Raw genomic sequence first — 144,179 nt, 5'->3', positions numbered from 1 at the left:
TCCATGCAAACATAAACACACCTAAAATAGAAGTCAATTAATTTCAATTAACTAATTTCAAGGTTGGTTCCATTTAAAACCATAATGGTATATCTTTGTTCTATTGAAAGTATTAAATACATAAAAACTCAACAAAATATACCATGTTTATGTTTGGTACTCATGAGGTGCGTTTCGTCTACATAAAACCCATCAGTAGCGTTCGAATCAAAGCACCGAGAAGGCCAAATCAAATACGAATTTGAAGAACATTGAGCATATTACCATGCATGAATGGAAATACTGCTTTATATATTTGATGCGTCCGAGGCACTTTTCTAATCTTCGTCAGGAATCCCTTAGCGCATAGCTTAGAAATCCAGGGATGTAAAGATAATTGAGGACCAAAACGAAGATAAAAAAGGTCAAACAGATCTAAGGTCAACTTAACCTGAGGGAGTTGGAACATTAGTTCTAAAATACAAATAAAACATTTTTGCGACGACGTCATTTCCTACAATGAATTAACTTCGATGTTCGATAGTTACATAAACTTGTAAATGTTTCTACTGAAACAGTTTCGATGTTCATATTGTGAACTGTTTCATTGTCATCTCTTTGTAGATTTCGACTCATTGTAAGCAGCATTAAATATGTGGTTGAATAAATTGGAATGTGCAGGTGCTATTTGACTTTCCAATTGAAATGATTTCATTGCTAGTACTAGTAAATTAAATGGAAAGATCAAATTAACTTCGAACAGATTACAAAACCCTGGTATTTTTTCCTGAAGGTTTACAGGAAGACGACACGCGCGTCTGGCGTACAATATGATAAGCATGGTCACGTGAGCATGGTTGTATTTTTATGAGTATTTACACTACCGTTTATATTTCGTATATAGACAATTTCCCTATTCATTTTTGAAATTTTTTTATAGATTTATTATTTGTATTATGTTCGTATCAAATGACATTTTGATTGAACAGGCATTGCACATAAAATAAGCTTATCTCATTAGTATTAGTATTAGTAACTGTTTTAGTATGAAGTTATTGTTTAGTTTTGTTCTGTTTTCTTTCTTTCTTCATTTTTACTTCTTTTTTTATTTTCATATTTATTACAACCTTCAAATACGTCTATCTTTACCTATGCTTCTATTCTTCCTTTTCTTTTTTATGATTTTTCTATTAAGCATAAAAAAAATCTTTACTTTGGAATGATATCCATCGTACTTGTTTCCATTACATTTGCTTACATCTTTCCTCTTGTGGTTGGTCTGTTATCTACATCCCATTAATTGTATATATTGTCGTGCAACCATAAGAGAATATTTGTTCCAAAATATCTTTTGCATAATCATGATCTTCCAATTTCATGACGGACATATCAGTTGAAACCTGCTTTGATTAAATGTCAACTTACCAATCATTAAAGCTATAGTTTTTGCCATTTTCTTTTCAATTCTTAAGTTCCTTTTAGCTATTCTGCTTTTTCTGTCAAATGCAGTATTTCTCGCCATGGACCGAATCTAAAACAAATAGAACCTAGGAATTCAACTTAATCAAAAAACATTTTATAGATACATACAATGACACAAACCAGCTTCCGTAGATACCATATACACACAAATTACACAAAATCGAATTCATAGTTTTCTTTAATTAGTTTTTCTTTGAAAAACATTAAAATTAACATTTGGTTGAATTGCGTTTTATACAGTAAAGCAATTATTTGAGAATATATTTGAGCATTTCTTAGAGGCTTTTTTGTAGAAAAAAATGTGCGTTTCAATTATCACTAAAAATGAAATGATTTAGCATTTTCTAGATCTGAAACAGATAAATTGATTGAAAAAAGTGTAGCATTCCTTAAATCGGTACAACTATCACATTCAAATAGAAAATTTGGAGTTGACTCGATATTCCCTTTTTTCCCATTAAACAAGCAAACGATTAACTCCTTACGCAGATTTAAAGAAGAGAGTTTTCCTATTATGTAAACCATGCAATCTATATAAATGTCTATAACAATATTATAAGGTGACTGGAGTGTCAAATATATTTCAATCGGCATGTAACCGTATGAAGTCAGTTGGCTAAAAGTTATTGTCTAGAGGCTCTATATAAAAATATTTTAATGTGTTCACCGTTCGCGATTACTTTTGAATACTCTTGTCCATAAACCCAGCCAGCCAGAAAATAAAACATACTCTAATAGTAGGAGAGGGACAGAGAGGATATAATAACAGTTTGAGGTTAATAATAATAGACAAGGAGAAACCATTAGTCATAAAATTTTAGACAGACAATATCAATATCAAAAATTTCCAAAAAGATTATGGGTCAAATTACAATACACAAAAGAGAAAATAAAAGATTGAAAGACAAGACTTACATTACTAATAATCTGGGTATTTGTTGGGTTTTTTCTCTTGGGGATAACAAGAAACGCTGAGTCGTTATCCACAAAGCTGTGTTTTAATACATCTATCAATTCGCAGGTTATTGATTCAAATGATTAATCACATTGATGGAGATATTGACCAATTAAATGACAGGTTATAACGTTTAGCACATAGCATTTCCTTCTAATGACTGTAAAAGGTTCATATTTACCTCGTATTGATACTAATACCTACTGCTTATATGACTAAATTACATGTATTTATATTTCCTGATTAGCTTACATCATGCAGCAGTACATTTGTTTAAGTTCACATCTCTTACTTAGATTTTCAGTATCAATAATGATAACGGATAGTTTGTAAATCTTTCAGGGCACAAAAACTTGAGAAGGCAATAAAAACTTAAATAAAACCTGCACATTTTTATAAAATACATTGCACAAATGTGAAAGCAACAAAGAAAGACACGATGCAAATAAACAGATTATTTCTTAGGAAATTCTTTAAAAGATGTTTATGAATGTTCAGCTTAATGTTATACTGACAACTTCAAGAAACTTATCCAATCTTTATCCAGACTGACATAAATAAGGGCAACAGGAGTATACCACTTTTCAATAAAATCTATTAAATGTTGGACTTAACATCATATGTACAGTCAAACATAAGATGTATAATATGCTTATGACCCGTCACTCAAAAATAAACGGTTTTCTTACAGATTCTTGGTATAAAGATAAGAAGATGTAGTATGATAACCAATAAGACAACTCTCCACCAGAGAGCAAATGACGTAGAAGGCTTATTCTACAATCAACAACGTCGATAAACAACACACCTAACGAAGCCTCGTAAATGCTATTTATACCAAATAAAGTTTTTAATTGAATACCTATACGACAGTGCCATGTGCTGAGTTAAATTACAGTTACATTATGATACATAATATAATGTCGACAAAATATAGTCAGTAATTTATAAATTCTACTGAAATGAAAATACATTAAATATAGCAATACATTAATTCACACGAGCAAGATACAATTTCTTCTATGATACACATCTATTCGAGTCTGCCTGTCGTGCTGAATGGTTATAACTCATAAAGCGCGGGACAGACAACTAGAAAAAATAAATTTCAATCTAATTCAGTTCCTTCAAACGATTGAAATTACATTTACATGACATGGATTTATTGATTACTGGTAATCTTTATCGGGACGCACCTGAAACCAAAATGTTTGTCAAACCAAAATGCTAATGACTGAACACCAAAAAACACTTAACCAGAACAAAGAAAAAACATGGTTAACTTTGTCAGTGGGTTGGCATTCTCATTTTAATATGCAAGTATAAAATCTTAAATGAAAATTTACAAAAATTTACTCATGCCCCACAGCGAAAAAATGACTATTGGCCAAACGATATCCAAATGATAAACAATCCATCAAAATAAGTACCATTCAGGGAATATTATTAATTGCTACCGATCCTACATGTGTGATTTCCTTTAAATTTGATATATGAATTTCGCTCAAAAACTGAAGAAGCGGTGTAGTCTTTTTGCGCTGGTTTGCGTGGAGCAATCATCTATCAATCAAAAATGAAGTTCTGTAAGTACTTTCAGTATCTTACAACCTTCAAACAAAAGGGAAATAATAGGATACTACACGTAACAAAAACGGTGGGTTATCATATTTAACATGATCTTCGGAATTGTGGAATATAATAGAAAACTGTAATATATGAACCTGCAAATGTTTACAATATCTTACATGATCTAAACAAAGCGAGATATAAAAGTATACTACACGATATAAAAGACATGAAACTACTCACAAACATACAAAATGACCAGCAAAACAAGTGCAAATAATAGTAAACTATTCGATATGAACATGAAAATGTTAACATAGAAAATGCCATGCAAAGCGATTGAGATGTAATAGTAAACTATATGATATGAACATGAAAATATGAAAATTTTAAAAATACATGAAATGACAGTCAAAACAAGTGGGATATAATATAATTGAATAAAGGCAACAGCAGTATATCGCTGTTCAATAGTCATAATTCGATTAAGCAAAAACAAATCCGGGTAACAAACTAAAACCGAGGTAAACACGTCAACTATAAGAGGAAAACAACGGAACAACAGAAACACTGAACTACAACAAAAGCAAACGCCAACATACATGTAAACGGACTATATAATATGACCATGAGTTTTCTTATGTTATTCTACATGGCCTTTAAAATAAGGAAATAAAAAAAATGCTACATGATATGAACAACATGAAACTACTCACGAAGTCACTCACCGTCATGAAGACATAATAATAACTATAAATCATAATGAAGATTGGTATCCAGTAACAGTTTATGAATATAGCTATATTGTAACTAAACGCTGAAGCATTATTATAGTCATATGATATACCACAGGCTGTTCCAGCGCCTTCAAATGCATATTCACTCCATCCAACAAGAGGCATAAAGCTCCAGAAGAATCCAAAAAAGTAACATGAAAATATTGAAATACCAACAACTCTGTGGTTTATTTTGGAAGCTTGAAGAGGCTTTGCTATAATAATGTATCGGTCCACAGAAATGGCAGCTAATATATACAAATTACTCAAGCCTAATACATATACAGTAAATCCATGGAAGACACATCCCGACCATCCCCACAACCATCTGTGTGCAAAATTTGAGGCAGCAGGTAATGGTGCTCCTACTGTACACATGAGGAAGTCGCATGTTATCAAGCTTATGATAAACATATTGGTAGGCGAACGAAGCTGTTTGTTGGTGAGGAAGACATAAAGAGCGGATCCATTTGCGAGAGTACCAATTACTATTGCAATTGTTAGGTATATACCGAGTGATGTCAGAATCAAAGGAGACAGTAATAGCGCTGACGTGTTCGTTTCGTTATTTGACATCTTTGTTAAAGTATCTGAAAAAGAAGAAAAATGTTTTATGGTCTATGCTCTCGATGGTGTATATGTATAAATCTCACCTCGAGATTTTGTTTATAAGCATACAGCAAATCCAGTTTTAGTATGACAGCTGCATGTTTAGGTAGTGTTTTAAAAGACAAACCATCTTCGCTAGCCAAGGGTTACGATCCACTTCCCTCCTCTCCACCCTTGGCGGATTGAGATAGAATTTCGGAGACACAAGGTAATGATTTTCATTGGTTGCAGTCGAAACTCGCTGCATCCAATCAAAAAGCGCCTATAACATGATCACGTGTAAATGTAGAAAGTGTATGTGAACAATTGCCACGTGCTTATTGTGCAACAAGTCTTTACATCCCTAAACATACTTAGTGACAATTTGAATGTTTTTAATCAACTAATAGAAGTTCATATGTATGTTTCTTGCACAAATGCATGAATGTCAACATATATTTTCGCTTCCTGCTTTACCAAGTGTGTAGAATCTAGACGCTATTTTACCTCCAAATTGAAGAGTTCAAGTGCTACCCTTGGTCAAGAATACTGTATTCGGAATGGGCGTGACTTTTATCTACCGATAGATGGCGCAACATTGTTATCACAAATGTTGGCTAAATCTGCCAAGGGTGGAGAGGAGGGAAGTGGATTGTAGCCCTTGGCTAGCGAAGATGAAGACAAACAAGCTAAAAGTACGAAAAGATTAAAATATTGTGAACATAAATCTGTTGTGTGTACTGAGTTAGTCTAAGTTCAATTTGGGAAAAGATTTATCAATAAAGGAGAAATAGGCTTTTAATGTATTTTATGGTCAATAAAATCACATATGTATTTATTAAGAAAAATACTAGGTTAATTTCAAGTCATTGGTAAAAAGGAATTTTAATTATCGTCCAGTATAAAATACTTCATGTTAACTAAATGGTACACAAATCATTCTTTGAAGGTCATTTACACAGGAACAAAATCCAACAAGACAGAACTGATAGATGTAGAATTCTTTGTGGAGTCAAAGGATAAATAAATATTTACAAAAAAAAAGAAATTTTAAAGTAAAAAATCATACATAAGTAAAATGCTGAGATATGTAATGTTCAATATCATAAAAGTAAGTAAAAAGGTTTTAAAAGTTCGGAACTGTACAAAGTGGTATCAAATAAAAAGGTGTTCTGGCCTACTTATGTCTACTTTGGCTTTTTCATCGGATTTTAAAGGTCTTTTCATTCTAAAGGGCATTTTATAATCAGTCAAAAGTAACATTAGATGGTTTCGGCGGCTCTAGTTGGGTACTGTTGATTTGTATGCTAACAAGCATTTCATATTTCGGTTTGCCAAATATTTTTTCTCGGTCTACCTGATAAAGGTTATTCTAGAAACCGATGATGAGGGCATAGAAATCACATCATAAGTCTTTTTTTAATACCTTTGCTTGATGAGAACTTCAAACATAATGTAAAAAAGGTCATCAACCATACCAGGCTAAAAAATTTATCGCCAGACGCGCATTTCGTCTACAAAAGACTCATCAGTGACGTTTGAATAAACAATATTACATAAAAATCTTAATTTCCTCACGTTATGTCAATTTATAGCCTTTATTACCTGCATCGTGCACAATAAAAGAGATAAAAGATTTCTCTGATTTGCAAAGACTAGTAATGATCGAATTTATGATTCAAAAACAAAAAAACATCATAAGGAAATCAAACATTTCTCTTCAGATAAATCTATTTCATAACTGTTATAAGTGACATTGACTTTAGGCAATGCAACATCAAAACCAATCCAAATTGTCTACATCTTAAGGAATTAATACCTAATTGCAGTTCAAAAGATGTAATCTTCTTAAACAACCTCAAGGTTCAACGTCAGAAAACTTACCGTATAATACATGCACGAACAAATAATTATCATAACAGTTTTCTTCCTCCTACTCTACATCTTTAGAACGAGCTGTCGAGTCATATTAGAAATTCGTCTTTATATACTTTTAAGACATGTTTAAAGAAAACTCATGTAGTCCAGAATTTTTTTTAAAAATGGAAGTAGACTGGGAGATATTATGCATACTAGAATCAAAACTGAGTGCAGTGGTCTGAATGATCACCTGTATAGTAAAAATTTAGTGCTTCATCTTTCTGTAATTGTAGGCAGATTGAAACACCAGAACATTTTTTTTTTATCTCACTGTCCGTAAACTCATCTGCTTAGAGAGTGATGCTGACTAGCGTGTAATATCAGTCTCCTATTCATTACTTGCTGTATGGTAACCATTTGATATCTGACATTGAAAATACAAATAACTTTCTTATCATTCAAGACATTATTCTAGAAAGAAGAGATCTGTATGAAATTCACAAATCTTTTCATATAAATATATTGAGTTACATATACATAAACAAATTGTCATATGTATTTTTGCACCTGAACAGTACCGTAGTATTGTAGTACTGAAATTAATTTGATGAAAAAGTATTTCTTGGCTCGATAAAAGAGAGGCGAAATATACCAAAGGGACATTCAAACTCATAAGTCGAAAACAAACTGACAACGCCAGGGCAAAAAAAGAAAAAGACCAAAAAGACAAACAACAGTATACAAAACACAACATAGAAAACTAACGACTGAGCAACACGAACCCTACCAAAAACCAGGGTGATCTCATGTGCTCCGGAAAGGTAAGCATATCCTGCTCCACATGTGGCTCCGGCGTGTTGCTCGAGTACAAACCTTGTTATAAGTCTAATTCGGTAGGTCACATTAGGGGAAAAGGAGGGAGGGATTTAGGTAACGACGATAGGAACATATCCGTCGTAATTTGTGAAACAGACATTTTGTAACGGTCAGCCAACTCGTATTGGCGTCCGTAAAACTTTCAACTTCACCACTTGGTTTAATAGCTTCCTTGTGAGCAGCAACCCACTATCAAGGAAATCATGATAGGAAACGCAAGTGATGTTTTATTGACGTCATCCATCAATTAGTTTATCACACAGGAGCGAAATTTGTAATAGTGACCATTCACTTGTTTTCCGAGCTTAATTAAACCGTCTTATTTGTAATGTTTATGCTATGATTATGTGACCAAGCATAAAGTTGCTTCTGAAATTATTTTGACTTTTACTTAAAATTCACAATTTTGACATTTTGGAGTTTTAAATTCATTGTGATTAATAACTTATTTTATATTTTGGTTTCTATATACATTACTTATCCAAAACTTTTATCAACATGTGTAAATGTGTTAAATTAAATTTGCAATTCTCAGTTTGGTCAGTGAGTGACATGTTTTAATCTGTTTCTATTTAGTGACAATTTTTAAAACTTGTTCATAACCGTATGTTCTTATTTATCATAATCGGATTGCCATATCACATTTATTCTTCCAAGTTCTAAACAGAATTTAATCTTTGTCAGTGAACAATATCACTCAACTTAATAGCTATGTTATGTTATGTTCATTCATGTCAATTTAATTTTGTATAAACTATATTTGTTTATAATTTTGATGTATCAGATTGGACTCAGGACTTAACACTGAACACAGTCTATCCGTAATAAAGGTATTTCAAGCTGAATTATTGAATTATGCATCGCGTGTTCTTGGGTCTCATGTATTAGTTTGCACCAGAGTTCCAGGCACCTGACTCAGTCAGTCACCCCGCCTGCCAGTGTCATTCAGAGTATTCGGCCATTGTATGGTCAAGGGCATCACACAGTTTCAGTAACTATCAGCCACTCAGTCAGGCTCTTGGTACATAATCCTTTAAGTCACCATTTATCCCGGTTACAGATTGGTGCAGGACGACGGCGTGCTGACTTTTTAGCTAAGCACACGATTCAGAGACCTTAAGCAGCCAAGCAAATTTCCCAAACAAGTAGAGGGAACAAAATATTCAGCAATGGAGTACAGCTTCCGACCACAGTGCAAACCATGGGTGTTCCAGTTGAGTTGCAGTGCAGTGTCTGCATGTAAAGTATGGTAAAATTCACAGGTATTATCTATGCAATGCCATTAATCAGAAATATTTTCCTGTGGAAAGTTTGGCTTTTGCAGGTAAGTGTTTTTCAAAACCAACAAAGGACAATGAAAGTACAACAATGCATGTAAAATCAGGCAAGCAAAAAGAAAGAAAATGGAATGTCTTTGCCCGGGGTTGTTGGTTTATGTCGAAAGTATAGATTTAAAACAGGTGTTTCCTGAAACTTTTGGTAAATAGATAAACAAATTTCAGAAAAAAACGTATATCAACATGGCAGCCTCTGTCAACAGGGTAATGAACAAGTGCAAAGGGGGGGAGGGGGTGGGGGGGAATTAACGATTTTGGATTACTAGTAACTAGTTCATTGATTTTTTATATTGATTTTTTTAATTGATTTTCTAACTGTAACTGTTTGGCTATCTAACTTAAACTACATGATAAAAGCCGTTATTTAATTGTACATCGGAAAGATGTTTTATTATTTACTTAGTTTATTGAGCAACGATACTTCTAGTTCTGAACTAATTTATAAATCAAATTATAGTGTTTTCACGCACTGCTGAACGCTGTTTCTTTATCTACTGCATGGAAGTATTATACTGATAGGAACTCGTGCGATGATGCAAAATCGTTAAGTATCTAATAATTATCTCGGCATTTCAATGAAAACGGTAGTATTTATTCTGCCATAGGCGACAATACTAACCTTTTCTAAATTTACCACTTTTTATAATAAAAACCTGGAAAAAAGTTATGTGTGGTATTAGTACTTTATTCTTCTGTTTTAAAAATTGAAGTCAAATAGTATCATGACCAACTTCCAACGGAGCTTCTTTATGTTATCCATGCCCACCGTCATTTTACAGCAAATTTATGAAATTTTGGAAGTCTTTTCGAACAATTCTCTAGAAAATATTTCAATGGGTTTCAAAATGTATATTGTAAATATACGCACTGCAGTTATTCATAGATAAATAAAAAAATATATTGTACCCTTACATCCAATCCCAGCGCTCCTAAGTTGACTTCCTTCACCTGCCTTGGCCAATGGGTACACAAAAGGTCAACCTAAAGCCGGGAAAATGTAATTCAACTTTTTTCCCTTTACTGTGACATAAAGATATAAAGAATTCTTATAACACCATCAATGCAATATTGAGTTATTTTGAAAACCTTGGCTATAATAGATACTTGTATGTCCCCATTACTTAAAGAAACATGGATCATTTTATGTCCCCATCCCTACATGCTGGTTTACCTCTTTCTGTACTTCTTTCAGATAAGGCTTAATAAACTACCTGTATCCAATCATATCTTATCTTATTTAAAAAGAATAGTAAACAGTACCATTTAAACAGATAAAAAATGACAGTTCCAATCAATTTGTATTCATTTTATCCTAAATTTACAACTTAGCACAAATTTAAGATTTTTCATACTAATCTCCATTCCATGCTTTAGTATATGCCATATTGTGGTTCAAATTTTCAGAGCTTGTTATAAAATTCATTATTCTGTCTTGAGATGATAAAAACAAAGATTTTAGACACTTAAAACATTAAATATGCAAAAAACTAAGCTGTAAAGTTGCCTTTGTTGCCTGTATTTATCTATGAAAAAGCTGAATTATGTCCCTTTGGAGTATTCATTTCCAACAATAGTCCTTTCAAACAGTAGAAAATGAAAAATTATATATGCTTGCTAAATAAAAGATAGAAACTACAAAATGAAGCACTATTGAAATACTTGCTGCATGAACTGCCAAGAATGTGAACAATTCTTTACACAGGAGAGTATAAATTCTATCTAAATTTAGCCTCAATTGGGCTTCTTTTTTTTCTTAGATGGACAATTTTAACACTGAAACTGCTTCTATTTTGACCAAATATTGCCTTACTCCATAAACAGTACAAACTTAACCAGACGATTTCTAATTTTAATAGATTATGTCTTGAGAAATACTCAAGTGATAAATAAATATCTCGGCATTTCAATGAAAACGGTAGTATTTATTCTGCCATAGGCGACAATACTAACATTTTCTAAATTTACCACTTTTTATAATAAAAACCTGGACAAAAAAGTTATGTGTGGTATTAGAACTTTATTATTCTGTTTTAAAAATTTAAATCAAATAGTATCATGAACAACTTCCAACGGAGCTTGTTTATGTTATCCATGCCCACAGTCATTTTACAGCAAATTTATGAAATTTTGGAAGTCTTTTCGAACAATTCTCTAGAAAATATTTCAATAGGTTTCAAAATGTATATTGTAAATATACACACTGCAGTTATTCATAGATAAATAAAAAAATATATTGTACCCTTACATCATGTCCCAGCGCTCCTTAGTTGACTTCCTTCACCTGCCTTGGGTAAAGAAAATCCAACATAAAGCCGGGAAAATGTAATACTACTTTTTTCCCTTCATAGTAATGCATGGGTTCAATTAAAGATTTTAGGAACCTCGTCATTGATCGTAATTACGGGATGTGCCAAAATTTTCGGATGTTTACATAAGTATCATGGAAATGACATTTAACAAACATGTCACTATATGGCAAATGTCAGTTTCTACGCGTTCTGATGAGGTAGTAAAATATAAGGGAAGACAAGCAAAACCCTGCGACTTTTTCCCCCAAGAATTAAAATAATCATGAACATTTCAGTTTTCTAACGATAAATTGTTTTTCGTGAGAGAGAAAATGGCTACATGCATATATATATATATATATATATATATATATATATATATATATATATATATATATATATATGTGTGTGTGTGTGCTTGGCTTTAAAGTATGTTTAAAAAATCAAAGTAAAAAAAAAGTTGTTATCTTCAACTATTTTAAAGATTTATTGCCTAAAACTTTGACAGATAATTCTATTAAGTGCATACTGAATATCAAACGCAATTGTTTCGTGTATTTGTTGCCTCACCCAATTTGCAAGTTGTTTCACCACCGTTTAGCATTTACACAAAATCTTAAATTCAAAATTTGGTTCCCTTGATAAAATCAAAAGAGCAAACAAAAATATTACACTGCTGTGGTCCTAAAATTATAACCATTCTTAGGAATTATTCAGAAAAAAATTTAATACAAAAAAAGTTAAACCTTTGAATAAATTCATAGTTTGAAGTTGTTTTAAAGTTGCCAAATGATTTTGATATTTGCCTAAAATCAGTTATTGTGTGTTTACTTATATCACCACATTAGATAAATTTCTTCGATAATCAAAATAATTATTATCAATCTAACCACTATGATTATAACTATTATTTAAGTTTAATAAAACCTGAATGTGATGATTTTGAGACGATGTGCAGACGAACTTTATCCTTCTTTTCCAATGATCTGTAAAAATATGTTTTCTTTGTTTGTATGTAACGTCATCAAGCATGGTCGCCTTTATTCGTGACGTCACAATAAGAAATTCGCGAAAAGCAAGAAAATTTCACGTCATAATTGAATTTTGACCAATTAAGAACTGAGATCAAATGAACTACACTTTGATTTAATACAGATAATCAACAAGTCAGGAAAATTATAAAGGATCAAGTGTGTTACGATATTTCTCCACTCGAGACAGTTATATTTTAAAAATATTTAGAGCGCGAGGCTTGCCGAGCTTTTTAAATAATTAAAATTTGACTGTTGAGAGTGGAGAAATATCGTAATACAAAAGTTATAGTGGCGGAATCTGTTTCTCTACTGATTTTTAGACGATATCTAAACAAATACTTCAAAGATTTGTAGAAAGTTGTGTTCTTTGTATATGACATCATCAAACATGGTCGCCTTTTCTTACGACGTCATAATAGGAAATTCAGACGAAACCAAGAAAATTTGACGTCATAATTAAATTTCGGCCAATCATTTGCCGAGAACAAAGTTTTCTCTAGAGATGAAAAATATTTTTCTCGCACCGATCGAGAAATGTGAAAAAAGCATGAAAATTAGAGAAAAGGTGGTACATGTTATTAGTCTCGTATAAATCTAAAATCCCAACATGTAATGAAGAAGTATTAACTTCACTTATGTACTAAACCATTTTCATTTTTCATATTGTGAAGATAGATGAAATCATTAATATTTTTTTACGCTCGATAAAAATTGACAACATTTGAATTAAATTTGAGTCATCCTGCACCATCGCGCATCATTATTTTCTGCAAACACTTTACTTCAGGAACATGTTATTTTTATAATCGGAAATTTACCTATTCGGAAGTTGCAATAATTGAAACATATCAAACAAAAGTAAAAACAATCTCGTCTTTCTTCCAAATGCATTTTACTAGTTTACTTTTATTTGTCATACTGTTAAACATTGATAAATTTTAATATCTTTTTAGCTTTAGCCCTCATTCACGTGGAGATCCACAAATAACCACGGGAGTTTCCATGTTTATTAACATTGGTAGGTAGATAATACATCTGAAAACAAATCACGCGAGAAGAGTAGCTTCGGTTAACTGAACAAGCGAATTCGACTTCACAGATACCCACCTCACAAAGGGGTTATCACGTACTTGACTATCTGAGTTAGAATTTTTACAATTTCTAAGGCAATCAGTTGGGATGGGAATGTGCTAATTTTTCGTAGGAGTTCTTGTCAATATAATACTTTCATGTTCTAGAATATATTAAAACAAAATTGAAAGCGAACACCAAACTTTAATTTATTAATTAATAAAAGGGAGTAAACATGACATTAACTTTTATTTAAACTTCTTAATAATTGTGTTGGTAAATTCTTTCAACTGTTTAATATAATTAACTTTAAAAGCAAAGCAAACACACAGCTTATATAACACATTAAATTATATAATACAACCTCCCTTTATATTTGAGCTTTACGCTTTTCCTGAGACTAATATATTAGTAGTCTCGGGTTTTTCAAAGTCAAACATGATAGTGCATGTATGTAGAGGCAACAACCTTAATTAAGTAATAGTTATACGCTGAGGGATAGGTGTTTCCGGATAAGAAACCCCGACGGCCGGAGGCCGGAGGGGTTTTTTATCCAGACACGCCGTATCCCGAAGTGTATAACTAACTTACACCCGATGCTAAACCCTATATTTGTTTACACTGAATATTAAATGAAAACGAACAGATAGCATTTTTATTGACAATATCAAACCATGATTAATAAGATTTTTTTTTTTAAAATGAAACCCCACTAGTAACCTTTCTTTGACGATCTTCATTCAAAGTTTGACAAGTGAGTAGATTTTACAAATGTCAATGTTGCTGTTTTGCATATTCCCGTTAAATCCATGTGCTGATATGGATCAGCAGGTCAAGGTTGGGCGTATCCTAGATTACTATTGCAAAAAGAAAACATCATGCTCCTTGTATGCAGTTGTCAATATGGAGGGGTATAAGACGGACGACATTTTGAGTCAGGCGTTGGATTTGGCAGTAGAGACTGAAGATAACGCAATATTTATAACCCAAAGTACTTACATGTATCACTTTAATGAAGGTAATCATAAATGTATTTTACATGTTACGGTTTTACCAAAATAAAGCCCCCCCTTCTTCTCAACATTAAACAAACATTCATATTCGAACATACTGAGGCCAGAGGGATAGTTGTGTCTGGATTAGAAACTCGACGACCGGACACGCTTAACATACAAAAATACAGATTGCATATGTAGTAACCCCCTTTTTTGGGGCAATCCAAAAAAGGGGGGTTTCGGGGGTTGGGACCCCCTTTTTTAATGATCAATGCTTTTGAATGGGGACATATGGATGGAACACCCCTCTTTTATCCTAGGTTGGCACCCCCTTTTCAAAATGGCTGGGTGCCATCATTAGTCTTCAACAATCCAAATATTAATATTTATTTTATGATTAAGACTTAGTCCAAATGAAAATTGTATGTTTTAATGTATAATTCAAATAAAAGTTCTTAACGTGTATGTTCTTTAAGACATTGCCATATGGGATTAAAGTTGTAGCTTCTAGCAAAGGAGTATTTAAATGTTTTTTTTAATTCAAAATAGATGCTCAATATTTTTTTCCCTATTGGAATTTCCAGAAATATGTTTTTGTAATATGTCTGGAAACAATTTGTAGTGAGCACTATTAGTAATCTCTTATGTTCATGCTATCGTCACACCCTGTGGGCAAAATCCATTGTTATTCGTAACAATAGATCTATTCAATTTACACTTGTTTCAGAAATAGAAACTATGAAGTGTAACAATATAACTGGGGTGTAAACAGAAGAGAGAGAAAAAATAGACAGAGGTTTTATAAGCGAATAGCAAAAATCAACGCTTTATAATAAATCCCTGATTCTCTTCCATTCTCAATCAGTGGTAGCAAAATAATTTTATAGATAAAAAAAACCGGACAATTGAGATAAATCTAAAAGGTCATGGAATTCAATAGTTGGTTTGTTATCAGAAGACCAAAACCTGGTTACACGATAAGATCAGTATATGCTAACGTATAAAAACATGCTATTCAACCTTTAATGTCCACTTGTAGTATTATCTTTTGCTAAAATGTCATGCGCCCATACATGTGTGACCATACAGGGTTTTTTCTGTCTTACGAGAACTGTATTGTGCAAATTTCATATTAAGTGTTGCGAGAATAAATAAGAGGCAAAAGTAGTTTACCGATGTACAATATTTAATCCATTAAAAAGGTAAAAAACAAAAATCGATGGTATCGCATGAACTCTAAAAGTGTAAGACCGCGAAAAAAATGTCACCAATGAGTTGAGATACTGACACATAGTATCGGTTAATCGGTTAACCGTTAAACTTGTGAAATATCGATTTCAGTCGTTCTTCATCATAACTCTTTTCTAAAGGTTGATATCAACTGGATGTCCATTGCCTCCAAAATTTAAATGGGCAACTCAAGTATTTTAATAAGTAGTTGCAATTTGTTCACTTTTGCTTAAATAGATATTGGTTGGCCCCTGATATTAACAGCTTGAAACCTAAATGAAATTTCTCTGAACACTAGTAAACAACTTCTGTAAACCTGATAAGCTTCATCAGTTTTACAATACAAACATTTGTACAAAAATGTTAGACAGAATCCGTCAAGAAAAAAAATAGAAAACAGGACAGTATTTTAAAGACCTTGCTCACTTAAACATTTTTTTTCTATTTAATTTTGATGCTTTATTCCTGAACAATATTGATAAAAAAAATGTAAAAACAAGCAAGGACTCTTGAAACATCTTCCAAGTACTTTGCCTGTTTTTCTGGGCACTATACAGTAATGGTAAAATTAATTGTTCGGATTGAATAAAACAATTTTTTTCTCTACTCTGATTATTCATCAAACACAGAAATGTCTATCTTGTACAAAATAGTAGATTCATTTTCAACAAACTTGCCTCTTGACTTTATGAACCCGACAGCATCAATCAATCTAAGCATTCAGTTACAAAGAGAATTATGAACTTTGTGGCTGTGACGCTTAAGGTAGAATCAACATGAACAATATAAAGGTAACATGGGCAGAGTTGTAACTTTTATATATAACGTTTTATCTACATCAATGCAAGAAATCATATGTCCTCTATGTCATGCTATGTAACTTGTATATATAACGTTTTATCTACATCAATGCAAGAAATCATATTTCCTCTATGTCATGCTATGTAGACATTGGCAGCTAGTAATTCCTGCTTACTCAAAATGTAGATGAGCCAAAGTATGAAAATGTTTTACAAGCATCTTTCAACAGTTTCACACTCATTGCATCATGAATATCAATTTGTAATAAAATACATATTGTTGTATATTTGCTTTCATTCATTTTTTGTTCCCGACTTTTAAGAAAAATAAATTTATGCTTGGTGAGTTTTAAGATTTTATCTAAAAATAATTCCTTTGACTAACCTTGTGGTAGCTTCAGCGGTGTTCGTCTGAATGAAACTTGATTTCAATTTATCTTCCGCCACTCTTCGGCTAGATGTGATTTATTGTTAATTCATTAGCTAAATTTCCTACTTTACATCTTTCCATTCGTGTCTGATCAAATGTCGGTCAATTATCAAATTGTCTATTGAAACACTATTATTCCAGATTAACCTTAATCAATTCCTTGTTTGATCCGTATAAATAGCCAAACTCGGCGAGAAGTTTTTCCTCTGTATCCCTATGTGAAAGTCATGAAAAACTTCTATATTTTTAAAAATTTTTAAATTATTCAAAACTTGTTTGTTGCTTATGATTTTCAATGCGTTAAAAATTGACACAACTTCCCTGTATTAACCTTATACAAAATTAACACCTTTTTCATTTATACCTTGTACCAACATCACAACTGATCGGAATACAAGACGTGATTCAAATTATATTTCACTATACGCGAAAGACTGTTAATTCTCATTGGCTGAGATCTGATATTTTCAAAATTATAATTAAGTAAAGTAAACAATTCAAATTTTAAACTTCACAAAATTCATTTTTGATATCCAAAAGGGACAGCTTTTCATCTAAAATTCTATGTATCACGATAGGGGATGACCTTTATTTATTATAGGCTGCACTTTGTAAATACAGCTGTTTCACAAACCACGCCTCTTTTGAGGAGATATATAATATTCGTAGATATTTTGTTTTGTTTACCTACTGGTTCCCGGATATGATCTTTATGTTTCATTTCGTAGAGACATAACTTGGTTATGTTACCAGTATACAAACACATGGATAGCGGCTACATTGAATTCTGAGGAAGACCCAAAGTGAAGGGAGGGGTAGTAGAGAATTTTAGTATAAGTTTAAACTCTCAGAAGTTCGGGTCATATAAATGTTGAAAATATGCCGCACAGCCCTATATTTTGACCTTTGAAAAAAATAGTAGTGCATATGAGCTTTCCATTTAAGGATAAAATTTCTTACGAAACTTCATAGTAAAAGTGGTACATTTTTAGCCGTAAAAGGAGTTCCTATGGGAAATTGCATTGTCTATATTTTCAGAAGTGCAACCTATACTGACGATTTTTCAGTGATATATTATTCACACAGTATACTGATATACGAAGTCTATAGATAATATCACATATAAACGGATTTAATGTGGGAGTATGATTTCGCATGCAAAAATTAAATTAAATGTGGTAAACTCTCACACTACCATTGATTTATAATTTTCAGCAATACTTTCACCTTATTTTTGTTTTGTTTTTGTTTTTTGTTGAAATCCTGTACAGATTTACTTGACGCTTACAGTTTTTTGGGGTTTTTTTTTATTGGGGTATAAAGGCCTTTACTTATCTCGCCCTTTATTTATATAAATTCAACTTTAAATTGTTCTTTCTAGCTATCTTTTCTATGTCTATAACTCGTTGTTCTGAGTATAGAAAGTTCTTATTATCTCTGATATCCAACCAATGGTCGTGACTTCACTTGACCTCTTTATAGAAAGCTTCATTGTCTTGTTTGGTAATCTGCACTCCTGGTTTCAAGTAGTCCATATTGGGTAATAATATAGTTGTTTCTCCTTCACTTCAAGTAAGTAGGTCTTAGATTGTGAAAGGTCTATCGTGACTTTTTGTATTTCTCTCTCCCCTTTTTGTGTTTACGGCGTTCCTCTCCTTCGCTACTGGTTGTCGACTAATCCTCAACACCTGCACAGCAAGCGTGAACTTTTGGCGATGGTAAGGCATGTTTGTGGTTGAGGTGCTTCATCTACTAGTATCTTAGAGTTTAGCTCAGCCGGTGAGTCCGTTGACGAATCTGTCTCTATGGATTGAGCGGTAATCCATATCTCACCAGTTTCTGTAGTTTAGAGCTGGAGTTCCGATCTCTATTGTTGACTCTGACTTCTTGGCCACGAATGCCCTTAGTCTGCGGTTATTCCTTTCAGAACGAGCCTTTGATGGCTCATGTTTATGTGGAAACGTTGACCTCTCTCTTTCCGCTATCTTCAACAGGTGTCCATTTTACTATCAGCTTGTAGTTTCCATTCCGAGCAGATAAAACCAAGTCGGCAGTTAGATGGTCTTGAATATGTAAAATGGTGTATGGTAAATATATTACCGGATTATACGGGCTGTTGTTGGTGTGATTCAAGGCCATCGACAAACATTATGAGAGTGAGCTCAACTCACATGACGCTTACTGTCAATTGCTAAGTTTAAATCAAAATATGTGGAAGATATAGCTAAAACTGAGGAATCCCTTATTTAAATGAGTTCAATGGTTTTCATTACATCAAAACAACTGGTATTGCTATCTTCTATAGCAGATTTTTGTCTGCATTTCCAATTGATAACCAATTTTATTTGCTTTTCTCATTGGTTGACCATAGGCTTATATAGTGATAAGATTATCTATGTTTGGTCATTAGTTTGGCTCAGAGGCTGTGACGCATTATCAACGTGTAAAATTTGTCACTAATTTGTTATCAGTATGAAACTAATTAATGACATGCAGTTTAATTCCGATATGTTTATGGACCTTCTAATAAAGTTATAAAGTTCTGGACATATTGAAGATTTAAATGGATTTACTGATGAACCTTTAGACACTCTTGATGACGACGATCTAATCAAATCGATCACAAACAGTTTTGGTGTCAACGTTGAGAGAGTGGACGCAATTGTCAAAAAATCACTTGACACCAATGACTTAGTAAAACTAGCTCATTGTTCTATTGAGCTAGCAAACACATCTACTAGTAAGGCTGATTCTAATAAGAAGCGAAAAGTTGAAGGAGAAAATCATTCAGGACAAAGGATAGTAATTGAAAAGCCGAATAAAATAAATTTAAGACAGCAAGGAAGATTCATTCTGTAGTTTTATAGCTTAGACTTATACAAAAAGTGAGAAATTTATATTGTAAATGTTTGATGATGTCTCTGTAGTGGTCATGCAGTGGGTCAGATTTGTCTAACTTAATTATCCGATTAATTGTTGAAATTAGATAACACGTTTTCACGTATAGAGAAATTTAACTAATGACCAGTGCATATAGTGGTACCTCCCTGAAGTAAATATGTATATATGTTTTTTTAGTGGGCCAGATTTTTTTCCCCACATTTGCTATTCTTTGTAATTGATTTTAGTTGATGTAATTTCTTATTTATTATGTATTATAATTGCATATTATTTATGAACTTTTATCTCAAATGTTTTACTTGCAAATTGTATTGTTTTGTATTTTATTATTTTAAAAAAATGACCTTTTTTCGTCAATCTTGTTTTTATAATTTATAATATAGCGAAACAAACTCAGACTCTGGTCTGTTGTGTATATAAGTATGTTTATGATATCTGTCTGTTAGTCTGAAATTGCAATACATTGAAAATATTTAATACAGACAGATGACTACATAGCAAAATACGATTGGCAAACAACAATCGCAATGCATTCTAAAATTATATATATTCTTTCTCAATAAATGCAACATGTATGACTGCGCGTGCTCTCCGTGACAACGTTACAACTATTCATAGGAAAAAAAATCAACTCGTAATTTCATATTTTTGGCATAAAAGTTTAATTATAAGAATTCAATGATCCTTTTTAATATTTATTTATTTAGGGTAGTAAAAGCGTACCCACATGTTTAGTATGAAGCTCTTATATAATAAAAGAAGCAATCGATTCTTAAGTAAAAATGTAGAGCTGTGAACAAATATTAATTATCCTTTTTAGCCTACGATCAGATCAAAAGTCTTAAATGAGAATCACATTATTGAAAATCGTCAAAAAGATAATAAATAATGATCATGAATTTGTCATGCAACGAAAATTAAATCATAAAACAAAAAGGGGTGATAAAGCCAATAGTCGTGCAAATCTAAGATCCCAAGTATCATCTTAAGTTTGCCATTTCTTGACTATGTTTAAGATGTTCATTTCTTTTTGATGATACCATGGCAACATACCATGACTAAAATTATGTTTCGTAAAATTTCTTGATCTTCATGGTTGTGTATTTTTTTGTTAGGAAATTTAGATCGGAATATCTGTGCACACACAAGAAACAACAGTATATTTGGTACGCTTATGTAAGTAGCCAACAGAAAGCTTAAACAACTTTTTTTTTGTTTTTATTGACTGTGCAAGATGTTAAACAAATGGAATATAGTCCAAATACTACTTAAAACCTGCATTTAAAGTCTCAATCCCGGCATTGCACTTACACACCAATCTAACCTATGAAATAGGAGGTATTAGGAATCAGTCCTTCAGGACGACGAGTATCTTTGATACTAAAACCTTCACAAAAATGCTCAAAACGATCTCATTAAATAGTTCTTTTTTTTCAAAAATAGGAAGCATTGACACAAATTTCCTGTACATATTTTCGGATACTCCCTCCTTTCGACAATTATGTTGAAACCCTAAGATCCGCATATGCCAATGTAAAATACCAGGAAAAAGTTAAGTATAGGTTATATATCAGGTAAAATGTTAACGGTTAAGAAGAGTGGAGCGGACGTGTAACCTTTTTAGCCATTATAATTTCACCTTTACAATATCTTACAATTCACTAAGAATATGACCTTATTTCAAATAAATGTATTTATCAAAGCATACACGTGTTTTCTATTTCTGTAAACAAACACACGTGAGTGTGTCTCTATAGTTACATCCCAGCTCCTTTGTTCTACCAGGGGTGATCTTAGCCGGATCACCCCTGCCAGATCACCCTAGCTTGAGTTTCTTTGTTCTGCATGCTTTCCTTTGGTCTGTAACATTTTGGCGGGAATGTCAAATCCACAATAAAACTTTGAAATATGTATACGGAAAAGACTTACTATCAAAATTTGTGTAGAAAAAATCCAGTGTCTGTGCTGGGAATCGAACTCAATATCTTTAGCATATAGACCCACGAGTCATACCCCTACACCAGGACGACTGGATACAAACTCTCTGTTAATTTAACATATTTAAACATTGTGTTCGGAGCTCATAAATGGTATATACTATACAGTAATGTATAAAGTATATCATAATGATTGTGTGGCGTTCTAAACTAGATTTTATGAAGCGTAAATGGGTTTTTATCTAATCTAGAACAGCTGGGATGTAAAATAGTTATATATGATATTTCGGATTATTATACTTCATGTCAAAATGCCAGATTTTGATTGGTTAATACGAGGGAGACAATATACTCTATCCCATGGCAAATACTATATTACCCTTCACGAAAACGATTGCTAAAGTGTGCGCTTTAATAAATACGGATGATTGTTATGTACTAGACGACATAGTTTATCACTTTGAATTTGAAATTTAATCGACAGTAATAACAGAACATACAGTATAATAAATTAAATAACACATAGTTGAGAGGGTGATAGAGCAGATTGTTACCCCTCGAAAATGCATTGTCAACCTTGGCTTCGCCTCAGTTGACAATGTTTTCTCGGGGTAACAATCTGCTCTATCACCCTCTCAGCTATGTGTTATTTATATGTTGGTCAATATTTGTCGCAGTCCCCCCCACCCCCCTTCCTCCAAATGATTGTTTGTATTTTTGTAATGTTTTTATGCATAGATAGATAAATATTTATACTACCGGTATGACATTGTTTGGTTGATTTTTTAGACCTATATATTTATTTATATTATATGATTTCTCAGTTTGATTTTCTATTTTGTAGGCTGTCGTGTACTACGCAGCGGTGTTGCCGTATCATGATAACATCGGGACTCAAATTATTTCATTTTGTTTAATAGAATAATCAAAGTAAGCTGCACATGCTGGCGAGCTATTCTTATGAAACAAGTGTTTGTTTTTATTTCATAAATACTTTATATTCGTTTGAGGTAAAGAATTAGAATATAACTTATTTTTTTAAAATGTATGTAACACCTGCCTCATATACGCAATTAAACGTTTTTTTCTAAAGAATCAATGCATAATCAAACTAATGTTTTCTTCCCTATGTCATAGTTTGTAGACCTTGTCATCTAGTACACACAACTTACTCAACGTATTGGGTGCGCCAATGTATGGACTATAAAACCTCCACAAAAATCATTCCATAGTTACATTTTCTTATGGTGAATTACATTATTATAAATTTGAATCCATTTTTATAAGACAATATATTAATTGTTAATTATTGTTTTTCTATTTATCATTTGTTCCTTCTTTTTTTTTAAAGACGTATTTAAAGGGAACTTTTAAAAAATCAGATAAAATAAGATTAAAAAAAAACACTTACCTGATAGCGGCTTCAATGGTTTTGTTTGATAAAAACTTGATTCGGAGATTTAGGCAAGATATGGTGTATTGTTATTCATTTAGCCATAAATTCTTCCATTATATCTATTCATTAGTCAATTTCAACTTGTCTTTGGAAATGATAGTTTTCAAGATTAACCTTAATCAATTCCTTAATTATAACCCCAGCCTAGATTTTTCTCCTGTGCATAGATCTGTAAAAAAATCAAGAAAATTTTCAATGATGACATGTTTAGAAAGTGTAAAAATAAGGAGATGTGGTATGATTGTCAACTATCCAACAGAGATCAATTGACGAGAAAAGGGTTGATCAAGACCATTTAAATTTTGTTGTTAGTGAACAATCAAACTTCTATTATCATTTACCAAAATGATTGACTGGGATATAGTAAATCGGCCATCCCTTGACGTCTGTAACCGGGAGACTGGCTACTGGAATGACGATGATAATGAGATGCAACACGACCGACTGCAGAAATTGGCGGTGCTAACGATAGGCAACGACTTAGACCTAGTCACTTGCATGAGAACTGTTAACGCCACTGGTAGAATTAGACACAAGTCCTATGCAGTAGTAAATAATTTAATGATTTCATGATGGGATACATGTAGTTTTACAAATTAGGCAGGTTTTGTCAGACTCTCACTGAAATAAGAACTTCAGAAAAAATATTTAAATTAAGAATTTTGCTAGGTTGCAATTTCATATAGCTTTGAATTTCATAATAGAAACGAGGTTATCGAATGACAATTAAAACATACAATTAGACATTTTCGAAAAGTCGTCTACACAGACACTTACACCGACACCGACACCGATACCTACACTGACTACAAAAATATAGGGACCGTATCAAAATGTCGAAACATATTGAATGAATGACCTCGTAAAACTTGGTTGCAGGTATAAAAAAAAATACTTTCTGTCTTTTTTCTTATATAATGTTTTATTCGGAATCTGCGCTAGAAACCCCGAATGTTCTAATTAGTTTTGGATTATTTTAAGTATGAATATGTGATATTCCATTTATTTCTTTTCAATCTTTCAAACGAAATACCGTGAGTGTTGCGGTAGAATATACAATTGGCAAAAAAACACAAAAGTTTAATTTGTTTATTTAAATTTTTTAACTAAATTCACATTTCGCCTTAGTTCAATTCCCATCTCGCCTTAGTATTTTTTTTTTACCTTTCTTACCTGGAATTCACAGCTAAGGCGAAATGGGAACACACCGTTTGTACTAATTAGTTCTAACATAATGAATAGAAATAATTTGACAATAAGAATACTATGTCTAGGTTAGTCTATAAAAAGGTATATACTATGAAATTTAGAGCGAGGGGCTTGCCCCGAGCTCTTAATTTCATAGTATATACCTTTTCATAGACTATCCAATTTAGCACATATTTACAACTCGAGTAATCTTTTAATTGGTCTATTGATAGTTTATTTTGGCTGACTACTTGTATCACAGGTGTTTGTAAAACGGAGCTCATTAACGAAGTTTTGTAAATCTACTCACTAGTATCATTGTAAAATATGTGATTTCAAAAGGCCCTTGACTCCAGAATGAATAGATGGTAGCTGCTGATGTAAGTATGTATATTGATATAAAGTGGTGTTTCACTATACATGTTCTTCTTACATGGTAAGATGACCAAATAAATTGACCAAAAGCAGGCAATAATTAAATTGCAGTGGAAGCTTTACATGTTTTGAAAACATTTTTTAATTTCACTAAAATCTAAAGCTATAATAAATTTGAAACATATAGATAGTTTGTCCCCATAGATATAGTCTAGCAGATAGGCATTAAAAAGCAACTATCAATAGATCAGAGATTATAGGTTTTGTGTGTTTTTTTTTTTTTTTTTTTATTATTTCAAAGTAAAAACTAAAAGATTTATCAGAATATGTTTATATATATAATTGGCACATTATCTTCAGACATAATCACAATTTTTCAATTCATGACATCGTCCTGAACATGCATGAAATATTTGCCACTGGAAATTAAGCAACCGATAATCAATAAATCAATCAATTCATGACGAAATAGATCACCTTCCTTAAGAAAGTTTAAAAAATTATCACCAAGTTGCTTTAATTTCCCTTCACAAGGTTTCATAGTACACACTTTTTTGTGTACAAAGTAATTGCATGGATGATACATTATTACATTATCATAATTTTAAGATATCGTTGTACTCTAATCAAGGTATAAAGAACCATATGTATTACCCTTTATTTAAATGAAAGAAATAGCAATTATCAAAAACATTTTTTAGATCCAAAGATTTTAATAGCAGGATATTTAAAAATCAACGTGAAAACTAATTACAAACTATTTAATTTAATTTGGAACACAGCATTTTATTTCAAAACAGCCAGCGGCAATTTTTGATTTAAATATCTTCATTATGATACAATGAAATCTTACCCTTGTGGTCATTCATGTGTAGTTACTTAGTACACGGGAAAAGTATGTACTATGAAAATTAGAAGGCAAATATAAGCAATTTGATTGGACGAGAAGTTGTAAGTATGTGCTAAAATTAAAATATACGTTATAACACGTTTTTAAAAGAATTCTTATCTAATTTTACACCCCAGTTCTATTGTTATACTTCACAGTTTCTATTTCTGAAACCAGGGTAAATTGAATAGATCTATTGTTACGAATAACAAATGACCACAGGGTGTGACGAGCGGGGTTGCTTCTACATCCCGAAAACAAATTCGATTGTTATTCATTACAATTGAAATTGATTATTTTAAAATAGCATGAACATAAGAAATTACTAATAGTGTTCACTACAAGTTGTTTCAAGATATTAAAAAAACACATTTTAGGAAATTCCAATAGCGAAAAAAAAATTAAGTATCTATTTTGAATAAAAAAAAATCCTTTAAGGGAAAAATAATTTGATTGATAGCATTGGAAACTAAATAAAATTGTTCGCGATTTGCGAGAGAGATAAAATTTCTGACCCCGACAAAAAACCATAACCCCCCTCCCCCCCCCCCCCCCCCCCTTTTGAAGTTAAAATGGTTGCTCCCTAAATACTCCTTTGCTTGAAGGAAAATTTTTGATCCCAGTCATATGTCTCTATTCTAAAGCATTGATCTTAAAACAAAAACGGGGATTCTAACTCCCGGACCCCCCTGGATTGCCCCAAAAAAGGGAGTCCGAATATGAATGTTTGTTTATTCTCGAGAAGGGGGGGGGGGGGCTTCTTTTTTTTTTATAAAATCGTTACATAATAAAATACTTTTATGATTACCTTCATTAAACTGATACAGGTAAGTACTTTGGGTTATAATATTGCCTTTATCTTTAGTCTCTTCTACTGTCAACGTATATTTGTTCCGCCTAACAGAAGTTCCACTGGAAACTTTGTTATAAACAATGTCATAATATCTGTTCCTGAAAGGAACAAATATTCTATACCATTTATTCCGTTAGGAACATTTACTGTAATATTTATTCCAGTGGAAATAATATTCCAGAATACTGTTTCCATTTGGAACTTATATTATGAAGGAACTTCTATTCCGTGACACTACCAAATCCAACACTTGACTCAAATTGTCGTCCGTCTTATACCCGTCCATATTGACAACTGCATACAAGGAGCATGATGTATTTTTTTTTTGTAACAAGAATGCACGAAACGGTCAACTTTGAACTGCTGATCCATATTAACACCAGGATTTAACGGGAATATGCAAAACAGCAACTTTGACATTTGTAAAATCTAATCACTTGTCAAAGTTTGAACGAACATAGCCAAAGTAAGGTTACTAGTTGGGTTTCATGTAAAAAAAAAAGTTTTTTCTTATAAATCGTGGTTTGATTTTGTCAATAAATATGATATCCGTTCTTTTTCATTTAATAATCAATGTTAACAAATTTAGGGTTTAACATTGGGTGTAAGTTAGCTATACACCTCGGGATACGGCGTGTCTGGATAAGAAACCCCTCCGGCCTCCGGCCGTCGGGGTTTCTTATCAAGACACACCTATCCCTCGGTGTATAACTATTACTGAAAGTGAATAAAATTACATTGACGGACAAATAATGCAAATAAAAATGCGTTTTACTGTAGTGTAGAAGACGATAATGATGACACATTTATTGAAAATATTCCATATGTTGAAGAATCTAGTAATGAAAATTTTAAAACCAAAGAAATCAACAAACTACAAAAAATTTAAATACCTCGAAATCACCAGGACCAGACCAGGAACATCCGAAAGTATTGTTTGAACTAGCTGATAAAGTAGATGCCCCACTATGTATGATTTTCAATAGCTCATTTAAAACAGGTACTGTACCAAAAGATTGGAAAATTGGCCAAGTTTCGGCCCTCTTTTAAGAAAGGTGACTAGAAACTAGCTTCAAATTACAGACCTGTTAGCCTGACTAGTATTATCTCCAAACTGATGGAGAAACTTATAAGAAAAAATGGCTGTATACGTTTCCACCCGGACAAATGCATTTACCAATTTCTACTTAAGACGCTACTGGGCAGGAGAGAAAATATAAAATGTCTACATACGATGGATCTGAAATCATACTAGTAACAGTTCAATCAGAGAAAGATGTAGGAGTAACTATAGATTTCAAACTGAAATTCGATAAACATATAAAGACACCAGTCAACAAAGCAAACCAACTAGTTGGAATTATTAGAAGAACTTTTAAATATTTAGATTATAATATTAATAGTAATAATCTCTATTCTCATAAACCATTAGATACAACGGTACAGAGATATACATACATATAGCGACGAAAACAAACTTATTTATAATAACATCATACACACAAACATACACACAAGCATACACCAATTATCATTAAATACACATATACACATATATCATTACGTACAATATATATAAAATGGGGGTTATGTTATTGCCTAGAGAACAAATGATTTATTTATTTTGCGTATAAATCTACATAGTTTTTCTAATTTAAACTTGTTTGTACAACTCATTATTTCTTTGGATTTCAAAATATTTGGTCTTTGCCACACATTTTTATCGATTAGGTTTTTTCTGTCAGTTTCAAATGTTTTACATTCCAGAATATAATGATATTCATCACCAATACAATTATTATTACATTTCAAACATTTTCTATTTTCCCTTTCTATACCATTCCACCGTCCTGTTCCTATAAGTAGTCTATGATTTGTGGTTCTAAACTTACACAGGGTATATATATCTTTATCTTCCAATATATTTAAAAGGTTTTCAACCTCAAATGTTTCCTTAAATAATCTATAAATTATAGATTTTGGTGAATTTAACGTAAATGAATGCCATTCCTGTCTTAATTGATCATGTATATATAGGCGCATCTTTATCGAAGAAATAAACCAATCTGAGCTACGAAAAAGCTGAGCTGTTCATATATAGGAATAGCCAGTATCATCAAACACTTTCCTTATAAACTTGAACCATGGCGATTCCAAATGATTGTCGACCGACAATTTGTATAATAATTGATACGCTAAATAAGATAGTTTTGAATCCTTTCCAGATAAAAGTCGTGTCCAATACGCAATCATTTTTAGTTTGATATCTAGTTGAACAGGAAAAATGTCAAGTTCACCATAAATCATATAGTTTGGAGTGGATGATTTCAACTTAAGTAACAATCTACAAAATCGTAATTGTACCCTTTCGATGCATTGAATATTTTTACAAAATCCCCATACATCTGAGCCACACAAAAGAATTGGCTTTATCATTTATTAAACAGTTCTACTTGACATTCGATTGATAAATTATGAATGCGACCTCTTTTTAAAACCTCATACATTGCTTTTGTTGCCTTCCCTGCTTGCTTTTTTACAGCATTACTGAAATTGCCGGTCCTGCTAAATAGTATTCCAAGATAGTTAAATTCATGAACTATATCTATATCTGCCCCATTTGAAGAAAACTTTAAATCTGCACTAGCCCTTCCCCTTGAAAATGCCATGACTTTGGTTTTATTAACATTTACCTTTAGTCTCCATATATTACAGGACTCTCCAAATTTGTTTAATATTTTTTGTAAGTCTTGTTTTGATTCAGACATAAGGACCGTGTCGTCTGCATATAGGAGGACAAAAAGTTTCAGGTAAATGTTCAACTTATCTTCTAGTAAATCTGAAATCTCGTTAAGACCCTGAAGATTTTCCGTTTATAAAATATATTGCAAATCATTCAAAAATAAAGCAAACAGAAAATGCGACAAATTCTCACCTTGCCTTACCCCAATATCACATGAGAATTATCTGATTTCTGATTATTATATGTAATACAAGATTTAATATCTTTATGCATATTAAGAATGATATTATATATTTCCCTTTAATACCATTTAAAAGTAGTTTATACCAGAGAGCCTCTCTCCAAACCGTGTCGAACGCTTTTTCAAATTCGAACGAATGCACAGAACAGCTTTTTACTTCTATATTTCAAAATTTCAAAAAATGAGTATAAAGCAAAGAGACTATCAGTTGTCGAGTATGATTTTCGAAATCCAAATTGATTTTCATTCAACAAGAGTGTTTCTTCAGAGAAACGACATAATCTTTCATTCAGTATTGCTGTAAATAATTTACCAAGGCAACTCAAGATGATTATCGGACGGAAGTTTTTTGGATCAAACTGGTTGCCTTTACCAAAATAAAAGCTTCTATGTACTATTTAAGACATTAGGGCTGTCCTCATCTTGAATATGCTAGTAGTGTATGGAACCCGTACAAAAAGAAAGATATCGAGACAATTGAAAACGTCCAACGTCGAGCAAGAGAAATGTTACCCAACCTCAAAGACCTGTCATACGAAGAACGATTGAAAACTCTGAAAATTCCTACATTGAAATTTCGAAGGCTAAGAGGCGACATGATAGAGACCTTCAAGATAACAACAGAAGTATATGACTCAAGAGTAACAGAAGGTTTATTTACTCGTAACACAAGCTCGACAACAAGAGGCAACTCGATGAAATTGGTAAAAAACAGAAGCAGACTAGACTTAAGGAAATACTACTTGTGGATTTGCCTACCAGACATCGTAGTGACTGCAAAGAACGTAAAGATTTTTGAACATCGTCTAGACAAGCATTTGAAAGAGCACCCAATGATATATAACTTTACCACTGAATACGCATATAACACCGGAAGAAGCACTAATGTAGTCAGTGATGATGAAACAGAGCCAAATATAGAGGAGCAAACTGACCTCCTACGTTTGGAAACACTTAGATAGACTTAGGTATATATGTAGATAGGTAGGTAGATAAATCAATAATTAGCGAAACAATATAGTAATGGCAGTATATGACAGAGCATTTCGTCAGTGAACGTATAAACATGTCCGAATAAAGATCAATACTCTTTTTAAATCGTTCAAAATAAAGATACACATTTTCACAAATTCATCGCTATCACAAGTTCTCGCGTTCTTCCGCAGTAAAACACAGGGGTGTCCGTTTGACTTTGAGGGATGAATAAATTCGTAGATATACGTTCGGTATATGATAACGTTAAATTCGATGTCCTGTGTAGGGTGAGTGTCATGCTCTCTGCACATTAAAGAACCCCAGGATCAACCGTCTAAGGGGTCCGTAGTTGGCCTGTTCGATTCCTAGGCACTGTTTGTCTGAGGGGTCCGTAGTTGGCCTTTTCCTAGGCAATGTTTCTGCCCCTTACCATCATGTTCACATTTTCCAGTGGCAGTCCAAATTACTCACCATTCTTCCCTCTTGACATACCACGCATAGCTTACCTTTTATATTAATTTTTAATTTGTTCACGTCATGAAAACTCTGATACATTTTGTACAGGACGTTAAAAAAACAACAATCAATCAATCAATTTTAAGTATCATTTGTATACGTAAAGCTGACAAATTGGCAATGTAAACACGTTTGAATCTGGACAACCGTGACAGAACTAATTTCTTTCATTTACACCTTAAAGGTTTTTAACATTAGCAACATCACAACTTGTTGGAAAACATATTTCTACGACTTTAACCTTTCTGAAAAGGTACGGAGTGTTTCGCAGTATCAAATTTTACGTCATCTTTTGTTTTTCTGTTTATTGCACTACAAACCTTTTCGTGAAGTTTTCATTGTTATTCCAAACAAAATAGTTATCTTAGATACCTGAGACGGTCTCATTAGACAAAGGAGAAAATAAAGAATCTTGGAACAATTTTTAATTGTATGTACAGGAAAAAGGCAATATGGAAGAACATAAAAGTTTAAAATGCAGAAATCCTGCTTTGCTGTAATAATCAGGACATTCAGTCTATTTTTCTCCTATTGTTACACTCACGGCTGATGACTGCTTTTCATCAAACTGTTTTTTGAGTTCTCTTGTCTTTTTTCAAGAAATTTTAGGAAACACACAATTATTTTAACACACACACACACACACACACACACACACAAAGATGAAATGGTTTGTGCCTAACTGCTACAGAAGTTTACAGACAAATGTTCCATTGAATTGAATCAGCAGATGACAGACAGGGTATATTAATAGACCGACCTACCTCATGGCTCATTTGGGTCTAATTTTGTAGATAAATATAATGCCCTCTATTAAATCCTGTCTATACACGGTTTGGGCGAGCCACTCAAACCTACATTTCTTGATCCTGAAGATGTTACATTCAGGCTCTTAAAGTACGAGTTTATTCAATGAATAAAATTGAGGATGGAAACGGGGAATGTGTCAAAGAGACAATAACCCGACCAAAGAGTAGAACAGCCCAAGGCCACCAATGGGTCTTCAACACAGCGAGAAACAGCGGGAAAATCCCGCATCCGGCGGCGGGCTTCGGCTGGTCCCTACTGGTTCAGCGAAAATGGACGTCACACTAAACTCCGAAACATATAAATGAACCAAAATTAAAAAAAACATACAAGACTAATTCTCCATTGAATTGTTTCATATTTTTTTATGTCGGGGCCTTTTATAGCCGACTATACGGTAAAGGATTTTTCTCATTGTTGAAGGCCGTACGGTTGCCTATAATTGCTTACATCCACTTTATTTGAACTCTGGTGGATAGTTGTCTCATTGGCAATCACACCTAATCTCCTTATTTTTATAACAAAGGCCAGAGGTTCCTGACTTGGTACAGGCACATAAATGCGGCGGGGTTAAACATGTTTTGTGAGATCTAAACCCTGCCCATATAACTGTAGCCAATGTGGAATAAACAAACACACAGCAATAAGCACAGTAAAACTCAGTTTAAAAGAAGTCCGAGTCCGATGTTAGAATAGATAACAGAAGAAACTAAGCAAAATAACAATGATTCAACATAAATTGACAAAGGACTACTAGCAGTTACTGACAAGCCAGCTCCAGACCTCAATTAAACTGATTGAAAGATTGTGTCTTCGTCAGTTTACAGGCATTTTTTTTGATTAAAAACAAAATGTTAAAAACAAAAACAAAAACAATTATAAATTAATTTGACTGGACAAACAGCACTGTATTCATTTTGCATTTACATGCCACGTAGTGTTATTAAGTGCATAGTTAAAAAAACTTAAATGAAAATTAATCTAAATACTCTGAATAACCTTATGCAATTGGGTCTTGTCTAACAAGCTGTTAAAGAAAACTAATTGTATGAGGAGATTTACTTACTGTTTTCTTATAGTCTAGTCGTTAAGAATCTATTTCCAAATTACGGACAGTATGAAAACGTCATAAAAATCTTGTGCAGAACATTCTGTCAGTTTTGAATGAGGTCAGTATAGAGTTTTGATTAAACTCATTTATAAAAGAAAACAAGTTGCTTTCTTTAAAAAAAAAAAGCAATACGCGAACCCGAGACCACTGACTGGTCACCAAAAAATTGTTTCTGAATGTTTTTGCTTTTGATTTGAAATAATTTACTGTGAATAGAATAAAATATCGTAAGGATGATGTTAAAATACCTTTATTGAAAATATGTAACTGTGTGTAGATTCTTGCACAAGTCAATTGAAAACAATGTTGGATTTTAGTTGTGAATAGAAAAGTGTATATATACTAGGCATGGGGCGAATTACATTGCAATGTAATGCATTACATTACAATTACTTTGACAAAACCATGCATTAAATTACAATTACAATTACATGCATTTATCAAAGTAATGCATTAAATTACAATTACTTTTGCAAAGTAATGCATTGAATTACACATTACATTTGTAAATTTTATTATCAAGTGAAAAGCTAAATCAAGCATTTTGAAAAACAACATGAAATCACAAAAGATTCTAGCATATCCTTGGCTTTAGTATGAATAAGTTTAGACGAGAGATGTTTTCTGCTTAGAATGTTAAATTTGGGTCAAGTTTTTTACAACGTTCTTGAAGTTTTGGCTATCAATTGTAGCAAACAGAAGTAAATCACCAGCAATATACTGAATTAATGCATCTGTAGCCTCCTTTTGCTTAGGATAATCCCAGTGATATTTCGGACTACCTGACTGTTTCACAAAACTTATCAAAGATGGTTGCTCTTCTATCTTTGATTTTAAAGTTTCAATATATAATACATATTTGTGTTTCTCTAAAAAGAAGTGACAGAGATGAAGTTTAATCTTCATTTTAACTTAATGTTAACTTTTCTTTTATTATACATTTTCTTTTGTTTTTTTTTTAAATTTCAATCAAAATATTTACTGAGAAATTCTTTCCTAATTATAAAATAAACACAGAACTTAATTTATGACCAAATTTTGTTGATTGTAAAACAAACTAATAAGTGTTTTATGACAATGTTCAATTATCTGTTATTTAATTATGACAAGGTACTCTCTGATCTTTTGACAACAATGGAACACTTTTACAGTAATGCTTTTCAAATATCAATGTTTTTATGCAGGAAAATATATGAAATAAAATGAAATAAAGAACTAAGTAAGAGAATGATAATCCCATTCTTTATGATTAAGTACAAGTGGGTAAAGTGTGAAAATTAAATAGAAATCAATATTCAAATGATAATTTTTTAGTTAATCAAGAAATCTTATATTCTGCTTTTGTTAAATATCAAACAATCTGTTAAAAGATATATATATATAGTGTCAGAAAAAAAGTAATGCCATGTAATGCATGAAATTACACAACTTTTTGCTAAAGTAATGCATTAAATTACAATGACATGTAATGCTAAAATTGCTGAATTACACATTACATGCAATTACTTGAAAAAATGTAATGCATTACCATGCATAACAATTACAAATTTGCATTACCCCATGCCTGAATTATATACAGCTACTATTTGAATTTACCTTTTAAGGCTTGATTATTTTATTTATTACTTGAGAGTGTACATATTGTTTTCTTAACCCTATTGCAAATCTCAGTTTCTGCAAATCGGATGTCTAATGCAAATTGCACAAACCAATCGCAATATAAATTTAAGCACTCAGTTTGCTTGATAATCTGGATGCATTTATTTAATCTTTCATATCTTCTTATTTTGTTTCCTGGATGCCTTCAGTTATTCTTATACTTGTTATTGAAACTGTCTGTACTCATGGTAGATGCTGTTTAGATAAATTTAAAGTCCAATTTCCATGTGAAGTGAAATCCTGTGGTATGCAACCTGTAAGAAGGTTCCGTATATTTTCTTGAGAGTAACACAGAGGCTTTATTTGGGACCTCTTATATACTGCCAATTATTTTGGTCTCATAAAACATCTCAAATTTTAAGGATTTCCTGAAGTTACTTAAATCAATCAAAATATTTCACAGGAAACTTGGTTTTGAAGAATATCTTATTTTCATAAGTTTTATGAATACCTGAACATACTCTCAAAAGAACCAATTTATATAAAAAGATATTATTAGTTACATAGTGTGCTAGTGACCTAATACGATATATGTGACCAGCCATGAGAATTTCAGGCTAAATGAGGTACCAGGATCAACATTATTTTTTACACAATTACACACTATTACACAATAGCACGTTTTATTAAATACTACAAACACAATGCATACAGGGACCGTCTCAAAACATGAATAATATAATTGCGTTATCATTATACTTGATATTTAATAAAATTCAATTATATCCGCAATATTAAAAACACACAAGTTTTGTCAAAAGGCAAATAGGTTCCAAAATATAAATGATTTTTTGACTGCTATCTAGTCTTTATTTTTTCACTTTCCGATCTACAAATTAACTGTGTTGAAATTAACCCGAATAATGTCAGTCGTTATATTCGCCGAAATCCGACTTATCTCCGATTGCTACATTAACATAGGCTATAGGCCGCTAGAGGGCGCATAATTATTCGAGTTATGTTAAAATATACAATTTCAAGTGGTCGCCTATCCATAGAGGGATCGTATCAAAGACAAAGAAAACTACCTGTATAAATGATCGAAAATTTTCGAGAGGTTCCGAGAATCTTGTTTCCAAAGATATTCGAATGGCCCATATACTGCATACCTGCCAACTTTTCAAAATCTCCATGGGGGATTTAAAGCATAAGAGGAACTTATGCTGATCTTATATTGTCAGAATTTCAAAATTCAGGTCAACACCTCTCATGGGGGATATCCCCTATAAATCAGGATAGTTGGCAGGTCTACCATAGAAGCTACCAAAACTCACCAATATATGGGTTCACGCAAAAAACAAAAATCTTTAAAAGTTTAAGTTCAGAATTAGAAAAAAATACTTGCATATTGTTTTGTTGTTTTTGCTTCGTAAGTGCACGTTCTTGATCCATACTTTCTAAATTGTATAATATGATAGACTAATACTATTCTTATTACATATGAATATATGGTAATTATATATCGTTCTGCACTAAGTAAATTCGTGAACAGAGCTATTCATATCTCAGTCATTTCGTAAATATGTAAAATGTAATATTCATTGTTGAGTATCATACATTATGATAGGTGATAGTGTGAATAAACTGAATCTTGTATACAATGCAAATTAAATAAAGGAAATGCGTAATAATAAAATCATTGATTTCGACCATAATGGCTTATCTTACAATGTGTATCCCACGCGATCCTATAGCGATATAATTCATCGATCGGGGCACGAAAACGATATTGTTGCTTTATTCAATCTGATTTCTGATCATAGTTTTTTCTCCGTAAGGCTTTTCGATCCTATAATTTTAACCAAAGGAATCAATCAACATTTTCAGGCATCCATTCAAAACTTACTTTTATTTCGTAGTTAGTTCAAGATTGCGTGTATATTGTATGAAACTAAAGCAAAAATCTAGGTATCATGGTGATGACCTAATGGTGACCTGGAATAAATTGATACTAATGATGTCGTGATATTATTAAAACACTATACTATAATTGCACTGAGAAACTTAATTATATCACACATGGGGAAATTTGTTGAAGAAGAAGAATCCACTTACAGGAACCGAGCGTCTTTCGTACTAAATAATAATCCTGGTATTTTTGATGAGTTTTTAGATATCAATCCAATTTTTAAAAAGAGTAATAGATCAACATGTAGACAGATGAACCGAAAATACAAAAGAATTGATAATTACCCTAAACACATGTGCATATATATAAGACATGTGGACAGGAAAATAGAAGAGAAAAAAAAAGAAATACATGCCAAGAAATCCTCGCTAAAAATTCCGGTCGACCTCCTACGGCATCCATTAGTAGTTAAAGATTTGATTTCATCCAATAAATTAATTTATGACCCGCGTGTACGTCTCACTTAAAACACAGCCATATACCAAATGGTCAAAATTAATCATCCATGTAATTTGCTCTATGGGATGTTTGCAAAATTTCAACGGAGGCAATTTCTTGGCATGGGAGAAAGGAAGAAAGACCATTCACAATTTGTCTTACATTTGTTTTTCTCTCTTTCAATTAAATAAAAAAAAGTTAAACCTTTCAGATGTAGAGTTCATATAAGAAGGAAATATTCCCTGTGGAACACCCCCACCCCCTTTTTTTGTGCTCTCTATTTTCAACCCTCTTATCTAATTAAAATTAAAACTTTGATTTCTAACCGATCTATTCATGTACCGGACAGGCAACTTTTTTTATTTAATAAGAAAATCTACATTGCCGTTATACACATGCATGTTGATTGCTTGGAGTCCCCGCCCGAAAAGAAAGAAATAGTCTAACTCCAAGATACTATATTCCTGAATCACGTGATTTTTACTACGTCGAGCTTAAATTAGAATAAATACCGAATATGGAAAGTGAAACTACAATCCATAACATAAAGTCCGTTGGCAAATAGAAGAAAAAGAAGATTATTTTTGGCAAAGGGTACCGGGGTAATCCTCTTTGTGTTCAAAATATACATGAAATATTTGCCACTGCCCCTTGTCTCGGTTCTATGAATGTTTACCCTGAGTTTTCTATCTGTTACATGCCAAGAAATCCTCGCTAAAAATTCCGGTCGACCTCCTACGGCATCCATTAGTAGTTAAAGATTTGATTTCATTCAATAAATTAATTTATGACCCGCGTGTACGTCTCACTTAAAACACAGCCATATACCAAATGGTCAAAATTAATCATCCATGTAATTTGCTCTATGGGATGTTTGCAAAATTTCAACGGAGGCAATTTCTTGGCATGAATGATATTTCCCAAATTAAAGAACCTTTGTGAGCACGCTCACATACCCCCACGCCCCCACATTGTCACTGGACAAACAAAATCTCACCAGATTCCTAAGTTCAAAGACTCATAACTCTACAAAAGTCAACTGATAAAAATTTTCTTGTGGATATGCACATCTACATAGTATGTCCTTATGGTTGCAGTCTTGTAATTGACTGCTCCATAGGCTTACATGCAAAACAGATGATCTTTGAAAAAAAATTTAAAATAAAATGCTACATAGAAAAAATTTTCATGTGCATATCATGTATGTAGTAATGTGAAACTGTGATTTAATCGAAAAAAAGTGGGTCATGCCACGAAGAATAAAAAGTTATGTAACCCTGAAGTCAAAACTATTTTTTTCTACTTTCTGTTTGCTGTTTTTACTAGGCCGCACCACTTCCAATAAACATGATATCCTTCCACTTTTAATCAAACAGAAAAAATTGAGTCCAGAAAAAAATTCAGAAAAAATGAACTATTTTATTTCACGCCATGTTTTGACATGCACCGGAAACTGGAGTTGTAATACAAGACTGGTACCTTATTATCTACAAAGTTTCATGAAATTCTGTTGTGTGGTTTCAGAGGAGTTGCGATGACAAACTGTTGCAGTAGTATATTGAGGCCAATAAGTTCAAAGGGGTATAACTCCTTGAAAAAAAATTGAATCATAATTTCCTGTCGATATGCACATCTACATAGTATGTCCTTATCATCTACAAAGTTTCATGAAATTCTGTTGTGTGGTTTCAGAGGAGTTGCGATGACAAAAAACAGGACTGACGGACGGACGGACGGACTGACGGACTGACGGACAGACGGACAGACGGACGGACGGACGGGTCAAAAACATCATACCCGACGCAATAAATTGCGTGGGGTATAATAAACATATATGCATAAATATGAAATTGGACATGTGAACAGAAAAAAACAAAAAAATTGATATTTACCCTAACATTAAATAGATATATAACCGATTATTCATGTTTTCATTTTTTTTTTCAATTTAAGGCATTATGCCAAATATGTGTCAAAGATGACCACGAATATGCTACTTGTCGCAGCCACAACCTAGTCCTCCTTTTGTATAGTTTGTGACATAACCGAATGCGACTTATTACTAGTGTTTTACTTGTAATGAACAATATAGCGGATGCCACTTGTGAAAAAGGAATTCTTCCGGATCAACCTAGTTCACCTAGGTTTTTATTGGGATGGGATTATGTTGCACAACTTTTAGGGTTTTATACTGAAATGTTGCGATTGCTGATGTTTTCTGGTTGTCTCTTGTTCTATTTGGTAGTGATGTTTACTGTGTGCCTTCCGCTAATGTCTGTTTTTTTTTATCCCCTTTTTCATCATGTTCCTTTTTACTAACCGTGATTTAAAGAAATAAGATTTAAAAAAAAGTATATTTAAAAGACAGATGAGTAGACAAGACAACCTTTAAGAGTGAAATACACAAACGATCAATTAATGTATACTCTTAATCTGTTGATATTTATAACTTTCTATGAAAAATGCTTTTATTTTAAGCCTAATTTAGTATGAGACAAGATTTAAATCATAATTGAAAATCGACCGCAATCGTAAGGAGTGGTAAAGAAAATTAATGAAAATTAATCTGACATGCAAGGAAAATCTAAATCATTAAATGAATATGTACACTTTAACTCATCTTTGCAAGCCTGAACTCGTCAGAAAAAAACTTCCCTTTTAAATATCCTTATCTTGAAATATTCAATTTTATCATTTCAACAATCAAAATACATAAGAAAAGTTAAACACTTTTTTGTCTTAGTTTTTCAAAGTTAACTGTAAAGATGTTTATTTGAAAGGTGACCGGATCTGTTCTCGATATACTTATCCCCGGCTTCTTAAGATGATGAAAGGTGTTTAGCTTATGCAAGTGTTAAACGCGTCCATACAATTTGACACTAAGCAAAAAAAAAAACTAATATACCGATCAAAGAGTACTCGCAGTTAATGATATATAAGTTATGCGGTTTTATAATTATTAATTTGCATGCTGCATACACATGTACTTTGTTTTATTTGTTACTGTTTATGTTTTATGTGAGTTCTCGTTTTATTACAAAACAAGTTGTTATATCTATTGTCTTATTAAATGTACCATCTTTTCTCTGTTAGCCAGTTTATATTTATATCTGTTTTATATTTTAAACCTCTTTTTGCAGTATTAAAGTTCTGTCGAAGTGTATCAATAAAATCTTAATAAAACAATGGAATCTATGTACATAGCAATCCCAAGTTCTCATTGCCACGGCTGTCATTCGGTATATCGAGAAAAATTATCGTGAAAGAATAAGTAACGGTGGTCAAGCATTGCGATCGGATCGTGAAAGATCTTGTATCAGATCGTGAATGCAATTACATACAATTGAACTACAAAATCTGTCAAAATATCTGTCAAAATGGTTCAACTTTCTTCATAAAACTGTGTTCTAAGGTAAGAAAAATATACTTTTAAAGAAAACACAAAAGGCGACACATAAACGTATACAAATCATTACAAAAACACGTTCTGGGTCAACAATGGTCACATTTCAATATATATATGTATATATATGTCTGAACAAGTGACAACTCTACGACAGATCCATCCATTGGATCACCAGTGAAGGCGATAAACGGCTGAAAACACATATTATATTCATAATTACACTAAATATCAGCACAACAATGTTAAATCTGCAAATTTGCGGAATTTGCAGATTAAACATTGTTGCGCTGATATTTAGAGTAATTATATATGTATATATATATAAATAAGTCTAAATTGAAAACAACGTTCAAACCTATGATTGCGTTGGATAAAAACCGCAATTTTTATACGTGTGCATGCAAAACAAATTTCTTGGTGGAGGGATCTAAATACAGCACAAACAACATTTTCCAAAAGACCAAAAATGTGAAAAAGTATATTAAAACAAAACGCATTTGACTAACAGGTCGAACAACGGATGTTCTTAAACCCTGCTGACTGCCATTGACAATTGCCAAATAAACGGATCACAAGATGTAACAAAATGGATCTTTAATATTAATTTAATACCAAACAGAAAACAATAAACTTGCGGAAAAGATGGTATAACGCTAACATGAGGTGCAAACATTTGTACACCATATCCCTATTTCGACAATTAATGTCTCTTCAGTGATGTTAGGAATCGAAACGGTATTAGGAAGGCCATATAGTATACCTCAATTTAGGATAGACTCTTGAGTTTTGAAGAGTCGAAATAGGATGAACGGATCATATAAACCCGAAGGCAAATATAATACAAGCCCAAACGAAAAAATATAAACAAGTCTAAATTGAAAACAACGTTCAAACCTATGATTGCGTTGGATAAAAACCGCAATTTTTATACGTGTGCATGCAAAACAAATTTCTTGGTGGAGGGATCTAAATACAGCACAAACAACATTTTCCAAAAGACCAAAAATGTGAAAAAGTATATTTAAACAAAACGCATTTGACTAACAGGTCGAACAACGGATGTTCTTAAACCTTGCTGACTGCCATTGACGATTGCCAAATAAACGGATCACAAGATGTAACAAAATGGATCTTTATTATTAATTTAATACCAAACAGAAAACAATAAACTTGCGGATGGTATACCGCTAACATGAGGTGCACAAATTTGTACACCATATCCCTATTTCGACAATTAATGTCTCTTCAGTGATGTTAGGAATCGAAACGGTATTTGGAAGGCCATATAGTTTACCTCAATTTAGGATAGACTCTTGAGTTTTGAAGAGTCGAAATAGGATGAACGGATCATATAAACCCGAAGGCAAATATAATACAAGCCCAAACGAAAAAGTATAAATAAGTCTTCATTGAATATATGTTGTGTAGAAATTGTAATGTTGTACAAATAATAATTTGTACAGATTTTTTTGTACATGTTATCAGTGTTTTATGAACCGCTAAACACAAATGGATGATACAAGCACACAGTCTTTTGTTTTGCATATTTCTGTCATATTTCCATGACTACATGATACAGTTTAATACTGAGCATTGATACAAAAAATATTATAAGAACACAAAAAGACTTTTTATGGTTATGATTTTGGTATAAAGAGAAAAATAAAAATAGAATTTAAACCATTCAGGTGTCCTTATTTCCAATTTGAGGACAAGGAGAGTAGCACTAAATGTTAGGTTGAAGTATAAAAATTTGAATTTAAGACATTAAACTGATACATTTTAGAAGATAAACTTTTATCACCTGATGCAAAAAGGTATGTGTCAAAAAACTTATAACTTGTACAAAAACCCTGTACAAATTATAATTTGTACAAACTGACATCTTGTACATAACATATATATATATATATGATCTAAATTGAAAACAACGTTCAAACCTATGATTGTCTAAATACAGCACTAACAACATTTTCAAAAAGACCAAAAATGTGGAAAAGTATATTTAAACAAAACGCATTTGACTAACAGGTCGAACAACGGATGTTCTTAAACCCTGCTGACTGCCATTGTCGATTGCCAAATGAACGGATCACCAGATGTAACAAAATGGATCTTTATTATTAATTTAATATCAAACAGAAAACAATAAACTTGCGGAAAAGATGGTATACCGCAAACAAAAGGTGCAAAAATTAGTACACCATATCCGGATTTCGACAATTAATGTCTCTTCAGTGATGTTAGGAATCGAAAAGGTATTAAGAAGGCCATATAATTTGCCTCAATTTAGGATAGATTCTTAAATTTTGAAGAGTCATATATATAAAAGTCTGAAAATTGAACCCAACAGTGTAAGAATTAGATTTTTATGCTGACAAATTTTTGTCCCTCAACGGGATTTGAACTCACACCTTTGATACACTACAGCACCAATCGCTTAGCCTCATGTCCAGCACTCTAGACCACTTGACCACATCCGCTATATAACGGATGTGTTCGAGTGGTCTAGAGTGCCTGACATATATATATATATATATATATGTAACAACATATTCAGACCCGTTTTCACTTAAGAGACAAACAATATCTTGATATCCAAGATAATCTTGGATAACCAAGAGCATTACTTGTCGAACAAAAGTGTCTTTATTATCTATGATTTTGAATGAAGTTACGTTTTGATACTCATATCAGTAAAATATGCAAGAAGGCATCTCAGCAACTAAATATTTTGAAACGTATTTGAACAAGCTAAGTAAGCTAACTATATTCCATACATTTATTTTGAGCAGTTTCAATTTCTGCCCTTTGGCATGTAATTTTTGTACTGAGAAAAATTTTAAAAAAATAGAAAAAGTGCAAGAAAGAGAACTAAGGTTTGTGTATGAAGATCATTCAAGCTCATACCAACAGTAGCTTGAAAAGGCTAAGATGCCTTCACTGCATACTAAAGTACAAATATTAATGGCAATTGAAACTTTTAACATAGTTAATAAATTAGCACATAATTGTTTACATGATCTATTAAATATAAAAGACAGTAAATATTCTTTCAGGTATTATTAGTTACATGGGCACAGGACGTTTGCGCTTTTTTACCTGTAACACGATAGGAAATTTGCGCTCCAAACACTATTATGGACATTTGCGCTTTAAATTTTGATACACCTGTATTAAATTGACCGGACATTTTCGCTTTTTACCTGTAGTCGTCTACCTGTAATTTTAATGAGTTGTAATCATAACGTAAATAAAATCAACTCATAGTTGAGGTTAGTGAGTTCACATTGACACAGTCTTAAACATAGAGTTATAGACCACGGGTGTCATTCGGTTTATCGAGAGAAATGATCGTGAAAGAATATCTAACGGTGGTCAAGCATTGCGATCGGATCGTGAAAGATCTGGTATCGGATCGTGAATGTAATTTATTGAAATTTTACTTCAAAATCTTTTGAAAAATCTGTTGTATTTTCAAAACGCGGAACAAATCCGAAAAAAAATTATGTCAAAATTATTCAACATTCTCAATAATACTGTGCAATAAGATCTATAAAATATGCAGAACTTTATGAGAAAACACAAAAGGCGCAATACAAGTCTATGGGATTCATAAAAAAAGAACACGTTTTGTACCTATAATGACTTCATTTCAATATATAATGATATATTTCAAACTGAATCATTGGTGTGACAGATAATACAGTAAAATAAAAGGTTTTTTTCCCTTGAAACCGTTCATTTTGTTATTAAAAACACTGAATTTTGTTGATTTTTCATTAAAATTGATCGTGAAAGATCGGGCAACGCATTATCACGATCGTGAAAGACAATGCGTGACCAGACAGACGTAGGACGTTTGTGTGTTTTTTTTTTTACCTGTAACACTAAAGGACATTTGCGCTTTTAACTTTGATACACCTGAACAAAATTGACAAGACATTTGCGCTTTTTACCTATAAAAGTTGTATACCTTTAATCTTTAGAAATTTTACCAAAGTCATGGAAAGATGTTCACATATTCTTTGAAAGTTCATCCGAACAAACGAGAAATTCAGATTTGTGTACGATGGAATTACTTTTCGTATAGACAGAACACTTAAGTCATGGGATATTTCATAGAGATGCAAAGTAAATAATTGCAAAGTTATTTCACCGGATTCCCATTTTCCCCCAAGTCTTTGGGCATCCAACAGAATCCAGGCGTACTACACTACGTATATTTTTGAGCATGTTATGACGTGTGAAATTAGTACTTTTAATCTTTAGATTTACTATTTTCTGCATTTTTGTCTGTATATTGTTCCAGGACTAAGTGCGTGTGCTTAATAAAACATACTCGAAAATAATAGTTGACTAGACAAATAAGTATAATCTTGCTTATTTTCCTGAGTTTACCTTTAAAAGAATGCACGCAAATGTAATCAAAAGCTGTGCACAAACATAATTTTATGGATGGAATAATTAAATTTTGACCGAAATTCTTCAATTAGCTTCCTTATTAGTGGATTTAAATTGGAAACTATATTCCTCTTGTGTTTATTCTGTTGCATGGAAAGTTCGAGGAACTGTATCATCAAAGTTTATCTAAGATTGTTTCAATTTGTGAAGACCGAAATTTTATTTTTAAACCACCTGCTGTACCTGTTGAACTTTAGAAAGAGTCATGGTTGTTATAAGGAATTTACTCCCATTAGCTCTCTTGGAGTGTTGTCGTCTTCATCTGACACAAGCATGATTGAGAAAGTTTGATGCTTTAAGTTGTAAATAAATGTATGAATTTTTGCGTTTTTTTTATATAAAGGTGGTACCAAACACCTTGACTACAATTAATTTGGCTCGTTCAATTTTCAAAAAAAATTGACAAAATATTTACTTTGACCCTTTGACAAAAATATAAAAATTTCAAAAAACTTGAGACAACACACTTTATCGGAAAGATTTCATTGGATGTATAGCAGTTTGACAAACACTTATTTTGATCATTGAAAAGCTTCATATTTCCTTAACAATAGAACGTGATTAAAGGTTACAATACACCATTAGATTTTATGGGCATAACATGGTATTCAGAATTAAGAGTATAGCTAATCCTGATTGGTTGATATGCGCGCCCGTTATTTTTTGTTATTAGAGACTACGTGCATTCTGCATTATACCAAAGGCCAAATAAATTATTTTCCTTAGCCCTAACGGAATTGAGATGTCTTTTAAACGCTAGGATGAGACACGTATTTTTAAGTGCAAAATTGATAGGCATGGGAGATAAGTACAAATTACGCTAAGAAAAGCAACGCGAACCTATATTTTTTGGACCAAAAAATACTGTCCTAATAACTTTTCTTTAATTCTAGCAAGGTTTCTGAAGTCTGTATCTCGAAAAAGGCTATCATTGTCGCCTATGGGGAAATTAATTGTTTATTTCAATCTATAACGTTCAGCTGATTTTTACAGAGTTATCTCCCTGTAGTGTTATGTACCACCTTAAATGATTTTTTAAGTTATGTTGAGAAAGCGCAAATGTCCTATTGAGAAAGCGCAAAGATTCTTTTTTTTAAAGTGCAAATGTCTATTTAAAAAGTGCAACTATCCTGTCAAAAAGCGAAAACGTCCCGCGCCGGACGAGACTTAATAATCAGAAAACAATATTTCTTTTACCAATTGATATACCTGCAACTAGTACATATATATATATGATCCGTTCATCCTATTTCGACTCTTCAAAATTAAAGAGTCTATCCTAAATTCAGGTAAATTATATGGCCTTCCAAATACCGTTTCGATTCCTAACATCACTGAAGAGACATTAATTGTCGAAATCCGGATATGGTGTACTAATTTTTGCACCTTTTGTTTGCGGTATATCATCTTTTCCGCAAGTTTATTGTTTTCTGTTTTGTATTAAATTAATAGTTAAGATCCATTTTGTTACATCTGGTGATCCTTTTCTTTGGCAATCGCCAATGGCAGTCAGCAGGGTTTAAGAACATCCGTTGTTCGACCTGCTAGTCTAATGCGTTTTGTTAAGATATACTTTTTCACTTTTTTTGGTCTTTTGGAAAATTTTGTTTGTGCTGTATTTAGACCCCTCTACCAAGAAATTTGTTTTGCATGCACACGTATAAAAATTGCGGTTTTTATCCAACGCAATCATAGGTTTGAACGTTGTTTTCAATTTAGACTTATTTATATTTTTTTGTTTGGGCTTGTATTATATTCGCCTTCGGGTTTATATGATCCGTTCATCCTATTTCGACTCTTCAAATTTAAAGAGTCTATCCTAAATTGAGGTAAATTATATGGCCTTCCAAATACCGTTTCGATTCCTAACATCACTGAAGAGACATTAATTGTCGCAATCCGGATATGGTGTACTAATTTTTGCACCTTTTGTTTGCGGTATACCATCTTTTCCGCAAGTTTATTGTTTTCTGTTTTGTATTAAGTTAATAGTTAAGATCCATTTTGTTACATCTGGTGATCCGTTTATTTGGCAATCGCCAATGGCAGTCAGCAGGGTTTAAGAACATCCGTTGTTCGACCTGCTAGTCAAATGCGTTTTGTTAAGATATACTTTTTCACATTTTTGGTCTTTTGGAAAAAGTTGTTTGTGCTGTATTTAGACACCTCTACCAAGAAATTTGTTTTGCACGCACACGTATAAAAATTGCGGTTTTTATCCAACGCAATCATAGGTTTGAACGTTTTTTTTCAATTTAGACTTGTGTATATATATATCTTTATTCTCTAAAACAAAAGTTTAAAAAATGGTACAGAGGTATTATAAACATTAATAATATAACAAATAGTCAGAATTAATACAAATGTATGATCTACAACTAGAAATAGAAAGAAATTCTAGCTTATATAAAAACACATTAATTAGCCAATATGATATAAACGTTATTAAACAATGTTACCCATAAGAGTCCAGTCGTTTGTTAATCAGTCTGATAAATTTGCACAAATGGTTCAGCATACTGATGTTTCTAGTATTCATTAAATCATAAATTTCAATATGTTTGTTCTATTTCGATAATAAGGTTTCAAAAATTTTTCTCTATCATCATTAACTTTTGAACATATAAAAATATAGTGAAATTCATCCCCAATATCTCGTGAATTGCAAAGTTTACAATATCGATTTTCTCTAGGTACATTTGTCCATCTTCCAGTTTCGATAGGAAGTTTCTGACTGAGGATCCTAAATCTACAAAAAGTTATTATATTTTTATCATCTAGAATCTGGAAATAGTTGTCCCTTTCAGCATTGTCTTTGAATAGACGATGCTTAATAGCTTTTGCCGATTCTATTAAGATTGAGTGTCAATTTTGTTTAAATTGGTCAATAACACTAACTTTAAGGGCATACGATACAGTTTCGATCCCATGATGAATTTTGTACGAATTTTGCATACAATCTATTTTTCACCTAAGCAATTCAAATATGTAGTAAAAATATACCTTAATTTGCTACTTTAAGAGATAAAAGCGGATTTTTGGAAAAACTTTATGAAAGTCTTCTTTACATAAATATGCTCTTAATATGTATAACAATTCTTTGGAAATAATCAACTTTTAACAAAGTGTTAGGATTTTAGGGAAAAAGTGGCTTTTTTTTGCGATATATTTATCAAATTTAAAAAAAAATCATTGTTGACTTTTTCATTAAAATTTACAAATAATCTTCATACGTAATCAAACCTAATGCCATTTTAAAAAAGAGGGGTCTATGTACTCGTTTTCAAGTTAAATCAGTTTAAATGATAAAAAACAGTCGAAAAATGCATCTTTTCCCGATATGTCACAGTTTGAGGTCGCGAAAATAACATTTTACGTTAGCAACGTCATTACCTCCCCTGTAACTGTATCTATGCCCTTAACATTGCGATATAACTATGTATTACTGACAAAGAATAGATTTGATATTATTAAGCCATGGAATATTTATCCCATACTTTTTATATGCATAATTATACAAAATAACAGGAAATTTTTCTTGCTTTCTTAACAGAAGTTTCGACCAGTAATTTAAAACTCGCAATTTGATATTGATTTCTAAACTCTACCAAGTTCTCCATAGATCATGAAATCTGGCGTTGACTTCTTTACATTCAACAAAATTTTACAGAATTTAAGGTGGACTCTTTCAATAACAGAATTTCTGCCGATTCAACAAACTTCACATCTAGTTGAAGCGTGTAATTATGTTAATTATAATAGACATTATTACTTTCATTTTTTTTTCACTTTTTTTTAATTCAACACTTTTCCTTCAAAGTTATTAAAATAACTAAAAACGTGTCTAGAAAAGTAGATCTACAAGATAAAAGGACCTTCAGGAGCGTTAATTTTTGAAAAAAGAAAAGTATATATGTATCTGTCATGAATAATGCATCCGCCCTGGAATACATGCATGTGTACGTTGTTTTTTTTTTGTTATGTTACCTTCAGTTATAAGGAGTATCGTTCATGCGTACATCGTATGACAATATTGGCTAATTAATAGTTTATTTCGTGGCTGCGCTGACATAAACTAAAAAGGTACCAAGATAACGTTATTTATACTATAAATATCATTTTATTCTGGTATCACCTAAGTTGAACAAAGGTATACTCGATAGTTTGATCAGTTTGTTCACAATAGCTTTACGTCATTGTACCAACTTAGTGGGGAAAATACCAATCAACGTACCTCGCGATCGATTGTGCATGATGCCCAGCTTGAACTGTAATTTAGCCGATTATGTTCTATTCTCAATCTTAAATTTGTATAAGAAATCAAAACTTATGAAGGATGGAAAATAGGACTGATATTGCTATAAGGCACCTAGTCGGTTTGGTATTATAAGATAATCAGATCTAATGGCATTGAACGATTATAGCCCTTTTCACCAACAAAAGAGAACCGGAATGAGTCATGCAAATCCGATATTTGCTATACCAATTAAAATATAAATTACCATATAACTAAATAATAAGTTGAACGTTTTCGTAGCATCAGATCTTTCACGATCCTTTTCACGATCATCAAAAAGCGGTACACGATCTTTCACGATCCAAAAAAAATCATTTTTTGTTGTAAATTTTCCATTTTTGCAAAAAAAAAATCTGATTGTGCTAAACACAAAATAACTGTAAGAACCATTTGAATCATTAAAATGGAATGACATTGTTCAAAGAAAAGTTGTTTGGTCATTCGAATTATGAAAAAAATCGTGTTTGTTTACATATTCAATGTCATTGAAATGGCGAGGAGCGATCTGCCTTTTGTAGTTTTGTAAAAACGGTTTACTCTTAAACCTTGATTTTTCTCAGATACTGATCATTATGTTGAACCATTTTGACAGACAGTTTTTATTTTTTTTGTAAATTTTTCGGCATAATTCATTATATTAGATAAGTAATTGACCTTGCATATGTACTCTCGATAAAATTGATTTCACGATCCTATACCAGAGCTTTCACGATCCAATCGTAATACTTGACCACCGTTAGGTATTCTTTCACGTTAAATTCTCCCTCGCCCTGCTCGTCCGAATTTAAAGTATTTCTACTCTAAATTCAATAGGCTTTAAACAAAACAAACACAGAAATAGGATTAGTTGCTCACAGTAACATATTATCTTCTCTTGCGATACATTATTTTATTAAACTTTATAATACAGGTTTCTTTTATACAACCAACATATATAAATACATGTAATAAACATAGCAGCCACTGTATATATACTAATGTGACTAACTTCGTGACGATTCGACGTAACTGTGAGCACCTTCGATACTAATACATTTAAATGCCAAACTTTATATAGTACTATAAAACCCCACCCGTAGAAACCGCCAAAACTTTTCTCGTGCCTTGTGCACGTACCATCAAACTTTATAAATAGTACATACTCTTGCAGAACTAGTTTCAGAACTAGTTACACTAGTTCCCATCTATATATAATTAATACAAATACCAAACGGGAAAACCCATTTTCAAACGAAATGAAATATATATCTTTTTTATCGATAAACCAAATGACACCCGTGTAGACTAATAAAGGAAAAAAAATGTTTATGTCACGATGAATTTTTATCAATGAACAACAGTTGTTAATTACATTAAAATTCGTTATATTGATAAACAGGGACCTCAATCAAGAATTCAGAAAGAGAATCTAGAATATGTATTTGAAATGTGGGCGAAATACCAGTCACGACAGATTACTAGAGCTAAATTTGTTCATTCTCTGAGCTTCAGATATCAAACAAAAATTGATCTGTGAGGACTATGCGTGTCTTTATGTCTTTATAATGTTTACTTTTAGCTAGTGACCTAATACGATATATATGGAATTTACTGACCCCATATATATCGTATTAGGTCGCTAGCACACTATGTAACGAATTTATCTTACCGACTATCTTAACATGTGGTATATAGACGGTATAGTGGCCTATCAAAGTGGTCAAGTCTTCAATACCGCTAGTATTACGAACAAATGCCAACAATAACTATTTGTAAGCTTTAAATGTGTTTTAAGAATTTATTTCAATCGTTCATCCTCAATTTCTTCCTCTGTTGAAACCCTAAGATTTTCCCTCGACACCATGTTGTTTTAATAAAGGGACGTAACACCACTACTAACCGTGTATTAAAATAAGCCCCGCGTACTAACCTAATATGGAATATACACGGTCTCCACGCGGTTGCTCTTAACCAATCATATTTCTAGAAATGTATAGGAGGAAAGATAAAGTAATATACCGGATATTTCCCATGTAAATCAACACAGTTTGGCAAGAAAAGTTTAAGATTTGCAGCTGCTACTCTGTGGAACAGCCTACCCGACCATATCAAAACTGAAAATAGTTTTTCACTATTCAAGAGCCTTCTACAGTCCTGGAATGGATCGGAATGCCGTTGTTCTGCATGTAGATAAGCTTTTCATGTATTATTTTTTATTTATAGCGCTAAATGTTTGTACCATTCCTTAACTCTTGGATGTGTGCTTTAATTTTTAGTTGTGCTTTAAATTATTTTTGCTTAATTTTTAGTTGTGCTTAAATTTTAGTTGTGCTTTAATTTTAGTTAAGGTTCAGTTTTAGCATGTTTAGATGTGTAGTTTAGTAGTGCTTTGCATGTATTTCAATATGCCTGTGCTGTAAATATTCATTGTAATATATGCTGCTCACATATCTTATCTGCATGCTCTCTTTTTTAATGTTATGTATATGTTATTTATATTCGGTAAAAAGCTCTCAAGAGCTTATGTTGGTACTTTTATATGTGAACCGAATCAACATAAAACTTTCGTATTCGTATAATGGTATTCGTATTCGTAGTCATCAAGTAACGCTAAACACACAGCACTAGTAATAAGAGCCAACAATGTCTTTCTCTAAGTCAATATAAATAAGAAGATGATTCATATATCAAAATGTAGTGATCCTGCAAACTGTTGACACTTTTTTTCAGCTGGAACGTAAATTATTTAGCTCGGCGTATGCAGTACAATAAAGGCATTGTTTCCACCGCCGCTATTTAGACAGTGCGCGACATTGAAACGTTTAAACACAACAAATTTAAACCAGGACTTACTTCTGGATATGTTCTATTTATATATAAATTTGTTCAAACATTTTGACAGATATATCTAAAATGGCAGCCATAGGATATTTTTTTGCACCAGTAATCAATGCAGATTGGTATATAATAACTGAGTTTCAATTTTCGTTAAAAATGCTTACACGAAAAGGTAATTTCCAAATTTTGTGACTTTTTTTCGAACAGCTCAGTTTTTACCGCAAATGAACATTGCTAATCAAGTCAGAATACTGATTGATAATACACCTGATTCAATTTCGACCAAGACCCTAGAACAGATGAAGATTCATCAAATTTGTGATTTTTCTTAACTTAGTCAAAACTATTTTTGGATCGAAAATTTGACACTGGGAATCAAACTTCATATTACACCTAACTATAAAAATTGTTGCTGAATTCCTACCACATAAAGATGAAAATAATAATTTATTAATTTTGAAATGAAAACGAAGTTTTTACCACAACCTAACCATAATCACTTGTCAAACGATTAATTGTAAATAACATATTTAGCGGTCAATTTCTTGTCATTCGAGTCTCTCAGAACTGTCAATAGTTGATAGATAACAGACTAATTACTGTTTCACTTTTAAAAAATGAAACGAGATCAATCTGCTCTATTGATACCGATGAATTAACAGAGATTTTGGGATAAATAAATGTTATTTCATTATTGCGTCACATATTGATTGCACATTATACAATAACGTAATAAAAATATATTGAATAATACATTAAACAATCAATACCCAACCATTGAGTTGGCTTATGAGACACATCTGAGACTACTATAACACACATAGTAGTCTCAGGACACATTTACGAAATAATTCACATTTATATTATAACATATCATTTTCTTAAATTCGTTTTTTGAACAATTCAAAAAAGACTTATCATTTACATAAATACACATTCAAGTAATAAATTAAAACAATAAATTGTGTAGATAAAAAAAAATTATTATTATTACATGTATTTGTTTTACTAATTTATCACGATTTGAATAGTAGTAAAATTAGAAGGTTACTGAACAAATTAAATACAGTTTTGCCTGAGATAGGTTAAATTTCATGACAATTCATAATTTCAATTAATTCCTGATCATCGTCTCTGTAAGCAAAATTTTAAAAGTTTTCAATATAATTTGAACATTCAGAGAATAAAACCCATCTCATGTAATCATAAAGAGTGTAATTTGAAAGAAAGTGTTATGTTTTAGATCCAACCCCAGTGTTCGTACAAAACACACAAAATCTGTTATGAACTGGAATTGGCGGCCTGGCATACCTTCTGGTTTCAATGGCAATGGTGAATCGGTAGCGATCCGGCGCAGAACAGAGTCATAACGGCTTTATGTTGTCTGGGTTTTAAAAGTGAGACATACGGTTCAATATTTCGTTCCTGTTTAAACTGTCTATACGTTCGTAAACACCACATAAACGAAACAAAAACAATCCAAAAATAAAATCTAAAGGCCAATATATGATATTAAACAGCACCTGAGATCACCCTGGTTTTTGGTGGGGTTTGTGTTGCTCAGTCTTCAGTTTTCTATGTTGTGTTTTGTATTGTATGTCTTTTTGTCGTTTTTTTTTGTTTGTCTTTGCTATGGCATTGTCGGATCGTTTTTGAATTATGAGTTTGAGTGTCCATTTGGTATCTTCCGCCTGTCTTTTTTCGACAACTGTGTATACACGATGTTAAGTTCTATATCACCCCGAGTCTAGAAAAGTTGTGCAGAACCTCGAAATTAAACCAGTTGCCAAAGATCTGACAAGAAACACTTAGATATTGCTTAAGACAACATCAGACTTTGAACAGGCGCATATGACGGGTTCAACAGTAGTTGTTTAACACTAAAACCTCCCCTATAAAATCTCGACCAGAGGAATACTTAATGCATGGTACGTAGAAAAATGTACGATAGAAAGCATATCCGAAAAAAAGTTTAACTCTATTATACCCATATAACTGACATCTTATAAAATGACAAGTAAAACATGGGTACATTCATCATAGATACCAGGATTAAAATTTGGTAGGCCAGATGCCCGTTTCGTTTTCAAAAGATTCATCAGTGACGCTCGAATCAAGAAAGTTGCAAAAAATTCTTAAAGATTTTGTCAAATACAGCTAAGGTAATCTATTCCTGGAGTCAAAAATCGTTAGTATTTAAAAAAAAATTCTATCGTGTCAAAGATATCTCACAGTTACCAATAGCAAACTCAAAGTTCTTACTCTGCTGATTTTACGTCATGTCGTTCTTCATACTAATATTGGCGCCTGTATTTCACAATCTTTTTATCTAATTTTCATTTTATTTTGTTTTACTTATTTTATATATTCTACTTTTTTGAAAAAAAATATTATTGATATGCAGTGGATATCAAACTTTCACGAAAAAATAAAGGAGGTCTTACCTTACGATGGTTTCAATTCTGTCCGTCAATACTTGATTTCCCACGGTTATTTCAACGAAGTCCACTTCACAAGAAGCAATTTGATGTGAACTAATTAGCTAAAGATTTCTACATACATATCTTACCATTCGTGATGAAATGTTGCCAATTACTCTAATTGTCACATAAACAACAGTAATTCATATTAACATTAACACGTGACGCTTTATTCCTTAATATCATTTTTCAGCATGAAAATCTGCAAAAATCAAGAAAATACCTTTTAAGTAATGATATATTTAGAGTCGTAAGCCTGAATCACGAAAGGCATTACCAATTATTATTGAGTGTTCTATCCTGTAAACAGTCTGTGTCTGAGCAAATTGACACCAGTGCGATATATAGAATTGAGAATGAATATCTGTTTCTTTTATTTACACCTTTCATGTTTGTACAAAGCAAATAATGTCATGTCTGTTTGAGCTTTTTATTTTCTTTTTTTTCCTGTTTGCTTTAAAGTCAAATTTTCAAAATATGACCCACCAGCCTGCCAGCCACAAAGAAAAACACAGACAAATAATAACACATCCACAAACTAAATATGTCGTATAGTCGGAATATTCCGACATTTGATATCCCAGTAGGTAAAAGGTAAGAAATCCATTTAGAAATAGCAGGAATAATTGTATACGCATGGAATTAAGTCGTTTCAAGTTGTTAATTAACAAAATAAGCTAATGGCAAATGAAATCCATTTAGTGCTCATTCCATGTGGCATCCTATATTAGCACTAAATGTTATGAAATATATGATTAGATGCTGTTTTTCTTTAACATTTACCTCATTTCTTCGTGTAACTCATGATATTGTACAATAAAAACGCTAACTTGATAAGAATAAAAATAAATTGGCAAAGATGTAAATATTCACTTCTTTAAAATGAATTTTATAATATTGATTGACAAATCAAATAAAACACGATAAAAGCAAGTTAATGCAATAAATCAAGAAGTTTACAGTAAATTCATTTTTGATTATAATTTCCAAATTTATTATGTTTAATAAGGTTCTGTTTGAATATTTTCTTATTTCACATACTTTCATTTTTATTACAATAAATATCGAAATTGAATTTCTTATTCGTTCTTTGTAATTCATGAACAGTTTTTAGGGTTTGTTATCTTTTTTAATTCTTTTAATAAAATATATGGCGATTCTTTCTTGCGATTTTATTTTGATGATTTTAACACACAAGGTCAAATGTCCTTTTATATAAAATGATAATTTTCTTGGTTTTCCAAACGTTTTGCTGAAATATTTTGTGTGTTGTGGGTTTTCTTTTTTTTTCTTTTAAAACATCAAAAACTTATACCCAGCGTGCGTACGCAATACACAGAAAAGCAGAGCATTGGCCTTGTCTAGTTAAAATGGAATGAACATTCTTTGAGCAGATGAGAAAAACTATCTTTAACTGTATTATTTGAAAACTTTTAATTATCCTCAACTAAGATGTTACAGATCGAAACGCCTTTGAAGATCGGAAGTATATACAAACGAATAATTTTAATTGCGCAACATCTTTGGAGTGACATGTATTGATATGAATTGCTTAACTAACCATTACGGTCATGTCGTGATGAAATTGTAGTTCATTAGGATATCATCATCCCAGAAATCCTGACTTCGTTTCATAAAACGTATATGTTACTCAATATCGTGTGGAATTTGCTTCAGAGAACACACTCATTTTTACATAAACTACCTAGTATAGTCAGGCTTCCTTATTTTATAACCACAAACATTTTACGGTCATCATCATGATTATAAGGTTTGTGTCCCAATTGAAAAAAAATCATATTTCCCATAGTATGTCATGTTCTTGTTCCGAATTTGACACTTATTAACGAATTTGACTCGTTACTAAATTTGATCACAGTGCAATACGACTGAAGTATCATTTGAAGCAGGATATGCTAACCCTTCCGGAGCATCTGCTATCACTTTTGTTTGTGCCAGCTCGTATCGCAAAAGCTTAAGATTTCTGCACTGGTCATAAACAAAACACATGTTTGTTGTGTACGTCTTTTGGTAGTTCATTCAACGCTCTCTATATGCTTTTGATTCTTCTTGTAAGATTTCGAATTTTCTTTTCAACATAGTTTCTTCAGTATCATCTACTAGTTTTAAATTGAAAAATTGAAAGATTGACTATATAACCTCCTTTAACAGAGCTTTTTCTACAAAAATGGGAAACGTAGATACAAATTCTTTGTTTTAGATCATGAAAAATGTTACTTTGTAAAGAACATCGCTGATTCCCACAACAAATGCATCGAAGATAAAATCATCAAAATGCTGGACATAATTTTTAGTTTGGTGGAATGATATTTCACCAGACACTCGGTATTCCAATGGGTACTAATTGTGCAACACTACTGGCCGACTTGTTTTTGTACTTATATATGCAGAATTCACACAGAAACTTCTAAAAGACAAAAAGGAAAAAGCATCGTGCAAAGTTCTTTAATTTCACTCTCACAAATATTGTTGATGTTAAGTCACTCTATAACTATCATGTCAATTTTTACATCTTATATCCCAGTGAACTTGAAATGAAGGATACTACCGAAAGTAGAATGTCTGTTTCACATCATGATCTTTTCCTCAATAGTGACAAAGATAGAATTGTCAACTTCCCATTTCTCAGCAGTAACATACCCTCTGCTCCATCGTTTGAAATTGAAATATCTCAGTTAATACGTCACGCTCATGCATGATCGTGATTTAAAATAGGGTTACGCTCTGTACACAAAAACTGTCCCAACAGAGTTATGAGGAAGAATGACTAAAATGGACATAAAAACAGTTTAACGGTCACCAATCGGTTGACCGAGACGCTGTGTCGATGTCTCAACTATCTAGCGACATGTTTTGACGGTCTAAAATTTTTAGATTTCCGTATAGTCGTCTGACCTGTAATTTTAGCGATTGTGCCTTCTTCCCGATTGTGACCTTTGCATTGAGTGTGAATTCGCATGGCGGTTGATACAAACATAGCAAGAGACGCTTACCCAGTCGACGCACACGGTCTCGCTCCTTTTTGAAGCTCATGCAATTCCCTCAGTTTCTGTTTGTTACCTTGTTTTGTCTCATCCTAGTCGATTTACGAGATTTGAACATCGGTTAACTACTGTCGCCTTAATTCATACCATAACCTTTTCGTCATGTATGATTTCATTACGTTTCATCGTTCTTGAGAGGATCTGTTTGCACCCCAATGTAAAATAATTCTACCAGTTAATACTATTTTGAAGAAGAATTAGATTTTGACGAATTTTCCATTGATATTTTCTTTGACTAAAATGCGCTATAGAAATAGGATAGCCGTGATGACAACGGGTACACAGAGGGAATGGATCACATGATAATATAAATACATGTATATATATTAGGGATGTCAACTCGGTGGTGAATTTCTAATCGAGTACTCGTTGGTTTTATCGAGCGATACTCGGAGTACTCATTGACATTTTTTTACATATACAGAAACAATTGATTTATTTCTTGCTTAAACCGTCGATCTTTCATTTGAACAATGTTGACACACCTCGATGGTTTATACGACAAGAAAAACCTTTAAATATGCATAAATACAACTTAAATCCCTTCGTTATTATCGGAGACTACGAATGATATTAATTATGTACCATAATAAATAGATAAATTATTACATCTACTAATTAATGACAATAATTCAATTGATAATTAAATAACATCTTATGTATATCAATAATTATTAATTCAGTCCATATCAAACATAATCGTAAAGAAAACACATTAAAAAAGAATACAAGAATACTTAACTCCAAGGCAATCCAAAGAGGGGAAGTCATAAAAACTGACAAAATCTAACGTTATCAATCACTAGAACATTTGAAAAACAACAGCCATATTCCTGACTTGGTACAGACATTTTTCGACATTAAATGGTGGATTAAACCTGGTTTTATAGCTAGTTAAACTAGGTGTTATATGATTAAAAGTCACTGACGTGATGCCCGATTGTCAATTTTAACGTTATGTTGTTTCACTCTAATATGGTGTCACATGTTTGTAGTTCCCCAACAATACTTCAGTTCAACTATACAAAGTTTACATTTTATAGATTGTCAATGTTTCTTTGAAAGTATTTTAAAACGGATGATTTCGGAGGCATTTCATACGACAGTTTTAAGCAATCGCACGAAACGTTTTTTAACGATTTTTTATTGAGTGATTTTATTTAAATCTCCCAGGAGTGTTTTCCAGAAAACTTATTATTTTTGGAAAAAAAGGAGCAATGTTGAAACCGGAAACCGATTAATCGGGTATCATTTTGGTATTTGATACATGATAGTACCGGGCGTTACTCGTTGACATTCCTAATATAAATAGTAACCAGTGACCTAATATATTGTCTTGAATGACCATGTTTTGATACCGAAATGATGTATATGTATGTTTTATTTATAATGCACTCATTATCTCACTTATCTTTCACTGATATTGCAACTGTGGTCTGAGCACGTTTATACACACTAAAGTATGTGTTTTATTTCATTAATTGCATAATTAAAGTTGCAAACAAGAGATGACAATCAAGGCATTGCATAAAAAGATATGTTCACCTGTCAATTTTCCACAAGTTTATGTATTTGGTAACTTTGAACTTTTAATTCACAAATGATTGATAGGTGAGTTCCATTTATGGAAACAGGTTCACTGCTTTTGGAACTGTAAAATTCCAAATGCACATGTTATCATGCAATTGTAAACCGTTATCCAAACTACTTCTATCAAAATTTTGACCACGATATTTTAATTACAGAAGCTGGATGAAGTAACGTAGATTAAGTTTTAGACTGTATTTGAACCTGTAACTTGGATTTACTTTTGGATGTAAAATTATTTTCCATTGTGAACGTCGTAAGTATTATTCAGCAGAACTATAATATCAACGACTTTCACGGTTTGCTTGAAAGGTCTCCACAGGAGTATAGTGCTTTGGTGTCAAAGACCAGTATCCATGTGAAGTATAGACAGTGAGGATTCACCCTTTTAGTACATTTTGGTATGACTGACCGTTTCTGCATTTGTATGATTTAAATTGTTAAGATAATTATTTAACTGTTAAGTTAATCAAGAAAACCATTTGATTAAAAGATTCCGTTAAGATGCCTAGTAGAAAAAAAAAGAAACGTAATAGAAATATTTACAAGTGAAACTTCAGACCTAGATCACTATCTTGTCTCTTTCATCCGAATCAATCTTTTAATAACCCTATGGACAAACCTCCACATGAGGACGAGCAAAAAGTAGACAAAATTAGCCCTTGATCATGTAAAGGCACTCTAAACAGCCGTTTCGGTACCGCTTTTTAGAATTGTGCAAGCTCAGTTGAAACAGTTGATGAGAAGCAATGACCACTATGCTATAACTAAAGGACACTGATATCCCCAAAATTGTACATGTTACATGTACATGGTTGGTAGCAGGTGATGCTAAACGCTGTCTTGACATGATAGCTGCTTATTGCAAAGACAATTTGCGGAGATAGCTGATTAGCAGCAGGCAATGGGCACCCAGTCGAAGGAATGATGAGAGTGTGCAAATATACGCGGAAAGCCTGCTACGAATAGCAAAAGATGCATATCCTCCTACTATCCAAGTTGATGGTAATACTTGGGCAATAATACTAAAAAAAATGCAGACGCTTTTTGTGATGACTTATATTACGACAACTTACGAATGAAGTTTATTAGAGAAGAGCCTAAAACATTTTAGCAGCGGACAAGAGTGCAATGAAAGAACAAGATTTAAGAGAATGCTTTCGAGATAATTCAGAATCTGAATTTAGCAGAATTAACAATAATATTCCGATCTTAGAAAGTAATCTATATAATAATCAAAGTTTTGAAAATCAATTTCACATGCCGTTCTGAACAAGGATAAATACAGAAACCAGAGACATTGGAGAAATGAAGATTGGACATTTAAGAAAATGAAGTTGGCTCAGATGAGAACGAGCATGTCATTGGTCCATTGCAGGGCATGGAATTCCTATGAAGAAGCGATGATAATAAATGACGACGATGAAGAAGCAAAGATACGAAAACAGATACACTGTGGGAGAGGAAAACTAGTGTCCTTTCTCCATAGGAAAGTCAATTGAAAGGTGAAGATAAAAGAAAATATAAAACAAAACTAAACAAAAAACATAAAAGTAAATGAAAAAGAAACGGCTTTTCCTAATTAGGCTGGGAACCATTTGAACTGTATTATTAAAATTGGAAAGTCAAGAATAAAAACTGAACTTAACACGAACTGATGCGTCTTTAAAAAGTAGGAAAATGTATAAAACGTTACCCCAGGAATTATATCTTGACCGCGTAAAACCCCGTTTGCGAACCATCAGCTTTAAGCCGCTTACCCTGTAGACCCACCCCTTCTCTCTCCTTTTAGAGTTCCTTCAATTTTGTTTGTTACCTTGATTTGTCTCTTCATAATCGATTTACGAGAATATCGGTAAACTACAGCCGTCTGAATTCAAGACTGCTAAATGAATAAAAAAAACCCACTTTTTTAATTTTGTGTGTTCGAATCGCTTTTCAGGATTTATTATCACCAGACACGCTCAAACAAAAACATTGAAAGTCCTGGGTATATAAGACCAAAACACATGGAGAGCTATATAACAAAAAGATTCTAAAAATATCCAAATTTATTTAAGGCCAACTTTGCATGAGGGAGTTTGAACCTTAGTTTCTTTATCATTTCTAAACTAATCAACGCTGTAAATGGATAAGAAAGTGGTTCAGACAGCTGTTATATACTATATAAATATGAAAAAGGATTCAAGAACACCTGACTAGCGTATTATAGAGATTACTAATGCATAAATACTTTTTTTTTATAGTGATTAAGTTTATAACACAATGTTGACTGTTTTACGCCAATTTTGGACATTTTAAACTATTATGTCTGTTTGTTTTGCTCACACATTGTTGTCAACATTATGGAACTATATGCGACTGTCATACAAGTGAGAGGTTTAGCTAGCTATACAACCAGGTTTAATCTACCATTTTTTACATAAGACAATGCCTGTACAATGGCAGGAATATGACAGTTGTTTTACATTCGTTTGATATGTAGGAGCTCTTAATTTTGTCATTTGATAAGGGACTTCCATGTTGAATTTTCCATGGAGTTTGGTATTTTTGTTATTTTATTTTTTATCTGCAAGAAGCATATACATGCTATGGCATGCGGTGATATATACAATGCATGACAAACAAATAAACAACAGAGAACAGTAATAATATAATGACAATAAATGGGATCTTATTTTCGATCTGAATAGTTCTGTTGTAAGATATTTGCAATAAGATATCTAATTTGCGCCGATTTGGCTATGAACAATAATAAAAGGTCGACTTCTTGGTGAACCAGATTTAACACTTGAGGAATCTATACCTATAGTAAGTGGACCAAAAAGCATTCAGGTTATGCTTTCGAATCAGACCAATAGACACTTTACTTTGAAGAGTTGATTTGTAGTTGGAAAAGGACGCTCGCTCGAATCTTTTGAAGTTTCATCAATATCGGGCCATGACCCGACATAGGATACATCGGACTATATCAAAAAAGCCAAAGTACCTACGAGTTTAATCCATCCGTCTTGAAACTGCTTAAGAAGAACACCTTCCTCTTTGACTCCGATCTGTGCAAACTGATACAGAAAAAATAACAATTGACACGAGAGACTACCCGCCAATCAAGAACAGAACATATCAGGTACTATTGAACAAAAGGAAAGTAAAAAATAAGACAATTGACGGAATGCTTGGGACTAAGGTCATTAAAAGGTCAAAGTCCTTTTTTCATTTAATTTAGCAGTAGTAAATAAGTAGGGTGACTCAAAAATCCCTTTTATCATTTCATTCAGCAGTATTTAATAAAAAAAAGGATGGTTCAAAAAGAAACTGCATAGACTTCAAAAGACTCAACAACATTTTTTGATTGATGAAATCTTGAACCAGCTTGAGGAAGTCTTCTTACTTTAGTACTCAGATTTAAAGAGGGCTTATTGTCAGCTCAAATTAGAGGCTGATATTTAAGAAAATAATACTATTTACCTGTTACAAAGAATTCCCTTCGGTGACTTTTCTGGATTTACCTTCATCAGGAACGCTCAAAGCCGAATATTTGAAAGCCAATGATGTATAAGAACCGAAACAGTCAAAGAGCTATATGATAAAAAAAGGACATAAAAAAATCCATCTAAGGTCAACTTTGCCTGAGAGAGTGGACACCTTAGTTTCTTATAATTTCAAAATTTATTCATATATGTTTATTTTCTTTAAGGAAATAAAAGAGAATTCCTTATCTTTTTTAACTAACGTATCAAATAATTAAGCTGTTCATATTAAAATATGAAGCGTCCCGAACGTTATTGTTAAAAAAACTTATTGAGATTAACCCTTATAGTTGCCAATGTATAAATGAAAGGGAATGAAGGGGTTGTAGATGACTGAAATTTGAAAATGATGAATTCTGGGATATGACGAATGCCAAAAAAAAAAAAGGTAAAACAATAAGATGTTTCTAGCATTATTTTTATTATTCATGAAACATCAAGAAATAACCTCTCATTTGCCCCCAAATGGCTTATTTAAATGTTTCATGATTCTGTACCCCGAAGTATGTAGTTCCCATGACAATCCAGTAATTTTAAATAACGACTTGGACCAATCCATTGAAATGATTACATCATATTAGAAATAAGAAGACCATACTACTCAGTAAAAAGTATTAACCTCCAACCCCATTGAATGATCTTGAGGTCCCACTAAATGAGGAATAAAATTATCTAACGCTAGTCGTAAAATGGCGGTTTTTTTTTCATTTCAGAAAATAGCTAAGGTCAACGACCCAGTCAAAAGACATACGAACTCGATGAAAACACGCATGGAAGATAGTAGAAAAACATTAGGAACAAGACTAAGAAAAGACGATGTAGAACACAATGTTCCCCAATGCAAACCCATTTCTTGAGAAAATATCGCATATGTGTAAGGCGAAGAAACTCCCAAAGGAGGCAATTGGTAACATTAGAGTCATGCCCCCAGGTCACATTGGCTCTTTGTCAACCCTACAATTCCCTTTACAAAGTAAATATATTGATTTGAAACATCCTGATCATAATTATATTAACTTATACTGGTAATAAATATTTTAATGTAGGATGGCGTCAAACGGTATCGGACCAATAAATCAAAGTAATTATGCATGATTTTTTTTATTAGTTGTTATTGGCTTTGAACTAGCTGTTAGTAACTGCGAGTACTCTCATATCTGTACTTAGTGTCTTTGTGTTGTGGGGATGTATAAGTACCCTGCCACGTCCACTTTGTGTTTTTGTTAGATGTATTTCTATTTGTATCCATCTAAAGAGTTAAGCCTTTTTCAACTGATTTTTTATAGTTTGTTCTAAGTTGTACTGTTACACCACTGTCCCAGGTTAGGGGGAGGGTTGGCGCCTTCAAACTAGTTTAACCCCGCCACATTCTGTATGTGCCTGTCCTAAGTCAGAAGCCTGTATTCAGTGGTTGTTGTTTGTTGCTGTGTAACATTTGTTTTTCGTTCATTACTTTGTACATAGATTAGACTGTTAGTATTCCCGTTTCAATTATTGTACATTTGTCTTTTCGGGGCCTTTTATAGATGACTATGCGGTATGTGCTTTGTTCATTGTTGAAGGCCGTACGATGACCTATAGTTGTTAATTTCTGTGTCATTTGGTCTCTTGTGGAGAGTTGTCTCATTGGCAATCATACCACATCTTCTTATTTTTTATATCTATCAGCTTTTCAAAATAGCTCTTATGCACCTACATCTTTTCTACTGGAAACATATCCTTACCTGGAAGTAGACCCTAAACTAATGATCGTTGTAAAATTTCAAACAAAGCTTATTACTAAATTTTCACAAGATTATAAGATGGAACAACATTGGTATCATGGTGATTCTTTACCTTAAGCTAGATTCTTAAATCCTCCATCTTAAATCTAATTGCTGATGGACAGTTCTCGAAAATCAAGTTTTTTTTCAAATATTGAAACTAGGTCAAAATTTCCAAAAAAAATAAATGACATTTTAAAAGAAATTGGAAGAATAATTCATTCAAATTACTTAGGAGAAAAACGTATTTTTAGAGGCATTTCCTACAAATTATTGACCTGTGGGTGTGTTAAGGGTCGTCTTAGAAAAAGTTAGAAATTTGAAGAACCCAAAATAAAATCTTAAAACGGAATTAAGGGAATTCTTCAAGCAGTTTGGCACTCTGAATGACAAAGTCGGAAAGGCCATCTCAATTCTTTTTAAAAGACCACATACAACGTACAAAAGGAGAAGTATGATTATAAGTTAAACAGTTCAATGACAGGTTATATAAGAAATTATAAGAAAATCTTAAGATTCTAAATATAAAAGTAGAAACTCTTACCAAATGAGTCAATAAAACTAAGGAGCTGGCTGATTATTTCGAACCATATACACGTCTTAACAGAACCCGAAATGTATGTTGAAATGAAGACTTTAAAAATTTATGACATGGTTGTGCAGAGACCCAGTTTACTCTCCATGGCCTGTCGGAAACAAAATATTGACTGATATTCATTGAAAATGTAATAAAAAAAAGATGACACACGTGGTCACCTAAGATGTAAGAAAAATATTAAAGATCGTGGTCACATGATGAAGGCAATTCAAATCCTGGTCACGTGAAGCAGAAACACTGTTGTTCTTGGACGACCCGGCACTGGGCCGCTGACAGGAAGATCAATGAGTAGTGATGTCGATAAAAGTCAAATCCTGGTCACACATTTTTAGTCCACTAATAGTAATGGTACAACGACAAGGTGAGACGACAATCCTGATCTGGCTAGGAAAGCGGCTTCCATATATCCTAGTCTGTTGTAGCTGCAGGATTCGGATCAGACACGCTATAAAGTCTGATCCCTACCCTGGTCACAGGCAGTGGCGAAGCATCAACAACAACATACAAGGGCTGAATCTATACCTTGTTAGTCAATCTTGACATAAACCGTGGAAAGGCCCCAACGGCATAATCATTTTTTTTATCAGAGACAATCTTGACCAAATTGTCGTAATCTATGGCTACGCCCCAACAATATATCAATTATTCTGGTCATTTATTCACGGTTAACCTTGACACAAGCCGTGTCAAGGCCTCATCGACATTCCAAGATTTATATATATTATAAAGACGCTGTGTATAACGCATAATAGTATTGTGACATTTGTGATTTGGTACCGGCGGACTATTTCATAGAAACTAACATTTGTTTAAATATCCTGGTCACCATTCTGATATGAAGAGACATGTGAACATTAGACTCTTGGCGTGACCTTTTTATATTATAAAGGTTGTACATGTCTATTTATTTTAGTGTCAATATTGTGATTAAATAAACTCCTGGTCAAATAATAACGAGTGCAAAGTGACTTTTCCTATCCTTATCACAGTTAATTATCCTTGACAGTTTCTTATAATGACTTGTATTAGAAAGAATTTTTGGAGATCATTTTAAATGAAGGTATATATCTCCCTCATGCAATGTTCAGGTTCCTTGCCCGGATTCGGCTATACTTTTGATCCTGTAAGGTTTCATCAGCTCCTCAACGTTTTTATGTTGTTTATTTTTTTGTTTTTTTGTTTTTTTTTTAATTTTTTGAACTTGGAGCATCACTGCAGCCATAAATTGTCGAAATGAGCATCGTTCATTATTTTGAACTTAAATCAGGCCGTTAGTTTACTCGATTGAATTGTTTTACATTTGTCATTTCGGGGCCTTTAATAGGTGATTATGCGGTATGGGTTTTGCTCATTGTTGAAGGCCTTACGGTGATCTATAGTTGTTAATTTCTATGTCATTTGGTCTCTTGTGGAGAGTTGTGTCATTATGAATCATACAACATTGCAGTAAAAATGGTACCGTTAATTACTATTTAATTTAAGATTTATCCTGGTCAATATTTATAACAAGTAAAACATCTTGTTCTTGTTTTCTCTCTAAAAATCCTGTTAATTCGAGTTACCTTCAAATCCTGCAATGGTTATGTTTAATGATAAATATATAGTTAGTAACCAGTGACCTACTATATTTTCTTGAATGACCATGGTATGATAATATAATGACAAGTGTACGTTTCACTTATGATGAACGTATGGTCTCACTTATGTTTTGATGATGTTAATACTATATTGAAAGATACTGTTCGGAACAGGTTTATACTGGACAGTAAAGTAACTTTTTTTTTATTAATTTCATTTACTGCGTACTTAAAGATGCAAACAACAAATATCCATATAGGCATATTCAGATCAGATTTGTTCACCTATCAATAATCCTAAAGTTCAAGTATTTGGTAAAGATATTAATGATGAAGATCGAATGCCTCCATAAGCAGAAATACACAACTTTTACACTCATTTATTCCCAGTTATTTAAACAAACCGAATGATTCCTGCTAACCAGTGTCGCAAAAATAAACTTATTCTAAAAGGTTAGCAATTCAACAATGTTATTAGATCATTTGAATAAGGTTTTTTTTATCGGTAAACATATTGATTCTGTTATCAACAAATTAAAACCCAACTAAATATAAAATTTTTAGAAGTAAAATTTAGTTTTGTAAATTAAATACTCACCTTCATAAATTTAGATATCAGTCCACTCGCTGCATTATTCAACCGGAAACCAGCCAGAAAAAAGAACCATACCCCTGTGACAACCTCTCCCACCTGACGCATGCGCGCCATAAACCTTCATCGTTTGTTCCTTGAATTGCCAGGCACCAAGGGGGATGAAGGGGTGGGGCGGGACCTCTGATTTGTGAAGGTGAGTATTTAATTTACAAAACTAAATTTTAATTATAAAAATTTGATTTTTATTACATTAAATACCTCACCTTCATAAATTTAGAAAAACAGAATTTAACGAAGCGCTGAATCTCCCTCACTAGGAGGAGGAAAACAACTTGTTGAGCAGCAACTAAAGGAACTAAAGAATAGAGGCTGTCACAATGAAGAGACATACAGCGTAAATAATGGTTATAAAAGGCACTATCTGACCTCCAAAAACCAGCTGACATGATTTTCGACATAGAGGAGGAATTAAAATATATTCCAAGAAGAGGCTAAGGCTCTGACTTCATGAGCTTTAACTTGATGTTTAGCTAAAACTTCAGATGAAGCAGACTTATAGGGCAACATGACAGTATTGCAAATCCAGGTAATAATGGTTTTAGAAGAAATGTCAGAAATTCCTTTTTTGCTAGGAATGAACAACATAGAAGAACCAGCAGGTCTTAATTTTGCTGACGAAGCTAGGTACAAAAGCAAATTTCTCACAGGACACAAAACCTGATGTCAGGTATGGCAGGAATAGTGATTAACCCAGAACCTTTATCAGGTAATTGATTCTTAGCTAGAAAAGAAGGATCAGTAAGAAGTTAGGTCTTATTAGCCGCAAAGCGGAGGCAAGACTCAGAAATAGACAAGGCATGAATTTCGCTCCATCTACGACCAGTAGCTAAAGCTACGAGAAACAACATTTGTCAGATAAATGTTTGAAGGAGGCTGAATGCAACGGTTCAAAAGGCGGAAACTGAAGAACCTTCAAGACTAAACTTAAGTCCCAAGAAGGAACCAAACGTCTTTGACGAGGTCTATTAAGGCAAACGTTTTTAATCAACAAGGACAAAAACTCATTATCACCAAAATCGGAGCCTCCTGAAAGACATATAGTTCTGGCTATGGCAGATCTAAATCCCTTTATAGTAGACGGAGTATAAACTTTTTCTTCAAAAAGATAAAGGAAAAAATCCGCTAACTGTTGCACAGTAACTGAGAGAGAATCAATCTGTTTCAAATGGCACCAAAAACAGAAATTAGACCATTTGGAGTCATAATCGGCTCCTGTAGATTGCCTGACTGACCATGCGATACGCTTGGTTGCTCCTTCAGAAAAACCTCTCTTTCTGAGGGAATTCCTGACAGTAACCAAGCGTGCAGATGGAGAGTTTTTAGACCCTGATGAATCTTTCTGGGAAAGTAGATCGTACCTTAGAGGAAGTCGAAACGACTTTGCACAACACAGAAGAAGTACCTAGCAACATAGACTGTCTTGGCCAAGCCGGGGCAATAAGAATGGTCTTACAAAGATCCCTCTGAATTTTGTGCAAGATCTTGGGAAGAAGACGAAAGGAGGGAAACATGTAACTGAACTTTCTCTTCCAAGAGAGGGTCACAGCATCTACTGCCCTAGCTTTTTCGTCTGGAATGGGGGAGACGTAAGTCTCCAACTTGTGATTCAGACTGGTGGTCAACAGACCTATATGAGGACGATATCAACGAAGAGTGATCTCCTGAAACACTGACGGATGAAGTTCCCATTCTGTGTTCACTGGAACACGCGAACGGGAAAGAGCATCCGCCAGAAGATTTTGACTGCCTGGAACATGTCTCACTGACATAATTATATCGAGACTGTGACACAGAAGGAGAATTTCCTTGCTCAGATGATACAGAGAAAAGGAATGAGTTCCCCCTTGATTCTGAAGATAAGCCACTACTGTGGAGTTGTCCGTGGCAACCAGTAATGACTGACCCTGAATCACATCCTGAAAATTTAGGAGAGAAAGTAAGACAGCTCTCATCTCTAGAAGATTGATGTGTTCCTCCAACTGAGCACCTGACCAAAGACCTGAAGCTGTTCTGTCCTCCAGATAAGCTCCTCAACCCATCAAGCTCGCATCTGTGAACAGAGATAGACTGGGGTCTGGAGGATCCAACAAAACTCCCTTCAGAAGATGTTTCTTCTGAAGCCACCACTGAAGATGTCAGATACCACTGGATAGGACGAATGTGCAGACGTCCTAGTGGAATGACGTCCATGATAGAAATCAAGAAACCCACCAGCTGAAGAAATTGACGAGCTGGAACAGTTGAAAACTGCATCAGAGCACTGACTAACTGATGTACCTTGATTACCTTCTCTTCTGGAGGAAGAACTAGACCCATATCTGTCCGAAAATGTTCTCCCAAGAAAATGAAATCTTGACTGGGAATCATCTCTGATTTTTCCCATGAAATAAAAAACCCAGTCTCAGGAGTAATTGGATAGCCAAAACGGTGTGTTCCTCCAGAAGAGATCGGCAATGATTCTATATTAGAGAATCGTCTAGGTAGGAGTTAATGAGTACCGCCTGAGTATGAAGATAAGACACCACAGTCTGAAAAATCCTGGTAAAAACTAGGGGGCAGTAGAAAGGTCAAAAGGCATAGCCTTGAAACTGTACAATTTGTCTGCCCAAACCAGTCTCAGGAAATGACGAAACTTGGGAGAAATCGGGATGTGAAGATAATCGTCCAAATTCCTGAATGAAGTGTCGACCTGATTGACCTGTTGGTTTCCATTTTGAAATGTGGGAAGACCAGATACTGATTCAAAACAGAACAGAAAGGTCTAGAACCGGTCTCATTTTCCCGTTCTTCTTGGGAACCAAGAACAACCGGGAATAATACCCTAGATGAAAAGGAGGATTTACCTCCTCCAACACACCCTTCTGAATTAGAATGTTCACTTCGTCTTGTAACAACTGATTCTTTCGAGAATCCTTTGTCACTGACAGATTGATTGGAACAGGAGAAAGAGGAGGCTGTTCCAAAAACTGAAGCTCCAACCCCCTCCGTAAAATCGTAAGTACCCACTTGTCTAAAGTTATCAGAGACCATTGATCTAGAAAGTTGGAAAGCCTGCTCACTGGAATATGAGGAAGAGGAGTTGTAAAATTTTACTCTTCCAATGGGGATGGATTTAACGGAGGGGACAACACATCACTTATCCTGCTTCTTACCCTTTACAACTTTGGCTTTCTTGCCACCTGAAAGGTTAGGACGAGAAACACCTGATCTCTTCATAGGCTGTGAAGAAGAAGGGGAAGACGAAGCCTTTGGCTAATGAGAGGAAGAAGGCTTGTTAATCTGAGTAGACTTGACAAATTTTTTCCCATCAGTGACCTTAACATCCACCTTGACAACAGGAGGAGCCTTATTCACCTCCTCCTGTAGCTGATCCAAGGAAACAGAGAACAACTTGTCCTTAGACAGAGAAGAACTGAGACGTCTCTGCTGGAGAGCTTCAGAGACAGTCTATGTTGCAAGAATCTTCTGTCTCCTAGCAAGAGTAAAATTGGCCAAGGTGCCAAGAAGAAGGAATTGAGACATTCCAAGACTCTTGTCTACCTGTAGAAGCATAGACTTCAAGTCTGAAAATTCCTCCCCTTTGTCCTTTAAAAGAGACCCAGCTGCCGACAAATAGTGTTCAGCTGTCTCAAGAACAAACGTAAGACAACTCAGATTATTCTCCGACTTTACATATGAAGCTTGAGAAAGTCTGAGACCGTCCTCAGGTTTCGAACCCGTAAACTAGAATAAGCCTTATCACAGATAGGAGTCGACATACCCAATGAAGATCCATGAATATCAAAGTCCTTAGATCAACATCTCCATGGGTAAGAGGCAGGTCCGAAACCAGAGAACTTACTACTACCAGTTTTGCTAGTGTTAGCATGGTTCTCAGCCAAAGACGAGTTAACAAAAGACAAAGCTGTTGTGAAATGACCCGGAACTGGAAAAGAATGATACCCCTTCAAATCTAGTTTGACTAAACCAAAGCAAGCCATAAAATCTGAAGGGCAGACGAAACCCTTGGTGGAGAAGACATGGGCATATCCGACATATCCCTACGAATAGAATAAACTAGACTCCTAAGACATTCAGAGGGGATGCCTGAAGAAGGCTCCTTAGAAATCATAGCATCTCCCTCTGTGCTCCCAACACTGTCATTATCAGAAGAAGCACCTTGGTCTTCAAGAAAGTTACCTTCTTGGCTTCTGGGAGCCAAGGAAACAGAATCATCTTCCACTAGATGTCTAGAAGGTCTGGGAGGGTCCTGTGGAGGATCCTGAGACAGACCCCTAGACTCCATAAGGGTAAGCCTGTTTTTTTTTTGCGTTAACAGTTGCTTGTATCTTATGGATATAAGTGGTAAGAGTCCTCATCTCATCCTTAAAGGAGGATGATTCTGAAGACGACTTTCCACCGAAACCCTGACCAGACCAAACTGACTGAGACGAATACGGATCGAAGGGCTGAGGATAAGGAGGCAAGTTGGGCATACCCATAGGCATGGGAGGGTGAGCAAAATTCATAGGCCACCTAGTCCTGGAAACGGGGTCACTCCTGATGCCAGCAGGTAGCGTCTCCTGCATACTTGTCGTGCAAGAAACAGGAGATATTGGTATCTCAGCAGGCCTAGTTACGGTATGTGATACCCTGCGAGGCCTAGATAACCTCAACTAGCACCAGAAGTGAAAGGCAAAGTCCTAACAGGGTCTGGGTCCTTTTCCAGACTCACACCAGTAACACCAGGGATAAATTCCATACTTCTATCCCAAAACTCATCCGAATGAGTGGCCGAACGCCAAGGGGACAACAAACCACTGGCACTTGTGTGTGTGTCACTTACCTCTTGCGTTGACAAAGTTGGTGTTTTATCAGCCATTATTCAGATAAATTAAATAAATTATAAATTATCCGAATAAAACAAATAAATAATACAAATTACTATTACAAAATAATATAACTATAAATTTTCTATTAAGAAACAACGTGGTTTATCAAAAAACTTTTTCCTTCTCAAAAGCATGCAGCATGAACCATGGAACCGGAAAAAATGATGTAGGTTTATGGCGCGCATGCGTTAGGTGGGAGAGGTTGTCACAGGGGTGTGGTCCTTTTTTTTTTTTAGGTTTCCGGTTGAATAATGCAGCGAGTGGAGTAATATCTAAATTTATGAAGGTGAGGTATTTATTGTAATAAAAATTATTGTTATACACATATGTGCCGTGATTCAAGGTCTCTCTAACAGTTAATGACGTCTTTACACTTCTCCATTGAAAGTTGGATGTGTACTGATGGACATTTTAGTCTTAGATACATGATTTTTATATAATAGTTGTTATTGGCTTTAGTAACTATCAGGTCTGTACTTTGTGTCTTTTGTTAGTTGTTTTTGTGCTTTGTACCGATCTGATGAGTTTAAAAACTTTTCATTTGATTTTTATAGTTTGTTCATGTTCTTATAATTTGCTTTTAACACCACTGTCCCAGGTTAGAGGAGAGTTGGCGCGCCCGCAAACATGTTTAATACCGCCGCATTCTGTATATGCCTGTCCCCAGTGAGGAGCCTGTAATTCGGTGGTTGCAAATTGTCGTTTGTTGCTGTATATCGTTTTGTTTTTCGTTTATTGTCTTGTACATAAATCAGACCGTTAGTTTTCTCTATTGAATCGTTTCACATTTGTTATTTCGGGACCTTTTATAGCATGATATGTGGTATATGTTGTGCTCATTATTGAAGGCCGTTCGGTGACCTATAGTTGCTACCCTTCTACGTCATTTGGTGTTTGGTAGAGAGTTGTCTCATTGGCAATCATAGCATGCACATCTTCTTATTTCTATATTGTAATTTTTTCAGGTATCGATCCACATAATGAAGTCGTTATGTAAAAATCATGTTTACCGGTTGTTGACCGCATGAAAATTATAAAACTACACCCTGGGGATATGCAGGTGTTATAATAAATTACAATATATTTCACCTTTGGTTAAAACTGACTCTGATGTCTAAAGAAAAAAAATTGTTTAATTGTACAATTTAATGAGATCCAGATCACGATTCTTTAATCAAATGTCTGTTTCTAGATTTGAATATATCAGTTTCAAAGATACAAGGGAGTGTAAGAAGAAGCCAAATTAAGATCAGATCAAGTTATTAGGAGTATCACAGTGATCGTTGCTACGCCCCCAATTAGATCTTTCACTTTGCTGGACGTTATATTTGTATATAGCTCGTAAAGGATCTGAATCATCAGATAAAGGTCGTGTAAAATCAACGCCTTTGAAAATGTGCGAAGAAGAGCGACACTCTTTGTCGCCAACAGAACATCAGAATATATGACCAACATGATAACAACCGTGCATAGGTTGACAAAGTGTAGAACAAAGAACCAATTCCTATCCATTGCACCTTTATTTAAACTATTGAAACAAAATGGTACGCAATAAATATAAGAAACAGAGGAATAAAGTGAATAACATGAAGAAAGAAGCGAAAGAAAATTTTGAGAAAAACTTGGAAAATATTATACTAGATAACGCTTCCGATTCTAAGACTTATTGGAAAATTATGAAGATGCTGATTAAGCCAAATAGAGGTTCTAATAACATACCCCCATTAAAAAATATTCTTAATGATGAACGTTTCGAGGAGTTCGCCGATGGAGACGACGAGAAATGTGACATTCTTAATAAGTATTTTTGTTTTATTTCATCGCTAGCAGAAGTTGATGCTCAATTACCCGATTTCGACAAAAAAAACTAACAATGTATTGAATGATATAGTGAATGATATAGTGATTAGTGAAATTATTGACACATTATAAAAACTATAAATCCTAAAAAAAAAAGCGTCAGGCCCGGATGTCATTAGTCATAAGAAGCTTAAAATTTGTCCCGAAAAAATTGCAATTCCATTATGTATAATATTTAATAAATCCTTGCAGCAGTGCAAGTATCCATCCAGTTGGAAAATTGCAAATTTTATAGCCTTATATAAGAAGGGGGATAGTTCATTACCTTCCAATTATAGACCTATATCACTCATTAGTTGCATAGGCAAAGTCATGGAACGTGTTATATATAAATATGTTTACAACCACTTACAAAGAAATAAGTTAATTTATGAGTATCAATCGGGTTTCCTTCCTAAATGTTCAACGGTTCACCAACTGTTAGAAATATATAATTGCATATTAAAAGATTTGATTTTTGATTTTTGGTGTTTTAACGCCACTTTTAAGCACCGCTTTTGGGCTATTTCGTTGCGGCCAGTTTTTATTGGTGGCGGAAGCCGGAGTGCCCGGAGAAAACCACCGACCTTCGATAGGAAAACTGACAATCCTAGTCAATTTAGATTGTAGTCGAGTGCACCAGCACGAGCGGGGTTCGAACTCACAACCTCAGTGTTGACTGGCTAGTGATTACAGTAGTAACTACTTAGACCACTCGGCCACCGAGGCCCCTCATATTGAAAGAAAGAGATAAGTTGTTTTGTGTTTTGCGATTTCTCCAAAGCCTTTGATAAAGTTTGGCATGATGGTTTATTACATAAAATGAAGGCTTATGGTATAAATGGAAATCTATTAAAATGGTTTAGAAGCTACCTAAGTGATAGAAAACAAAGGGTGGTTATCAAGCAATCTTCTTCAAAACTTTGCAGTATTTCAGCTAGAGTTCCTCAAGGGTCGGTCCTTGGACCATTACTTTTTATAATATATATTAATGATATTGCAGCAAGACTTATTTCTCTGTGCAGACTCTTTGCAGATGACACGTCGTTCAGCTGTGCGGATCGTGATGCATTGCAGATAGAAACTGTGATAAACCATGATCTGGAAAAGCTGAACGAATGGTCCAAAAAATGGTTAATGTCTTTTAATCCAGATAAAACAGAAATTATGTTATTTTCTAATGTTGAAACCCCAGAAATGATAAAAATATACCTATTACAAATATTCATAAACATTTAGGGGTTACATTTAGCAATGATGCTAAATGGAATGTCCACGTTGATAATATTATCTTAAGCACATCTAAACATATAAATATGCTAAGGAAGTTGAAATATAAACTGAGCAGAAAAAAATTAGAAAAACTCTATTTAGTTTTTATAAGACCTTTATTTGTTTATGCCAGTGAAGTTTGGGATGATATTGGGGTAGGTTATATCAATAAACTGGAGCAATTACAGCTCCAAGCTGCTAGAATAGTTACGGGGTTACCTATATTCACAAGCTCAAGGGTTATTTATGAAGAACTTGGATGGGAAACATCAGCTGAAAGAAGAGAGAGAAGATAAATTCAAATATTTTATAATATTCAAAAAAAATAATGTTCCAGAATATTTGACAAATTTAATTCCCCCAAAAATCCAAAGTATGACGGTCTATCCTCTACGCAATGGAAATGACATCATTATTCCATTCTGCAGACTAGCATTGACTAATGATTCATTTATTCCATCAACCATACGTCTTTGGAATAATCTTGATGATTCAACTCGTGATGCGGAATCAATAAATAAATTTAAAACTGAACTAAAAAAACTTACCCTCAGAGTAACATATTTGTACCGAAGCAATATGAGTTTGGAATTCGAAAACTGAATATTATTCTAACCCAAATTCGATGTTTTGCATCATCCTTAAACTATGATCTATATAGGGTCAATATTATTTCTGACCCTTCTTGTCGCTGTGGTGTTAATCGTGAAGATTCCTATCATTTCTTTTTTAAATGTATTTTATATTCAGACATACGAAATAAAATGTTTGAAAGTCTGCGCTGGCATCCAAATGATTGTAAAATTAACATAGAACTACTAACCTCGGGTAGTTGTCTTCTTTCTGTAGAGCAAAACCCATTTTCAAAAATGTCTTCGAGTTTATTAAAAGTTCGGAAAGATTTCTAATTGTCTAGATAGCAAACCATGATCGCACACACATCATCATCTAAGTCAAAAGTCTTCCTTTTTTTTTTTTTTCTAATTTGTATTTTATTTTTTTATTTTTTTTTCTAAATATTCATTTATTTATTTTTATATATTTATTTTATCTGTATATTGTTTTCTTTCTGTCTTCACTTTTCTGTCTTTTGACATAAATCCATATATATATATATTAAATACATATACCATTCTATACATGCATGCTCATACATATATTTTGTATTATATTGCTATAAATGTTAAATGGAGAAGACTTCATAAGTCTGTTTGACTTGTGTCTTATCCAATTTGTACTTGAACAAATAAAATATGTTTAAACTAAAAAACTCACTATATTTTTTTAACGGGGATTTCGATCAAGTAAAAATTGCAAAACTGAAAGTAAGTTTTTGAACTAATTCCATTTGTGACTGGCAGAAACCAGACAATTAGAAGATCCAAAATTAATGAAATTAACACACAAAGACAACAATTGAATATAATTTGATGACCCCTTTCAGCGGCCGCTGTTAGAAGTGTTGATTCTAAATAAAGAAACCACGATAAATGAATAGTCAGATGACACAGCATTGATTTAATTATTTTGATTCATCTGTTCCAGATTTTATGTACTGATCGACACAATTAAAAATATATGTATGTAAATGAGACATTTTCAGAACTCTTTTGCAATTTATCGGAGGGTCAATAATGGCTTACTATGGGTGCTTCCATGATTTTATATTACTAGCTAATATTAAAATAAGGAGATGTGATATGATTACCAATAAGACAATTATCCACAAGAGACCAAAGGACAAGACAATTAACAACTAGTTGTCACCGTACGGCTCTCAATAATGAGCAAAGCACATACTGAAAATAAAGTTATTAAAGACCTTGACATAAAAGTATGCGAAAAAATTCAAGAGAAAAACGAAACTGACGGTGTGCATTGCAAAAATAAAAGTATCAACAGGATCTAGGACCATAAGTGTTCATAACTTTATAGCAATACATATTTAGTTATGCTTTAATATTATAAAATAAATAAATATTAATAACGTGGAGACATAAAACAAAGATCTTACAACATGTGCTCAATTGATAACCTTCCAGTATAAGTTTATTCAAATGATCAAATAGTTTACATGGATGGCATCCAAGTTTAAGGACTCTACTATAAACAACATAACTGTAAAAATTAGGATTTGATATCCAGTTTGTAATATAAGGTCTCTAAGTTACAGGTAAAATTCTTCCAAATCAAACTTTGAAAGTTTTTAGTTAAGGTTTTGAGTAAAAAATCACAGTCTGCGTTTCTTCTCTAAATCATTCTGAGACGCAGAAAACAAAGTCTGTGAAGCCCGGGCTGGATTAGGTCAATAGTTAAAGTTGTAAATGTCATTCTCTCACAAGTTGCTTAACAACAGTTTGTTTAATAACAGAATGTTTTAATAAATAACAAGTTGTAAATAAAAATCAAATATGCGAAAATATTCAATAACCTTTAATATAGTATATCAGTTTATGTAATGTGCGAATCCTGAAATGTCATTTTTACTGTATCCATGATGAATTTCTGATGTAGAATGATAAATAAATAGACGACAAAGTCATGATTTTTGAATAAAATAAGAAAAAATATATAATGTGTACTGTTTTTATAAATTCATGATATAGGTATGAGATGCGGACGGGTTTTCATCGCGCCTACAGCCATCCAGGTGCAAAATTGATAAACAAATAGATAAATGTTAAGAATAGTTCACGAACAGATCGTGCAAGAGATTTAAAAGTAGCAGTTAAGTTTATTTGCAGAAAAATGTTCCTTTTAACATAATTATTAATGTTGTATGACTTAAAACAGGTTTTGTTATTCAGCTTGTTGATATTGAATCAAATTCCACTATGCTGTTTTCGTTATGCGATTCATGTTTACTGTCGAATAATGATACTAGATTTTCATTTTCACTGTAGGGCGATACATTTTTATTGTATATGCGATGCACTTTCACAGAAGGAAATTAATTAATTTTGCATTATATAAAGTCTTAATTCAGCCGACTCTCTAACAAAATTTATGAAGTCAGAAGGATTGATTATATATACATACTTAGTGAGTGAAAGTCTGAGGTAATTTATCAATAAATTCCTTAAAAATAGCATTTAAGTATTCAATGTTAATGAAAACAAAGTTTACTGATCCTGGCAGCATTGTATATCATTTATATTACATGAACACCATGTGACTATTTTAAATAGATAGGTCTGTGAATTAATTGTAAACATCGCGAAACAAACACTCTGTGTAACTCAAACTTAATTAAACTACAAATAGTGCATAGTTGGCTGGCTTTTTCACTAAATGCATTTTGTGATTTGTTGTTGTTAAAATACATAATGCGAATGAGAAACCCGTATTTTTAATTATTTTTGAAGACATTGGTCTGAAAAACTGACTTCGGAATTTTGGAACTGCACGATTCATTCTCTTGGTAGTTTGTGTACTTTCTTAAGTACCGTTCGTTGTACATTCTTGTACTATTCGTTGTGCAAAAGCCTATCAATATGGTAGAAATATGTATGTCACGGCGTGACAAAATTTTAAAGCTTTTTTAAACGAGTTCTAAACGTTAAAGGAAAATTCGCCGTAGAAATGTAGTAGTGTCATTTTTACGCCTATTAAATAACAGTAAAAATATCTTTATGACGTACTTTAAATTAATTGTATTTATTATAAAAGTTTAACTCTTGAATTTTGATGAAGGAATATTATTATTTAATTCCAAATCTACACTTTACATTTTTATATTTAGTTCATGAATATTCAAAAGGTTCTTAGTTAAAATTGCGTATCTGATTGGTCATTGTGATTTCGCGGTCAATTTATATTTTGTATTGACCAGGTAGATTTGAACGGGAACTTGAAATGACAGCCACATGATATTGTGTGTCCCGAGTTATATTACCTGTATATTATTATTTTCATTCATTGTGGACACAACATATATCTGATTAATGACTCCATTGATGTAGTTATATACAGAGTATTACTTGTGAACTGTGCCTACTCCTTACCAGTAAAACTCACTCCACAAGTGAGTTTATTTTCTATTACTGGTATTAAATCATCCGAACCCTATAGAACAGAGTTTGTTATTTACTTAATCCAAGATACGACCCTGTTACAAAATGGCGCCCAACGTAGTTTATGGATTGATGGCACAGTCAGATTAGGGTACCAGTGTGTGTGTTTAGAGTGACAACCGAAGCAGACGACAGATGAGACCTCGTGATGTGTTTGTTTACCAACCATGCGCAGATGTCCGAAAATGCACGTGCCAGTGTTTACATCCGTTGATGTCCACATGTGTTTATTTACATTAACATTTTATACCGTTTTCCAGTTATGAAGATTTGTGAAACCTTAAGTTACTTTCAGTAACTTAGACTTTTTGATTTTCTTAATTGAAAATAGAACTTTTGTTGTTATAATTAATTCATATTATTGTGATTGGAATTGGAAAAGTAACTTAGCTTTATAAGGTAGGCTTTTTACTTATATATATATTATAATTGTATACTGAAATAGTTTGCTTACACACTTTAAAAAAAAAAAATTTACACATACTTTAATTTGTTTACTTAAAGGAGACTTTAATTAGATATCATATATTGGTCGATTACTATATCGCATTGCAACACCAACACTTACTTATTACAGCAACACACGTTGATAGATAGATAGCATATATACATGTAGTGTTATTGGTATACCACCGTTCAACTTAAACTTAGTTACACTTAAACATTTTTATACATTGACATTTTTCATTCATACATACACTTTTGGACTTTGATTTTTTTTAGCGTCCTACATATTGACCTTTTCACACTTAAACACATTTAAAAAAAAATTTTCATTGAAAATTAGCATCACTTGGTGATTGATTGTTTATATGAGAGTACAGATGTACTTGTAGAATTTATTGACTTTTATTTTTACACATTAAAAGTACATTTTTTTCATATACAGAAAGCAACACTATCGTATACAGTTATAGTATATAGTACCTTTACTCTGTGTTGAAATAAGACAGAGTTTGAAACAATCTATAGTTTGATTAGATAGATTCTAAACATGTGACTGTTGAAATATTTGAATTTATTCAATTACAATATACTCTGATTGAGGTTCACTCATTTGCATATGATATATATTCAATCATTTTAATATTTGGTAGTACTTATTTATCAATGCACATCCATGTGTATTTGATATAATTTGTGTGTATTTTAGTTATTGTAGAATTGAGTATTGGTTATTGATTAAAATTTACCATTTTGATTTATTGTAATTATGATACTCTAGTGTGGTGGTTAGGTAGTTAATAGTTGTATTATAACATTTTTGTTTTGAAACACCTTTTATAGACATAGGTTTTTGGAAGTGAAAGTATTTTTTTTTTCATTTTCGGTTTTGTTGTTGGCATTTATTAAGTAAGTTGGGCTACTACATTCTTCCAATCGGTCATGGAACAGTATGGTCCAAAGAAGAAACGCCATCGTCGTAGACGTAGACAGCGACCCTATTGGGACAACGACTTTGACAACCAAGCCAACCAAAACTACTCGCCTGCGTCGACTCCTATTCCACGAACAAGAGATCCTATCGTATGTTATCGATGCGGAGGACTTCATCACATAGCCATTGGTTGCCGTATACGATTAGACCATTCACGACAAGCTTATAACTTCCAGCAGATCAACGCGGAAGATAGAACATATGCATACCAACAGCAACAGTCAACACGTGATGTCACTGACCAACTACTAGGCAGCACCAATGAAGTAACTGTTAAGATAAATGGTATTCAAGTTACAGCATTATTAGATACAGGTTCCACAGTTAGCACTGTCAGCGAATCATTTCATCGAAAATACTTACCTGATCATGCTATACAGACACTTAACCGTATTCTAAACATAGAATGTGCTGATGGAGAGAACTTACCGTATCATGGTTACATCACTGTCGATTTAGAATTACCTGGAGCATCACCATCAGATATACCACAACATTGCTTACTACTAGTAGTCCCTGATAGCACCTACAACAAGACTGTACCTTTGCTACTTGGTACCAACGTATTGAATAGAGCAATGGATGATGTGAAACAACGTTTTGGTCATCGATTTTTACAAAACGCCAACTTGATCACTCCATGGTATATGACGTTTCGATGCCTTTTACTCAGAGAGAAAGAACTCAACAAGAGAAACAACAGATTAGCATTGATTAAATGCGCAGAGGGAAAGACTGTTCGCATCCCACCGAATAAAGATGTCATGCTTCAAGGTTATATGGACCATGAGTTGCCGTACCACCCTGTATGTGGAATACTTCAACCAACACATAAGGCAGCAGTACCTATAGACTTAGACATAGCTTCAACACTTGTCAACTACGAATACAGAGATAACAGATTAGTACCTGTACATATCAGTAATGTAACAACGAGAACCATAATAGTTTCACCTAACGCTATCCTTTGTGAACTGCAACCAGTCTCAATTGCTGATATAGATACAGAAGATAATACAGATTATGATGTATTGAACGATGTCAACTTACCAACGGACTTATTGAGCAATGAACAGTTAGAAAAAGGCAAACAACTACTTAGACAGTATAGAGATGTATTTAGTATGTCAGACACAGACATTGGTCACACAGATGCAGTTCGTCATAGAATTGATCTCACTGATGATACACCGTTCAAGCAGAGACATAGGCGTATACCACCAGCCATGTTTGATGAAGTTCGTACACATCTACAACAACTACTCACAGCTGGCATAATACGACGCTCACACTCACCTTGGTCATCTAATGTAGTGCTTTGTCGAAAGAAGGATGGGAAACTCAGAATGTGTATTGATTACAGACAACTTAATCAAAGGTCCGTGAAGGATTCATACGCTTTGCCACGCAGCGAAGAGATACTAGACGCTCTAGGAGGTAACACGCTATATACAGTACTTGATATGAAGAGCGGGTACCATCAGGTGGAGGTAGAAGAGTCCCACAAGCAGAGAACTGCTTTCACTGTAGGTCCACTAGGCTTTTACGAATTCAACCGCTTGCCGTTTGGATTAGTCAACAGCCCAGCGACATATCAGAGGTTAATGGAAGAGATCCTAGGAGACCTCCATCTTGATATCTGCTTCATTTATCTGGATGATCTTATAATATTCTCCGATACTTACGAGGAACATCTGGTCAGATTAGAGAAAGTACTGCAGAGGCTAAGAGAAAGCGGACTTAAATTATCTCCAAAGAAATGCTCATTCCTTCAAGAGAAAGTTAAATATATTGGTCACATCGTCTCCAAAGATGGCATACAACCAGATCCTGCAAAGATAGACAAGGTAACCAACTGGCCACGTCCGACAACACCAGAAGAAGTCCGTCGTTTCCTTGGCTTTGTAGGATACTACCGGAAGTTCGTCAAAGATTTTTCGAAAATAGCAAGACCACTCACCGATCTAATGCCTCCACCGAAAAGTTCATCAAAGAAACGTAAGCCACGACTCCGAGATCCAAACAGTCAATCATGGATTTGGGGAGATCTTCAAGAAAAGGCTTTCCAAACACTTAAAACAGCATTAGCTTCACCACCTATACTTGGTTTTCCACGATACAATAAACAGTTCGAGTTACACACTGATGCATCCATGCAAGGCTTAGGAGCTGTATTATATCAAGAACAGGACAACAAGAAGCGTGTCATAGCTTACGCCAGTAGAGGACTCAGTAAGACCGAGCGAAATTACCCAGTACACAAATTAGAATTTTTGGCATTAAAATGGGCTGTCACCGAGAAATTCCACGACTACTTATATGGAAACACCTTTACAGTATTGACAGACAACAATCCTCTAACGTACGTGCTAACATCAGCCAAACTAGATGCAACTGGTCACCGTTGGATTGCAGCATTAGCATCATACAACTTTAACATCATCTACAGACCAGGTTCCAAAAATGCCGATGCTGATTCTTTATCGAGAATGCCTGAGTTACTTGGACGTGAACCATCAAACTTAGATGCTACTTCTGTAAAAGCCATCTGCAATCTTCAGCATACTCAACCTTTCGTCGATAGTCTGTCAATGAATACTACTACAATCGTGGATGATACATCTTTACCAGCACAGCATTTGGTTGACATTAAATCAGAACAGAAGAATGATTACAGAATGAAAGAATGGATTTATTGGGTATCTGAACACCGCAAGCCAACAAAAGAACAACTAGAAAGATCATCAGAGAATACATGGTTCATCAATAACTTCGACAAGTTGCAACTGAAAGATGGTGTTCTATTCAGAGAAGCTACACTTGATTTCCAGCCAGTTACACAACTTGTTTTACCAGAAACTTACGTTCCGAAAGTACTGAAAGCACTTCACGATGACATGGGCCACCAAGGACGAGATAAGACACTGTCACTTATAAGAGATATATTTGTATGGTATGGGATGACAAGAGATGTAGATCAGTGGATTACGCAATGTAACAGATGTATAAGACGGAAAACACCAACTAATGAAAGGGCACCACTAGTTAGCATTGAAACATACCAACCACTTGAACTAGTATGCATGGATTATTTGTCACTGGAAAGATCCAAAGGAGGTTTTGAAAATGTTCTTGTCATTACCGATCACTTTACCCGGTATGCCTTGGCAATTCCAACGAAAAATCAAACAGCAAAGACTACCGCCGAAGCCTTTTTCAACCACTTTGTAGTACATTACGGCTTGCCAAAACGAATTCACAGCGACCAAGGTGCCAACTTTGAATCAAATATCATTAAAGAACTATGTAACATCACAGGCATGCAGAAATCACGTACTACACCGTACCATCCTATGGGCAACGGAAATACAGAGCGTTTTAATCGAACATTACTGAGTATGTTGGGTACACTGGAAACAACGCAGAAGAAAGACTGGAAAGCACACATAGCTGGATTGGTTCACGCTTACAACTGCACTAGACAGACAACTACCAGATACTCACCTTACTTCCTTATGTTTGGTAGAGAACCAAGATTACCGATTGACATCGCTTTCAACCTTCCCGATAATGAACAAAAGCAACCAGTGACAAAGTACATTGAAACCGTACAGAAACGATTGAAAGAGGCATATCAGTTGGCAACAAAACACTCGAAAATAGGGAAAGACAGACAGAAATACAACTATAACAAGAAAGCTAGATCAGCCATCTTACAAACCGGCGACAGAGTCCTAGTAAAGATCTTGGCCTTCGACGGTAAACATAAGCTAGCTGACAAGTGGGAAGAAGATCCATACCAGATTGTTAATCAGCCTAACAAAGAAATACCTGTGTATGAGGTCCAGAAAGAAAACGGAACTGGAAGAAAGAAGACACTTCATCGAAATCTTCTACTTCCAATTGGATTTCTGCCAAAGACTAATGAGTCTGAGATAACTCCTGCACCTAGACAGAAGCGTAAACCGAAGAAGTCTGGACGACCACCGACGAAGTCTGTTGGGGACAGCATTGAAAAGATGACTGCATTGGAATCAGATGAGGAGTCGGAGCAGGAGTATTGGATAATAGAGACAGGAAGGAGTACACCTAGCAACACTGACAGTGAAGCAGATATGGTAGAAAGACCTGGGATAGATGATGTAACTATCAGCGACACGGGTGACGATCATGATGCCGTTGGTAGTAGCCAGGTTAATGGTTTAGTAGAGGACGCTTTACCTTCAGACATAGGAAATGCTGAAGAACCTACCCCTGGAACAGAGGATGTTGAACCTGCAGCGACTGGTCAGAATATTGAAGCTGACGCTTTAGAATCAAATAATGGCAGTGCGTTGACGGAGGATCCATCTCTAGATGAAATGGCAGATGAACCCACAGATGATGAAACTCCAACAGTACAACCAGTTAGAGAAAGAAGACGTAGATACTTACCTACACCACCACGTCACATACCAGAAACTACCACACTAGCTAGATCTCAGAGAAATCGGCAACCACCGAAGTACCTGCAAGATTATATAACTACAGCAAAGCAGGCCACCACTAAACCAGATTGGTTGGAAAAAGTACATTGGTTGGAAAGTCAGGCAGAAACAGGACGATTTAGAGGTCTAGAGATTGAACTATCTAGGGCTATCATCAAGATTATTGAGAACAGTTGATAATGTAAAACGCTTGACGAGGACGACAAGTTCATAAAAGAGGGGAGAAAGACACAATGACATGGAAGTCATTTTCTTCAACAGAGGGGAGAATGTAGTAGTGTCATTTTTACGCCTATTAAATAACAGTAAAAATATCTTTATGACGTACTTTAAATTAATTGTATTTATTATAAAAGTTTAACTCTTGAATTTTGATGAAGCAATATTATTATTTAATTCCAAATCTACACTTTACATTTTTATATTTAGTTCATGAATATTCAAAAGGTTCTTAGTTAAAATTGCGTATCTGATTGGTCATTGTGATTTCGCGGTCAATTTATATTTTGTATTGACCAGGTAGATTTGAACGGGAACTTGAAATGACAGCCACATGATATTGTGTGTCCCGAGTTATATTACCTGTATATTATTATTTTCATTCATTGTGGACACAACATATATCTGATTAATGACTCCATTGATGTAGTTATATACAGAGTATTACTTGTGAACTGTGCCTACTCCTTACCAGTAAAACTCACTCCACAAGTGAGTTTATTTTCTATTACTGGTATTAAATCATCCGAACCCTATAGAACAGAGTTTGTTATTTACTTAATCCAAGATACGACCCTGTTACAGAAATACTTTATATTCATGGATGTTCTGCTCCAGTTAACTTTCGGATCCAAGACAAGCTAATAGCAAACTCAACAACTATATTTGAATATGCATGATATGAACGTAGTTATACCCGTGTATACAGCTACGACTAGCTTGCATGTCAAATTGTTAATATCATCAAAGTCATTTAAAAACTATTTTCAGATGTTGCATGTCGAGTTAACATAAAATAACAATGAAAATTCATCGCACCGCAAAAAAATCCACATCAGAAATGATTGCACTTCCAGTGATAATTCATCGCATCTATAGTTAAAATGAATCGCAGTAAGTAATTAATATTATGGATTCTGCTGCTTTATTTACACTTTTTTGGACTTTAATCCTGTTATTATACATTAAAAAGTTATATTCTTATGAAATTGTGTTAAAACATACATTCAAATCAATTATTTTGTATTTTCATAAAGTAAACAAACGCAGTTTTTCCCATCATTCTTTATTCTACAATAGACATACTCGCATACAAGCCATACAACAGTGAAAATGAACTAACTGGATTCGCACTTTATATACACTGTTATATGGTACATGGTAAATTTACAACACATTTTGAAATATGAAACGACCATTTTTTATGAATTATTCAAATAAAACAGTAAAGGCAAATTTGTTTATTTTACAAATATGAATAAAGGGTCTAAATAAAAGGACCTCATAATGTTACCAAATGTAGACTTTGTCATTTGTCATTGGTCATAGGACAAACTACAGAAAGGACGAATACAGCAGATTACCACACTCGAAAACTGATGACGTAGTGCACATACGGGTTGCAATCCGTGAAAATATATGTCTGCATAAAAACGTAATGGGTCGCATAAGTTGAACTATGAATCAATCATTCTTCTTTGTTTAACAAATGTCATTGGTTAGAAATTTTTTTCCGTCAAAGGTGAATCCAAATGACTGCACTATCCAAGTTTGATAGGTCAGAGAGCAGCATGAGCTCCACATTGCTGCAAAAACTGTTCACGTTCCCGAACCTGGTCCACGCAGTAGCAGGTGCAGCCGTAAGTGTTTGTGCCAATATAACTATTTGAAGAATAAGTAACAATACATGTCATTTTTGACCCAATTTTTATTAATGTTTGTATATATGTGTGGAATAGTGGACTCACTTGAGATTGGTCTTTACTAATAAAGGGAACCCAAATCCAGCAACTGGTTGAGTTGACTCATCTAATGAGTCCACTCAAGATAAGTACCTCAATCATGAACATGATGAAAAGTGTTGTTTAAACATTGTAGTAGATTATTTAATAATCTAGTACACCTTACATGTATCTCTATTTGTCCACCATTACCTGAGACATATATATACACATGGTGTATATACATGTATGCCTCTGCCATTACTGAACATCACAAAGGTTCCCTAATTTTTGATGTCACAATAGAAAATTTGTGACGCCACAAAGGAAAAGTGATTGTTGTGTCATGTCATTAGTTCAAGTGTCACAGATTGTTGTGTCATGTCAATAGTTCAAGTGTCGCAGATTCCCAAACAGCGAAAAATTATAGGTTTCATAACGAAGGCGAGTTTATTATTACTATTTAAATTAAATAATGAGAGTTGATACCATATAGCGGGTTATTTTCACGATTTAAGGGCAACAAAATGTACGAAAATTTTTGGCGGTTTTTATGTTAGCGGATTCTTTAATCCCAATTGAATATTTTGGCGGATACTGAAATGGTTCTACTTAAAAATTTGTAAAAATTGACAAACAAGGGTCTATTGTTATGGTTAAATGATTGTTTTTCCTGCATGACGTCTTATTTATTGACTATATTTTGATACAGTTAATCAATAGAATACAAGTATATAGTTATTTTTCACAGGTGTACAAATTTCTTGTAAATATTACGGTTGACCGGACCTTTGATGTACTAATTAGATTATAAAATTATCATGAGTGACTTGCAACTCTTATATAATTTGACACTAATTAATAAGGATAAAATACCTGACAAGCGTACCTCACACTCTTATATCATTATTTATTTTATGTAATCAATAAACTAATTAATACCTGAAAGCCAGTGAACAATGGCCTTTGGCATTTATGTTGTTCAAGTTAACAAGAACCGTGATTGATCCGTCGAACGGGAAAAAAATAGATAGTTTACAAAACGCTTTAACCTACAAAGTATCGAACGTATGCACAAATTTTCGCGGAATTTATTTTCGCGATTTCTCCTGACCCGCCAAAATAAGCGAAAATAACCCGCTATACGGTAATATGCGATATCCAGTTCTCTAATGGTCAACACTCTCATTGTACATGTGTTACTGAATTAATAATTCCTCAAATCGTTGATTTAGTCTTGTGCACATACCAGTATGATGTCATACATATACAAAATGTATGTCATGTTCTGGAATCAAATTTTAACATCAGACATTTTTAAACTTTTTGTAAGCTTCAGAATGTAATAAAATTTGACAAAAAGAAGATTTTCAGGTGAAAAGTTTGAGTGTTTTGTATATTTTTGAAGAAATCACATATTTCCGTTGCTATGGAGGAAATGTACATCGTCTTAACCTTTGAAAGTCATCAATGACCTAACGAATAGCCAATGGAAATGTTGTAATATCGTCTCATACATGATGTTGGATAAGCCAATCAAATTAACACAGTTTTCATATCACACTCTGTGCAGTTCCTATCACTTCAGTAGTGACTGATGCTTTATGTGAATTGGGCTGAAGATGACCCCTTTGCAACACAGCTACACATTAATGAATTAGAGGCTTTTTCAATGGCGTTGATAGTAAAGCAATGGGCCCAAAATTGGCGTGGCAAGCGTATTATGGATTACTGTGATAATGCGGTTACAGAAAGTTGCATCGATAAATGTACCTCACAAAATGCAATTTTGATGTAATTTTTGCGCGAGTTGTTTTGGTTGTCAGCAACATACAATTATCATTTAAAAGCTAAGCATGTTCCAGGCAAAGCAAATTTTCTTGCGGATCACATTTCACGTTTACATGATTTGACTTCCTGTGAAAAAATTTTGTGTTCAACCACCATTGCTTTTACGCGATCTGGTTAAGCACATATCTAGTAACACCCTTCGTTTTCTTTTATTTAGGCTCACTGGTATCCAAGGAGATGACAACACTGGATAGTACTGTGGCAAAAGTTAGAAATTATACTTATGCTGAGTCTACCAAAAAGACGTATCAAAACTATTTAAAATCCTATATGGAATTCTGTAGAAGAATTAACATTGCCCTTGTTCCTTTGAGTCCTGTAAACTTAGCCAGATATGTAGCCTATTTGTCTGCTAGACTACAGTTTAACTCCATAAATAATTATTTGTCAATTGTCTGTTTGTTACATTTAGAAGCAGGGGTTACGTCCCCATTAGAGTAATTTTTTATGGATTATGTACTCAAAGGTGCTAAGCGTGTATTAGGATGCACGGTTCATAGCAAGTTGCCTTTAACGCCAAAGATTTTAAATGAAATATTCACTTTGTTGTCATTAAACAGTAGTAAAGACTTATGCTTTTGGGCAGCCTGCTTAGTTGCCTTCTTTTCCTTTTTAAGAAAGTCAAATCTATTTGCTCTGTCTCTTTCAGCTTTTGATCCTTTACGACAATTATCCACGTGCAGACGATATTTACCAATGAAATCATGTCCACAGATGTGATAAGGACAAAGGACAATGTTTCATATGCAAAAGTGTCCTTCATAGAAAGGACGGTATTTCATGTGAAAAAGTGTCCACCCTCAATACCTACAAAATGTATACATAGCTTCAGTTCTTTATCTAAATTGAAGTTTTAAAATAAGCATGTGGGTTTTGTCTCTATCAAAACATAGCATGTAAACTGGAGGATTGAATTCATACAAAATGTGATCATCAACATGTGTAATTAAACATAAATTATACAATAAAACATGTACTAAAATCCCCATGGTGATTTTCAAAAGTTGGCAGGTATGTTATTGAGATGGTACATTTACTTGCATGTGCTCCATAAATGCGGGTTCAAAAACTATGTATTAAAAAGACCAAAAGTTGTGTTTATTTCATGGAAATGCGTAGTAGGGCCTTTTTCATGACACCACAGCTGTATTTATTGTGACGTCATGGTTAAAAAGCTACTGTTATTTTTTAGTTTTCCATTATCTCAGCTTTAAAACAGACATAAATAGAAATCAAATATTTAAAGTTCAAATTTCAGTGAAAATATAGTAAAAAGAGGGCCCTTATTGCACACTGTTCTTAAGATACTCTGCCAACATTTATTTCATTGTTTTTAAATTTGCTAATTTATGGACTTTGCCAACATTTCTTTCATCGTTCATCCATTTATAGTGTGATAACCTTACTACATAGGGTTGCTTTTTTTACGTTAGGACAGAATACATGTAGGTCTGATATGTATTCTCTATTGCTTTAAAATTGGCATGATAAAACACAAGGTCATGTTTTTCTCTGACTGTTGATGACATCTTTACACTAAATCCATTGGATGTTGGATGTGTACTGATTGATATTTTAGTCTTAGATGCATGATTTTTTTATTAGTTGTTATTGGCTTTGAACTAGCTGTCAGTAACTGCGAGTACTCTCAGATTAGTCTAGTCAATTTGGTGAACAACCTGCAACTAATTGCAACACAAAGTTTTTCTCTGAAAAACAAGCCTGTTACTATATATGAACAACATACTAAAAATCTACAAAAATATATTTTGTGGAAAGTGGTGTAATTAATCAAACTTTTTAGTAGTAAAAGTAAGGTAATCTGAGTTGTTTCCCCTTATTTGGCAAATTTGAAAAAAATTGAATCATATAAAAATGTTTTGTTTTTTTAAAAAAACAGTCGAAATAAAAGATATAACACACAATTTTCTCAATTTAAAAGAGAAGTATCACAAATAAATTTCTTTCCTCTCTCAAAATTTGTATATTTTGATAAAAATATAGACTGATTATGTTCTGCTATTTTACAATCCAAGATTCTAATTCTCCAAAAACAGTGTTAGTGTATAACCTACAATTGGTAAACAGTACTTAATTAATTTAACCATTTTGTCACAATCTTACTCAGTATTTAAAAGAATTCTGCCACTGACTGTGTCTAAGGCACCAACAGTTCAAATTTTTGTTGAGTGAGGGATGGGTTTTTTTCCCTCGAAAAACTCGTTTTGTACTTCATAAAAAACTTTCTTTCTATTTTTTTGCAAGACTTAATTTTTTGAAAATTCAAAGTCTTTAATGTATTTATTTTTCCCATCCTTATAAAAAACAAGTATTTTTTTTTCATTTCCCTTATGAAACAAAATATTTTCAAAAGATTTAGAATCCATCAATTTAGTTCATAAAATAAAACGAATGTTGAGTGTTTAATGATTTTAATGTTGAATATGTTTCAAAGGTGAAAATTTCATGTTCCTTGAAGCCCTTGTAACACTGAATCTCACTTTTCGCTTTGGGTGCTAATGGAATCTGAAGTGATCTATATTTTGGTCTGGGTCCATATGATTTATTCGTTAGCTGTAATAAGAATTGTGCTAGCTATGAGTACTAAGTGTCTTATTGTAAGTTGTTTTTATGCTCTGTGCTGATCATTTTGAGTCAAACTCATTCCAACTGATTTTTATACGACCACAAAAATTAAAAATTTTTTGGTCGTATATTGGTATGACGTTGGCGTCGTCGTCGTCGTCGTCGTCCGGCGTCGTCCGAAGACACATTGGTTTTCGCACTCTAACTTAAGTTTAAGTGAATGGATCTCCATGAAATTTTACCATAAGGTTCAATACCACGAAAGGAAGGTTGGGATTGATTTTGGGGGTTATGGTACCAACAGTTAAGGAATTAGGGGCCAAAAAGGGGCCAAAAATAAGCATTTTTGTAACTTCCAGACAATAACTTGTGTGTAAGTGTATGGATCTCTCTGACATTGTACCACAAGGTTCCATATCACAAAGGAAAGGCTGTAATTGATTTTGGGGGTAATTGCCTCAAAATTTTAGGAATTAGGGGCCAAAAAAGGGGCAAAAAACAAGCATTTTTCTAGTTTCATGACAATAACTTGTGTGTAAGTGTTTGGCTATTTCTGAAATTGTACTACAAGGTTCCATATCACAAAGGGAAAGCTGGAATTGAGTTTGGGGGTAATTGCCCGAAACGTTTAGGAATTGGGGGCCAAAAATAAGCATTTTTCTAGTTTCCAGACAATAACTTGTGTTCAAGTGTATGGATCTCTGAAATTGTACTGCAAGGTACCATACCACAAAGGGAAGGCTGGGATTGAGTTTGGGGGTGATGAATCATAAGGGGGTTCAAAAAATTTGGGGGGGGGATTTTTTTTACTTTTTTTTTCTTTTTTTCCTTTTTTTTTTCTTTTAAAATTTTCCATTTTAAGTTGGTTATTTCTGATTAATATTTAAAAGCAAATAATAATGATATGGTAGGAGATACACACCAAACAGGATGTGTAAATTATTATATAATAAGTATTGTGCAATAGCAAGAAATTTTCAATTGCACAGTATTGCACAATAGCAAGAAATCTTCAATTGCACAGTATTGCGCAATAGCAAGAAATCTTCAATTGCACAGTATTGCGCAATAGCAAGAAATATCCAATAGCACAGTATTGCGCAATAGCAAGAAATTGTCAATTGTACAGTATTGCGCAATAGCAAGAAATATTCAATTGCACAGTATTGTGCAAAAGAAGATACTTCGTATAAATTGCTTATTTCTTGATCAATTTCAATGGAGTTTTATTCTTGAATTCTTGGGGTTCTTTAATATGCTGAATCTAACCGTGTATTAAGTTTTTGGATTTTGGGCCCCGTTTTTAAATTGTCAACATTGAGGTCCAAAGGGTCCAAAATTTAACTTTGTTTGATTTCATCAAAAATTGAATTATTAGGGTTCTTTGATATGCCAAATCTAACCGTGTATTTAGATTCTTAATATTTGGTTCCGTTTTCAAATTGGTCTACATTAAGGTCCAAAGGGTCCAAAATTAAACTTAGTTCGATTTTAACAAAAATTGAATTTTTAGGGTTCTTTGATATGCTGAATCTAAACATGTATTTAGATTTTTGATTATGGGCCCAGTTTTCAAGTTGGTCCAAATCGGGGTCCAAAATTAAACTTTGTTTGATTTCAACAAAAATTGAATATATGGGGTTCTTTGATATGCTGAATTTAACCATGTATTTAGATTTTTGATTTTTGGGCCCCGTTATCAACTTTGTCCACATTGAGGTCAAAAGGGTCCAAAATTAAACTTTGTTTGATTTTTTCAAAAATTGAATTCTTGGGGTTCATTGATATGCTGAATCTAACCATGTATTTAGATTTTGGATATTGGACCATAATAGGTGAATGTCCAATTTAAAATTTTTAAGTTCTTAGACCACATTCATTCTGTGTCAGAAACCTATGCTGTGTCAAATATTTAATCACAATCCAAATTCAGAGCTGTATCAAGCTTGAATGATGTGTCCATACTTGCCCCAACTGTTCAGGGTTCGACCTCTGCGGTCGTATCAAGCTGCGCCCTGCGGAGCATTTTATTACAATTTGTTCTTATGTTGTTCTTTTTCAACACTGTCCCTGATTATGGGAGGGTTGGGTGCTTGCAAACATGTTTAACCCTGTCACACTATGTATATGTCTACCACAAATCAGTGGCCTGTAATTATTTGGAGATCATTGTTTGCTGTCTGTCATATTCATTTCTCCGTTTATTATTTTATCATAAATCATATGTCTGCCTATGTGTAGTGACAACTGTAAATTATACCTTGTCCATCGGATTTCTTATGATTAAGAAATGCCAGGCTTTAGAATATTTATAAAGTGCCTAGAAAATCAACCTAACAATGTTAGAGTAGATTTGATTCTTTACTTCCTCCCCAAGCGGGGCTGGAACCTGTACTTTTCACTTCATACTTCTACGGCAACACCGCCTAGCATTGCGCAGACGCCTTATCCCCTCCTCTAACTATAGCTGATAAAAATCAGCTTTCGTTTCGGGAGGTGTTACCTTCTCGTAGGAATTAAACAAGGACATCTAGACGCAATACACAAAGTATTTTAAGTGTACAGAAATGATCATCTACTCATCTCTTTAGTATAATTACAGGATGCTGTTCTATTTTTAGAAGCATACAATCACTGTAAATTTATATATATGTATGTCTGCCTATGTGTAGTGACAACTGTAAATTATACCTTGTCCATCGGATTTCTTCTTCTTCTTCTTCTTCTTTTTCCTTTATAGTACAGGCCTCCCATGGGAGTATTATCGTACTGTTTTATGTACATGTTCGATGTGAGAACAAATGTGCGGGTAAGTGCGAATTATCTACAGTGAAAATGGTGCTTCTTTAAAATAACGATAAAAACAAGGTTGTACATCTATCGAAGCTGGACCACTTGCACACCCCTTTTGAATGATTCAAGGGTTGTACAGCTTACTAAGTGTTGTGGCAGTCCATTCCAGATTCTGATGGTATCTGGGAAAAACGAGTATCGATATACTTGAGTCCTGGCAAAAGGAACGAGGAATCGTTCTTTGTGTCCTCTTACTGTTGATGTTACTGGCTGTAGATTTGTAGTTGGTATGGCAATCAGTTCGTGCACTACTCTATAAAACATGATGACCTTACATTGAGCTCTCCTTTCCTGTAGCGTCTTCCAGTTTAGTGCCTGTAGCATTGATGTTACGCTACTTGTTCTTCTGTAATCATTAAGTACAAATCGTGCGCATCTGCGTTGTATAGCTTCTAATTTGTTTATGTTGTCCTTAGTAGATGGATCCCAGATGGTGCTAGAGTATTCCATGAGTGGTCTTACAAGCGTTTGATAACATAAAGCTTTAGTTTTACTAGGACAGTTTTTGATGTTCCTTTGAAGAAAAGCTCGGGTGGAGTTAGCTTTCTTTGCGATGTTGTCAATGTGTTTGTTCCAACTCAATGTTTTGTGTATGGAGACGCCAAGATATTTCGCAGAGTCAACCTCTTCTAGGATATGGCCGTGGATGTTATAGTTTGCCTTAACTGTTTTTCGCTTTGTTGTTACTCTTAGGAGTTGACATTTTTGGGGGTGGAATTCCATCTGCCAGTCTGCCTCCCATTGTTGTAGTCCATCCAGGTCGTTTTGAAGGGTGTTCACATCTGTTTCGTTTCTTATTTGTCGGTAGAGAACGCAGTCGTCTGCGAAAAGTCTAACATTTGAAGATGACACATACTCTGGGAGGTCATTTATAAAAATAAGAAACATCAGCGGGCCAAGCACGCTACCCTGTGGGACTCCAGACTGCACTGGCGAGGTTTCTGACGATTCTCCTTCCAGGAGTACACATTGCTGTCTGTCATCCAGAAAGTTTCTCAGCCATTTTATTGTTGTCCCTCTAATGCCATAATGGTCGATCTTGTACAGTAGACGCTCATGTGGGACTTTGTCGAAGGCCTTTGAAAAGTCTAAGAGAATTAGATCTACTTGCTCTTTATTGTCAATGTTTTTTGCTAGGTCTTGAATTGTGAGAATCAGTTGGGATTCACAGGACCGTTCTTTTCTAAAACCATGTTGAGCATCAGTCAAGATGGAGTGACTTTCTAGGTGTTTGATAATATTGGTACAGATGATATGCTCCAATAGTTTACATAATATTGCAGTTAGCGAGACAGGTCGGTAGTTTGATGCTTGGCTACGATCCCCTTTCTTAAATATTGGTACGACATTCGCATTTTTCCAATCAGATGGTAATGTGCCTTGGTTGACTGAGGCTTGAAAAAAGGTGGTAAGTATTGGTGATATTTCAGGAGCTATTGATTTCAATAATCTTGTAGAGATTTCATCTGGCCCTGATGCTTTATGTATGTTAAGATTTGACAGTAGTTTGTGTATTCCGTTTTCCCAAATAGTGATGTTTTCCATGTGTGGGTACGGGTTGGTTTTCATTTTCTTTATGGTAGTCTTGTCTTCATTGTTGTTAAATACCGAAGAGAACTGATTGTTGAGTATATTTGCCTTCATTTTGTTATCCGAGTATGTGAGCCCGTCTGTGTTTCTAAGTGGTGCAACTCCTCCATTTTCGCATCTTTTATTCTTTATGAAGCTCCAGAACTTCTTAGGATTGGATTTCTGCTCTGGGCTTATGATGTCGTGGATGTATGTAGAATAAGCTTTCTTACATTCTTTTTGTGAGCTCTTTTTGATAGTTTTGTATCTCTTAAGGTCTTTAGTTGATTTTGTTGTTCGAGCTTTTTTAAAAGCTTTCTTTTTCCTTCGTGTGATACGTTTTATTGTACCATTTATCCAAGGTTGGTGGAATCTTGTTGAAGACATTTTTGATGGTACGTTTTTATCCTGGATGTTTCTTATGATTAAGAAATGCCAGGCTTTAGAATATTTATAAAGTGCCTAGAAAATCAACCTAACAATGTTAGAGTAGATTTGATTCTTTACTTCCTCCCCAAGCGGGGCTGGAACCTGTACTTTTCACTTCATACTTCTACGGCAACACCGCCTAGCATTGCGCAGACGCCTTATCCCCTCCTCTAACTATAGCTGATAAAAATCATAGGCAGACATACATATATATAAATTTACAGTGATTGTATGCTTCTAAAAATAGAACAGCATCCTGTAATTATACTAAAGAGATGAGTAGATGATCATTTCTGTACACTTAAAATACTTTGTGTATTGCGTCTAGATGTCCTTGTTTAATTCCTACGAGAAGGTAACACCTCCCGAAACGAAAGCTGATTTTTATCAGCTATAGTTAGAGGAGGGGATAAGGCGTCTGCGCAATGCTAGGCGGTGTTGCCGTAGAAGTATGAAGTGAAAAGTACAGGTTCCAGCCCCGCTTGGGGAGGAAGTAAAGAATCAAATCTACTCTAACATTGTTAGGTTGATTTTCTAGGCACTTTATAAATATTTTAAAGCCTGGCATTTCTTAATCATAAGAAATCCGATGGACAAGGTATAATTTACAGTTGTCACTACACATAGGCAGACATACATATATATAAATTTACAGTGATTGTATGCTTCTAAAAATAGAACAGCATCCTGTAATTATACTAAAGAGATGAGTAGATGATCATTTCTGTACACTTAAAATACTTTGTGTATTGCGTCTAGATGTCCTTGTTTAATTCCTACGAGAAGGTAACACCTCCCGAAACGAAAGCTGATTTTTATCAGCTATAGTTAGAGGAGGGGATAAGGCGTCTGCGCAATGCTAGGCGGTGTTGCCGTAGAAGTATGAAGTGAAAAGTACAGGTTCCAGCCCCGCTTGGGGAGGAAGTAAAGAATCAAATCTACTCTAACATTGTTAGGTTGATTTTCTAGGCACTTTATAAATATTCTAAAGCCTGGCATTTCTTAATCATAAGAAATCCGATGGACAAGGTATAATTTACAGTTGTCACTACACATAGGCAGACATACATATATATAAATTTACAGTGACTGTATGCTTCTAAAAATAGAACAGCATCCTGTAATTATACTAAAGAGATGAGTAGATGATCATTTCTGTACACTTAAAATACTTTGTGTATTGCGTCTAGATGTCCTTGTTTAATTCCTACGAGAAGGTAACACCTCCCGAAACGAAAGCTGATTTTTATCAGCTATAGTTAGAGGAGGGGATAAGGCGTCTGCGCAATACTAGGCAGTGTTGCCGTAGAAGTATGAAGTGAAAAGTACAGGTTCCAGCCCCGCTTGGGGAGGAAGTAAAGAATCAAATCTACTCTAACATTGTTAGGTTGATTTTCTAGGCACTTTATATATATATATATTTTGTTAGTCAATTGAGTTTTGTTTAAATATACTTTTTCACTTTTTTGTTTTTTTTTGGAAAATGTTGTTTGTGCTGTATTTAGACCCCTCTACCAAGAAATTTGTTTTGCATGCACACATATAAAAAATTACGGTTTTTATCCAATGCAATCATAGGTTTGAATGTTGTTTTCAATTTAGACTTGTTTATATTTTTTCGACTCTTCAAAATTCAAGAGTCTATACTAAATTGAGGTAAATTATATGGCTTTCCAAATACCGTTTCGATTCCTAACATCACTGAAGAGACATTAATTGTCGAAATCCAGATATAGTGTACTAATTTTTGCGCCTTTTGTTTGCGGTATACCATCTTTTCCGCAAGTTTATTGTTTTCTGTTTGGTATTAAATTAATAGTTTAGATCCGGTGATCCGTTTATTTGGCAATTGCCAATGACAGTCAGCAGGGTTTAAAAGATCCGTTGTTCAACCTGCTAGTCAAATGCGTTTTGTTAAAATATACTTTTTCACTTTTTTGGTCTTTTGGAAAATGTTGTTTGTGCTGTATTAAGACCCCTCTACCAAGAAATTTGTTTTGCATGCACACGTATAAAAATTGCGGTTTTTATACAACGCAATCATAGGTTTGAACGTTGTTTTCAATTTAGACTTGTTTATATTTTTTCATTTGGGCTTGTATTATATTTGCCTTTGGGTTTATATGATCCGTTCATCCTATTTCGACTCTTCAAAATTAAAGAGTCTATCCTAAATTGAGTATATGGCCTTCCAAATACCGTTTAGATTCCTAACATCACTGAAGAGACATTAATTGTTGAAATCCGGATGTGGTGTACAAATCAATAGGAATATTATGATGTTGAAAAAAAATTGGTGGTGGTGGTGGGGAGGGGGGGGGGGTAAAAAAGAAATTGTTGGGGGGGGGGGGGGCAATCTTTTCTCATTTCAGATATCAGAAATTTTTTTTTGGTGGGGGGAGTCAATATGCAACAGCATAGTGTATTGCTCAAAAGTAAAAAAAAAGGTAGGGTAAATTTTTTTTTGGGGGGGGGGTGGAATTCGCAACAGCATAGTGTATTGCACAAAAGCAAAAAAGTGAATATAAATTCAAATCATATAACCTATTCTAAGTTCTTTGACTACAGTTATTCTGTGTCAGAAACCTATTATGTGTCAAATATTTAATTACAATCAAAATTCAGACCTGTATCGAGCGCGAATATTGTGTCCATTTTTGCCCCAACTGTTCAGGGTTGGACCTCTGCGGTCGTATCCAGCTGTGCTCAGGGAAGCATTTTATTAAGTTTGATTTTATGTCTGTAATGTTTTCCTTATATTGTAGCATATATCTTTTTTTGTTGGTTTTTTTACGACCGCAAAAAATTTTTGGGATCGTATAATGATATGATGTCGTCTGCGTCGTCGTCCGAAGACACATTGGTTTTCGGACGATAACTTTAGTTAAAGTGAATGGATCTCTATGAAATTTTTTAAGAAGGTTCAATACCACAAAAGGAAGGTTGGGATTGATTTTGGGGATGATGGTCCCAACCGTTTAGGAATTAGGGGCCCAAAACAAGCATTTTTCTAGTTTCAGGATAATAACTTGTGTACAAGTATTTCGATTGCTCTGAAATTGTACCACAATGTTTAATACCACAAGTAGAAGGTTGTGATTCAATTTAGGGGTTAAAGGGGGCCAACATTTTTGGAATAAAGGGCCAAAAACAAGCATTTTTCTAGTTTCCAGACAATAACTTGTGTGTAAGTGTATGGATCTCTCTGGCATTGTACCACAAGGTTCCATATAACAAAGGGAAGGCTGGGATTGAGTTTGGGGTTAATTACTCTAAGGGGGAGGGGGTTCAAGAAGTTTTGGGGGATGGCACACTATTGTTCAATAGTAACAGATCAAGTTCGAATTTTGTTCCGGTCTGATGATTTTGTGCAGAGTTATGAAACTTAGAAAATTCACTTAAATACCGGTAATCAGTTTTCCTCACTTTTATTCGTCATACTTGAAGATATTGACTTGATATTTGTTATAAAGTTTACACCATGACAAGTTATAGATCAAGTTAGCATTTTGTTCCAGTACAATGAATTTTAAACCAATAGGGGACTATGTATTGCCATGCAGTACTCTCAGAATGCTTTGTTCCTTTGTGTAATGCCATAACAAATATCATATACCATTATCATGGAAATACCAAACATCAGTATCTTCATGATGGAGGCCTGCCTGAACATTAGAATAACCGGGTTTACCAAATTTCTCGCATAATTTTTGCTGAAAAGTAAGCTGAAGTACAGAAATGTCCCCAATGTTGGTCATACTATTTGGCATTTTACTTATGATACCATTATTAATGGAAATTCAAAAAAAAGAAACATTGGCTTCACTGTTTGTTTACGTTTAATATACATGAATGGCTAAGTGTTACTATGAAACACATGTACATGGACTTTCTTTTAAAAGAAAATCCTTTCGTCTTCTTGTAATCTAAGTTGTTGATAGCTTTTCCATATGCAGTGACCTTAACCATGAGACCTCTTGTTACTACTATGGCAACCACACAGTGCAAATAAGAGGGAAAACCTGTGATAAGGAAAAGGTAAACAAATGTGGAAATTGGATAGTGTTAATTGATTCATAAAAAAACATTTTAATACACCAAATCATTTAACAACTGTTATGACAAAGTTTCATTAAAACAAAAGTTAAAAAATCAAACATCGCTCTGTTACATGTCTATCAACTCACTTATTTTTCATGTGCTCCATGATTTTGTGTTGATTGTTTATTTAGGTCACGTTCGGTAAATTTCTGCAATAAAACATGAAAGTTAATTAGCATGGAAAGTTTTCACTGAATGAAATATTTTTGTCAATTTTATGTTATGGATACTTAAAAAAAATGTTAAAAAAATCGTGCGTAGATGACTTAGTTTAGTATACATGCATTGGTTAAATAATTTACGTAACATTATAATTTAAAAAAACTCATTTCATATGACTTAGTTCATATGATACTTCAAATTCAACAAAAAAGTTGAACATGTTTTATATACAGGATTTCGCAAGGGTTTTTCTCCTGGCACTTGCACTGTGTGGTTGCCGAGTTTCTCAAGATACATGTAGGTCATTGTTAAGGTCACTGCAAAAGGAAAAGGTGTCAATGAATTAGAGTACAGAACACTATTTCGGTTGTAGTACATTTCTGAAGATTTTGATAAATTAAAGGATTTTCTCTTAAAAGAAAGTCTTTGTACACATATTTTATAGTTAAACAGCCATTCAAGTAATACTTATAAATAAATTTCAGATTAGCTTTTGGCAAGGACTGAACCTTGGTACTACATCAGTACACGTAATCTTACTGTTTCTACTTTTGTTTTTGATAATGTCTTTGATAACTTTTAAACAGATATACAGATAACAGATATATGGATGACAGTGACTGACTTACAAATGATCAACTCTTATTACCTATCAGAACATGAATATGAATATTTTTTTTTCAGGGTAGTGTATTTGCCATGTTTGTGTTCTATCCATTAGATACAGCCAGAACTAGATTACAAGGTATGAGTAACAAACAAAATAATGGAGAAGATAAGATAAGGCCATTTTTTATGCCCCTTGAATTCTAGATCCAAAAAGTATAATTTATCAAATTACGACCTTCAGATGTTCACAAGACATTCAGATGCCAGTTTTTATACGACCGCAAAAAAATTTTGTGGTCGTATATTGGTATGACGTTGGCGTCGTCGTCGTCGTCTTCGTTCGTCGTCGTCCGGCGTCGTCGTCCGAATACATATTGGTTTTCGCACTCTAACTTTAGTTTAAGTGAATGGATCTTTTTGAAATTTGACCATAAGGTTAAATACCACAAAAGGAAGGTTGGGATTGATTTTGGGGGTTATGGTACCAACAGTTAAGGAATTAGGGGCCATAAAAGGGGCCAAAAATGAGCATTTTCTAGTTTCCAGACAATAACTGTGGAACGGTGTATGGATCTCTCTGAAATTATACTACAAGTTTCCATACCACAAAGGGATGGTTAGGATTTGCTTTGGGGGGTTATGGCTCAAACCGTTTAGGAATTAGGGGCAAAAAAGGGGGAAAAACAAGGTTGTCCTGGTTAATGGACAAATACTTTAGTACAAAACATAATTTAAAGCAGTGTAAGGGAGATAAATCAAATACATCATTGAAATTATCTCCCTTACACTGCTTTTAAATTATGTATAAAGTAATGGTTAATGAACAATAAAGATAATCTAAAACAGTGTAAGGGAGGTAATCCAAATACAACGTTTTGGTTACTTCCCTTACACTGCTTTTAAATTATGTTTAAAGAAATGCATATTTATAAAGGAAGACCAGTAAAAATATCTGCAAATGTTTTCATCTTTTTTTTTTACAAAAAAATCCATATGAAAGATTTGACACTATATTTTTATTAATTCTATTATAAAATAGATTAAGTTAGCACTATGGTAAATTTAAATGGGTAATTATGGTTGCCAACTCCATTGGAAATTTGAATTGAGATTATGACCATATCTTGAGGGAAAGAATTTTTTTGGGGGAAAAAGGGGGGGGGGGATAAAAAGAAATTGTGGGGGGCCAATTTTTTCTCATTTCAGATTTCAGAAATTAAAAAGAATTATTCTTCAAATATTATTTTTTTTTTCAAATTTTAAATACTGAAAAATTTCAAGAAGTAATCTTTAATTGCACAGTATGGCGCATTAGATTTGTAAAATCTTTGATCACATTTATTTATTTGTTATGCCGAATCTAACAGTGTATTTAGATTTTTAATTTTGGGTCCAGTTTTCAAATTGGTCTACATTAATGTCCAAAGGGTCCAAAATTAAACTTTGTTTGATTTTAGCAAAAATTGAATATATGAGGTTCTTTGATATGCTGAATCTAAACATGTATTTAGATTTTTGATTTTTGGCCCAGTTTTCAAGTTGGTCCAAATTGGGGTCCAAAATTAAACTTTGTTTGATTTCAACAAAAATTGAATATATGGGGTTCTTTGATATGCTGAATCTAACCATGTATTTAGATTTTTTATTTGTGGACCCGTTATCTAATTGGTTCATATTGAGGTCAAAAGGGTCCAAAATTAAACTTTGTTTGATTTCATCTAAAATTGAATTATTGGGGTTCTTTGATATTCCAAATCTAACTGTGTATTTAGGTTTTTAATTTTGGGTCCTGTTTTTTAAATTGGTCTACATTGAGGTCCAAAGGGTCCAAATTAAACTTAGTTTGATTTTAACAAAAATTGAATTCTTGGGGTTCTTTGATTTGCTGAATCTAAACATGTGTTTAGATTTTTGATTATGGGCCCAGTTTTCAAGTTTGTCCAAGATAGGGTCCAGTATTTAAACTTTGTTTGATTTCAACAAAAATTGAATACATGGGGTTCTTTGATATGCTGAATCTAAATATGTATTTAGATTTTTGATTATGGGCCCAGTTTTCAAGTTGGTCCAAATTGGGGTCCAAAATTAAACTTTGTTTGATTTCAACAAAAATTGAATATATGAGGTTCTTTGATATGCTGAATCTAACCATGTATTTAGATTTTTTATTTGTAGGCCCGGCTATCAAATTGGTTCATATTGAGGTCAAAAGGGTCCAAAATTAAACTTTGTTTGATTTCATCGAAAATTGAATTATTGGGGTTCTTTGATATGCCAAATCTAACCGTGTTTTTAGATTTTTAATTTGGGTCCCGTTTTTTAAATTGGTCTTCATTGAGGTCTAAAGGGTCCAAAATTAAACTTAGTTTGATTTTAACAAAAATTGATATCTTGGGGTTCTTTGATATGCTAATTCTAAACATGTGTTTAGATTTTTGATTATGGGCCCAGTTTTCAAGTTGGTCCAAGTTGGGGTCCAAAATTATACTTTTTTTGATTTCAACAAAAATTGAATATATGGGGTTCTTTGATATGCTGAATCTAACCATGAATTTAGATTTTTTATTTGTGGGCCCCGCTATCAAATTGGTTCATATTGAGGTCAAAAGGGTCCAAAATTAAACTTTGTTTGATTTCATCAAAAATTGAATTATTGGGGTTCTTTGATATTCCAAATCTAACCGTGTATTTAGATTTTTAATTTTAAGTCCCGTTTTTTAAATTGGTCTACATTAAGGTCCAAAGGGTCCAAAATTAAACTTAGTTTGATTTTAGCAAAAATTGAATTCTTGGGGTTCTTTGATATGCTGAATCTAAACATGTGTTTAGATTTTTGATTATGGGCCCAGTTTTCAAGTTTGTCCAAGTTGGGGTCCAAAATTAAACTTTGTTTGATTTTAACAAAAATTGAATATATGGGGTTCTTTGATATGCTGAATCTAACCATGTATTTTGATTTTGGACATTGGACCATAATAGGTAAATTAAAAAAATTCAAGTTCTTAGACCACATTCTTTCTGTGTCAGAAACCTATGCTGTGTCAAATATTTAATAACAATCCAAATTCAGAGCTGTATCAAGCTTGAATGTTGTGTCCATACTTGCCCCAACTGTTCAGGGTTCGACCTCTGCAGTCGTATCAAGCTGCGCCCCAGCGAAGCATTTTATTATATTTTTGCCTTACATATTTGGATAAGGGCTTCAAACTTCTTGCTTTTAATGTGAAACTACAAAGACTGTGAAAAGGTCTCATTTCTTTACAGCTTGTCATTAATATTCAGATATAAGCCAAGGCCTTACCCAAAATGATATTTTGCTAAAATCTTACACAAAGGTGTAAATGTGGGTAACATATCTTTTTGGTTAACGCCTTGGCTCATATTTAAGTTTGCCAAAAACTATAAATAAAGTGATCTTTGTTGGTCAGATATATCATTTCAACCTGTTTATGACACCACCCTTTTCATTTATCAATATAACTGACATAATTTGGATAAAATTATAAAATTTTGCTATTTCAGAGGCCAAACCAATGGTATACCTCCTACTTTAAGCTTCAGGTTTATATTACAAAATTGTCCCCTTAAGGCAAAGTGGAGTCGGCAATATGGAAATGCAATGTTCTCGAGTTATGTCCCTTTATGAACAGATAAATTGCTGAATGTGTTGTATGTTTTCTAGTGGCGGCATTTGTGTCCCATGGACATGTTCTTCTTTCATTTTCTTATGCCTGGAGATTTTACACCATTAATTGTACATTTGTATATAATGATGACTTACAGATCAAGTTTGCCTTTTCTTCTAGTTGACAAAATTTCTCATAATTTCAGTCCTTGAACTTGACCAAAAATACATACCAATTTTCGGGGATTAGGTAAACTTGCATTTTTATGGATATTTAATTTGGTGGTATTGCCCAAGTCTGCATACAAGCATATAGACAAATTTAATTTCCTTAAACATTTGATTTCATGGTTCACCTATACCCACAAAATCCACGAAAACTGGTGTCAAAATAATACTGAATCCGAAGTATTTATAGAGACAAAATCTGTACAATCATTGCACATTGTTTTATTTTAACAAACCTTTTACTTATATTTTTTGCAGATATTTTACACACACTAACGGTGACTTGCTATAGTGACTGTTATGAATTATGATGTTATACTGGTGGTACCTATAAATCGGTATTTCAGGAAGAAAAGTTTTATTGTTTTGATCCCAGTGACTATCCTGTGAAGGGTTATATCATTATTATTATTTCTATTTTGCACTACAGGTAAAAAGATTTCAATTATCTGTACAAATTTAAATCTCTTGTAGTGGATGATAAAAGAAAAGCAAAGCATTCTCCTCTAGTTATGGCAGAAATTGCAAAGGAAGAAGGCTTGTATGTATAAATGAATGATTAAGTAAAAAGAAAAGTTGTATGATTTTTTGGTTTATTAACTCTGCTGATTTTCTTGTCTTTGGGCAAAAACATTTTTGTAAGATGCATGCGTGACTTAATTTCCTAATGGAAGACAATATAATCAAGGAAAGGAAGTAATTGTTTTTCTAAGCTATTTTAGTTGTTCATTCTAATAAGTAAAATTGAGAGTTGCTGTTTTACCAGTTAATTACTAAATTTGATTGAAATAAGTTCCGTAATAAAGTGATGCATATATGTCAGTTTGAGATATCAATGCACTGCAGTAACCTGTTTGATTTATACACATGTTTATCTTTGAATGTAGTACTTTTCAGTGCACACATATGTTTTATTTTGCTATAACCAATATTTTTCCTCTACCATTAACAGAAAATCTAAAGTTAAAGCTATTTTTATGCCCTCGCGGTAGCGGAGGGGGCATTAAGTTTTACCCTTGTCCGTCCGTACGTCCGAAATTGGTTTCCGTTCTCTAACTTGAGTTTGCCTCAACCAAATGTTATGAAACTTATACACAATGCTTATTACCACAAAACACAGATCAAGTTTGAATTTTGGTGGCCTCACTTTAACCATTCTAGAGTTATGCCCCTTTATAAATGGAAAATTTGCCAAATTTTTAGTTTCCGTTCTCTAACTTATGTTTGCCTCAACCAAATGTTATGAAACTTATACACAATGCTAATTACCACAAAACACAGATCAAGTTTGAATTTTGGTGGCATCACTTAAACTGTTCTAGAGTTATGCCCCTTTATAAATGGAAAAATTGCAAAATTTTAGTTTCCGTTCTTTAACTTAAGTTTGCCTCAATCAAATGTTATGAAACTTATACACAATGCTTATTACCACAAAACACAGATCAAGTTTGAATTTTGGTGGCATCACTGTAACTGTTCTAGAGTTATGCCCCTTTAGAAATGGAAAAATTGCAAAATATTTATTTTCTTCTAAGTTATTTTTAAAATTGGAGTTATCTTCCTTTGCCCATGATTATAGTTGAATCAACTACAATCAATGCTTTATACAATGCAATGTTTAATTTTGACTTCCACTGATAAAACACAGATCAAGTTGAATTTGGATAGTGTCACTTTAACCATTATTGAGTTATGCCCCTTTATAAATCGAAAGATTGCAAAGTTTTTAGTTTCCATTCTGTAACTTAAGTTTGCCCCAACCAAACATTATGAAATCTATACACAATATTCATTACCACAAAACTAACATCGAGTACAAATTTTTTGTTTCCGTTTTCTTACTTTAGTTTGCCTCAACCAAATGTTATGAAACTTATACACAATGCTTATTACTACATAATATAGATTAAATACGAAATTTGGTGGCGACACTTTTACCATTCTTGAGTTATGTCCCTTTATAAACATAAAAATTGCTGAATTTTTCGTTTATGTTCTCTAACCTTAGTTTGTCTCAACCAAGTGTTATAAAACTTATACCCAACTGTTCTAGAGTTATGCGTGTTTACAAATAGAAAAATTGCTGAATTTTTATACGACCGCAAAAATTTTGCGGTCGTATATTGGTATGACGTTGGCGTCGTTGTCGTCGTCGTCGTCGTTGTCAAAAGACACATTAGTTTTCGCACTATAACTTTAGTTTAAGTGAATGGATCTCTATGAAATTTAACCATAAGGTTCAGTACCACAAAAGGAAGGTTGGGATTGATTTTGGGGGTTATGGTACCAACAGTTAAGGAATTAGGGGCCACAAAAGGGCCAAAAATAAGCATTTTTGTAACTTCCAGACAATAACTTGTGTGTTAGTGTATGGATCTCTCTGACATTGTACCCAAAAGTTCCATATCACAAAGGGAAGGCTGGATTTGATTTTGGGGGTAATTGCCTCAAAATTTTAGGAATTAGGGGCAAAAAAAGGGGCAAAAACAAGCATTTTTCTAGTTTCATGACAATAACTTGTGTGTAAGTGTTTGGATATTTCTGAAATTGTACTACAAGGTTCCATATCACAAAGGGAAAGCTGGAATTGAGTTTGGAGGTAATTGCCCGAAACGTTTAGGAATTGGGGGCCAAAAAGGGGCCAAAAATAAGCATTTTTCTAGTTTCCAGACAATAACTTGTGTTCAAGTGTATGGATCTCTCTGAAATTGTACTGCAAGGTACCATACCACAAAGGGAAGGCTGGGATTGATGATGGGGGTAATTGCCTCAATATTTTAGGAATTAGGGGCCAAAAAGGGGCAAAAAACAAGCATTTTTCTAGTTTCAGGACAATAGCTTGTGTGTAAGTGTATGGATCTTTCTGAAATTGTACCACAAAGGGAAGGCTGGGATTGAGTTTGGGGGTGATGAATCATAAGGGGGTTCAAAAAATTTGGGGGGGGGGATTTTTTTTTTTTCCCTTTTTTTTCTTTTTTTCCTTTTTTTTTCTTTTAAAATTTTCCATTTTAAGTTGGTTATTTCTGATTTATATTTAAAAGCAAATAATAATGATATGGTAGGAGATACACACCAAACAGGATGTGTAAATTATTATATAATAAGTATTGTGCAATAGCAAGATATTTTCAATTGCACAGTATTGCACAATAGCAAGAAACCTTCAATTGCACAGTATTGCGCAATAGCAAGAAATCTTCAATTGCACAGTATTGCGCAATAGCAAGAAATATCCAATAGCACAATATTGCCCAATAGCAAGAAATTGTCAATGGTACAGTATTGCGCAATAGCAAGAAATATTCAATTGCACAGTATTGTGCAAAAGAAGATACTTCGTATAAATAGCTTATTTCTTGACCAATTTCAATGGGGTTTTATTCTTGAATTATTGGGGTTCTTTGATATGCCGAATCTAACCGTGTATTTAGATTCTTAATTTTTGGTTCCGTTTTCAAATTGGTCTACATTAAGGTCCAAAGGGTCCAAAATTAAACTTAGTTTGATTTTAACAAAAATTGAATTCTTAGGGTTCTTTGATATGCTGAATCTTTACATGTATTTAAATTTTTGATTATGGGCCCAGTTTTCAAGTTGGTCCAAATCGGGGTCCAAAATTAAACTTTGTTTGATTTCAACAAAAATTTAATATATGGGGTTCTTTGATATTCTGAATCTAACCATGTATTTAGATTTTTGATTTTTGGGCCCCATTATCAACTTTGTCCACATTGAGGTCAAAAGGGTCCAAAATTAAACTTTGTTTGATTTCTAAAAAAATTGAATTCTTGGGGTTCTTTGATATGCTGAATCTAACCATGTATTTAGATTTTGGATATTGGACTGCAATAGGTGAATGTCCAATTTAAAATTTTAAAGTTCTTAGACCACATTCATTCTGTGTCAGAAACCTATGCTGTGTCAAATATTTAATCACAATCCAAATTCAGAGCTGTATCAAGCTTGAATGTTGTATCCATACAAAAATTGAATTCTTAGGGTTCTTTGATATGCTGAATCTAAACATGTATTTAGATTTTTGATAATGGGCCCAGTTTTCAAGTCGGTCCAAATCAGGGTCCAAAATTAAACTTTGTTTGATTTCAACAAAAATTGAATATATGGGGTTCTTTGATATGCTGAATCTAACCATGTATTTAGATTTTTGATTTTTGGGCCCTGTTATCAACTTTGTCCACATTGAGGTCAAAAGGGTCCAAAATTAAACTTTGTTTGATTTCTAAAAAAATTGAATTCTTGGGGTTCTTTGATATGCTGAATCTAACCATGTATTTAGATTTTGGATATTGGACCATAATAGGTGAATGTCCAATTTAAAATTTTTAAGTTCTTAGACCACATTCATTCTGTGTCAGAAACCTATGCTGTGTCAAATATTTAATCACAATCCAAATTCAGAGCTGTATCAAGCTTGAATGTTGTGTCCATACTTGCCCCAACTGTTCAGGGTTCGACCTCTGCGGTTGTATCAAGCTGCGCCCTGCGGAGCATTTTATTAGTTTCTGTTCTCTACTTAAGTTAGCCTCAACCAAATGTTATGAGACGTACACACAATGCTTATTACCACAAAACTCAGATCAAGTTCAAATTTGGGTAACGTCACTTTTACCGTTCTTCAGTTATGTCCCTTTATAACTATATGATATGCAAGTGGGGGCATCATCTGTGTCCACATGTGGACACTATCCACATTTATTTTATTTTTCATTTAAAAATTATCATTCCTAAAAACATTTCAAACATCAAAAGGTCAAGTGATTTCACACTTACCAGGAGGGATTTGAATTTATAAATTTATAAAAGCAATAAATAAAAAAAAATCTGATACATTGTATATAGATTTACCAATGCATTGAATTTGTTATGATATATTTGTAAGACTCTAAAGTGCGATGGTACTCTAAAATACGATGGTCACGCTAAAGTGCGATGGTCTACGCTAAAGTGTGATGGTGTCTCACGCTAAAGTGCGATGGTTGTTTGTTTGCTAAAGTACGGTGGTGTATCAAGCTATATTGTGATGCACCAATAGGGTAAGGTTCGAGGGCTAAAAACGTTAAAGTACATGGATGTTAAAAAATAGTCTTTTTTCAAAAGCTAGTATGCTCACGTATTACATATGTGACAGGCTTTAATTTATGATTTACCGGTAGGCTTAAGTTATTGTTTCTAAATTTAGAAGACCGATCACGTAATAATTGCTAAAAAGGTAATTTAGGTGTCACAAAATACTATATTTCCTGTAAATTCGGGCATATTAAACATGTTAAATACTTGGATAATTGGTGTAGCTTGCCGTTCACACAGTCTATCAATAATCTGAACACCTCCCCTTACAGTCGTCTTTGTAAATTACAAATACAAAATTCGATCATTGTCAGAATATCAGTAACATTTATTTGTACAAGCTTTAATCTAAATGCGAGCGAAAGGTGAAATTCGCCGATCTTTCTTCTTTTTCGTAGCGTGTACACATACATGTTTTATTTTCCTACAATGTACAAACTATGTTTTAGCCGACAGTTTATAATTTATGCTTGAAAACATGTACCTTTATTTTACTGATGTTACTTTTCAATAAAATCGACAATATTTTAACAGGGATCGCAAAGTAAACTGCAACTTAAACAAATCAAATGTATGCGTTCGCTTCCAATAGAAGCAGGATACAGGATACCTAAGCATATACTATTTTGTATCTATATATAATATAGTAAAATGGCCAACTGCAGGACACAAGTCCTTCTTCCAGCACCCATAAAAAAAAACACACATTTGCTTCAACCGACAAAGCACAGTTAGATTTAAAATAAAGTCATGGACATTTGGTTTAAAAGTTGTTAATCAAATATTCTTAACTTATCTTCCGGCGTGTTCATTTTTGTCGAGCCTTCGACTTTAGTCGAAAAAGCGAGACATAGCAATCCTACATTCCGTCGGCGTCGGCAGCGTCCACAAATATTCACTCTGTGGTTAAAGTTTTTGAAATTTTAATAACTTTCTTAAACTATCCTGGATTTCTACCAAACTTGGACAGAAGCTTGTTTATGATCATAAGATAGTATCCAAAAGTAAATTTTGTAAAAATAAAATTCCATTTTTTCCGTATTTTACTTATAAATGGACTTAGTTTTTCTGCTGGGAAATATTACATTCACTCTGTGGTTAAAGTTTTTAAAATTTTAATAACTTTCTTAAACTATCCTGGGTTTGTACCAAACTTGGACAGAAGCTTGTTTATGATCATAAGATAGTATCTAGAAGTAAATTTTGTAAAAAAATAAATCCATTATTTCCTTATTTTACTTTTAAATGGACTTAGATTTTCTGCCAGGAAACAACACATTCACTCTGTGGTTAAAGTTTTTAAAATTTTAATAACTTTCTTATACTATTTTGGATTTTTACCAAACTTGGACAGAAGCTTGTTTATGATCAAAAGCTAGTATCTAGAAGGAAATTTTGTAAAAAAATAAATCCATTTTTTCCGTATTTTACTTTTAAATGGACTTAGATTTTCTGCCAGGAAACAACATATTCACTCTGTGGTTAAAGTTATAAAATTTTAATAACTTTCTTATTGTTGAGAGTGTAGAAATATCTTCTTGCATGTTACTTGAATATGTTTCTCTAATGATTTTTCAGCATTTTATTGGCAAACTTTATGTACATTTTTCAATGGTTGCAAAAATATTGGTTTGAAATAGTTTTATACTTGTATAAATCTCAAAAGCTGCACTTCAATAAAGCTAGAGACAAAATTAAGTCCTCCACTCTTGACACCCACCAAGCTACTAATGGTAAAATTCTGGTAGCAAGAAACAAAGTTTAGAAAACAAAAACGCCTTCAGACAGAAAGCTACTGCAAGCACAGAAAACTGTCCACCTAATTCAATGCTTTACTCCGTCAGATGACAATATTAATGGTGAAAAAATCTGGCAATTCATTCACGGACCCGCGATGTAGGAGTGTGTTCTTGTGTAAGCTATGTCAAGGTCTGCCAGGTAGTAACTTCCTGTTTGACTGAATTATTATTAAACCCTATGGTCCAGGAATTTTTTGTCTATGTCTAATATACACACAATTTGAGGTATACTTTACCCAACGTTGCATGCAACTTCTTGGTTCCAAAACTTTCACTATACAGAAAGGATCTGGTTGATGTTATTGTGATATTTTGTAACCACTAATTTATTTTCCAGACTATCACTGTACAGAGGGCTGTTCCCTGTGCTTGTAACTTTGTGCTGTTCAAACTTTGTTTACTTTTATACCTATAATGGATTGAAGACAACATACCTGAGTGACATGGACAAGGAGACACCTATAAAAGATCTTACCTTTGCATTCATAGCAGGTAAAATGATTAAAAATGCAACAAAAACCAAAAATTATGTTTATTTCTTTGATTTGATTGGACAATACACATGTATGTTGCGTAAAATTTACTTTGTAAGAGTACATGGATGAAGATGTCATATCCTTGAAACCAAAAATGTAACTTTTGCTCAAACCACAATAACTGATACCCATGAATAAAAGTACTTTCACAGTAGTTATCAAATAAGGCAATTGAATCATTACTACTTTTGTCTCCCCTTCAACTTACTTTAATACTTATATGCAGAGTGTGAGACAAATGATGGTAATGTGAAATCCTAAGCCACTAATATTAAGCTTTATATTTCCGAAAGGCAAAAGAGCTTAAAATGCAAATGAGCTTATGTGAATTTGTCAGAAGTGGATCATGCTACTTAAGGTTCTGTGACAGTTATAAAATAGGAAATCCAATTTCAACTGGATTGTAAATTAAGATGACTACAGATTTATTTTCTTCTAATTATCAAGTGACATTAAATCATTATACTTGTGAATATATGCAACCCTTTTTAACTGGATTTTCGAGGAAGAAACAGTTATTGATTTGGGGATGGCAGGCAGGCGGGCGGCTGCCAAACAGTGTCTGTTCATTAACATGAAAACGCTTCGACGAAATCTTTTCAAATTTAGATATATTGTTTCCTGTGACTAAATGAAGGTCAAGTTCAATTTTCACGATTTTAGCTGTTCTTGTTGAGTTGTAGACCTTTCAGTAGCAAAAGTGATACTTATTATATGATTTATTTATTTTGAGTTATTTCCCTTTGAACTGAAATGGTGTAATTAATAAGTACAGTAGACTCCACCTAATCGGATATCGGCTAAACGAATATATCGGCTATTGTAATATTATTTCAAAACACCAAACCCTTCCCTATATGTTTAATGTTAATTTTATCGTGTAATCGAATATCGGATATAAGAATATATCGGCAAATCGGATAAGAATATTCAGGTCATTTTGTTCAAAACCATGCATAATCGGATGTTTTCAATGTTTTTCTGACAGGAAATGGACCGGAAGTTACGAATACTGTAAATTCAGAAATTATTGCGATGTTTTTATTATTGCGAAAAATGCAACAGGGTTATAATCGCAATAATTTAAACTCGCATTTTGAAATTTTTAAAATGAATTTAACACGATTTTTCTCAATATCGCAAAAAATTAAAATCGCATTTTAGTCTAAAATGACAAAATCGCAATAATAAATGCACGCAATAATTTCTGAATTTACAGTATTTACAATCTTGCAGACAAGAAGATTTTGTTTTTACTAAATAAAAGGAACTATTTCTTAATAAATTGTTGTCTTTTATCATTGTCTTCCTTTGTCATGTGAATTAGATGCCCTTTTACTTCAAATGGTTTGAATTTATTTACAAAAAATATGCAAGACTCAGTTCACAGTTGACGTTGCTGTTTGGAGAATTTTGATTAAACTCTAAATGTTCACAGAATCAGAAATATAATCTAAACAGAATGTACCTCCTTCTAAATAATTTATTGCAATATAAATATAAATCGCTTTTGACAAGAGAAATCTGACTTTTGTCAGATATATTTTTTTCACATGTGCAAAAGTAACCACATGTCATGGACGCCATGTTGGATGTTTACAAATTTGTGAGGAAGCCTCTAGAACTATGACCTAAATATAAATAGTCTTCAGAAAACGTAAACTTTATGCAATAATATTTTATCAATCATGATTATTTTCATAAATTTAAATTTGATTATTTAAAGTAATAAAATTATAACAAATACGATTTTAGTTTGGAGATTCTACACAGACATGCTTAGATCTATTTATAGCCAAATTAGTTTATCTGTGTGATAATGTAAATAATGGATATTAATTTGCTTACAAAACAAATAAAGACAAACTATGGATGGTAGATAATAATTCACATAAATATTTCAGGACATTCGATATATTTTTATAAATAAAGGATTTAAAAACTGCAAACAAATTTAATCATTACATAATCAGCTGATAATTTTTTACACAAACATCGTGGTGATGTAACTGATAAAAATCACTCCATCAATCCTCCAGCCCTTTCACATATTTAGCAATTGTCAGGGTTAGTAACATCTCAGGATTATATCTACTCATTATTGCAGAATATTCAATGAATATACATTTATCGTCTAATTGAATATATCGGGTAATCGGATATTTTTAGCTGACATTTTGGGTATCCGATTTGCCGGAGTCTACTGTATATGAATAGATAGTCTATCAATGATTGTATCTGTTTATTCTATAATATGTGGTAATTATCAACTAAAAAAATTATAATTGGAGTGACAGATTTATTGAAAAATTTTGTGTTCCCTAAGTGTTGTTGGTGATAAACTCTGTAGGACAATATAAATATAGTTTGAAATTTACTGCTCATTATTATATATTTTGAAATTAATTACAGATAATTTGTATAGATTAATATTAATTATTATTATACATGTAGTATTAATGATGAATGATATTTTGGAAAAAAAAAAATTTCTTTTTTTTTTTGGTAAATGTTTTGAAGAATTTTGTGGTAGGCTTGTTTGTTATTCTGTATAAACTAATTTTCTGAAATCTTTTCCACAAACTTATTGTTTTCGGTTTGGTAATAAATTAATAATAAGATCCATTTTGTTACATCTGGTGATCCGTTTATTTGGCAATCGCCAATGGCAGTCAGCAGGGTTTAAGAACATCAGTTGTTCGACCTGCTAGTCAAATGTGTTTTGTTAAAATATACTTTTTCACTTTTTTGGTCTTTTGGAAGATGTTGTTTGTGCTGTATTTAGACCCCTCTACCAAGAAATTTGTTTTCCATGCACCCATATAAATTTTTTTTTTTTTTTTTCATGGAGCAAACTCCTTTAAAAACTAAAACTTATATTGTTTATTAATAAACATGTATTTAAATTTTTGATTTTGAGCCCAGTTTTCAAGTTGGTCCTAATCGGGGGTCCAAAATTAAACTGTTTGATTTCAACAAAAACTGAATATATGGGGTTCTTTGAAATGCTGAATCTAAACTTTTTTTTTTTACTTGATCCTGTTTGGGGGTCCAGATTTGCAAATATCATTTTCATGCAGGAAAATCCAGTTTGCTGTCTCTCTGACGGGCGCATTACATTTGCGCGCATTTGGGGATTAAAATTTTTTACGTTTGCATGCAGCTTTTGATTACATTTGCGTGCATTCATTTTACAGGTAACAAAGATTAAATAAAGATCATTCATAATAAATATGACTAATGAATTGGGAACATATTTGTAAATTTAAATTATATATTTTTCATATTTAATTCTAAATATATATACAGTGATCATGTGAAATCCCGCAATGGCTTAAGACATACATGTAACTCTATTGTGAACATATCAGCGTAAATAGTATTATGTTTCATAATTTAACCGAATAGTGATTGCTTTAATAAATAATTTAAGTCAGTTTGTAAAAATGCATCAAGGTACACACATGGAGTTCAGTTTGTTGTCAGAAACAAATCAGTGGAAAAATCGTTAGTGTTAGATGGATTTAGTTTCCGTATCGATAGAAAACTTAAGTCAGGGGATATTTCATGGCGATGCGCTGTAAATAATTGCAAAAGATATTTCACCAGATTCCCTATTTCCTCCAAGTCTTTGGGCAAATGCATTGAGGAAATACCTTTTGCAATTTTTTACAGCGCATGCGCACAAATGTAATGCACCGACTCTGACAGCCTCTTGTTTTTAAACTGCTTTTAATCGCTTAAGACTTTGTAACTGAAGGCAATCAAGGTAATCATTGGGAAATCAATGCCATTCCGACAATGACTGACATGAAACTTTTAATATGGGTGAAAATTGTTTTACTTGTGTATATCAATAAAATGATTTCATGTATTACAATAGAATGCCTTATCATGTGCTTGTAAAGGGAGCTCACTTGCAGTCATAAAATTTCATAGTAAATAATAGCACATGGTCAACCGGTGAACAAAAAATTGTCTCCTTATAGGACTTATCATACGTTAATGACAGTTTTTGACTAAGTTCAGGATTTTTGCCTATTTTCTTTTAGCTCTAATTGATGCAAAGGTCAGCAAACAGCAAATATGATCAGCAATACAATATCTACAAAAAAGCTAATTTGGCTGAAACCTTTAATTTGACTCCTTATAAGAGTTTATTGCCCTTAAATGACAATTTTTTTCTATTATTTTTTTTTGGGGGGTGATGTTATTGAATATTATGTTGAAAACTGTAAAAGATAGATTGAAACTGTAACTATAAAAGATAGATTGAAACTGTAACTATAAAAGATAGATTGAAACTGTAACAACAAAAGAGATAGATTGAAACTGTAACAACAAAAGAGATAGATTGAAACTGTAACAACAAAAGAGATAGATTGAAACTGTAACAACAAAAAAGATAGATTGAAACTGTAACAACAAAAAAGATCAGCATTCAGCAATACAGATTTTTAAACAATGCCAACATGAAGGAAACCATCAGTTGACAACCTTTAGGTGTTATTGACAATAAATTATGATTTTTTTTATCCAATTTTAGCATACTGTAAATTCAGAAATTATTGCGTGCATTTATTATTGCGATTTTTCAAAAATGGACAAGAATGCGAGTTTAATTACTGCGATTTTCGAAAAAATCTACATACAGATCTATGGTTTAGTTATCAAAATGCGAGTTCTTATTATTGCGATACTCGACGAGTCGCATTATTCGCATTAATAAAAACCTCGCAATAATTTCTGAATTTACAGTATTATCTTTTAATTTGTATTAGATAAATAGAAATTTGGAAGCAACAAAAAGATCATTTAAACAAGATATGCAAATGAGTCACGTTGCTAAATCTGTCAAAACTGTGATAGCGAAGTAAACGGATGATTCAGATGAAAAAAGAAATGTTGTCTAAATGATGACAATATCTGAGATTTAATTGTACAAAATCATTGAAATTCAAAAAACCTAAATTGAATACTTATCAATATATGTGCTGGCCCGAGAACACAGTTATTTCGTAGTACATTTCTTTTAGACAATAAATTCAAATTAAAAAAATCGCATCTGCTCTATCTCAAAAAGATTTTTACAGTGTAGTGTACTACTATTGATACAAATAATATCAAAATTATAGAAACTTCTACCAGCTCTAACTCAAAATATTGACAATTCTGTGTTAAGGGGGGCTAAAATTCAGTTTGACAGCTTCAGACATTCTAATTTTTGACCTTTTTTAACTGGACCAATTCACTACTTAACATAAAGATTCAGCACCCAAATTTTTTTAACATGTAATTTCATCCCCTTACTTAATATTTCATGCATAAAATATCAAGAAATAAATTGGGAAAGTGTATCAAAAAAAAAATGCAATTTATACACTGTTCACACTAGGGACTATATTTGTAGACAACGAAAACCAAAGGACGATAACTGTGTCCTTGGACCTAATAGGATAGAAAGACTTGACCAATTTTAATAAAACTTTGCATGACCTAAGCTTAGGAAATTATAAGATAGTTGGCCAAGTTTCATGGCCATAGGATGTATATTATAGAAACTAGGGCCATTTTAATATTGAAATTTGGATGTTTATTTTTGACGTTTAAATCAAATATTTTCAACTGTTAAGATTTTGGCCTAAAAAATTTAAATATTGCAAAAATTTGCTTTTTAAATACTCTTGAATATAATATAATAAGTATTAAAAGCAACGGAACACTCATTTGATTTATCAGATTTGTCACAGTTATTCAAAAGTCAAATTTATATGAGCCTGTGTCTGAAAATAGAGATTTTCGAATTAAGGGAAGCCTTACATAAACATGCATTTTTTTCAACCAATTTGAAGTTTTTGAAGTTTTTTAACCATACATTATTCTTCCATATATATTAAATGTACTTTAAATGTAAAGAAAAGTTACAAAAAGCATACCACATGAATATAAAATGGTCTTAGGCCATGTAAGACTGAGAATTATTTAGAGTCGATTTTGTCCGTAGCCCATATTTACATATAAAAATGCACACAGAGGCTATAAGAAATGGAAATTTGTTACTTTTTGCTCATTTCTATGCTAAGATGTCATGATACAAGAAGTCTAATTGCAAAAGGACTCTTGAATTCGACTTTTTTTTGCAGACAGTATGGTCTGATGACCAGTTTTTCACTTTTCAATGGAAAACTTGCATGTAGTTTTAGTCTCAATTGGCATATATTTGAACCACTTACTATCCTAAAGAAGAAAATTAAAGTAGCATATGAAATGAATAGGGTGTACTGATCATTGTAAAGTGTTTATTTTACAGATTTAAGTGAAATATTTGTGATGGACAACAGATTTTATGTACAAAGCTCTTCACATTTCACATACATCAAACAGGCCGTTTTACCAGGGACATAAATACAAATATTCTGCACATTTTTTCTGTGATAATCTACTTTTCTCTAGATTCAGAGTTCACAAATAGTAAATTAAATTTGATTTAAGCATAGAAACACAAATATCAGGAACATAAAAAGCTGTCAGATAGAAAGTCAGCATGGCTCTTAGGCATAAAATGGAAACTGCTTTAAAATGCTTATTTTAGCCGTATAATGCCAAAATGGGACATTTTAACAGAATTTCTGTCAAACAAAGATGTAAATCCTTTACTTTTATTGAGTTCGACAAATTGAAACCAGCAAACCGTTCAGAAAAGTTGCCAAAGTACAGAATCTACATTTACAGAATCAATCTCTTAGGCACGAGAACACAGTTATTTCGTAGTGCATTTCTTTTAGACAATAAATTCAAATTAAAAAAATCGCACCTGCTCTATCTCAAAAAGATTTTTACAGTGTAGTGTACTACTATTGATACAAATAATATCAAAATTATAGAAACTTCTACCAGCTCTAACTCAAAATATTGACAATTCTGTGTTAAGGGGGGCTAAAATTCAGTTTGACAGCTTCAGACATTCTAATTTTTGACCTTTTTTAACTGGACCAAATCACTACTTAACATAAAGATTCAGCACCCAAATTTTTTTAACATGTAATTTCATCCCCTTACTTAATATTTCATGCATAAAATATCAAGAAATAAATTGGGAAAGTGTATCAAAAAAAAAATGCAATTTATACACTGTTCACACTAGGGACTATATTTGTAGACAACGAAAACCAAAGGACGATAACTGTGTCCTTGGACCTAATAGGATAGAAAGACTTGACCAATTTTAATAAAACTTTGCATGACCTAAGCTTAGGAAATTATAAGATAGTTGGCCAAGTTTCATGGCCATAGGATGTATATTATAGAAACTAGGGCCATTTTAATATTGAAATTTGGATGTTTATTTTTGACGTTTAAATCAAATATTTTCAACTGTTAAGATTTTGGCCTAAAAAAATTAAATATTGCAAAAATTTGCTTTTTAAATACTCTTGAATATAATATGATAAGTATTAAAAGCAACGGAACACTCATTTGATTTATCAGATTTATCACAGTTATTCAAAAGTCAAATTTATATGAGCCTGTGTCTGAAAATAGAGATTTTCGAATTAAAGACCAAACAGCCTATTGTTTATGCGCATCAACTAACGCAACTTGATTGTGACATAAAAGCTCTATGACGTTGTTTCTAGCCATGAAAAAAACGTCAAATTATAACGTCCTATTTCGCGTTTTTCACGCCTCCGTTCTAATAAAAATAATAAAATATAAATTTTGCACTCGGCTTTTTGCATTTGCGCCGATCTGCTTTTCACTTTTTTTTCTTTCACTTGCGCCGATTTTGTCTTTCATTTGCGCTGATTGTGTACAGGTAAATTATAGGTGAAAGTTATTTTTTTTATTTATCATATAAACCTCTTCTGTTAGCCAGTTGTACATATGTCATGAATTGTCAATTATAACATATGTATAAAACTGTTGTTCCCTGCCCACAAAGGGGAGGTGGGAGTAGAATTTCGAGCAGGATAAGTCAATTTAAAAGATATTTGTGCACTCTGTTTACATACATTAAAACCACGGTGTAAAATTCTATTTACAGCATTTTAAAGCACCACAATAAAATCCATAAAAACGTAATACAATGAATCATTATTTGTTCTTGTCGAGTATTTATACGCTACACATCTGATATATTCCTTTCTTGTCATTTCATCTTTTCTATACTTTTTGTACTTGTCAACAACGAAGTCCATCTTTTCTTTCTAGTGTCAAAACGAAGTTCTCGAACAATATGACTAAAATTATCTTAAACATAAGGAAACACTGTTTATATCCATATATTACCAATATACATTCTAAGTTTACTACATGTATATGTATATATTCGAATACCAAATATTATATATAATAATATCGGGGCTAGTGATAAAAAAATAAAATAGGCGCTAATGAAAGAGTCAAATCGGCGCAAATTAAAGATTTAATTTTTTTTTAAATCGGCGAATTCCCGTACGCCCGTGTAACTTTACACTGGTAAATTTTAATGACTTACTCTTTAAATTTGAACTTATGTGATTTTCAAAATTGAGTTTTCAGAAGGTTAGGCCGATAAACAATACTTTCTAGAAGTTTCGATATACTGGCAACGTATGCATGTTGAGATTAACTTATTTCTGGATGATTCTCGTAAAATAATGTCTGATCTTGCAATGAAGAAAATTTTTATTTATACTGCTTAATTGATAAAATCTCATAGTCAAAATTAAAATGATAAAGGTTCATTGTCTTTTCTCATTTGTTTCATTTCAAATTGTCTTAAGGAGAAATGATAAAGTATTCGCCTGATCTCACTGAAGCTTAAGGCAAAAAATATAAGAAATTAATACTCAGTGAATGTGAATTAAAATAAAAATTTACGGTGTTTAAAACTAAACTTATTGTAAATTTAACTTATGACAAAAACAATTGCTTCAAGAATAAGATCCAACATAAAATTTCTCACTTTCAAAAAGCTACAATGACCAGAAAGATTGAAAACAAATTTCGATTTTCAATGCCGGCAATCTATACATACAACCTTGCCTTTGTTTTAATTTCCAAAATGAGCAATTTAGATTCATAATAGTTCATCCTGTTTTGGGAAATACTTTATAGTTTTCAACGGAAAATTATTTCTTAGATTCTAAATTATTTTATGAATTTACAACTTATTTGTATTTCATATCTAATGTCTCGTTTATTCAAAACACGTGAGGTAGTAATAACGGGGATCGTATTTTATGATAGGTTAAATGTATGTAAAACGTTTTAGAATCAGAAACTTTAATTCATATATTATACTTATAACTTTAATTTCCTTATATTTTGAAAAATTCAGAAGTAATGAATCCACAAACTAGAAGGAATAATTTGTATACGCTCGTCTTAGTCAGGACACATAATGGTTTTAAAGAAGTCCGTCCGTGCTTATGGCTGTCCGTCTGTCAACAGTGGCGAAGGAGTGCGCTGAGACAAACTTCTGAAATTGACGCAACAAAAAAACCCACACATCTTGTCTAATATAGTCAAATAGTCTGTAAGTTAGCTAGTGTCATCTTTCATTTCTCTTTTTATTTTCAATGATTTTGCTAATGAAAGGGAGAGGACAAAAACAGACTTTTCTTTCTAAAGCGCGTAACAGGTTATTTCGAACATTTTTTCATTCCGACGGATGGTGTTTCTGAAGGTTAATTTTGTGCGGCAACAACATGTGATCTCTTGTATTATCGGATAATAAAGTAGGTGAATATAGTTGTTATTCTTGGAAATTTAAATGTGGGTTTCAAACGTCCAATTTGCGATTTTTGTCAAATAGTGCGCCAGCAAGAAAAACTTGTTTTATGACGTCAGATTCAATGTTCTGAAGAAAGACAACTCTTTTCTTCAAAACGAACGAGAAAAAAACATGAAAATTACTCATAACTTTTTTGAAAGGTCGGTGACATATACTTTTTTTTGCTTTATTTTGAAGAGTACACATGGCACTTTCCTTCTTGAAATTTTTATAAAGTAATCACTGGTAGATATTTTTTAATACTGGAAACGTTTTTCATTCTTACGTTTTATTTTTGGCGGGAATGAAATAAATCATATTTTCTAAGATCAAAACAATAAGAGTCTTAAACTCTTGAACCTGTATTTGATAGACACAAATCTACTGTTTAACGTGAAATAAGAATTATGCTTGTAGGTTTGATATAATGGGATCTTTTGAGAGTTTAAATAACAAGCAAATATCACGTTAATATTCGGGAAAACACGAAACTAAGGTTGCTATAGTGACAAAACTAAGTCGGTGACCCCCAATTTTTTTCATCATATTTTGTTCCTCAAATCATGAAATACCTTCACACAAAATTTTAAGGAAAAATCACTGGTAGAACTGAATAGGCTGTTTGGTCTTTAAGGGAAGCCTTACATAAACATGCATTTTTTTCAACCAATTTGAAGTTTTTGAAGTTTTTTAACCATACATTATTCTTCCATATATATTAAATGTACTTTAAATGTAAAGAAAAGTTACAAAAAGCATACCACATGAATATAAAATGGTCTTAGGCCATGTAAGACTGAGAATTATTTAGAGTCGATTTAGTCCGTAGCCCATATTTACATATAAAAATGCACACAGAGGCTATAAGAAATGGAAATTTGTTACTTTTTGCTCATTTCTATGCTAAGATGTCATGATACAAGAAGTCTAATTGCAAAAGGACTCTTGAATTCGACTTTTTTTTGCAGACAGTATGGTCTGATGACCAGTTTTTCACTTTTCAATGGAAAACTTGCATGTAGTTTTAGTCTCAATTGGCATATATTTGAACCACTTACTATCCTAAAGAAGAAAATTATGGTAGCATATGAAATGAATAGGGTGTACTGATCATTGTAAAGTGTTTATTTTACAGATTTTAGTGAAATATTTGTGATGGACAACAGATTTTATGTACAAAGCTCTTCACATTTCACATACATCAAACAGGCCGTTTTACCAGGGACATAAATACAAATATTCTGCACATTTTTTCTGTGATAATCTACTTTTCTCTAGATTCAGAGTTCACAAATGGTTAATTAAATTTGATTTAAGCATAGAAACACAAATATCAGGAACATAAAAAGCTGTCAGATAGAAAGTCAGCATGGCTCTTAGGCATAAAATGGAAACTGCTTTAAAATGCTTATTTTAGCCGTATAATGCCAAAATGGGACATTTTAACAGAATTTCTGTCAAACAAAGATGTAAATCCTTTACTTTTATTGAGTTCGACAAATTGAAACCAGCAAACCGTTCAGAAAAGTTGCCAAAGTACAGAATCTACATTTACGGAATCAATCTCTTAGGCCCAAGAACACAGTTATTTCGTAGTGCATTTCTTTTAGACAATAAATTCAAATTAAAAAGATCGCACCTGCTCTATCTCAAAAAGATTTTTACTGTGTAGTGTACTACTATTGATACAAATAATATCAAAATTATAGAAACTTCTACCAGCTCTAACTCAAAATATTGACAATTCTGTGTTAAGGGGGGCTAAAATTCAGTTTGACAGCTTCAGACATTTTAATTTTTGACCTTTTTTAACTGGACCAAATCACTACTTAACATAAAGATTCAGGACCCAAATTTTTTTAACATGTAATTTCATCCCCTTACTTAATATTTCATGCATAAAATATCAAGAAATAAATTGGGAAAGTGTATAAAAAAAAAAATGCAATTTATACACTGTTCACACTAGGGACTATATTTGTAGACAACGAAAACCAAAGGACGATAACTGTGTCCTTGGACCTAATAGGATAGAAAGACTTGACCAATTTTAATAAAACTTTGCATGACCTAAGCTTAGGAAATTATAAGATAGTTGGCCAAGTTTCATGGCCATAGGATGTATATTATAGAAACTAGGGCCATTTTAATATTGAAATTTGGATGTTTATTTTTGACGTTTAAATCAAATATTTTCAACTGTTAAGATTTTGGCCTAAAAAATTTAAATATTGCAAAAATTTGCTTTTTAAATACTCTTGAATATAATATAATAAGTATTAAAAGCAACGGAACACTCATTTGATTTATCAGATTTGTCACAGTTATTCAAAAGTCAAATTTATATGAGCCTGTGTCTGAAAATAGAGATTTTCGAATTAAGGGAAGCCTTACATAAACATGCATTTTTTTCAACCAATTTGAAGTTTTTGAAGTTTTTTAACCATACATTATTCTTCCATATATATTAAATGTACTTTAAATGTAAAGAAAAGTTACAAAAAGCATACCACATGAATATAAAATGGTCTTAGGCCATGTAAGACTGAGAATTATTTAGAGTCGATTTAGTCCGTAGCCCATATTTACATATAAAAATGCACACAGAGGCTATAAGAAATGGAAATTTGTTACTTTTTGCTCATTTCTATGCTAAGATGTCATGATACAAGAAGTCTAATTGCAAAAGGACTCTTGAATTCGACTTTTTTTTGCAGACAGTATGGTCTGATGACCAGTTTTTCACTTTTCAATGGAAAACTTGCATGTAGTTTTAGTCTCAATTGGCATATATTTGAACCACTTACTATCCTAAAGAAGAAAATTATGGTAGCATATGAAATTAATAGGGTGTACTGATCATTGTAAAGTGTTTATTTTACAGATTTTAGTGAAATATTTGTGATGGACAACAGATTTTATGTACAAAGCTCTTCACATTTCACATACATCAAACAGGCCGTTTTACCAGGGACATAAATACAAATATTCTGCACATTTTTTCTGTGATAATCTACTTTTCTCTAGATTCAGAGTTCACAAATAGTAAATTAAATTTGATTTAAGCATAGAAACACAAATATCAGGAACATAAAAAGCTGTCAGATAGAAAGTCAGCATGGCTCTTAGGCATAAAATGGAAACTGCTTTAAAATGCTTATTTTAGCCGTATAATGCCAAAATGGGACATTTTAACAGAATTTCTGTCAAACAAAGATGTAAATCCTTTACTTTTATTGAGTTCGACAAATTGAAACCAGCAAACCGTTCAGAAAAGTTGCCAAAGTACAGAATCTACATTTACGGAATCAATCTCTTAGGCCCGAGAACACAGTTATTTCGTAGTGCATTTCTTTTAGACAATAAATTCAAATTAAAAAAATCGCACCTGCTCTATCTCAAAAAGATTTTTACAGTGTAGTGTACTACTATTGATACAAATAATATCAAAATTATAGAAACTTCTACCAGCTCTAACTCAAAATATTGACAATTCTGTGTTAAGGGGGGCTAAAATTCAGTTTGACAGCTTCAGACATTCTAATTTTTGACCTTTTTTAACTGGACCAAATCACTACTTAACATAAAGATTCAGCACCCAAATTTTTTTAACATGTAATTTCATCCCCTTACTTAATATTTCATGCATAAAATATCAAGAAATAAATTGGGAAAGTGTATCAAAAAAAAAAATGCAATTTATACACTGTTCACACTAGGGACTATATTTGTAGACAACGAAAACCAAAAGACGATAACTGTGTCCTTGGACCTAATAGGATAGAAAGACTTGACCAATTTTAATAAAACTTTGCATGACCTAAGCTTAGGAAATTATAAGATAGTTGGCCAAGTTTCATGGCCATAGGATGTATATTATAAAAACTAGGGCCATTTTAATATTGAAATTTGGATGTTTATTTTTGACGTTTAAATCAAATATTTTCAACTGTTAAGATTTTGGCCTAAAAAAATTAAATATTGCAAAAATTTGCTTTTTAAATACTCTTGAATATAATATAATAAGTATTAAAAGCAACGGAACACTCATTTGATTTATCAGATTTATCACAGTTATTCAAAAGTCAAATTTATATGAGCCTGTGTCTGAAAATAGAGATTTTCGAATTAAGGGAAGCCTTACATAAACATGCATTTTTTTCAACCAATTTGAAGTTTTTGAAGTTTTTTAACCATACATTATTCTTCCATATATATTAAATGTACTTTAAATGTAAAGAAAAGTTACAAAAAGCATACCACATGAATATAAAATGGTCTTAGGCCATGTAAGACTGAGAATTATTTAGAGTCGATTTAGTCCGTAGCCCATATTTACATATAAAAATGCACACAGAGGCTATAAGAAATGGAAATTTGTTACTTTTTGCTCATTTCTATGCTAAGATGTCATGATACAAGAAGTCTAATTGCAAAAGGACTCTTGAATTCGACTTTTTTTTGCAGACAGTATGGTCTGATGACCAGTTTTTCACTTTTCAATGGAAAACTTGCATGTAGTTTTAGTCTCAATTGGCATATATTTGAACCACTTACTATCCTAAAGAAGAAAATTATGGTAGCATATGAAATGAATAGGGTGTACTGATCATTGTAAAGTGTTTATTTTACAGATTTTAGTGAAATATTTGTGATGGACAACAGATTTTATGTACAAAGCTCTTCACATTTCACATACATCAAACAGGCCGTTTTACCAGGGACATAAATACAAATATTCTGCACATTTTTTCTGTGATAATCTACTTTTCTCTAGATTCAGAGTTCACAAATGGTTAATTAAATTTGATTTAAGCATAGAAACACAAATATCAGGAACATAAAAAGCTGTCAGATAGAAAGTCAGCATGGCTCTTAGGCATAAAATGGAAACTGCTTTAAAATGCTTATTTTAGCCGTATAATGCCAAAATGGGACATTTTAACAGAATTTCTGTCAAACAAAGATGTAAATCCTTTACTTTTATTGAGTTCGACAAATTGAAACCAGCAAACCGTTCAGAAAAGTTGCCAAAGTACAGAATCTACATTTACGGAATCAATCTCTTAGGCCCGAGAACACAGTTATTTCGTAGTGCATTTCTTTTAGACAATAAATTCAAATTAAAAAAATCGCACCTGCTCTATCTCAAAAAGATTTTTACAGTGTAGTGTACTACTATTGATACAAATAATATCAAAATTATAGAAACTTCTACCAGCTCTAACTCAAAATATTGACAATTCTGTGTTAAGGGGGGCTAAAATTCAGTTTGACAGCTTCAGACATTCTAATTTTTGACCTTTTTTAACTGGACCAAATCACTACTTAACATAAAGATTCAGGACCCAAATTTTTTTAACATGTAATTTCATCCCCTTACTTAATATTTCATGCATAAAATATCAAGAAATAAATTGGGAAAGTGTATCAAAAAAAAAATGCAATTTATACACTGTTCACACTAGGGACTATATTTGTAGACAACGAAAACCAAAGGACGATAACTGTGTCCTTGGACCTGCTTACCTTATTTCAGGAGACATTTTAAGATGATTTTTGTTTCAGGTGTGATAAATGTATTAGTGACCACACCGTTATGGGTTGTTAATACCAGACTAAAACTTCAAGGTGCCAACTTCCATACAGATGAACATAAAGAGGCCAAAGTTCCCAGGTATAGAGGTCTAATAGGTAAAGTCATATTATTTCAGTGCTGGTTATGTTCAGATTCTTTGTGGTGTGTTTGTTTAATTTGGAAGTTGTATGTGAATCATTATGTTCAATGAATTCTCTTAAGTAGAGGGAAGTCCTTAAAACATTTCTGTCACTTTTGTTCTCAAGAACTTCATGTCATAGTTTCTTGCTGTATGGCATTAAGCTCTATATAGTTGTACCATATCATGTTACATATTTTCAGTTTTTCTGATGTTCTACTTCTTGTTTGTAGAAAACTGATACTTTTAAAATGTCATGCACATGCATCAAACATACCTTAATGACTGCCTATATTGAGGGGCAAACTGCTGAAGTCAACCACTTTTCAATTCCCCATTTATTTTCACTACATATTTTTACTTTATTAAGCAACCACCTGCTTAATGTGACCACCAAACGCATATATTTGTTTGAAACAACAACCAGCACTATTTCAAACCACCATGTATCACTTGGAAGGATGAAGAACTATAGAAATAGTATAATTGTACCTCTATTTGATGATCTCTGTTGACATTCTTCAAACTGAAAGTTTGCTTTCTTGTTCAATAAAGACTACATTTTTTCTTATTATACCCCAGCTGAAGGGGGCATTATGTGTTACCCTTGTCCGTCTGTACGTCCTTCCATCTGTATGTCCGTCTGTCCATCCGTATGTACGTCTGTACGTACATCCCTAAATTGGTTTCCGATCTCTAACTTTAGTTTGCCTCAACCAAATGTTATTGTCAAGCCTGCGACTTTTGTTGCAGAAAGCTCGACATAGGGATAGTGATCCGGCAGCGGTGGCGTTAGCTAACTACTTAAAAGCTTTGTATTTTAGAAGGTGGAAGACCTGGATGCTTCATACTTTGTATATAGATGCCCTATGTTACGAAGTTTCCGTCTGTCACATATCCATTGTCCATGACCTCATTTTCATGGTTCAGTGACTACTTGAAAAAAAAATTAAGATTTTTTGTAATGTTAATTTCTCTCTTATAATGAGTAATAGGATAACTATATTTGGTATGTGCGTACCTTGCAAGGTCCTCATGCCCGTCAGACAGTTTTCACTTGACCTCAACCTCATTTCATGGATCAGTGAACAAAGTTAAGTTTTGGTGGTCAATTCCATATCTCAGATATTAGAAGCAATAGGTCTAGCATATTCGGTGTATGGAAGGACTGTAAGGTGTACATGTCCAACTGGCAGGTGTCATCTGACCTTGACCTCATTTTCATGGTTCATTGGTTATAGTTAAGTTTTTGTGTTTTGGTCTGTTTTTCTTATACTGTATGCAATAGGTCTACTATATTTGTTGTATGGAAGGATTGCAAGCTGTACATGTCTGCCTGGCATGGTTCATCTGACCTTGACCTCATTTTCATCTTAGAAACTATAAACAATAGGCCAACTATATTTAGTGTATTGAATGATTGTAAGGTGTACACGTATTTCTTGTTTGGATTATATGACCTTGACCTCATTTTCTTGGATCATGTTAAGTTTATGTGATAGTTGTAGTAAAGCTTTATATTTAGAACTATTAGCATAATATCAATGATTAGTAAAGAAGGCGAGACATTTCTGCCTGTGCACTCTTGTGACACTTATACACAATGCTTATTACCACAAAACACAGATCAACTTTGAATTTGGGTGGAATCACTTTTACCGTTCTAGAGTTATGCCCCTTTACAAATGGAAAAATTGCTGAATTTTTTTTTTCTTGTCTCTAACTTAAGTTTGCCTCAACCAAATGTTATGAAACTTATACAGTATGCTTATTACCACAAAACTTGGATCAAGTTGGAATGTGGGTGGCATCACTTTTACCATTCTTGAATTTTGTCCCTTTATAACGTTATATGCAAGCTGGGGCATCATATGTGTACCATGGACACATTCTCCATTCATTTTTAAATTGTTTTCATGTTTTATGTATTAAGAAATGTAAAATTTCAAATATATTTATTTTTGGTATAAATTGCTGTTAAAGTATTAAAGTTATTATTTACTGGAAGTTTACTTTTTTTTCCAATAAAGGCTACTATGGATTCATTTATTTTAGAGGGTACCAATTTTCATGGATTGAGGGACAACTCCTTTTTATACGACCGCAAAAAAATTTTGTGGTCGTATATTGGTATGACGTTGGCGTCGTCGTCGTCGTCGTCGTCGTCGTCCGGCGTCGTCGTCCGAATACATATTGGTTTTCGCACTCTAACTTTAGTTTAAGTGAATGGATCTTTTTGAAATTTGACCATTAGGTTAAATACCACAAAAGGAAGGTTGGGATTGATTTTGGGGGTTATGGTACCAACAGTTAAGGAATTAGGGGCCAAAAAGGGGCCAAAAATGAGCATTTTCTAGTTTCCAGACAATAACTGTGGAACGGTGTATGGATCTCTCTGAAATTATACTACAAGTTTCCATACCACAAAGGGATGGTTAGGATTTGCTTTGGGGGGTTATGGCTCAAACCGTTTAGGAATTAGGGGCAAAAAAGGGGGAAAAACAAGGTTGTCCTGGTTAATGGACAAATACTTTAGTACAAAACATAATTTAAAGCAGTGTAAGGGAGATAAATCAAATATATCATTGAAATTATCTCCCTTACACTGCTTTTAAATTATGTATAAAGTAATGGTTAATGAACAATAAAGATAATCTAAAACAGTGTAAGGGAGGTAATCCAAATACAACGTTTTGGTTACTTCCCCTACACTGCTTTTAAATTATGTTTAAAGAAATGCATATTTATAAAGGAAGACCAGTAAAAATATCTGCAAATGTTTTCATCTTTTTTTTTTACAAAAAAATCCATATGAAAGATTTGACACTATATTTTTATTAATTCTATTATAAAATAGAAGTTAGCACTATGGTAAATTTAAATGGGTAATTATGGTTGCCAACTCCATTGGAAATTTGAATTGAGATTATGACCATATCTTGAGGGAAAGAATTTTTTTTTGGGGAAAAAGGGGGGGGGGGGGGATAAAAAGAAATTGTGGGGGGCCAATTTTTTCTCATTTCAGATTTCAGAAATTAAAAAGAATTATTCTTCAAATATTATTTTTTTTTCAAATTTCAAATATTGAAAAATTTCAAGAAGTAATCTTTAATTGCACAGTATGGCGCATTAGATTTGTAAAATCTTTGATCACATTTATTTATTTGTTATGCCGAATCTAACAGTGTATTTAGATTTTTAATTTTGGGTCCAGTTTTCAAATTGGTCTACATTAATGTCCAAAGGGTCCAAAATTAAACTTTGTTTGATTTTAGCAAAAATTGAATATATGAGGTTCTTTGATATGCTGAATCTAAACATGTATTTAGATTTTTGATTTTTGGCCCAGTTTTCAAGTTGGTCCAAATTGGGGTCCAAAATTAAACTTTGTTTGATTTCAACAAAAATTGAATATATGGGGTTCTTTGATATGCTGAATCTAACCATGTATTTAGATTTTTTATTTGTGGACCCCGTTATCTAATTGGTTCATATTGAGGTCAAAAGGGTCCAAAATTAAACTTTGTTTGATTTCATCTAAAATTGAATTATTGGGGTTCTTTGATATTCCAAATCTAACCGTGTATTTAGGTTTTTAATTTTGGGTCCTGTTTTTTAAATTGGTCTACATTGAGGTCCAAAGGGTCCAAAATTAAACTTAGTTTGATTTTGACAAAAATTGAATTCTTGGGGTTCTTTGATTTGCTGAATCTAAACATGTGTTTATATTTTTGATTATGGGCCCAGTTTTCAAGTTGGTCCAAATTGGGGTCCAAAATTAAACTTTGTTTGATTTCAACAAAAATTGAATATATGAGGTTCTTTGATATGCTGAATCTAACCATGTATTTAGATTTTTTATTTGTAGGCCCCGCTATCAAATTGGTTCATATTGAGGTCAAAAGGGTCCAAAATTAAACTTTGTTTGATTTCATCGAAAATTGAATTATTGGGGTTCTTTGATATGCCAAATCTAACCGTGTTTTTAGATTTTTAATTTGGGTCCCGTTTTTTAAATTGGTCTTCATTGAGGTCCAAAGGGTCCAAAATTAAACTTAGTTTGATTTTAACAAAAATTGAATTCTTGGGGTTCTTTGATATGCTGAATCTAAACATGTGTTTAGATTTTTGATTATGGGCCCAGTTTTCAAGTTGGTCCAAGTTGGGGTCCAAAATTAAACTTTTTTTGATTTCAACAAAAATTGAATATATGGGGTTCTTTGATATGCTGAATCTAACCATGAATTTAGATTTTTTATTTGTGGGCCCCGCTATCAAATTTGTTCATATTGAGGTCAAAAGGGTCCAAAATTAAACTTTGTTTGATTTCATCAAAAATTGAATTATTGGGGTTCTTTGATATTCCAAATCTAACAGTGTATTTAGATTTTTAATTTTAAGTCCCGTTTTTTAAATTGGTCTACATTAAGGTCCAAAGGGTCCAAAATTAAACTTAGTTTGATTTTAACAAAAATTGAATTCTTGGGGTTCTTTGATATGCTGAATCTAAACATGTGTTTAGATTTTTGATTATGGGCCCAGTTTTCAAGATTGTCCAAGTTGGGGTCCAAAATTAAACTTTGTTTGATTTTAACAAAAATTGAATATATGGGGTTCTTTGATATGCTGAATCTAACCATGTATTTTGATTTTGGACATTGGACCATAATAGGTAAATTAAAAAAATTCAAGTTCTTAGACCACATTCTTTCTGTGTCAGAAACCTATGCTGTGTCAAATATTTAATAACAATCCAAATTCAGAGCTGTATCAAGCTTGAATGTTGTGTCCATACTTGCCCCAACTGTTCAGGGTTCGACCTCTGCGGTCGTATCAAGCTGCGCCCCAGCGAAGCATTTTATTAATGGATATTTTATTTCATGGTTTGCCAATTTCTTCATACAAGCCTATATAAAATTTGTAATTCGTTGAACATTTAAATTGGTGGTTCACTTGTACCCATGAAAACCATGTAAATTGGTATCCAATGAATAATAATGAATCCAAGTACATGTTTTCTTCTTCAAAATTGTTTTTATGTTAAATGTATTACGAAATTGAAAATAGCAAATATATTTATTGTCCCCCACACAACACTTTGCAGGAAACATAGAAATACTGGCCGTCTGTCTTTCAGGTCTTGTTAGCTGTCTCATGTTTATAATTCTTGCCAGATTTTTATAAAACTTATATCATAGTTTTAAATCAGCAATGTATCGGACAAGTTTGAAATCAGTGTGGATTAGTTATTTTTAAAAGAGTTATGCCCCTATGAAATATAAAGTATATGGAAAATCGCATTGTAAGCACTCTCATGTGTACATCTTTTGCCAGATTTTTATCAAATGTATATTAAGGGTTTATTTAAGCAATGTCTCTGACAAGTTCGAAAGTCAGTGCAGATCAAATATTATTAAAGAGTTATGCCACTTGGAAAAATTGATTTATATTGGAAATTACATTGTATTTGCTCTCGTGCCTTCATTTCTCCAAGATATATATAAAAAGATTTAAAGAACAACAAAAAGAAATTTTTTTTAATGATTGCCCTTGGATATATAAAGTATGTGCAATGCAGGGGACATTGGAACTGTTCTTTTATTTTTTATATGTTCTGCTGTTTAATTAAGGTATAATTTTTTTTTTTTTGGCTGTTATATTTAGATTTTGACCTCATTGATTATTCATACAATGTATTTCAAAAAGTGCAACAATCAGGACATCTATACTTAAGCCAAAGGGAGTTGATTACTAATTATCTTTATTGTTCTATATTTATCTAATCTATTTATAACTCTCTACTTTCACTTTTCATTATTTCTCTCACCCCTATAGCTAATAGCTGTAGTGTGATGGTGGCATTGTGACGCTATCTTATTGATAGCTATGCTGAAGTGTGATGATTGTAACTTTGAAGTGCGATAGACGTCACTACATAAAACTACCATTATATTTTCAATGCTTTTCATGTCAATGTTGAAGTCAATTTGTTTGTTAGAAGCAGTTTTTCTGGTTTTTAAATTAATGAGGGGCTTATAAACTTTTAATACTATATGAGAGGAGAAGGGAAAGTTAACCTTTGGTAGTGGATATTTTTTCAAAACTTCAAAGGTTCTTTAATGTCGAGACTGCGACATTTGTCGCAAAAACGAGACATAGAGTTCCTACATTTCGTCGGCAGCGTCAACAAATATTCACTCTGTGGTTAAAGTTTTTGAAATTTTAATAACTTTCTTAAACAATCCTGGATTTCTACCAAACTTGGACAGAAGCTTGTTTGTGATCATAAAATAGAATCCAGAAGTAAATTTAAAAAAAAAAATCCTGTTTATCCGTATTTTACTTATAAATCGACTTAGTTTTTCTGCCAGTTAACACTACATTCACTCTGTGGTTAAAGTTTTTAAAATTTTAATAACTTTCTTTAACTATCCTGGATTTCTACCAAACTTGGACAGAAGCTTGTTTATGATCATAAGTTAGTATCCAGAAGTAAATTTTGTAAAAAAAAAAATCCTGTTTATCCGTATTTTACTTATAAATGGACTTAGTTTTTCTGCCAGTTTACATTACATTCTACTGTGGTTAAAGTTTTGAAAACTTTAATAACTTTCTTAAACTATCCTGGATTTGTACCAGACTTAGACAGAAGCTTGTTTATGATCAAAAGCTAGTATCTAGAAGGAAATTTTGTAAAAATTTATTTCTTGTTTTTCCATGTATTACTTACAAATGGACTTAGTTTTTCTTTCAGTTATCATTACATACAGTCTGCAGTTAAAGTTTTTAAAACATTTGTTAGATTCATAAACCATCCTGGATTTTTACCAAACTTGGACAGAAGCTTCTTACAATAAAAAAATAGTATCTAGTGGAAAATTTTTAATAATTTTTTCCCCATTTCTGTTGAGCCTGCGACTCACAGCAAAAGTAGGCGAGACACTGGGTTCCGCGGAACCCTTACGAATTTTTACGTGTGATGGAGCTTTTCATTCTCTAAATACATAGGGATCCCAAACAGACTCTCTGTATTATAATATTAAGGTAAATAAGGAACTCATGACAGGAACCAAGTAAAGATGAAATTTTAAGGCAAAATTATGTTCACATGCAGAAAATCAAAAAGGATGATCTCTCATTTAGTATGGAACTGTAACTAAGGACATACATAGACAATTATGAATGCAAATTTATATACTAACTATTAAAAAAATCTTAATTCTCATAATAATTGAACATCTATAGATTTTAAACTAGCCATCACGAGTAATATAGACCATCACACATCAGCGAATGGACCATCGCACTTCAGCATGACCATCACACCTCCGAGTCCTACATCAGAGGAGAAAGATTTGAACAATTACCATGTTATGATACAGCCTTCATCAATAAGCAAAACTTATATGGTATAGCAAACTATAACAAGCCCCTCTATGACAAAATGTGAATCAATTCAAAAGAGAAAAACATATACATAGATTACATTCATGCAGATGTAAAATGTCAGTACAGACACTGACATAGGGAACTAGTTGAGATTAAAAAGGGCCAAAAGAACATCACCTTCCAAAATTGGAAAAGTAAAAATGGGAACATCATCTCTTTATATATTGATTAGATAAATGTCAATAGTATAATTAGAAAATACCTGATTATTTGTGTTCCTATTTTTCCAGAAGTGCACAATATATGTATTCCTGTATTTGCAGATGCCTTGTTAAAAGTAGCAAGACATGAAGGAATTCCATCACTGTGGAATGGAACACTGCCCTCTATTGTATTGGCATCAAATCCTTCAGTACAGTTCATGGTTTATGAGGCAGTTAAACGATACTTCCAATCACTGCTTAAAACAAAGGTAATATGTTAGTTATTTTCATGCTTAAAATCAGATAACAGTATATTAAAAATTTTAGATTCAAAAACTAGTATTTGAAATTCAAATCCAACTTGTGTGGCGCTTTCATTTATAACGTTGTGATAACTTATTTGTAAATGCCAAAAGTTGTTTTAAAAAAAAAAAATTTAAGTACCAGTTCACCTTTAAGAGTCATGCAGAGAGATTCACCTCAAATGAAATCTAAATTGATGCAAAACAACAAACTTTGGAATATTTGATAACTGAATACTGTATTTCATAGTCAAGATAAACGAATTCCAAAGCAATATTAATTTTGTCACTTAAAATAGTAAGATTTTTTGAGAAATTTACTCAAGTATACATCAATCAAAATAATGAATAAATAGAATTTGAATAATCATGGATCAAAGGTTATCTACACTTAAACATGTGCATTTTAAGATTTGGCACAATGACATCAGAAACAATGTCATAATAATTAATGATTCAGGGATAGGAAAAAATAGTACTGGTCCGAGTACAGAGTTATCGTCCTTTGATTTTCGTTGTCCACAAATATAGTCCGTAGTGTGGACAGTGTGTTACTTGCAATTTTTTTTATACCCCTTCCAAATTTATTTCTCCATGTTTTATGCCCAAATAGCAAGAAGGGGGATGAAATTACACTGTAAAAAAATTTGGGTCATGAATTTTAAAGTAAAGTAGTGATTTGGTCCAGCTGAAAAAGGTTAAAAATAAGCACTTCGGAAGCTGTCAAAAGATTTCAAGACCCCCTTAACATAAAATTGTCCATATTTTGAGTAAGAGCCGATGAAGTTTTCTATAATTTTGATATAATTTGTCCCAAAAGTAGTACAACACACTGTAAAAATATTATTGAGAAAGCGCAGGTGGGATTTTTTTAATTTTCATTTATTGTCTAAAAGAAATGCACTTCGAAATAACTGTGTACTCGGACCTACTTGTGCAGCTTTGCATACTGTTAATTTTTTTTATTGGAAACCCTGAAAGAAATGTTTCAAATAAAAGGAAGTTTTATTATTTTTTTCTCAAGCATAAGCAGAAAATAACTAAACTTACACCTTTTCTTTGGAAAATTAAAATTAATATAGGTTTTAGGAGGCATAGGTTTTAAAGGCAGAACAAAAGGACTGAAAAGTTCATTAACAGTGATTTCATTTAAATTTCAGGAGTTGAGTGGTTTTCTTTATTTCATCATTGGTGCAATAGCAAAGACAGTAGCAACAGTAGTAACATATCCTCTACAGGTTGTTCAGTCAAGATTAAGGGTAAGTATTTATCTTTAAAAAGAATTGAGAGTACTCTTTACATATTTGAATTATAATTACAAAAACAAATGTGTGTCCAATCGGCAATGTAATACTGTAAAAGCAGAAATATTTGATGGGGTACTTGTAATTTGGTCACATTTTTCTCAGGAACTACACGTACAAGGCTTTCTAAAATTTAGAATCAACATTCATGTGAGCCTTCTATACCTTGTGATGCATTTTTACATCCATTTCTCATCATCTTCCCGTTTCCAAATGCTTATAGAGGATGTATCATTAGTGAGCAATAGCTTTTTTGCAAAGATTAAAGGATCGACATAGAGAAAGACATTTCAAATTGAAATTTTAAATCTTCAAATTTCCTGACATGTTTATGACTGATTCATGTAAGTAGATAAGGGATTGCAGGATGGGACTTAATACCCCCACAACCACCACATTATGTTTTAGTCATTTTGTGTCAAATGGACATACAGCTGTAAATGACTGAATACCCATATCCAAAATTTAATTTCCATTCCAGCATTGTTCATTTAATTGGAATTGCCCTTACATTCAAAAAATCTGTGTATGTAGTTACTCAGCAAATCAATCAGGGCATTCCAATAACAAAGAACATTGAATTTTTTCAAAGAGGAGCTACATAGATTTTGGAAAAATTTTTGCCAAGTATCAATGAACTTCCCAGGACACAATACAAATTGAATTTGATAAAATTGTTGATGGAAAGCATCAGATTGTAGAATATATTTAGATCTTTTTCAAGGGGAAATGTCATATAGTTGTTTCGTGCACATTTAGTTTATTAATTTATCTTAAAATATTACAGATAAAAAGATTTTTCTATGAAGGATAGACCATGACATTTTCTAGTCCTTTCTTATTACAGGCTGGACGTCATAAGAAATCAGAACAACAGGGAATTATTCAGAATCTTGTTGATATTGTCAAGTAAGTACCATAGCAGCATTTAAATGGTTTTTGTTTTATTTCACTTTAAATGTTCATTTAGGTTAATATAAAAATTAGAACATTTGGTATGATTGCCAATGTGACAACTCGACACTAGAGACCATATGACCTAGAAGTTAACAACTGTAAGTCACCATACCACCTTCACAATGAGCAAAACCCATACAACATAGTGAGCCATAAAAGGCCTTGTAATGACAAATGTAAAGCAATTCAAACAAGAAAACTAATAGTCTTATTTGTGTACAAAATAATAAACAAAAACAAATATGATAAACAGCAACAAACAACAACCACTGAAATTACAGGCTCCTGACTTGGACAGGCACATACAGAATGTGGCAAATGTTTTTGCTGGCACCAAACCCTCCCCCTAACCTGGGACAGTGTTGTAACAGTACAACATAAGAACAAACTATAAAAATAGTTGACAAGGGCTTAACTCATCAGATTGATACAAAGCACCAAAACAACTAACAAAAACACAAAAGACACAAAGTAAATGTCTGAGAGTACTCGAAGTTACTGAAAGCTAGTTTAATGCCAATAACAACTAATTATTTTACATTCAACAATGAAGGTATTGTGATATTGTGGTATACTATTGTCTAACTGTTTGCCTATGCCTTTGTCCTTTGTCATAGAACATCTCAACAGAACTCAAGTTTGCTTTCATGAATCTTTACGATATTTTGGTTCCATGAAGTTGCTCCTTTGCAATTGCTATCACAATGTATCAGATGCAATGGATAATAGTAAAACTGCATCCCTTCTGATAACATTTGCTGAAGGTTTTAATTAGGGTTGAAATTCTTTGCCATCCAAAGTGCAATGTATGGTTAAATTTGTGAATGTTAGTACCTCAAAATTAAAAAGCTATGAATAGTTGCAAAAATATTTTGCATGCAGATTCTTAATTCTGTTAAACAGTGGAAAAAAAAATCAAAAATATAGCATTAGTGTAAGGCTTGGAAATCTTTTGAAAGAATTCCTGTCATTTCTGACATTTGCATTCATACCAGTTTTCAATTCTTTATATCTCTTAACCATGTTCCTTTTCATCCAAACAAGAATATTTAGAAGATACATTTTTTGTTGAGCCTCCAACATTTGGTAGTGGAAGCTAGACATGGTGATGCTACATTCTGTTGTTTGTGTCGTCAACATTTAGGTTCACTCTGTGTTTATTTTTTTTATAGACATTAATTTCTTTGTCAATCCATCATGGAATTTTATGAAACTTGGACAGAAGCTTTTTTATGATCAAAAGACAGTATACAGAGCAAAATTTGATTATTTTATTTCATTTTCTATATTTTACTGATAAAAGGACTTACTTGTTTTTGGCTGTTTTTATATTCTTTGATTTGTATTATCATTTCTTATTTTTAGATATAATGGTGTATCAGCATTATATAAAGGAATGGAAGCCAAGTTAATACAGACAGTTTTGACGGCAGCCTTGATGTTCCTGACCTATGAAAAGATAGCAGCATTTATATTCAGGACAATGGGACATAGCCCAAGTTAATATCTAAGAAATAATATTAACAGAATTTTATGGTGCTAAGCTTTAAGTATGCCAAAATTTATGTAATTTGTTTTCATTTATACGGAGCCCATTTTATATGTTTAACAACCTATTTTTAGATACTAAAAGATAGTTGGCATCTTCTTTCAGATGTTAACATCTTGTTATGTTGATGGTTCACTAAATCTTACCAGATAAATTGACTTAGAGATTATAATATGTTTTTATATATGATATTTCATAAATTAGTGAAAAGTTGTGTACTTTGTTTTATTTTTACTGCATGGTTAGACAGTACAGTAGGATTTTGAAAGCATTTCCAAAGAAATATTTCATTGTCATATTTTAATGACTTTTTAACACAAAAGCACTCTGTTGTTCTTTTTGAAAAAAAACTATTCAGGCAGTGATGCAAATCTTTCTAAAAAAAAGGTACAACATGCAATTAAAAAATACAGAATATTTATGGTACATTATATGTAAGTTACAATGTAAGAAATTGAAAGATCCTATATCAGAATATTTTAGCTTAATTCCAAGGGGACTTGGAAGTTATTTTGTTTGAATGATAAATATTGTCCCTGTTTATTAGATTGAGTTAATTCCAAATTCCAGATTTATTATACTGTAAATTAATGTGAGGATTTTATTAATGTGAATAATAGGACTCCTTGAGTTTCACAATAATAAGAACTCGCATTATGATACCGAATACATATATCTGTATGTAGCTTTTTGTAAATTTATAATTATTAAACTCGCATTTTTGTTCATTCTTCAAAAATTGCAATAAGAAATGCACACAATAATTTCTGAATTTACAGTAGTTGTCATTTTAGAAATGTAAATTTGGATGAAACTATATGGTATCTGCTGTGTAACATGAAACAAGTTGTTGTCTTTTTGAAAAAAATCTGTTTTGTTTATTGTTGATGTAACTTAGGTTGTTAATTAACTTACCTATATAGTAATCTAGAGAGTTTTCATGTGAAATTTGTCTTAAAGGCAAAATTAAAATACCAGTGTAGAAATTGATGTGATATCATTCTAATGTTGTTGTTTTGTATATTTTTGTTAAAGATTTATTTATGATGGAATTTTGAGAACAAATTTATATTTCATGTTGATTGTTGGAATAGTTCTATTGTTTGTATTTGTATTTTCTAAGATTATAGGATTAAAATAACACATCTATATGTAAGAAAAGGTTAAAACCATGTATTTTCCATGAAAATACTTATAACTGTGGATTGATTATTATTTATGGATTTCATTGGTAAAGGTAAACAACAAATGGAAATGTATAGCAATTTAAATATTTTCTATAGAGTTGTATGCAGAATTTGTGTTAACCAACAAATTGAATATCCACGAAAATATAATTTTCCCCAAAACCATGAAAATCAATGAACCCACACAATATATTCTAACGACTATCAACCTCAGGGACCAAGATCACATCAATAATCAATTTGGAATATACCTTACCTGGTATGATATGTTGGCCAATGGAAGTAAAATAACACACAGGCCCATAGGTATACCTATATAGGTTGTTCCAGAAATAAGTTGTGGGAGGTTTGAAGAAACATTCACTGCACTCTACTGTCCAGAAGTTCGCCTGGCTGATATTCAGAAATTACTACAACCACCAAATATTTATCTGAATTGCCTTCTGTCCACCTTGTGCCTGTACCAGTATTTTTTCCTGCTAATTTTAAAATGTTCTGGACAACCTGAGTAACAATCCCTCAATTAAGTAAAAATTTGATTGCCAAAAATGAAATTTCTAAGCTGAATCTTTTTACTTGAAATGAAAGTTTATAGAAAATGGAACAATTTTTCTGAAAGAACTAAATTTTATTTTGGGGTTTAAACAGGTTAGAAGAAGAATTTTTTTTTTCAAATGGGTGTGTCTTCTCTGTAAATCAGTTAAGGGCTATTTATCTATTGGGAAAATTTGTTGCATTTTCATGAATTTGTATCATTACAAGTATAAAATGTGGATTAAAAAAAGAAAAGTAAAGTCTCCCTTATTTGAAAGATAGTTACTCATTTGGGGAACTATTCCCCTTTTTGTGGGTTGCCCCCAACATGTTTAATGTTTTTGTAATTGATTTTTATGTATTGAAAGAAAAATTACAATAGTGTCACATAATAGCATATTTTCCATAAACACTTTTATATTTTTTTGTCCATGCATAGATTTAAAGGGGAGTAACTTTTGACATTTTAAGTTAATTTTATCATCTTTACATAGTGTAGCTTGCATAAGTAATACTTGTTCATATAGTAAACACATGCATTCATGTAAATCTTTTTATGTTTACTTTTAAAATTATATTTTCACTAAGCTGTATATTTATATGGTTGCATGGATAGGTTCATTTGAATAATGCCTCATTAAAAATAATACAAAACCTGCTATTTTCAACAAATTAGTTGTGTTAAGAATCTTCCTTAACTTTAAATGTGATCTTAATTAAATTTGTCATAAACCTCTTAGTTTGCATGAGTTTTATCTAATTGACATTATTGCATCGCTTATATTTTTGTCAAGCCTGATAAATTTTGTCATAAAAGCAAGACATACAATCCAACATTCCATCGTCAGCTTCGTCCACATTTATGTTCAGTCTGTGGGTAAAGTTTTAGCCATCTATAATTCAATCCATCTTGGAATGTTATGAAACTTCGACAGAAGCTTGATATTTGGTATGAAGTTGCATTGGCATTGGCACATCTCATTTTCGTGGAGATTATTTGGCCCCACTCCTCAGTTATGGTCTATTAACTTTGATACTTTTTTTACATGTTTTAGTTTGTGATTAGGTCTGTTCAATTGGGACCACTAGTGGTAGGTCCATGATATTTGGTATGCAGATGTATTAGAATTAGCTTATCTCATTTCCATGGAGATTTTTTGGCACCACCCCTTCATCATGGTTCTTGGACTTTGAAACTTTTGTATAGTTTACAAGTTAAAGCTTGTGTTTATGTTAGTTTAAAGGGAACCACTTATAAGTCAACGGTATTTTGTAAGCAGTTTTATCAGCATTGTCATTTCTCATTTCCATGGAGGTTATTTTGCCCTGCACCTTCAGTCATCTTTCATTGACTTTGAATGTTTTGCATATTTTACATGTTTAGATATTGCTATTTAAATTCAACATTTGCGTTACTATCAAAATTACAAAAAGGCAAGACATATCTCGGTGTCAACAGATTATTCCATATTTTACACATAAAGCTTCAAATTTCAGGGGTTAGAAGATCTGGATGCTTTATACCTTGTATATGGATGTGTTATGTTACAAAGTTGAACTCATTTTCATGGTTCATTAGTCAATTGGAACAATAAGTCAGTTTCTCAAACCCTATAAGCAATAGATCAAGTGTATTTGGTGGATTGAATGATCCCAAGTTGTACATGTGTGTCTGGAAGAGTGTATCTGCTCATTTTCATGCAAAGGTCTGTTTTACCAGGTACTATAAACATTAGCTCTTTATCCAGGGAATCAGTTGCACAATGTTGTGGACACTCAATTAACAGATGTTTATTCTGCTGTGGAATCATTCAATACTTATTTTTTGATTCAGCCATGCTGGATCTATGTGATCATTCCGGATTTTGAGATGGTGCAGAATTCTAAGTTGAAGACATATGAAACTAATTATGTGTTTTTATGACTTGCAGAAACTTTATACATCATTTTAATCATTAACTGCCAACCATTGACATGTTATTTGCCCTTAAATTAAGAAATTAATTATTTTAGATATACACTAGCATATAGTTCCTTTGTAAATCAAAATTTATGACAATTTACAGGACGTATTATGGTATACCGTTGACCGTCTGTCCGTCCGTCCGTCCGTCGTCAACATGTCGGACATTAACTTAAAAACGCTTTAACCAATATGCATGAAACTTTATTGAATTGTTTATATCTTTTGATGTGAGCTCCCTTTCGTTTTTTATAAATTTCAGATTTACCTTTTCCTAGTTACAGGGTTTTATTCATAAAAAAAGGGGGATTTTCCAGTTTTCTGACAATAACTCAAGAATGCTTTCACCAACTTGCAATAAATTTTGGTGAATTGTTTATACCTATTGACATGAGCTCCCTTTCGATTTTTATGAATTTTAGATTTTATGTTTCCGAGTTACAGGGTTTATTCATAA

General features: G+C 32.9%; 2 protein-coding genes across 2 annotated transcripts in view; one reads left to right on the top strand and one right to left on the bottom strand.

The window, feature by feature from the left end:
• The window catches only part of LOC127709554 (visual pigment-like receptor peropsin), a 6,591-nt gene extending 1,247 nt beyond the window's left edge, over positions 1 to 5,344 (bottom strand). The window contains exons 1-3 of the mRNA XM_052215160.1: positions 4,711 to 5,344; positions 1,405 to 1,510; positions 1 to 21 (exon numbers count right to left, since the gene is read on the bottom strand). The exon at positions 1 to 21 is cut by the window's left edge and continues 1,247 nt beyond it. Of these exons, the coding sequence (XP_052071120.1) occupies positions 1 to 21; positions 1,405 to 1,510; positions 4,711 to 5,334 (751 nt within the window). The 5' untranslated portion in view covers positions 5,335 to 5,344. The remainder of the gene's footprint in view (positions 22 to 1,404; positions 1,511 to 4,710) is intronic.
• An 81,745-nt stretch (positions 5,345 to 87,089) lies between these two features.
• On the top strand, positions 87,090 to 142,495 carry LOC127708712 (peroxisomal membrane protein PMP34-like). The gene is made up of 9 exons (XM_052213830.1): positions 87,090 to 87,343; positions 101,660 to 101,720; positions 105,912 to 105,978; positions 112,662 to 112,816; positions 128,186 to 128,311; positions 136,047 to 136,195; positions 137,389 to 137,487; positions 138,380 to 138,441; positions 139,855 to 142,495. Exons 1-9 carry the CDS (start codon positions 87,236 to 87,238, stop codon positions 139,991 to 139,993), a joined length of 966 nt encoding a protein of 321 aa, XP_052069790.1. The 5' UTR covers positions 87,090 to 87,235; the 3' UTR covers positions 139,994 to 142,495.
• Positions 142,496 to 144,179: the final 1,684 nt, after the last annotated feature.

This window comes from Mytilus californianus, unplaced genomic scaffold, assembly GCF_021869535.1.
Source record: "Mytilus californianus isolate M0D057914Y unplaced genomic scaffold, xbMytCali1.0.p SCAF_7, whole genome shotgun sequence".
Classification (NCBI taxonomy): domain Eukaryota; kingdom Metazoa; phylum Mollusca; class Bivalvia; order Mytilida; family Mytilidae; genus Mytilus; species Mytilus californianus.
This window is presented reverse-complemented; position numbering and strand designations above follow the sequence as displayed.

Coding starts and splice junctions, on each gene's coding strand:
- LOC127708712 (XM_052213830.1), top strand. CDS start 87,236: ATGACTGCACTATCCAAGTTTGATAGGTCAGAGAGCAGCATGAGCTCC. Junction 87,344..101,659: donor ACGCAGTAGCAGGTGCAGCC/GTAAGTGTTTGT, acceptor TTTTTTTTTCAG/GGTAGTGTATTTGCCATGTT. Junction 136,196..137,388: donor AATCACTGCTTAAAACAAAG/GTAATATGTTAG, acceptor TTTAAATTTCAG/GAGTTGAGTGGTTTTCTTTA.